Raw genomic sequence first — 125,519 nt, 5'->3', positions numbered from 1 at the left:
ATAATTGCATCAATTATATATTAAAATTTAAAAATTAAAGAATATTATAATTATTTAGTTTATGGATTAAATATATTTTTACTCCTCCGATTTTTAGTGAAAATTAGAATTAGTACCTCTTGAAAATCTTTAGCCAATCTAATTCATTAAATCTATAAATGAGTGGATTTAGTTCTTTTAACTGAATTTTATTAAATTTATTTAAGGTTTCAAATATATTTCGTTATAGTATTTTAATTTATTTATTCCGTTTGACATATATTCGATTCAATATTAGATGAGAAATACGTCCAAAACATCAAATAAACTTATAAAAATTTAATTTAAAAATTAAATTTATGTATTCATAAATATAGAGACTAAATTAATTTAAAGTTTTCGAGAAAAATTAATTCAAATTTTCACTAAGAAGTTAAAGAAAAAAAAATATATTTAACAGTAAATGTTTAGACCTTTACCGATAGAAAAGTAAACTAGAATACTAATATCTTAAAAAGTTATTATATATCGCTGTACATCTCAAGATACATCAAAAGTTACATCAGCTTACAAGATTCTTTTAAATAAAATGTGAAATAATTATACATGTCTGTTTTTTCTCTGTGAAAAAAAAAATGTACATTTTCACAGTGTGATTAAAATCCTTTATCATTCACTTGTTTAAGAAACCTGTTAAAATCACACTATTCATTATGTCTCATTAATACATATATTAGAAATCTTGAACATTACCTATGGAAATGGGTCAAAAACCAAACCTCGTGACAAACACTGAATTAGTCACTTTATACCATTATACCATTGCGAATTAATCGAAAGTACTAAATAATTTATACAAAAGATAATATGTTTTAATTATTTATTTTTAATTTATCACACTTTCGATCATTATATATTACATTATTAAAAAAAGTCAAAATAAATAATTAAAAAATATTAGAATTATAAATTAAAATAGATAAAAAAAAGGCCAAAATATTATTATTTGCAAAACTTAAATCAGTAAAAAGTTGCAGTCTTAATAAAAAAAATTAAGTGTTTTGTCAGGTTTTGGTGAAGAAAAAGATAAATACAAATAAAATGATAATAACACTATAACTTTTTTTTCGTATTTATTTTCTGTATAATGTGAGTTATTAATTAATATATTATTATTATTATTTTAAAAAAAATCAATGATTGATCCTAAATTATATCGTATAGTAAAAATAAAAATTATAATATAATTTTCCATAAAGAAAAGCACCTGAGGCGCGTAATCGACGGTCCATGACAGCTTTAGCGGCATGTATATTATCCCACTGTGATTTGCTTCACCATTTTTGGTGACCTATCATTCCAGTTCACTGCACCATGCTTAAACTCATTAAATCTCTTTAACCAATAACTCTACTCATTTCAACTATTTACTTGCCAAACCTATTCCTGCTTTAACACCACGAAACCAAGATAAGTATCTTCAAAAGGGTCTTAATACTATAGCCACGTTATTCAGAAAAAGGTAAAAAAATCGTGTCTTGTGGTTGAGGTGCAAGATTGAATCAGAAAGAGTGTGAGGTGGTAGATGAGGAAGATGAAGAAGATGGTAGTTTTGGATTTTTTTTTTTTTTGTGTGAAAAGGGAAAGTAATTAAAGAAGGCGACAAATTGAGAAAAGGTAGTGAAGTGGGGAAAAAAATGAAAAGAGGGTGAAGTTTGATATGTATATCATGTGGGAGGGAGGTCCTACAAAATTAAGGAAGGGTTAAGTTATGCATTGGGTTGCATGTGAGAATGTGAGTGTATGGGGAAGAGTTTCACATGGTGTTTTGAGAAGAAGAAGAAGAAAGGGTGTTTTTTTTTTTTTTTTAATGCACCTTTGCATAAACTTTGTTCTTCTTGAACAGACAGTGATTGAGGGTGGGATAAAGACTCTAGGGTTGGACCCTACACTACCCTACGTACCCTACCCTCTGGATGAAGGGATTAGCGAGTTTTAAGGGGTACCTTTTTTCTAATAAAAGGGTGACACGTGTGGCTGAAGGGCAACCACATTACAACTGTCAAGTTCCACATGCTCAGACTGTGACAAGCCCATTCTCATCCCATGCATACGAAACCTATTTTTCATACTTAAAAATAAATAAAAAATATTAGAAAAAATAAATAAAAATATTTTTGTTCGTGAAGAAATTAATTGTAATTTTTTTTTTAAATTATTTATTAAAAAAAAGCACATAATATAAAGATGTGGTAGTGTTAGGTATACATTCTCACTGACCAAATTATGTATAGTCTTAAAATAGTTTTCTCTGATGAGGTCTATCCACGTGGCAATCACATTTCACTTTTATTCTCAAGGTAGGGTTTCCTTTCACGGCAGCCACACAGCAATTTCAGAAATAGAAAAATAGTTTAATGAAATAAAAGATAAAATCATTTTTCAACTCTTGTGTATCAAAGTCGAGTCTTTATTATTGAAAATGGTGACTTCTTTAATATATAGAGAGAGAGACTTTTTATATCATTTTTTGTGTTTTTTAATTTATTCAACTTTTAACGCTGAAAAATTATATATATTATGTAGTTTAAAATTTCATTCTCTTGTTAATTTTTATTATCATATACTCATTTCTTTTGTAGTGGTAAAATTTTTATCGTATTTTATTTGTCTTTTTGGATACATAATTTTAAAATTGATTATTTTTATATGTTATCCAAAACTAAAACTACACAACAAAAAAATGTTAGTTGATATATGATTCATAAATTGATGAAAACGTGAATTGATTGCATAGATGGTTAATTGAAAGGGACCACAAATACATATAATGTGTATTTTGTTGGGTTGCCGCTTCGAAGTTGCATGAAATCACATTATGAATGGCCTTTGGTTTATTCTTTTTCATTCTCATTAGTCACTACATTTCACATGCATCCATGTGCCTCCATTTAAGAAGCCATCTTTCTCTCTCTCTTTCTTCTTTTCTTCTTTTTCTTTATTTTTCTCTTCCTTTTGGTTTCCATTCACCTTTATCTTCCTTTTTGTTTGTTACTTTCCTCATCAACTATTGCCTCAAATTAATTCATGGAAAATACTAAGAAAAAAAAATACCCTCTTAAGTACAGAGAATGCATTTTTCTTTGTAACTACCATGTTGTATATCAAGTAATCATCAAGGTGAAATAATAAGATTAACCGAAAATTATGTAAGTCTTTCTATAAAAAACATGAAAAAACTTTTGAGTTTGTTTGTTGGAAAACATTTTTTTTCAACAATTTGGTTTTCAACATTCAAATGTGGTCCTAGCTACTCTGTTGTACTAGGTAAAATGGAGTTTGTTCCATCAATGATTTTGAAAATTGAGTTTAACCTCTTTCAACAAGATAAAATATGGATCATTGCTTTCTTTCACAAACCAAACCTTTTGTTTGAATATTAAAAAAAAAAAACTAACTTACCTTAGCGTCATCATTCGTGTCATGGTTACAAAATCTTGATTTACGTTAGTTCACTTTTACTGCACATTATTATTATTATTATTATTATTATTATTATTATTATTATTATTATGTTGAGGTAATGATATGTTAGGAACCATCATAATTTGGGTAATGACCCATGTTGCTTTTATTGTCTGATTAAAGAGCATCATCAAGTAACGACTATAACCTCTTTACTATTTATAACATTTTCTTTGTTAGTTTTGCTGTTTTTACCTGTATGTTGTTCTTGTCTCACTCAATATTCATATGTTTTGACCAACAAATCATATTAAACTATTCAACTACGACCAAAACAATCTATTCTTTTTTAATCAAAATCCTTAAAATGTCTTTCCCTGGTTGCTTATTGTAATCATGGGACTATAGGCTGATCTGCAAAATATATTTTAAGATGCGAAAGCTTTTCTTAAAAGTGTATATAAATTTAAGGAATCAAATATTTAAAATTTAAAGAAAAATATATACTTTTATTTCATTTTATTTTTTGTTTGTGTAAAAGAAATTTGGATGGCCAAGCCCCTCCATAGCACGAGACAGACAATTAAACAAGTTGGAACAAAATATTATGTTCTACTACTTGAATATTTTTTATAATGTAACGAAACATAATTTTTTATTTTTAAATTAATTTTATAAAATTAGTTTATAGAGTAAGATTTATAAATTTACCTTTGTCTGATCATTAATGGATGTGGTATGTTCAATCGATCTTATAATAGAATAAAATACTGTTTAGTTTTCACAATTTTCATATTTTAAATTTGTTACTTTTAAAATACTGAGGTTAAATTTTGTAAAAGTAAAATAGGTTATAAATTATACTTAATTTTTATTTTCAGAAACCAAATAATGTGAAAAAAAAAATTATCATTCCACTTTATCTTTCTCTGTTTAACCTGCTACCACAAATCCAAAGATAAGATCATGAAATTCCTTAAACAAGTTATATATTAAATTCCAAATTTTTGGAATTTCTGTCTCTGATCGGAATACTATATATTTTATTTTTTATTCTTTTATATTACATTATGCGAAAATGCTATGTTTTCTGGGTGTCACTTTCTTCCAGAAATTCAGATGAAACTGTAATTGATTGTATAACTGGATGCATGTGCTGCCAAATGACATGTCACAGTTAGATCAAAAGAAAGAACTTGCAAATTCTTCAATCCAGAAGCCAACAAAAGAAATTATATTAATTCTTTTGCTTTTCTTTTTCTTCTGCCTTGGTCTTATCGAAATCAAAGCAAATGGCCAAAAGAGAAAGGAAAAAACAACAATGACCCTTTCAATTCAACGTCCTAATAATTGAACTCATCTATGTGTCAGCTATTAGTTCAATTAACAAATCACCAGATTAGATTTATTAAAATTGTGAACTTCTCAAATTCTAAAAGGTCAATATAATTTGATAAAATATCCATATCATCGTACCTAAATGTTCATAAACGCAATATTAAAAAATATTTGTTGATTTCTTGAATCGTACACTGATTGGATAATTTTGAGAATAAATTGTAATTGTAGTCCCTTTATTTTTTATCCACTTTTTAGATGGTATACGATTTTCAATTTCATATATGTTTTTTAGTTAATTAAATTATGTCCTGGTGTTACCTTAGATGGACAGCTGAAAATTTGAGCAAAGTCGCATATTTTGAAAGAATGAAAGAGTAAAAAAATTTCATTATTGTACAACTTTAATTTTGCAATTAGAATTAAGAAAATGTTATTTTTACGATGCTTACACTGATTCACAACTCATTCCTTCAAAAAATAAACTTTCAAAAGAATGAAAAAGTAAAAAACATTTTTATTGTATAATTCTAGTTTTGCAATTAGAATTAAGAAAATGTTTTCTGACAACTCAATTTTAGAAGTATTTTGGATAATAAGTAAAGTTTAAGGAAAAGTGCAATGGAAGTGACATCTGAGTTGTGTGGTTGGTTTAGCAATAAGTAGCAGTTAAGCCCAATGTTTGAATAGATTAATATGATTAGATAGGAAGAAGAGTAAGAGAATAGTGGAACTCATAAACGACAACATAAGAATTACTTTTGAGTTGTCAGAGTCCAACGACAACGCCCTCAAACAAAGAGTGGTCACATTGGGTTGGGCCCAAAGCCCACTATCCGACAAAATGTGTGTCAAAAAAACCACCTTCACTCGCACAACGCAAACTATTTAATATATTCATGTTTTTTATTTCATATATATAAACATACTTTTTTTTATGCACATTATCTTGATTTTTCTCGCATTGTTGTTGGGAATTTGTTATTATTGTGAAAAACAAAAATTGGTGGTGGTTGGGAAAAAAGGCAAAAGAAAAAAAATGGGGAAAGAAACAAAGGAGAAAGGGTTGTGGTACAAATACAACAACTACTATTTTTGGGAGTGGGCCCAAAGTGTCCCTTACCACACGTGGCCTCTTGGAATGATGGACAAAAACCCTTCATGCATAGGGTCCCCTCCCCTCCCACACTCTTGGTGGATCTATCACTAATAATTTTCACGCAACAATTTTAGGATAAGATTTTTTGTCTTTATTTTCCTCAACTATTTCCTAAATGTCAGTATGTATAGAAAAATGACAAATTTCAACTGAAACATGTATCAGTCATGGAATATGTATCACCAAATCATATCAAATATCAAATAAAATCCACCATTCCTCCTATATATCCTATATATTTATTTATCTCTCTCTTTTTCATGTAAAAATAAGTTCATTTAAAACAGAATTGTACCTTAAATTTCAAAATAAACATTTTGAAATAGAATATTCTAAACCGATAGTGTGATACTGGTATTTGCAATTCTTGAACCCTAAACCAGTATATCACTCAGACAACTTTTAATAACTCTGTTACTGCAGTAGTCATCTAAAAGCAAAATTTGCATAATGATGAAACTTGACCGAATGAAGAAAACAAAATAGTAAACATCCCCGTGTTCGGCCCATAATAGAAAACCCCAACTGGTCCTCAACTGTGTTCAGAAGTCCAAATATTAAATAATGACTCAGAGAAGATTGGAGCCCAAACATATGACGATCAATGACTACCATAAATTAGATAAAGGGTAAATAATATATGTAGTACAACAAGTATTATTATAATTTATTTTTAATATATTACGAAAAAAAAATTATTACGTTAATTTTTGCTTGAACTTAGTTAATAATTAAAATAATTAAATCCATATTTGATTTTTAGTAATTATTACATATGTTTAATTAATGTTAATATGCATTTAATTTTATTATTTTATTTTCCCATTAACAAACATGTAACAATTACTAAAAAAATATGTATTCAAATATCTCCATAATTAATATAGTTAAAAAAATAATAGAATTAAAATGTCTAACAAGATTGTATTTTTTTTTCTTATTTGTACTAAAAACAAAAATATATTTGTTCTACTGAACCGATAATACCTTACTAATAATGCCTAGTTTTATCAAGCTCAACATAGTATTGAGTCGATTGCTGACCAAATAATGTCAGACTGCAAAAGATTGCAATAGCATCTTTGGATTTAAGCCCATCAATATTCTTTTCGCTAAAAATAAGTTGTGCATCACATAACATGCAATGATGTCACCGGAGATACGAAATAACAAACAACAACTGTAAATTAAGACAAGTTCATTATACATAACTGGTGAAAATACCAAAATCTGTGCGCAAGAGATAAATGTGGTGAAAAGATCTGTGGTCTCTACAGAAAGTGACTTGATCTTTTCATGTAAAGTCGAGCATTGTCATTCTGCTGCTGCTGCTGCTAAACATTTGGAATATGACCTAACAAACTGTAACTGCTTACTGGTTAGAACAATCAAGCTTTGATGGACTCAACACGTGGCCTCCATAATCCCAGCCTGTACTTGTGTGTGTATTTCAATATTAACTTCCTCTGCAAAGCAAAAACTAGTCGTTAGGAAGAGTTTGCAACTTAACCGAACAATTTGTAGTCTTGTGGACAAATCAATTCATTGTATCTTAAATCCATCTAAGTACAAAAAACTCAATCCTAACAGAAGGTGAGGCCATTTCAATCCCAGTCAACAAGTTATGGGATTGAAAATCTGACCTGAATTGTCTCACAAGAACTGACTACCATGACAAGGAGTCGTTTTACTTTCAATATTAGAGTCAATAACAGCCCTATGATTTGTGCAAATTTATTGTGTATACGCGAACGTAAGACGTAGAATACAAGCTATAGTGGCATCTAAGATAACTCATGTTAAGATTTTGGGTAAAAATGATAATTTAGGATCATAAAACCTGACTTTGTTGTAATTGATGGAAATCACATACCCTAAGACATCTAAGATGCAGTAATATAAATATGTACCAAGGTAGTGTGCCAGGATGAAGAAGAAAATTGTACACCAAACATCTCAGTAAACACAGAAACATGCAGAAAATTGAATCACTTAACAATGTCTACATGTGACCCTTTTCTACTAGCATGTCAGAGCCAGTCCAATGGCTTAATGACAGAGCAGAAGGGAAATTTATAGAAAAGGTATCAGACATTGAGAGGAGAATAAATTTTGTGAAGGACAGAAAAATCAGCATGTTAAAATTGCATACGGATTTTTCAGATCTATAATTTATGTCAAATACCAGTACTCTTAAAAGGATAAACTGTTGAATGACGGCTCACAGGAATGGCTTTACTAATGTCCAACAAATTATATTGTAGAACAAGGTGCACTATGAGCCCTATAGAGATTCTAAAAAGCCCTTTCATAATCCTCATTTCAGTGGACCATTTAACACAAGGGAGAGAACTGAAAGGAAAATGACATCTGCTGATGTTGGAGGGGAGGAATGCTCAGCTCCTCATTTCCCTTCCTCAATTCCCCTCCAACCAAACAAAATGAAAAGTTACAATGCCAGTCATAAAATTCAAATATTCAAACACAAATCCACTTACAGAGTTAAGGAAGAAACCAGGACATAATTCAACATAGATTGAACTAATAAAGCAAAAAAGCCAATCAAGTGGCTTCATCAGGAGTTTACTAAACACAAATCAAGCTGATGAACACAGCACCCAAATATCTTGAACTTGAGAAATTTAATTCCTTTACTAATTAGTTGTCTTACTTGATTGATTGTAACTTGAGTACGTGTAAATAGGCTCATGAGATCAATTAGTTCTTTAGTTAACTGCATATATCTTTGTGTGTAGCTCAGCCTGTATTAGTTTGAGTTTTAACCCCACTTGCCAATATTCACCAATGTCCCTTCATTGTTATTTATTACCATTTTACATAATGCGCACAAGACTGGCCTTTTTTGGCATATGCACCTACAGTAGTGGTAATCCTATTCTTCCTCTACAAATCATCCAAATTCTACTTTTGGATAATACTCCAAGTTTTATACAGAGTAGGCAGAAGAAAAAAAATCACTCTATTTGCGAATTTGGTAAGAGTAATGAATTAATTTCACACATTAAACTAAAGAAACAGAAACCAATCATCAACGAAGCCAAAGTGTTAGGAATAAGGAATACATACATGTTTACAAGGAATACCCAGCTTCTTGAGCTTGAGGGTGCGAGTGACAAGAAGCTTCTGGAAATCTCCGATTTCGGATTCAAGCTTTGGAACGTGGGACTCAACCCCTTTCCCAATTCCGTTTAGAAACTCTGGTATTCCAACCTTCACTGCATTTAGCACAAATCAAAAACATTAATAACTCGCTGACACATTAGGGCATGTTTTTTTCTTTGTTGGTTATTGATCAATGCAGCAAAAACGAAGATAGAGGAAGAGATTACCCATATAGGGGGATGATTTAGAGAAGAATCTAGAAGAAGAACAAGGCGAAGAGTGTGGAAGTGTTGAGATCAAATTAACACCTCCTTTGGTGATGATTCTCTGCAACTGCAACCATGCCATTCCCATTTCCCTCCCCAATGTTTCGCCAGACACTTCAGGTTCATACAGGGTTTCGACTTTGGAGTTTTGGACTGTGTTCACAGGGTACGACGTCGTTGAAGCAAGTACATCAAAGTTTACTTCGTCTTGCCGGACCGGTCCAAACATGAGGGGCTGTTTCTCCCTGCACCTCCAACGATTTCTTTAGCACCCCAAATTTTATTAAACTATCTAAAATACCCTTTTAACTTTTTTAACTTTGACCATCTACACTCCAAAAATAATATTATCAGAAGTCGACTTCCGGTAATATATTTTGACTTTCGAAAGTTAACTTTCAGTAATATATTTTGATTTCGAAAGTCAACTTTAGGTAACATATATTGACTTCCGTAAATCGACTTATATATTTATATTTTCGGTAATATATTTTGACTTTCGATAATATATTTTGACTTTCGGAAGTCAACTTTCGATAATATATTTTGACTTTTGGAATTCGACTTCCGGTAATATATTAATATTCTAATTTTTTTTTCTTAAAGAATATTTTAAAAATATTTCTCCATTTTTAAAATTTTTTAAAGTATTTTATTAAAAAAATAATGTTTTTTAATTTAATTTATTTGAAAATATTATATTAAGAAATATGAAAACATACAAAAATAAATAAAATAAAAAATAATAAACTAAAAAACATAAACTTTAATTAAGATTAAAAATAGTTAAAACATAATTAATATTTTTTTAATATAAAGTTTAAGTATTTTTAATTTAATTTATTTCTTAAGTATTTTTAATATATATATATATATATATATATATATTTAAAAAATAAAATTATATAAATGTATATATAATTTTTTATATAATGTATTAAAAAAATTAAACTAAAAAACAAAATTTAAAACAAAACTTTAAATTAAAAAAAATAAACGAAAAAAAAAACATATATTTCGACTTTCAGAAATCGAATTTATTTTGAGTTCCGGAAGTCGACTTTATTTTGATTTCCGAAAATTGACTTCCGGTAATATATTTTAACTTTCGGAAGTTGACTTTCGATGATATATTTTGACTTCCAGAAATTAATTTCCGGTTATATTTTTTAACTTCCGGAAGTATTCTTTATCAGAAGTCGACATTCGTAAGTAATTTTGGAAGTATGATGTGCGTGACTTTAATTAAATGGTCAAAAGGTATTTTTGGGATTTAAAATTTTTTTGGAGGTGTAGAAGAAATTTTGGAAATGCAGGAAGAAAGAGCCGACATGAGATTAGGCCCCTTTTTCATTTTCAGATTTTGGCATTATACACCTCAAAAACTGCTAACTGCACTTCATAACTCTTGTATAATAATCAATACGGAAAGTTAGAGTACAATTCGTTAAGGGTATTTTGATCTTACTGTGGGAGTGCAGTAGCAGTTATGGGTGCGGGAAGCAAAACTCTATTTTTTGTCCACACAAAAAGCTCTACTTGTAGAAGGCCTAGTTGGATTATCAGGATACTAAATAATTAAAAGTAATCTGCACAAAAGAAAAAAAGAAAAAAATACAATCCTTTTGGAGCGAGTTTTGTTCTGTGGGTTAATTTATTGTTTTACTTTCAAAATGTTTAATAACATGATAGAAAACTTATATACAGTTTTTAGAATTATTTTTCAAACAAATTTAAAGCATTACTTTATATTTTATCAAATACAGCGTATAAGAAGTTGAAACTCTAATTACTTCTTCATTAAAGGAGTTTCATGTCCTTTTCAATATGTTTTATTTTATTTTTATTTTATTTTTTTAAAACTTCTTTGTCCATGTTTTTGTTACATTGGTTGATCGTCTTAGTTAGTTTCTTGCTTCCCCGTATCCATACTTTTGTGATTTCTTTTTAAAAATATCACAATTTCCAATAAAAAAAGTTTAAATATTATCATTTATAATATTTATAAAGAAGATAAATAATAATAATGTTTCTAATATTTTTTTTATGACATATTTATTTAAATAACATTGTTTGTAATTCACCTACAAATTTGATTGAAAACCGAGTTTTGACAAATGATTAAAAAAATAGATCTGAATTCTAGTTCAAGATCGAACTTACATTAAAATTATATTTTTTAAGAAATTATTATTATTTTGTCAATTATATTTATACTATTAAATAATTAATATATCTTTTAATTCTAATAAATTTACAAATTTACTTATCTATGTTAAATATTATATATTAAAAATACTAATTCTATTATTATATAATGAGATATTATATTATAATATTTTAGAAATATAAAACAATATGACAAGTTATTATATTATAAAATATTGTCGATAAATATTTTAAAGATATCTGTAAGGCCCATTAAAATTTGTCTTACATTCTAATGCCCTAAAGTAAAGGGTTGTTCCTTGTAATTGGGCCTAGTGCTGGCCCAAGTGTTATAATTGAACTCCGAGTCTGTCCTAATTCACTTTGCTGCTCATTCTCATAAGATCCTAAGAGCCACAGCCGTCTCCCGCTCCGTTAGGATTTGGTGCTACTGTGGTCAATCGAGCTTGAACCAGTTTCTCCCTCCTCACGTAAGTATTCCCTCCATAGTGTTTGTAACTCTTGCTACTGTTACTCTGTGTAGCTCATGCCTCTACTGCCATTCTTTTCCAGTTCGTTAAGTTCCCCCCAAAGCTAGCATTGGAGCTACGGTGCTAATCCAGTTTGGTATAGGAGTCTTCTGCCAAACCCTTCCAGGTAAGGGAAGCTAGAAACCTTCTTTTTGGCGTGATTAGTGTTCGTTTTTCCTTGTTCTATGTTTTTCTGAGTTCGTATGTTACTGTGGATGTATGTGCTGGTTAGAGTTATTGTTTGGGTATGAAAATATGGCTGTTGCAGGATGACCAGTGGGCGATACCTGTTATTCTCGCCCAAGCGACTTTATCTCGCCTAGGCGAGACTCGCAGAGGACAAACCCCAGCTCGCGCTCGAGCTCTTGCTCAGGCAGAGGGTCTTGGTTTGAGCGAAATACCATCTCGCTCAAGTGAGAGACGCTCGCCTAAGCGAGAACGCGTGGGAGCTCAAGGTGTGTCGCTGCAGTGCAGCCTAAGCGAGGGACCTCACTTTTGGGCGAGGGGTGGGCTCGCTCAGGCGAGAGAGGACTCGCCTAAGCGAGTGCGCGAGAAACCTCCCATTGTCTCTGTCGTGATCTCACCTAAGCGAGAGCCTGTCGCTTAAGCGAGGGAACTCCCTTCGCCTGAGCAAGGGCTTCTGGCTTGAGCGAGATACGTTGGGGTCTTGTTGTTTCTACGCTGGAATGCTATATATACGATGGTTGATTGATTGATTGGTATGTTTATGTATGCAGCATGAGAAATAGAATGGAATATATGTGGTGTGAATTGAATTGATATAATGATGTGGTCTTAACATGTAAAGTGAATGAGATGGATGTTGTGGAAATGGCAGTTGTATTGGTATGAGATGAGACTCTATACTCATGAGATTGGTGAATGACATGGTATGGTTCAACATGGAAAATGAATGGGAATTTGGTCACAAATGTGGACACAAGGTTCGAATGCATGATTATTGCTGCTTGATTGTATGAATGTGTCTAGTATGAGTCAGCGCATAATTCCTTGGAGCCTCTATGTGAGACTCACAAGATCGTGCTTCAGTGGTCGGGACGTAATTCCATGGCCCCTGTTAGTGGATGTCCATGGTAGTGCCCCATCTGTATAACTAGGTAAGGATTCAAGGTAAGGTTGCATCCTGACACTCTAAGGAGTCAGTTAGTCTCACCTAGAGCGGACTGACTCATGTGGTGAGAGTAGTAGGAGGCCCGAAATTCATTAAGGGCTAACCTTGTGGTAAGGGAAAATTAATTCATTATAACACTTGTAACACATAGCTCGAGGGTGAGCAGAGGTATCCACCACAAGTGCAAGCATCCGCTGAATCTGACCAAGTTATATGTATCCGGATGAGTCGAGTCGAGTCGTAGTGTATTGCTTGGAAGGTCGTAACATGTTTGTGTGATGTATGTATAATGGACTGTGAATATGTATCTGACTTCATTAATGAAATGATTTTGGTTTTACCTTACCCTTTGCTTGTTTGAATGTCTCGTGTGTGGTGCTTCTCTTTTGCGATGATCATCGAATTATTGATGTGAGCAGAAGCGAGAGGTTCTCGAGGTCAACCGGGGAATGGTGACTCCGCTGCGTAGCCCGCCTCGGCTGGATCCTGATCCATGATCTTTCTTTTAGGGCCACGACCCATATAGCATCTGTCCTTTACATTTCAGTTTGATTTTTGTAGAATATTTTATATTTGTTTCCTCTAGCACCGTTACGCGTTTTTGTTGGTTGTATGGAGTTACTTTTAAACTCCAGGACTGCGCTAAGATATTATTCCAGTGTGACGCTTCTTTTAATTACGCTATTAATTAAATGAGGTGTTACAATATTTGTTGGAGATAGGTACATAAATTTTAAATTATAATACAATAACATTTTAAAAAATATTACATTATTTAAAAAATGTAAGAAAAATATATTTTAAAAAAAGAAGATTACTATAAGATGTTATTTTATTAACGCAACTCAATTTAATAATAGATAAAATTTGATATATTACATGATTAATTCAATAAATTTAATGAAGTTATTAATTTTGATTCTTAATAAATTGAAAAAACAATTTAAAATTCATTTGATCTTCAAAAGAACCAAATAATAATCTATTTAATAATGTGTTAAAATAAAGTTTAAAAGTTATTTTTTTTAAATTAAATTCTAATTGTAAATCATAAATAAAATTATTTAACTAAATATTGTTAATGTATATAATTTGAAAATTTATTTTTAGGAATGTTGTGTTAATAATTAAATCGTATTTTATTTCCTTAAAAATACACTTACTTTAAATATTATAGATAAATGCTTAAATGTATTACTTAACCATGTCTCAAGATTCACAATTTATATTTTTACCATATATTTTAGTACTGACACAAAGGTTATATGAACAACATTAATTAGAAGATCTCTTTAATTTAAAAAATAATTGGAAATATAAATACAGAAAAGAAAAGAAAAAAAAAACTCTTCTTCATTAGTAAACACTTTATTGTATACCTTTCCTTGTTGCAAAAATGTAGTAAACCGCAAATAAAAAGTATGTACTATTTAAAGAAGCATAAAAGTCACATTTTCTTACACTTTAATATTAAATGAACCAGAACTTACATATTTTTGTTATCTTTTATTATTTATTAAAAAAATAATTTAAACAACGAGCCGAACAACACGCGCCTTCAGTTCAGAACACAACATAGTTTCCTCCGTCAACAAAAAAAAATGGAAGTGTTACCAGATTCAGAGGATCAGCACAAATAAAACGCCATTAATTTTCTCCTTTACTGTTGTTATACACATAGTTCAAGAAGTCTGAGAACAAACAATACACACAACAGTAGACAAAACTTCAACCTAGTTCAGTGCATTTCTACTTTTAAAAAAGAACAAATTTTCCATTACAAAAATTTCTAAAAACCATAAAGTGAGAGCTAGTGCTAAATTGAAAATGAGAAAGAAAGATCGAGGCCTAAGGGTTGAGAGTTGAGATCAAATGGTGCAGCCACAGAACAAGAAAAAGAAGCAGAGCATGGAAACGAGAGCCACCGATTCAAACGCGGTCACCACTCTCCACACGACTTCGTCCACAATTGACACGCTCATCATCCCCGACCACCTCAGCAACCTCGCCGGCGACCAACGAGGAGTTATGTACGATGCCAATGTTCCCGGCCAGGACGACACCATCGAGAGCTCCCACATAGTCCAACCAAATGTTGAATCCCTCTCACCTGCTTGTGAAAAGGGTTGTGAAGGAGAGTGGGTATTTATTGATTCCAAATATTGATCATGGTAAACACTGATAGGTAAAAGTTATAAATAATTGTTATGATAAATTTTGAAGGTGAATTTGAGAGATGCATTCTGAAAATGGTCTAGTCAAGTAATTTTCATGAGTGGGAGTAGGACCTACAAGGGTATGGGTTTCGGGCATAAATTGCGGTTCAACAAATGCAAGGTGTTGTGAGACAGTAACATTGTAACAAACATCCAACAACGTTCTCATCAAATCAAGGTTAACAACACCTAGTTCGACAAAAATAATTAGCACTCTACATTGTTTTTCTTGGTTGAAGCGGGAGAATTTTGAATTTAAAAAAGTTTGTTTTTCAATCCCGCCGCTAGCTTCCGGTGGAATAATACTTTGTAACTGCTTTTAAAAAGTATAGTTAATTGGATGATGAAAAACTATGAAAATAAATAATATATATATATATATATTAAGAAAACAATTAAAAATATATTAAACTAAAATAACATGAAAGACAAAATTCTTACATAACCAATTGTATCTATATATCTATTCTATAACAATAAAGGGAATTTCTTTTTGTGTCCACATTTCATAATACTCGTTTTATCCTTAGTTATTTTAAAAATTAATTATTTTATAAAAGGAGATTCCTCTTTTTCTGTCCACATTTCATAATACCCGTTTTACCTTAGTTATTTTAAAAATTAATTATTTTAAAAATTCATTATTTTATAAATAATTTACTTTTAATCATTTTTCTACAAATCTCTTTTGTCTTAAATCATTATTTAAATTTTCTTTTTACATATCTTTTTCTTTTAATTTTTTATTTAACAACTATTTTAAAAATTATATATTTGTTATTATCTTAAATTTCTTAAAAATTAAAAAATGCGAATACACAGGCGTGACAGCGCCGGTGTGTCCGCTAGTAACTATAATATGTTTATATTATTTTTATATCTAAAATTTTATATAATACATTAATTTTACTATTGTTATTTATTGATGAATTTATTTTAAAAATAAATAACTAAAAGTAATATTAAAATAAAAAATAAATATAATTAATTAATTTAAGGTTAAAATATATTTTCTATCTTAAGTTTTGTCAAATCAATCCTAATTTTGTTTTTATATTCAAATAAGTCCTAATTTTCATCTATTTTATTTTTTCTAACACTGTTTAAATTATTAATGGCAACAATGACTATCACGTGTCACTTCATGATTTATTTAATTTGTTTTTAAATGTCCACATGTCAATCTAGTAGCGTGCCATGTGTCATAATCAATATTTTATATTTAATTCGGTCTTTATATTCGTAATTTTTGTTCAATTTAGTCTTAATTTTTGTTAACATGAACCAATTTTGTCTCTCTCCAAATTGAAACCAAATTTTATTTTTATATTAAAATTCACATTTTTAAATAAATATTTTTATATAATATATTAAAATTCACATCATTATCATTTTTATATAAAAATTAAATTTGGTCTCATTTTCTATACATACAAAACTAATCAATTTTAACCAAAATTAGGACTAAATTGAACAAAAATAACAAATATATGGACCAAATTGATGACAGTTACGGTTCACGACTGTTAATGATTTAAACGGTGTTAATTGAACAAAATTGACGAAAATTATGATCTATTTAAACACAAAAACAAAATTAGGATCGATTTAACCAAACTTGACGAAAATTGTGACCAAAAAGGTATTTTAACCTTAATTTAATAAGAAAATAAATGTATATTAATATTTAAATTTTTAAATTATAAATTTGTACATACTAAATACTAAAATTTTATTAGGAGCATGCCCAACAAAATGATCACAATCAAGTGACAAGTAACGGGTTTTTATATTTTTGATGTAATTTAAATATAAAATTCTAAAAATGGTGTAATTTTAAAAGAAATTCCTACGCAATAAAAGTCGTAACAATATGGTATAACTTCATTATAAAGAAGTTGTATACAATTATAAGATTTCAATTAAAATTAGTTAAAATTATGCTAAAATGGTAATACTTTAGTACAAAAGGTGAAGTAATCTCATTTTGATATAACTTCAATGAAGTTAAAGATCTACTTAAATAAAATCGTGTCATAGTAACACAACTTTAGTTTTGGACAATTAATGCAAAATTCGTCTTAATACGGAAAAACTTCAATGTAAGAAAAATTTATTAAGAACTTGAGATTCAACAACCTCATATTTGAGACATTAAGTCAGTAAAGTAATTATAAATTATTTTGGTTTTGAATTCAACAACCATTTCACATAAAAATAAAAAAATTAAGGGAGTATCAGATATTGATAACAATTGTAACGGATTTCAGATATTGATAACAATTGTAACAAAACAATGTGGTGCGCTCCCACATCCCATTGTGCACGTAGATCCACTACTATATATAAATATAAACTATTTAGGAGAAGATGACTAGAACAATAAAATTTGAATTAAACTATATATTGAAAAAAATATGTGTACATAATATCCTCTTTATTCCACCAAATTTTTATTAAACTATAAGTTAAATTTGATATAATAATGTAATATTAATAAATGTATAGATAATTAGTTTTTTTTATTATAACAAAATTAATTATACTATAAAATATTTTTTATTACAAATAATTATAAAATAATTAATTTGTATATTTTTTATTATAATTAATTATTTGAATTTAAAAGGTGACTATCAAAAAGATAAATTAAAATTAAAATTAAATAACGCTCATTTAAGGAATAAAAAAAATGTAATTATTTTAACTTGAAATAAAACTTAATTAAAGGGTAAAATTATAAAAATTAATATATAAATAATTTTTTAAATTTTACTATAAATAATTATTTATTTATTTTTGTGAATAATATTTTTATTAAAAATAATTATTTTAATTTAAAAGAATTAATTTTAAAAAATTAAATTAATGAAACAATTAAATTTATTAAAATAGTTACTTACAATACAAATAATAAAGTAATTAATTTAATTCTAAAAAAACAGTTACTTATTAAAGAATAAAATTGAGAACAAAAATATGGTTTATATATAACATTTAATTATGATTTTAATTTTGTATAAAATACATTTTAAAATTGCACTAATTTTTTTTTACACACAAGTTAAATAAATAATTACTCAATATCAAGACTGTTACTTAATTTGACGTTTTAAAAGTTTTAATATTAAAAAGAATTAACTAAAAAAATTTATGATGATTAAAAGAAATAAGCCGGAAAACAAAAATAGCCACTTTTTTATTTAAAAATAATTTTTTCTCTTTTTTTCAATATAAATAAATCTTGAATATCTCTTCTAACATCTGCTTTTCTTTTAACAAAGTAATCGTTAATTTTTATTTAACTTTTTTCCAACTTCAATAGATAGTCACTAAACATTTGACCTCTCAATACATTTAAGGGTGTAACTTTGTCTGGCATAATTTTTTTTTATAAATTTATATTTTTCACAAACATAAGAAAAACATAAAAAATAAATAAAAAAATAAAAAAACCAAAAGGATCTGGGGGCAAACGGAGGAGCCAAGTACGCCGTTAAATCGCGCAACCCTGCACCCTCTGTGACAGAACCGGCGAGCATAAACCCTAAACCCTACCATGTCCGAAGACAAAGACAAAGAGCAGTACGGAGTGCTCCTTTATTACAATTACGCTGAAATTTCAGACCTCAACCACCTCCTCACCTTCTACCACTCCAACTGCACCTCCCTCAACCTACGAGGTCGTGTTCGCCTTTCAACCCATGGTGTCAATGTCACTGTTAGTAATCATAAATGCTATTTTTTTTTTCTTTCCATTTCATCTTTCAATTCCTATCGCTACTCATTTCTCTTCGCACAGGTTGGTGGCAATTTGTCCTCTCTCGAGTCCCACATCGAAGCCCTCAAAGCCTACAACTCCTTGTTTCACCGCACCGATTTCAAGCTCGCCACGTGTCATCACCCACTAAACGACAAAGTTGCCCAAGAGTGTGGCTTCACTTCTCTCTCTATTCGGATTGTGGATGAACTTGTTACTCTCAGTTCTCATCCACTGTTAAAAGCGCCTGATATCTCCAATGCTGGAAGCCATCTATCTGCACTTGACTTCCATTCTTCCCTTCACAATGCCAGTAAGTTTCTATAACTTCACACCATTCATTTATGCAGTTTTTTTTTTTCCTTAGTTTAATGTTACCCTGTTAATTTGTTTATTCCTCACTTTTGTTGTCTCTATCTTCAGCATTCGGTTATGTTTGGGGAATTGGTATTGGAACTTGAGTCTTGTATCATCATTTGTGTAATCCATTGTTTTGTAGACAACGAGAGTCCAGAAAACGGCCTTGTTTTACTTGATGCAAGGAATCTGTATGAAACAAGGATTGGGAAGTTTGACGTGCCAAATGTTGAGACTTTGGATCCAAAAGTTAGGCAGTACAGTGACTTGTCCTCGTGGATAGATGATAATGGTGACCGGTTGAAAGGAAAAAATATCTTCATGTAAGTTTTCTTTTATGACATTTTGAGGATGATTTTAATTATGAAGTATGATATAATAGATTATGAAGCTCCCGGTACACAAGGTCAGACTAATGTCCAAAATGTAAGACACGGTGATATTGCTGATATATATAATCAACACGACAAAAGTCTCTATTGAAAATTAAATTTTATGTATTATACTATATAGGCAACTTGCTATAGTTTTCCTATAATAACAGCTCTCAGTAGAATTCCTAAACAAGAAACATATATCTTAATAGTTTAAATAACTAGTTAAGTCTTAAGGACACAAACCTACAAAAGTGAGTCCTGCATTATTTGTAATATAACTTGTTTTCCTTTAATTTCTTTGTTTACCTTTCCTTATGATAGTAGTGTCTAGTAAGTGCTTAGCCAAGATTACATGTTGGTTCACTTTCTTTACCTGAAGCCATGTGAAGGCTTTTGAGCTGAAAAAAGTATTTTTTAATTGTGACATGGTTGAAGAGTGTCAGACATGTAACGGGTGTTGTATCCAAAAATTTCCATACGCGGTGCTATTCTACAGGGTTGTTGGTGTTTCCTATATGATCAGTGATTTGGCAGTAGGGTTTCCATGTTCTGATCATTTTTGTGCTCGAGTAACTAGTAACTACTTATCCTGTGGTTCCACCGAATGGTTGCAGGTATTGTACTGGTGGAATTCGGTGTGAGATGGCATCAGCATATATTAAGTCTAAAGGTGCCGGTTTTGAGAATGTGTTTCAGGTAAATCCTGAATTTTCTTTTTTTCTACCCACTCTTTTCGAAAATAAAAGAAGAAATCTCGATTGTTATGCAATGGAAATGTATAATGTTAACAAGGTGTTCATATCGGCACAACTTATTGCCTTATAAAAGAGCCTATTTAGTCATAAGAAAGGTCCCTGGTATTAGTGTGTGATGGAATACCTACTTTGGGGTGTGGAAATATTGTGGTTGAGGAGTACCCTTTTATAAGAAGTTGCTACATACATGATCAAGAATAGCCTTAATGCTGATTAGCAGTATTTCTTATGATTTTGTATTAATTGCAGTTATTTGGTGGCATACAACGGTATTTGGAGCAATTCCCAGATGGTGGTTTTTTCAAAGGAAAGAATTTTGTATTTGATCACCGGTATGCCCCTTTTCAGGCATGAATTTGCACCAGTATCTTGTAATCTTGTAGTGATAGGAATAGTGATACTATGCTAAATTCTCTGGTTGTTAGTGTTTGTGTTTGGTAACGAGATATAGTGGTAGATATTTTTGTTTTTGGAGTGATAAAGGCAATGACCTGCAAATGTAATTTAAGCTTCATTACACTATAACCATTAGTCTTTGTTTTTGGATTGAAGATATAGTTAACCTCTATGTAACAAACAGGATATGTGTATGTATCTCATACTACAAAATATGATTATTTTACAAGTATACACGGTATATATATATATAAGCTTGATGCTTGATTGTATTTGTGAACTGTGTCCTTCTCTACAAATAATGTTTTTATGCTATTCCTTGATTTTAATTTTCTCATGTTTTAACTAGGAGTTACTTGGTGATTCTGCCCCCTCATTTCTCAGTTTTTTATATGATTTTAAAGTTTTAGCATTAGCTGTAAGCTTTTCATCCAAATTTGATTTTAAAGTTTTTGTTTTCTTTCTCTCTTCCTCACACTCTCACAATGCTACAATTCTTATTTTTATCAGATCACCATTAATCCCCCCTATCTTCATTCCTCTCAATTTCCAGTGTATTTAATCTGTGCTTATGTTAAATTTGATGGAATGACTTAATCTATTAATTTGTTTTTCTAGAAGTGCTATTTCCACTATTGTGTATGGAATGGAGGGCAAGCTTTACTATGCACAATATTACTTTCATAATCACATGTATATTCTTTCCAAATTACTGCCTATGCTTTTAAATCTTAGTTTAAAGAAACTGGACAAACTATCATGGTTTAATGCGTTCACTGCTCAGGTGTATTGTTCACATAACTTGCTGTACATGCTGATAATTCCAGTTTAATATCTTTGCCTTTTAACTTTTGGGGTGGGGGAGGGGAGGTTCACTTTTCTTGTCTTCCGATGATAACATTTGTGGCTTCCAATGCATTGGTGGTTTCGTTTATTACACATATTCATTTATTGAAAGTCAGCTAGTGTCTAGTAAAGAGTGGGGGTAATATTGAAAGCTGGTCAAAATCATAGGGGTAGTTTTGCAACAGTGGATGAGACAAATCTTATTTTATTCATTCTGACTGTAGGATATCAGTTGGAAGTTCAGATGCTAATGTTATTGGTACCTGCCTTATGTGTCAATGTTCATTTGATGATTACACTTCTCGCTGCCGGTGTGCTTATTGCAGAATGCTTGTTTTGGTTTGCCGTAGTTGCGAGGTATGATCTGATAATTTGTATTATTTATGCCTACATATTTTTTGTTTGCAGTTTTGTAAATTTAACCATCTTGAAGGAGTTAGGAAGGAGAAAAAGTAAAAGAAAAGAAAAGAAAAGGAAGTAATTAATATCTCCTGATCTAGCAGTCGCAATCATGATGCTGTTTGCTTGTGTCTAGGGAACTTAGAACTGTTATATATGTTAGTTTGTGAAGTGTCCATGAAATTCAAAATAAGATATTGGTTCTGATTATTTTTGTGTACTAATAGAGCTAACATTAGAGTTGCTTTTGTGCTGGTTTACTTGTAACTGGTTCTGGGTAATACAGATAATATGACTTGATGTTGGTCAAGAGTTTAACTTTGTTACTGGTAAAAAGGTTGGATATTTCCCAAATTAGGTTCAAGTTTTAATTGATTTTTGTATGGCCCCAGCCTGGCTATTGCTTTGGTCATTGGGTCACAAAATTCAGCTTCTAGCATGCTTGCATTTGAATAACATTTGTCCTTATGCCATGTGTCCTATATCTTGGATTAACTACATTTCTTAATTGGTACTCCAGAAAATTTATTCCTTTTCCACCATCTTTAATTTCTTGAGTCTAGTATTTTGTCTATTTGATTGCTGGGTTCTTTATTTTTTTCTTGCTTCTGATATCGTTGTGTTCCACCAGAATGAATCTACCGCCTATGTTTGTGAGCTATGTCAGAAACAGGGCAAGGCCGAGTCAGCACAGTTAATTGAAAATGGAGAATCAAAAACATCATTGTCAGGTGTCGAGTTCAACAACTTTTCTTCAGATACTATATGTTTACCTCGAGTGCCCAGGGGAGATGGTAAGGTCTGTGATCCATATTGCTCGACAAATCTTTACGTTCACTTGCGTTCTGTAAAATTGTTAACTAACCGGTGTTTAATTTTACAATTGTCACTATAATGACTACTGAAAAATTCAAGTTTTTTTAAAATTTGAAACCCAGGCAATTTAAGTGCCCTCAGTAATTTACTATAACCGTGCAATTCCTAACGTTAATGTTCAGATCCAAGGACCTCAAGAAAACTGAGAATCTTGTGCTTGCATGGGTTTCGGCAGAATGCATCCAGTTTCAAAGGCAGAACAGCATCACTGGCGAAGAAACTAAAGAAAATCACTGAATTTGTTTTTATTGATGCTCCCCATGAATTGCCATTCATTTACCAAACCCCCATGTTTGAGCCCAATGTAAATTGTGCATCATCGTCATTACCATCTAGTCCTCCACCACCATTGGAGAATTGCAAGAAGAAGTTTGCATGGTTTGTGGCACCCAACTTTGATGGAAGCAGTGGTGTTGACTGGAAGGTAGCAGATGGCCCATTTGATCCACTTCAATACCAGCAGCAAACTGTTGGATATGATATTTCACTATCACACTTGAAGAATGTGTTTTCCCAGGAAGGACCATTTGATGGAATCTTGGGATTTTCACAGGGAGCAGCAATGGCTGCCTTGATCTCTGCACTACAAGAAGAGCTGAAAGGTGAAATGGACTTCAAATTTGTAGTCTTGTGCTCTGGCTTTGCTCTCCGGATGAAGGCCATGGAGTCTGGCCCTATCAAGTGTCCTTCTCTTCATATTTTTGGTAATGAACATGGTAAAGACAGACAGATAGCTAACCAAACAAGCAAGGAACTTGCTTCTCTATATGATGGTGATTGTTCTGTGATTGTTGAGCATGATAGTGGTCATATAATTCCTACCAAGTCCCCTTACATTGATGAGATCAAGGATTTCCTTAATCGCTTTCTGTAGGAGATCAAACAAAAATGATCTCAAGTTTTTGATGCCATTCAAATTTATGTTGTTGTTTGATATCTTGTCTTTCTATGTACGGCCACAAAAAATTGTACTATACTCAATTATTATGCGATTGCCGCAATGGAACTAGCAAAATGGGACGCGTCTTTTGGTTATATTTTGTGTTGTCCACTGAACCCCATGTGAAAAGAAAATGTTAGGCCATCTCGAAAACATGTGCCTAATAGGAATGGTTTTTCATCATTGATAGGAAAAGGAAGTTTTGTTGATTTTCTCAATAATGATCTTAGATGTTATCTTAACAGTTATATTTCATTTGAAGTATTTAGTAATTACATTTTGATAGTATTTAGACTGCGAGGGAAATGTACCATGTCCCAGCCTTGTTTTACTATGATGGATGAGTACAGTACTGCATTTGTGCACTGAGTGTTGCTTCAATTAGAATTGAAGCATTAATTTTGTAATTCGAATTTATCTATTGTAAGTATGTTCATGAGACAAATCGTTGAAACCATCTTTGGTTCTCATAATGAGGTCACGTATTATTTTCTTTAAGAAACTATAATCAAAATTTTAAATAACAATGAAGTCAGTAATACTAAATCGTTTATTGGTGTTGTTTTTGTATCAAATAAATATAAATATTAATATTAAATATTTCCCAGCATATATTTTTGAATTATAAAAGACCGTACAAATGTTATTCGAAAGAGAGGGCATTCCAACGTTTTACGGCAAAAATAATTTATAGAGGGAAAATAAATTGGGCATAATAATAATAATAATAATAATATAATAATAATAATAATAATAATAATAGTAACAATAGTAAAACGATTCGGCGAGACAAATGAAGTGACAGTACAAACTTGTGAGGATTAACTCATTCTAAAACCCTTTAAACCTCTGCACCGTAGTGTATTATTGAACACAAAGAAGATGCAGCGCGTCGTAAGAAAACTAACCAGCATAACTTCACACAGACAAGTATGTCTTCTTTCATAGCTTTCTGCCACCTCGTACTTCGTATTCATAGCATCCCGAACTGTTTGTCTGCTTAGTATGTTTTAATAAATGATTTTCTGATGCTACTGTGGTTTCGAACATGGGAATTTTGTTTTGTTTCTTCAAATTGTGTTACCCATTTTATCAAATGCTTGTAACTCTTGCTTTTCTGTAAGTCAATTCAATCTTCTCGCTCTGCAAATACTTTAACAATTTATACTCTCGGCCTTTAACCGGTTCTTCTCACCGGAAGCTATGCATGATTGATGATCTCATTTGTTCTATTTTCTTTATTATTATTTGTATGGGTAAATCTAGGGATTATTCAAATAATTCATTTGGGTTACTCTGACTACTTAGCATTTGCAAGTTTCGCTCGCAGGTTGTAGGTTTTCGTTCCTATTGCACTGGCGGGGTTGCGTTTGATGTTGGACAGCCAACCTCCGCATCTCATCCTCAGGTTTATTGTATTTCCATTTGTGTTTGTTAAAAGTTCAATAGCAGAAGTAAAAGATATTGTGAAACGTAACCATAAATATTTCAAGTGTCTATCATGTGTTTGCCACATGCACGCCAACTATTTTGAAGTAGGGCTTCCTTGCTTGGCACTATTGTGTAGAGCATTTAGCTAAAATGCTTGTTTGTTAAGTCTACTTAGCATTTTTTTATGTTATGTTACATTGTAGCTACTAAAAGATGGGGAACTCACACCGGGCATATCTACTGAGGAATACATCCTAAGAAGAAAAAAGTTGTTGGAACTTCTCCCAGAGAAGAGTTTGGCAATCATCGCTGCAGCCCCAGTCAAGATGATGACAGATGTTGTGCCTTATACATTTCGACAAGATGCTGATTACTTGTATATCACAGGCTGCCAACAGCCTGGTGGTGTGGCCATTTTGGGACACGACTGTGGTTTATGCATGTTCATGCCAGAAGCTAAGCCTTATGTGTGTCTGACATTATATCTTCTTGAAAATAGAACTATGTTTTGCAATAGGCATACAATGCCAGTGTAAAGATGATGTAATTAATTGACATAAATTGGTTATGGGTTTAATCTTCATGTACTTTCAATGTAATGATTTTACACAGTTAACCAATTAGAAATCTGTGACTTTTAAAGTAGTTATTACAAAGTTCAACTATTTTATTTTATAACAATCTGTTATTTGATGACAGTGTAAATTTCTTTTACACTGTCAGTTTATTTAAATTTAATTCAGTTATTTACTTTCGTATAAAAATATTCTTTTATATAAATATCTGATTATCAATATAAATCTATGATTTCAATTGTTTTTTCATGTTAGATTAACTATATGTCAATTTGGTCATTATGTGTGTGATTTTTGTTCTGACTTCTATGGAGTTTTGTTATAGAGAATTACCTAATCTCAAGTGAACATAGTCTTAAAAACTTAATATTTGTGTAGGATGTTATTTGGCAAGGGCAGATAGCAGGAGTTGATGCAGCATTAGATACATTCAAGGCTGATAAGGCATATCCAATGAGAAAATTGCATGAGGTGAATTACTGGTATTGACTATCAAAAGCTTTTACTTCATTAGAAATTATATAGTAAACAATTTTGTCCTTACGACTGAAATATTTCCATTGGTTAGCTTGCTGGAAGCTTGAAGCCAATGTTATCACATCTTTCCATTATAAAAGTGCATTGTCATCTCCTAGGTTAAACTGTTACAACTGTTATTTATAATGATTTTTATTTAACATTTTTTACTACTGATTCAGATCCTTCCCGATATGATAAAGGGATCCTCAAAAGTGTTCCACAATGTCCAGACTGTAACTCCAGCATATATGGAAATTGAAGCATTCAAAAAACTAGCTTACTGTAACAATGTAATGGATCTAGCTGTTTATACCCATCAACTGCGATGGATAAAGTCACCAGCAGAGCTTAAGCTGATGAAGGAATCTGCATCCATTGCTTGTCAGGTACTTTCATCTCTAGTGCAACTGTAACTATTTGGTAACTAAATATTCCAAACTCCCAATGAGGCTGTTGCATTCACATTTGGTGATACCATTAGTTGGTCCTACATGTAGAATGATATCCATGTGGTCTTTGAACAGGCTCTTTTGTTGACAATGCTACACTCAAAGACATACCCTTTTGAAGGTACACTAGCAGCGAAGGTTGAATATGAATGCAAAATTAGAGGTGCCCAGCGGATGGGGTGAGGAGTTTTTTTTGTCTGAAACTTCATCTATTGCTGTTGATAATTTAAGAAGCTTCCACAAAAAAATAAAAGTAAAGAAGTTCATTAATAGAAAAGGAATTCAAGTTTAAGGATCACTTTCATCCATAACTAATGACAACCTTTCCTTTTTTTTCTCTGTATCAGATTCAATCCTGTGGTTGGTGGTGGACCTAATGGAAGCATTATACATTATTCTAGGAATGATCAGAGAGTAAATTCATTTAATAAATACCATCTCCTAGTAACTTTAATTTCGTGTTTCTAATCTTTACTTGTTTGGCAGATTAAACAAGGGGATCTTGTTTTGATGGATATTGGATGTGAGTTACATGGTTATGTCAGTGATCTTACCAGGACCTGGCCACCTTGTGGTAGCTTTTCTTCTGCCCAGGTTAGCATGGTTGATGTCCGTTTAGCAATTCAATCTACTAATTGCAGGAGAGCTTAATAAGGAAGGGTTTATTTTCATTTCAGCACATGCAGTAAACTTATGTCTATATCACTTTCTTATTTTTCCTCTCATTTGATATCCAATTAATTGATCAATTAATAGCAATCTAAGACAAGCAGACTTCATGTTCTCAACTTCCTGTTGCATACTTCACTCCATGATGGCTGTATACTTGTATGTATTCTTGTTTGTAGACGTATAAGTCTTCTCATACACAATGCACTTGTTCTGGATCAAGTTTCTATGATGTTAAAGTAACTTCACTTTTGTTTCTTGTAATGAGCTTTTGTGGCCATCATCTTGTGCTTGCTAAGTTTGCTACTCAAGGCTGAGACTCTGCAACATTAAACTTGACGACATGAAATATTATGGCTTTTTTACTTCATGAAAATGTTTTCTATTTCAATTATTAAAAATGCTACTTTGTTTTGAACTATATGTTTGTTTTTTGTAGTCAAAGGTTGTAAAAGAAATAATGAAAATAATTTTGTTTGTTGTGAAAGATTTGTAAAGGAAACATTTGTTTTCACTCTTTCCTATACAAACCTTTAAAAACGGAAAATATAATGAAAATAATATCATACGTAATTAAAAGTTAAAACAGAAAACGTCTTCTCAAACCAGCATAACTTATTTTTCTTGCAATTTTTTGGAGGGAAGGGAGTTATTTATGAGATTGCCTTCTCAACAAATAATGGTAAGTGTTAGTGGTTATGATGTTTGAATTTGGTTAAGCCTATAGTTATACTCTATACTTCTAGATTAAGGGAAGAAGCATTGCAGATTATAGTTACGCATATAGCCTCATGGTGAAGGGAAGGGTGAATACTTTAAAAGTACATAAAGTTTACCGCTAGTAGTTGGTGCTCCATGACATGTCACAGAAGATGATATGTTGATCAGTTATTATAGCAAAAATGGACGTTTCTGTACATAGAAATATAGTGAATTGGTGAGAGGTACTTTGAATAATTTATTCATATCTGGTTATTCAATTAGGGATAGATTTGCCATCTCCTCTTGCTTTTCTTCAAGGGATCTAATGGGCCAAAACCGTTGGGGACATAATTATGTAATACAAGTCGAATCTTTCTTTGCTTTAGGTATACTATGATGTAAAAATGTTTGAAGCTTAGTTTTTTGTTGGAAAAAACGATTTATTATGATAAAATATCTTTAGGATTTCCATGTTTTGAATAAAATATGTTTAGAATCTTCAAATTTATTTCAATATATTGTTTCTTTATTTAAGAGATATTGATTGTTATAAATAGATGAGCTGAGAATGTAATTGGTGGGATTGCTGTCAATAAAATTATTTTCTTGTTTCCTCGCATGATTCAAGTTAGAATCAGAGCTCTTGATATTGGAAGCTCTATTTTTTCTGCTTCGCAAACAATGAGACAAGGATGCACTGTTGCTTTTGCCACCTTCATTATTGTGAGGCCAGTGGTGTGTTAGAACAGTGTGGTTCACGTCGGCAACCGCTATGCTGACAATTGCATCGTTAGTGGAGCTGTCATTAGACATGATAGAATATCTTGTTCTAATGCAAAAGCTAAATTTTGAACCCTGGTTCAAGATATGTATAAAGGACTCTAGTTGAAAATAATTCTTGATGAACTTAAAATCAAGGTAGACATTCCTATTCAGCTCTATCGTGACAAGTCAACCATGAGCATTGTCAATAATCTAGTACGTCACCAGGCAAACCATATTGAAAATGACAAACACTTCATCAAAGATAATCTAGATAGACCGTGTGGATACAACCCATGTCCCTATAGAACTTAAGTCTAATATAGTAGATAAATATTTTCACTAAAGGGCTTCCTTAGGAAAGATTCCAGGATCTTGTAGGTAAGTTGAGAATGATTGATATTTATTTACTAACTTGAGGGAAGCTATTGTCAATAATGGTTTATGAAGATAAAATTATTTTTAGAATCTCCGTATTGATTAGGATAAAATATCCTTAACATCTTTCTTTATTTTAGGGAATTTGATTGTTACAAATAGAGAACCTCATAATGTATTTGGTATGGTCATCAATAAGATTATTTTCTTGTTTCAATGTGTAGTTCAAGTGTTTTGCTCCTTATTCATGCCTTGTGAAATCAAGACAAAATGAAACTCCTGATCTCCATATTGCTTTGTTCTCTTAACGTCAAAATCAACTTATTGCTTTGCCCTTTTATTCTTGCCACTTTTCATATGAATATCATGGTTTCTTCTATATTTCAGGAGGAGCTTTACGAGCTTATACTGGAAACGAATAAGCATTGTGTGGAACTTTGTAAGCCTGGTGCCAGTATTCGGCAAATACACAACCATTCGGTATCCCTTTTTTCTTATCCCCTTTTCTATTTTCGAAAGATATAATAAGTAATAAGGTCACTATCACTATAAAACCACCTAATAGCTCATCAGTAAATCTTATTAGAACTGTCATTTGATTAATTCTTATTTTATTCTATGATCAGTTTGGGAGATACCAAAGGCAGAGCAGAGGGAGTTTAATTATCTCTGGTTTCTGTTGTAGGCTTGTTGAAAATGTCCTATAATTCAGCTGTATTCTGGTTCAAGATTTCAAGTCGATCTGAACCTATGTTGGCTTAGTTAATATTCAAATATTTTCTTTTAAGCGTTAATTTTGCACTAACACCCAACTCTCCACCAAAAAAAAAACTTTCAATATTTGCTTTGCACCTGACAGACATCATCTTATAACCAGTAACAGTAATTAGTCTGTGCTAGTGGCCTGAGTATCTTCACAAACCCATCGTTATTTTTTGATTGTCATCTTACTTTTTATTTTTGCTCTTCTGAATGTTTTATTATTGTTCATTCAACTAGCTGAAGTTATACAAAGTGTAATCTGAAAAGATCTGGTTGCATAGGTTGAAATGCTGCAGAAAGGACTCAAAGAGCTTGGGATTTTGAGAGGTGTTGGAAGCAGTTCCTACCATAAGCTTAACCCAACTTCTATAGGTACCTATGTGCTCAAATCTGCTTGCTAACAAAGTGTGCAATATGTAGCCATGAGAAAAATAATTGTCTTGTAGATTCGTAAGACTGCAGATATATATATATCTAATCACACTTTGTTGGTCCATCCAGGTCACTATCTAGGGATGGACATCCATGATTGTTCAATGGTCAGCTTTGACAGTCCTCTGAAGCCAGGTGTTGTAAGTAGTTTCCCTGACAAAGCAAATTTTTTATCTCCACTAACCACTGACAGATAATATTTAATAATCACTTGTCACATGTGGTTAGTGGAGATATCTTTGCCTTATTCCTCCAAAATTATAATCCACTATTAATATATATGGAGAAATTGAAATATAGATAATTTAAAAATTTTAAATAGTCATTTATGGAGCAATAATGCCTTTCTTCATGGAGACATAGAGGAGGACATTTACAAGAGCAACCTTCTGGGTTTGTTTGTGAACTGTGCCAATCTCTCCATCTATCTATGATCTTAAACAATCACCAAATGCTTTGTTTAGAAAATTCAGCCATTTTACAGAACTTTGGGTTTAGTGAAATAGATTATTTAGTCTTTTATTGTCATACCTCTATGGAGTAATGTGTGTAATTAATTGTGTACGTTGAGAACATAGTCATTTCAAGGAATGATGCCACTAAAACTTTTAAGCTAGAGAAACATGTATGCAATGCAATCACTTTTAGACCAAAGATCTTAGACGTCTTACATAATTCTTTGTTATTGAAGTGATTTGATCAAAGGAAAGTATTGTGATTTCTCAACAAAAATCCTTTGATATTTTTGTTGAAATGTAATGTTTTTTTATTATCATGTATGGGATTCCTTCTTTAGGGTTAGGGTTAGGACTGATGATTCTTTGTATTCTGCCTATTTTTTCTTATATAAACAATGGTAAAACAGTAACAGTGATAGTTTTTTCACTGTTTTCATTTCTCTAAAACCTCTTCAAGTCGGTATCAAGAGCCAGAACATCTTCTCTGGTTTCTCTTCACTGTTTGTCACAGTGACTGTCGAGTTCACCGCTTGTTCGCTGTCTTCCGCCACCGTCCGCCGTGTCTACTCCGGTGAAGTCAGGGTTAGGTGCGCCTCGAGGAGCGCAACCCATCCCCGCAAGTCACGTCCCCGGAATCCTCCGCACGTGCCGCCACGCGCCGCCACTCTCCGGCGGCCTTCAAGCGCGTGTTCACCACGCGCCGCCTTCCCGGCGCCGGAATTGCGCCGCGCCACTGTCGTTCGACTCACCGGAGCCTCCTGGGCCTATTTGTGCTCTTGTTTTTCTGTTTCGGTGGCCATAGCTTGTACCTAGGGTTTCTTCTCAAAAGTCAAGTTTGTTTTAATGGCTTCTACGGCTGCTGGAATGGCTCCCTCTCTGTCAGCTACTCCTATTATTACTTCTGCAAAACTGAACTGGAAAAATTACTCCTCATGGTCAGCTTCGGTGGAGTTGTGGTTTCTTGGTCAAGGTTATCATGATCATCTTGAAAAAGAGGTCTCTACTATTTCAGAGGAAGAGAAACCTAAGTGGCAGAAATTGGATTTTTAGTTGTGTGCTGTTTTATGGCAATCGGTTGAGCAAGGGGTCTTAGACATTTTGAGACCTTACAAGACATGCTTCTCTTTTTGGAAAAGGGCACAAGACATTTTTGCTAACGACATTCAACGCCTCTTTGATGCAACTCAAAGAGTAGCCTCACTCAAGCAAATGAATCATGATATGGTTTCTCATATAGGAAAGGCTAGGGCTACAGTAGAAGAATTGAAGAGTTTTTTTGTGGCTGATTCATTAGACGATATCAACAAAAAACTTGATAAGTTTTACATGGTCTTAATTTTGAGGAGCCTGCACTCGACTTTTGATCATGTGCGTGATCAAGTTTTAGTTGGTGATCAATTTCCTTCAATGGACAACTTAGTTACTAGACTTCTTCGTGTACCTACATTGGTCAAAGATGAAAGTTCAATTGATGTTTTTGAAACTTCAGCAATGGTAGCACCACGAGGAAGAGGAGGTTGGAGCAACCGTGGAGGACGTGGTGGTCGAAGTGGGCGTCCTCAATGCTCATATTGTAATAGAATGGGCCATACCCAAGACAAGTGTTATTCCTTACATGGTTTTCCTGATAAAGCTGCTCATGTGTCCAAGTCAGATCATTCAGAATCTAGATTTTCTGATGAAGAGTACCAAGAATTTTTGAGGTACAAATTTGAGAAATCCAACAATCCTGGCCCATCCTCTTCAATGTCAACTGCATGCATTTCTCAATTTGTGGAAGGTCTTAGTCCATGGATTCTTGATTCAGGTGCCTTCCTCCGATCATGTCTCTGGTAACATTTCCTCATTTTCCTCCATTTCCTCTCCCAAAATTCCTCATTTTATTACTGTTGCAAGTGGATCCAAAGTGGCATCTCAAGGAATTGGCAAAGTTTCTTTATCTCCTTCACTAAATTTAAACTCTGTTTTGTACATTCTTCATTGTCCTTACAATTTAATCTCCTTGAGTCAATTGACTCATTCCTTAAATTGTTCTGTAACCTTTACTGCTAATTCCTTTGCTATACAGGAACATGGTACGGGTCGTCTGATTGGAGAAGGACATGAGTCACGGGGACTTTATTTCCTAAAACCAAGCTCCTCGGTATCCTGTTTTGCAACTTCATCCCCAAAACTTTTGCATGATCGTTTGGGTCACCCAAGTTTGTCCAAGTTGAAGATGATGGTTCCAAGTCTCAAACACATTCAAGCCTTAGATTGTGAATCGTGTCAGTTAGGAAAGCATGTTAGATCTTCCTTCCCTAAAAAGTCTGAGACACGATGTAATTTTGCTTTTTCTACTATTCATTCTGATGTTTGGGGACCAAGTCGTGTCACTTCTTTTGGTTTTAACTATTTTGTAACGTTCATTGATGAATTCTCTCGTCGTACTTGGGTTTATCTAATGAAAGAAAGATCTGAACTTTTATCCATATTTGTGTCCTTCTTTAATGAAATTAAAAACCAATTTGGGAAGACAATTAAAATTCTCAGAAGTGATAATGCTAAGGAATATTTTTTTGCTGCGTTTTCCTCATTTTTATCTTCCCATGGAATTTTACATCAGTCAACATGTCCTCACACTCCACAACAAAATGGCATAGCCGAAAGAAAGAATAGACACCTTATAGAAACTGCACGCTCTCTAATGTTGAATACTAATGTTCCTGTTCATCATTGGGGAGATGCAGTCCTCACTGCTTGTTTTCTAATCAATAGGATGCCTTCTTCTTCTATTGAAAATAAAGTTCCTCACTCGATAATTTTTCCAAATGATCCTTTGTATCGTGTCTCTCCACGTGTGTTTGGATGTACTTGTTTTGTTCATAATGTGTCTCCAGGTCTTGATAAACTTTCTGCAAAGGCTATTAAGTGTGTCTTTTTGGGATATTCTTGCCTTTAGAAAGGGTATAAATGTTATTCTCCCTCAACCAAAAGGTATTATATATCTGCTGATGTTACATTCTTTGAGGACACACCTTTTTTCTTATCCTCCATGGAGGAGAGTTCATCTCTTCAACAGGTCCTTCTTTTACCATCCTGTGATCCCTTGGTTATCCCTGAAACTCAACAATTTTAAAAGAAACAAGCTTCATTGTAGACCTATGAATAGTCTTATGGATATAAATTAGAAATTAATGGTAGAGTAGATTGAGCTCTTCTCAGACCACAGAGATAAAGACTTGTTGGGAAATTTATTCATCTCATTGTTAGTAGACCTAACTTATCTTTTGCATTTGTAGTAAATACTAAGTTTATATAGGCTCTTCTTCTAGATTTGTGGATCGTTGTCATTTACATCCTTAGATACCTCAAAAAGGCTCCATGACAAGGATTGCTAAGGGAAATAATCAAATGACTAGTTATTGTAGTGCTGATTGGTTAGGATCTCCAATAGATAAGCAATCCACTATTGGATATTGTGTTTTCATTGGAGGAAGTATTGTTTCTTGGAAAAACAAGAAACAAAATGTGGATGCTCGATCTATTGACGAAGCTAAGTATAGGGCGATGCCATCACTCACTTGTGGACCTGTGTGGATTAAACAATTCCTTCAAGAGGTGAAATTTTGTGAAATGCAACAAATGAGCATGTACTGTTGTGATAAACAAACAACTATTTGCATTGCAACCAATCATATTTTTCATGAGAGAACCAATATAGAGATTTATTGTTATTTTTGTTTGAGAGATCTTGTTATCAAAGGAAATCTGCACAAAACTCCAAGATCAACTTGTCGATATTTTGATAAGTTCTCGAGAGGACCTCAAATTTGTTCCTAGTTTGGTACATACAATCTGTATGTTTGTGTTTAAGCGGGACTGTCATAATTGTTTAATTTATTTGAATGGGTTAACTTGTTAGAATAGGTTAACTTATGCTTTTTATTACTTATCTGACCTATTTCTAGGTTGATCGTTTCATTACTTTTCTCGATATCTTTGATGTATGTTCTATTAATTAATGAATTAGTTATAAGAGATGATGTAATTACTTAAGCATTTTTTTCATATTTCTTACTCAAGTGTATAGGTGTTTTCAGCTAACTGATATCAGGAGAACTCTGCTGCATAAAAATATGTTAAAGCTAGTGCTAACTGAATTAATTTTTAAAATTTACAGCCTAGGGATCTTCGCCAATATTTTTCAACACATATTTTATGTTATATAACTACATAACGATTTCTGGCTCAATTAACAAATATAATCTTTTTGGGCTGGGGGTTAGGTGGCGAATTGAAGCAGGTGAGTCGTGCCACTTAATTTTAACCTTCTTTGAGCAAGATAACCTCTTTTTGGAGTTTTGATTGCCTGTTTTTGGGGACATATGCTTCAGAGTTGCACCGTGTACCCATATTAGCTGACAGCCTGTTCTTTTTTATAATTTGTGTGGTGTGTCTGTGTACAGGTAATAACTATTGAACCAGGAGTCTACATCCCGTCTTCTTTTAATGGTCCAGAGAGGTAATTATTAAGGTTGATCAAATAGCTATTTTTTACGAACTGTTTTTTCGAATTGATGATTTCCCATTACTCGTCTAAGGAAATTTTCTGGTTTACCAGTTAAATCTACTAAAGAATGCTAATTCACAGGAGTTTGTTTCCCTTGACTAGCTCTAAGAATTTACCCTTCATTTCTCCGTCCAAGAATCTGGTTTCGTATACCAGTTTATTAAACCGAATTGAGTATCCTGATTAAATAATTTCCAAGTATGATTTAGCACCAATTAACCCTGTTTTCTCATAATCTTCTCATTCCCTAAGGTCTTATTTGGAATTTTGCAATGAGACTATTCATTCACTGTCTAGGATGTTCTTATACCATCAGAAAAAGGAAATAGCCATTCCCTCCAAAATAGGAACTGTATTTCGTTCCATCAAGATTTACTGCAATACCTCTATATAGCATGTCTTCCCTAAAAATGAGAAAAATCACTTTCTACCAGTGGCTGCACCATCAGGGTCATACCTTCAACCCCCAACTACCACTGCACCAACTCCATCTCGTTATAAATAACGTTTTATTATACTCTCATTTATAGGACTCGAATGGAATAGTCATTTAATCATATACACTTGGCAGTTGAAATGGCTATTCCGCTCTCATCCGCAGTCCTATTCAATGGGGCCTGAGGTTCTAGAGATGTATATTTCCTAAATTATTCAAGCCATTAAGAGACATGTGTCCGTTTTTGTAGCTCAAATTTCTCCTAAGCAAATTAAGAGTCTTACTTGAGTTAATCTGTTTCAATCGTAGTACCAGTTGGACATTTAGGCAAGCATGATATGGATTTTATTCCTCTCACCTGTATTCTACTTGTCTTTTCTGGTCAATAGCTGCCCTGTTCACGTATATTCCGTATGAACATTTAAGATGTTTTCACTCTTGACATTAAATGTTTGTTTCCTGCGCAATATAGTAAATCTTGGAAGATTTCCAATTTCAGGTATCGAGGCATTGGGATACGGATTGAGGATGAGGTTCTCATCACAGAAACTGGTTATGAGGTATTTTCTCTAAAAGTTCTGCAGTTGAACGTTGAAACTAGTATGTAGATTGGGGTAGCTAGGTAATCTGCTAAGTGTGCTTCTCTTGAGCGCTAGAATGATGAATGAAAGATGCAAGAAGTTGCAATAGATGAGTTCAAGTAAATACTTTATCCTTAAAAGACAAACAGCTAAGCACATGCGCCATTTAAGTTTCACAATGCCCTCCTTCACATATTATTATCTAATATGCCCTTTTTTTTATGTTATGAACTCGACCTCTTCAAGCCGATTTCACTCCATAAAAAAAAGGGGAACATATTGGATAATAATGTGTTGTGGTGCATAAAAAATTCAAATGGAGGCTCAGTGGTAAAAACTCCCGCATATGAAACTTACTAGCTGACAAAAACGGAGGATGATTCTTTACACAGCATCATCATCCATGCTTGTCAAAGCTGTATGAAAAAATGGAGAGAAATAGCATGAATAAAAAATAGGTGAAGGATAAAATAAAAATTAAAAATGTTTTTGTTAAAGAAATAGAAAAGTCGTAAAAGTAAAGACAGAAAGGAAAGAAAACAGATTAAAAATAATAAGGTGAATCTTACTATTTTTAAAATTATACAGTTCAATTTAATTCCATCTTCTCTTTCCTTTTCCATTTCTTCCCTACCAAACATATCATTAATGATTTTGTGGTAGGCGCAGCTATGGTACGGTATTTTTATTACCCTTCATGAGTTGTCAAGAATTTAGGGATTGCTGCTTCTCACAAGTTGGTCTCTGAAATCCGTTTAGTATTATTAGTGGTAGTATAGTTTCGTAGTCACACACAGTCGTCTTATACAGTGTCATTACATTAGTAATCAGTTGTGAGCCATAGTTGTCAAATCACAAACCAATAAATTGAAGGATATTGTTGCGTTAGAAACTAATCAACGTCTTTAATCTCCATCAATTATCGTCTAATCAATCAGAATTAAGTCGTTAGAATATTTACAGTTAATTAATAACTAATGTTTAAGTTGTTGGGAAACAACACAGGTTCTGACAGCATCAATCCCAAAAGAGGTGAAGCATATTGAGTCCTTGCTAAACAATTTCTGCCATGGAATGGGAACAACGCTGGACAGCCAAAACAACTGAAGAGGTTAACCCAACTCATATATTCCTTATATCAGCAGTTGCAGACAACAACCAGAACAGTGAATGCTTGAGAAGTGCATGCCATTGTTTGGAGCAGGAACTAAATTTTTATCCTTTATTTTGATCTCCTGCATATTTTTTCAACCTGTGAAACATGTACTCTATAATCTTGACGAGGAAAACGAGGTGGTGGAGGGTGGGCATATGTTATTTATGGTGTGTTAGTGTTAGGATTTGGATGATAAAAGATGAGTTAGAGAAGAAATGGATAACGACACATTTTATTTGATTTGATTGAATAGCAAAATGAGAAGAAAATAGAAAAGAAATTATTTTCTATATTTTCTCGGGTATAAATTTCAAAATTGTCTATTCATGCTTTCTGTTGTGTTCTTTACTTCATAGTTGTAAATGATTGATGACTGCAGATAAATTGGTTCAGTCCTGTTGGAATGTAATGGTTGAAATATGGAAAAGACAATAGTGATCACATTATTCTATTTGATTGACGACTTTTGTGCGTGGTTTAATAATTTGTTTTGTGTGTTTTAATTTTTATTGATGGAATTGGACCAAAGCAATGTTTTTAAGTAAAATAAGCTTTTGCAATAATTTTAATTTGACTTTGCGATTGCATAACTGCAACTTATTGTTTCTGTTTTAATTTTATGTTTTTCTGAATAAAAAAATATTATTTTTTAAATTTCAAAATAATATGTACTAATAAATATTTTTCTTTATTTGGATGAAACAAATCCTAAATGAATAATAGAGGAACGCAGTAGTATTACCTTTTAACTAATCTTGGACTTTTATAAATTTGTTATTCAGAAATTGAACTGAAATGTAATACTTTATAGCTGTGTTTGCAATGCTTTTATAAAATATCATTGAATAATATTTTATTGAATTACACTTAATATTTTTAATGAATATTTGGTTATTGTTTAATTTTTCATTGTATTAAAGTATTATTAAGTTTGAATATGGACCATGGTTACTTTGTTTTCCGACGAATATATAAATAAATAAATAAATATAACGTCATATATCAAGGAAAATATAAAAATAGGTAATACGGTAAATTCAGTAAACATGATTAAAATAAGATAAATTTGAATAATTTTTTAATATTATTTTAAGAATAGTTAAGTTTGAGTTTAATTAAATCTTATATAATCGACTTATTGTATCAATTAAGGACAGATTTTAATAGGAATGGAGGATAGTGTTAATATAGACAAACAAGAAGGGTATAATTTTTCATATTTTTTTGTCACTTATGAAATAAGGATAGTGGATTACCCATGTGAAAGGTAAGAGTGCACCGAAATTATACATTAAAATTAGGGTTAATTATGTTTTTAGTCACTTTGACTCAAAATTGGAATTCGTCCTTGGTCGAAACTTTGATAAATTTTGGTCTCTAAACTTTAAAAATGAATGAATATAGTCATTTTAACCTAATTTTGTTAACTTTGTTTTTAGGTTTCGAACGCATTTCTCAGTAAATAATGAGTCGAGAATGTGTCAAACGGTGTAAACAACTCCAATATTAACACGAAACACATCTCATATGTTGAAAAAAATCAACGTAATTGGCTTAAAAGGATTACATTCATTCATTTTTAAGGTTTAGGGATCAAAATTTATCAAAGTTTCGATCAAGGATGAATTTCAATTTTTGGCGAAAGTTGAAGGACTAAAAACATACTTAACCCTTAAAACTATTATTTTGGTTTCTCTAAAATTGTTGTTCAAGATTTATATAATTTTTAAAGCATCTAACACCAAAATCTTTGATTACCTCGAACGTAAACATAGGAAGAAACTTGAACAATTGACACATTAAATTCAACAAATTTAATTAAAATTAATTTTGATACAATTTAAGAAAGTAAAATGTAAGCCTAGGTAAATAGTACAAAACTGATTTTGTAAGATAGGATGTGCTTCTCTCTCTTTCTCTCTCTCTATATATATAATTTGGTCATATATTTAATAAATATTAAATATAATATATTTATCAAGAATAAAATAATATTTATTAAGGGAAATAGACAATGTACTTTATTTTGATTGAGTTTGGAATTATTAAAAACATTATAATCAAATTAACGAGTTTGAATTTTATTTTTAGAAGTGATACATTTTTTTTATAAGTCATTAGTAAATAATTACTCCATTTTATTATGCTTTGTTTTTTTTTTTGGGTTAAAGGTTCTTTTAGAGAAATCAAGAATTGCAATAAATTCTCTTAACTTTAAGAAAGGTTATAAACTTACATTTAATCTTTTTTATGTTTTTATATTATAATAAATACGTATACGTAAAGTAATTAAAAATTAAATAAAAACAAGGGTATAGATAACAAAAAAGGTAATTAATATTGTATTGAATATTGAGAAAAAGTAAAAATAAAAAAAAAATAAGAAAACATGACATCTAAAAAAGAAAACACAAAGTATTATATTTCACAAATTTCTTCAATCAAGTTAAGTAAAAGACTTAAAAACATTAACGTTGTTCTTTGGTGTATTTAATGTAGAGTCCTATTTGTTTATTATAGACTATTGATTTATCTATAAACCATCTTTTGCATTATTAATTAAGTGAACCTTTGATTATCTTGTCTTTATGCTAAGGAAGGTGGAAGCATTCGTGAAACATGGTTGCCTCAAAAAGAGATATTTATTTTCTTTTCGTGTAAATGTTTTAGGTTTCTGCCTTTTGGGCCAAACTTCTTCTCTTGTTGTTGTTCTTGGTTCTTCTGTATCAAATATTTTAAGATTAACTTTTAATAAAATTATCTTCTTTAATTTAATAACTTTGTAATTAATAATTATTATTAGGGTTAATTATGTTTTTGTCCCTTAACTCTTATTGAAAATTAAAATTAGTCTTTTAAATACGTGAATTTAATCCTCTCAACTATATTTTATTAAATTTATTTAACGTTTCAAACGTATTTTATGATAATTTCTTAATATCAAATAAAAACGTTTAAATAATATAAACAACTTAAATATTATAAAAAAATATTTAATACTTTAAATAAATTTAACAAAATGTAATTAAAATTTAACATATAATTTACTCGTTCTGTACTTCATTAAACAAATTTGGCATATAATTTACTTTTTCCTAATCATTAAAGTAGTGAGAAAGTTACTTTGCGGTTTTTATTTCGTTTCAGGTCATGTACGAGGGTCACGTTTATGTTTAAAATTATAATAATTTCTTTTGGAAAAGATTTATGAAAAAACATCAAGTTAGTTTGTCACGATCACAACCAAAATTAATCAGTTTTAATATGATTTCCCATTTATATAATTATTATATTATTAAAACAGTAGTTATAACAGTAATAAAGAAACTAACGACCGGTGCAGATAATATCTATTTTTAAAAATTATTAAATATTTTAATATTTGTTTAACTATGTTTATACGAAATTAGTATTTTTTTTATAAGTTAAAATTCAGTCATTTATAAAATAATTTGTAAAAGTTCTTTTACAAAAAATTTCTAAATTTTTGTTTTTAACTTTTGAAGATGATTTTTATAAAAAGGACAATGTCAATTTTTTTTGGTTCTAGAAAAAAAAAAGTATAGAAAAGTTCAGCAAAAGATATTCTTAACCATTAAGGATACTAGTTCACATTTATATAAAAATTTAAATTTAATTAAAAAGGTACAACTATATATTAATTAAAGTAACAACTTTACTAATTGAATAGGATGTTAGGTGATGTTTGATGGTTCATAAAATTTATATTTCATTCATAACAAATAAATAGGTGACCTTCCCAACTGTTATATTACACGTTGTTACTTTCTCTATTCACTCATTATTACGCATTAAATTTTTCAACCGTATGAAAATGTATAGTGCTGTGGTTTCAAGAAATTTGGATTGTTTTTAATATTGGTGCTGACCATGACATATTATCTTATGCAAAAACACGTTAATATTTTTAATTATTTTTTTTTCTATTTAATATTTTCCATATCAAAATATTTTAACTTTAATTGGATTTTTATAGTTTATTATTGGGCTAAACAATATTATAGTAAATTCTGAGAATGTAATTTGTTTCTGAATATAAGAGTTCAAACGTCATTATTTTATTCTGCCATGGTTTACTTAACTTTTACCATAAGATAATTTATCTAACATGTGATAATTTTTATCAAAATTTAAAGAAGAAAAAGAAAAGAAAAAGCTTAAATTGTGTCATGGTTGTCTGAAAAACTTAAAAATCTGAAAACAAAATAATAAGAAATATTGGGGATAAAAGAATTGAACTTTTGAAAAGAACATCTAGAAAACTCCGCAAGAAAATAAAAGTGACCATAAAGAAATGAAGCCTAAAAAAATCTGATACATATTATTATGATGTATTGTGTAGTATTATTTCTAAGAAAGAATTATATAAACAAACTAATATAAGAAGACAAGTACATTTGACAAAAGAAAAATATGATTCTTAATAGTAAAGAAACATATGTTATGATAGTAGTGAGTATTCATGGCACATGATAGGACATATGTCTATGTTCCTAGACGCGACAACCATGTATGGAGGAGCTCTCAGTCAAATTAAAAAGCAACATAAAGAAAGAAAATATTTGGTCATATTTAATTGTATCACCGATCTATTATTAATATTTATAGTGTAAGATTATATATATATATATATATATATATATATATATATATATATATATTAAAAGTATTATTTGTCAATTTGTTTAGGTTGTCAGGTGCATTTAATAATCAATTTTTTCAGGAAATAACTCCTGAAAGAATAAATAATTTGTTTATAACTAAAAACATATAAATGTGTTTTGTTAATTAGAAAATGAACTATATCCACAGGTGACCTAACTCTTTGTAGTTGCAGAGAAAGAAAAACAGAAGTCGGTCAATAATTTAATTAGATTAATGTTTTATGCAAAAAGAATTTAATTATGGAAAAATATTTCGTTAAAAATTTATGAAAATAATAAGTTACGTGATATACAAATGTTAAAAATATAAAATAAATATTAAAAACATTATAAATATATATAATTGTCATTAAAAATATAATTGTTGTTATATATTACTTTATAAATAAATTTTTTTATTGATAATATCTTAAATTATCATATATATATATATATATATATATATATATATATATATATATATATATATATATATATATATATATATATATATATATATATATATATATATATATATATATATACCACGTATACGAAATCTAAATTAAAATATTAGTGCATTATATAAATAAAAATTAATCAGTCAAATTATTTAATAAATAATAATCATCAATAAAATTAATAAATAACTCAAGAGTAATTAGTCAACTTTTTCAATTAAAAATAAATATCAATAAATCTAATAAACACTACAATAATCTAATATTTTCCTTTTAATTAAATGAAAACTAGATCGGTTAAATTAAGTTAGAACTTGTAATACAATTTGGTCCATCAATAAGTTCAGATCGGGTTAAATTAAAATTTTTTTACACATTTTAATATGGGAGGTTGATTTTTGACCTGGTTCACCTAGAACCTGTCTCACTCAGATTGAATCCGTGGTGAGTTGGATTGGCTCATCAACTGCAAATAAAGGGTCATACAAGTATTTTGTCTTAAGTTGAGATTTGTATTTGGATCATGTTAGATTATTTCTTTTAGCCAACACATAGAGAATTTATATTTTTGTGATTTTGGTTTGTATTTAGATTGTATTAAATTTTATTTAAATTTTAATTAGAATTATAATTTAGTTTTGACTGATAAAAAAAATTTAAACATTATATTTTTTATTAATTAAGTAAGTCTGTAAATCAATCCGTTTAATCCATCAACCCGTAGTGAGTCGGGTCAGGTTCAGATTTTTTTTACTCACTAATAAATAAGTCGAGTTAGATTGTCTCGTTAAGTGATGAACCGTAGTAGATTCACATCGGACCCAATTATCGGTTTGGACAAAAACCACTTATTTCAAACAAATATATGTGCATACAATTAAGATGGTTATCATATGAGCTTCATTAAACGGTAAAATTAGAATTTTAATTGCTTGGAACCGGCAATAGCATGCATTCATTCACCCAGTCACCAGATCTCAACCGTCACCAGTGACAATCGAACAACTCGTATTAAATCAGATTCAGAACATTACACACATTTATAACACAACCCCTCCAATCTTTATCAGACAGAAGTAAAGTGTTGTTACACGAATGCTGTCATTTCCGACCATTTTGAATCCATTTCCTAAAACTTGGCATCGCCGTAATAGTAAGAAAGAAAAGTACACCTGTCTCAACTCAAACCAATTTGATTGAAAATTTTACTGCAAAAACACCCTCATTTTGAATACCCTTTAATTACTACACCTTCAGCCATAACATGCAGAGAAGCATTTAAGACACACGTTTTTACTCACCAACTACCTTAATAGTGAGTGCTACACAACATGTAACATATTACAAAATTTAAAGTGAGTATGGGGACACATTATGAACTGTGACAATGGCATTTGTTGAAGTTTATGGGAGATACAAGGGCAAAGAGATAGCACCAGAGCTATATCAACCCCACCTTCATCATTCACAATCACATACCAAACGTTAACCGATCATAATATCAGAAAAGAAGAGAAAAAATGAGTCAAGTTTCTGCAGAGATGAAGGCGAAATCTGAGGTGTACCATGGAGATGAAGTGTGCCAAGAAAAGACCAAGTTGCTGCTGAAGGAGGTAGGGCTACCCAATGGGCTTTTACCGTTGAAGGACATTGAGGAATGTGGGTACGAGAAGGAAAGTGGGTTTGTGTGGCTGAAGCAGAAGAAGAGCATAAACCACAAGTTTGAGAAGATTGGGAAGCTAGTGTCGTATGCAACTGAGATCACAGCGTATGTTGAGCTTGGGAAGATAAAGAAGCTCACTGGGGTGAAGGCGAAGGAGCTCTTGGTTTGGGTGACACTGAGTGAGATCTTTGTGGATGATCCACCCAGTGGGAAGATCACGTTCAAGACCCCTTCAGCGTTGTTCAGAACATTCCCGGTTTCAGCTTTTGTGATTGAGGAACCAGTTAAGGAAGTCAAGAATAAAGAAGAAAAAGAAGAAGAGAAGGAAGTGAAACAAGTTGGTAATGCTGTTGAAGTTCAAGAGGTTTGATTCTTCTTCTTCTTCTTCTTCATCTGGTGGCAGCCATGGCTATGTATGAGTTTATTATATTCTATAGGTTTTGTTTTATGTCTCAGTTGTAATGCTTTCAGTTTCTTTCTTGCACCAGCTTGAAAGAGAAAACGATGCTTAAGTTATAAATTTATGTTAGTATTAAAATTTGTTGTCTTATGTTTCTAATATGGTTCCACATTTTCTTGATTAAGTGAAATTGATCCACAGTTTTTATTGTGGTTCAGCACCTATTGTGGTGCAGTAAACAGCTTTCGTCTTCATTCTTTGGAATGAAAAAAATATTAACTGTGCAAGATGGAGAAAAATATGATATTTCCTTTTTTTTTTTTTTATGTACTTAATGATGAGAAGCAAATCCATAGCTATTTTTAAGGGTTTTCTTCAATTTGAAAAATTTATTAACGAGTGATTTGCGCGATTCAGGTTAAAATTAGGTGTGATGAGCAAATGAAGCTCGGATATCATTCTTTATTTTAAATATGGTCAGAATTTGATTTTAATACACCATTATCCTATCAATTAATTAAAAAGTATTGCTGATTAGAGCCTCAATCTAGTTGATGGTAAAGTGGTCCTTCTCTATACCTATTTCGTTAAAAAAAATTAATTAAAAACTATATTTAATGACTTTTTAAATGATTTCTTTGCAAAATTAAATAATATTTAATTATATGACCATTTATTATAGAAAGAGATAAAAAAAAACCTCTGATAATTTATAATTTTGAGTATAAAAAACATTTATGCTGTCATTGAAAAGTATGACGTGAGAAAATAAATATATTGAAAAGAGAAAAGCTTAATATGCTTGTCATTCACCATTTAGTTTCTATAAAAAAATGAAAAACTAGAAAATGAAACCACTAACAAGATAACAGTATGCCTGAAAATTAAAGATCGATGAAGGAACATCTGCAATTGAAAAACAAAAACAGCAGGATCATGAGTCTTAAATCTAAGGGTGAATAATTTTTAACTTTATTTTTAATGATCAACAGCAGAGAATCCTGATCTGATCAAAATGTATAGACAGTTTCCTTATCTTTATTTACGTGATTAAATTTTAAATATTTAAGAATTGAGATGTTTAATCTACAACGTAAAAGAAGCATTAGGCCCTACCAACCAACACTTATCAAGTTTTAATTGCCAAACTAAACCAACATTAATGCGCCAAAAGGAAAGTCGCGCTTCGCAACAAACACAATGGACTTTTCTATTTCACAGGAGTGAAAAGCTATATCATGCTGCTTTTCACATTGTTGATTCGAACTAAATACTCACAATACACGACACATAGTACTAATAATGTAAGTATATTAATAGCATTTTTTACTAAAACCTTTTTCTTGTTATGGGTTATCTGTTATTTAAGTGCAGTCCATGACCTTTGTCATTAGAAAAATATTCGTGTTGCACGTAGCAAATCGAAATGACAGAAAAGGACTTGCACACAAGCACAAATTGCAATTTCGAGAGAATTATGTACTGGCTATACTTACCAGGAAATGTCAAAGGTTAATGTCTAAAGCAAAACTACATAATCAGAATCTAAAGTGAGATGAGTTCGTGTTTGGATCCAAACAAACTGGTAAGCCCTGATGAGTGACTTAACCGAATCCGGATTTTTTCTTCTACCTCTTGTTATCTTCAGCGTTCACAACTTCATCACCTGAAATTTTTTTAACCAAAAGCATTGAACGGTAGTGATCATCTAAACAACATTGTTTGCAAGAGTTAGTATATCAATTAATCGTCTTAATCAACTAGAACAAGCGAGTTACAACTCAATCAAATACATATTATCAGTTTGAGATTGCAGAGGAGATGTCTCTATTAAAAAAAGACTTTCAAGTCAAGAGATCACTCTCCTCCTAAACTGAGTTTTTTGGCAAGGGTATATATCATCTTAATTTTAGTGAAATGAGATTAGAATGCATGATAAATTAAAGAAAAACACACCTTCAGTCTAGAACAACCTTGTCCATTATGTCAAGGTCAAATACTGATCAACAACTTAATAATCTACTACTAAAACGTCATGAGGGATATTTTAATTCTACTGGTATTATATATCAGTATAACCAAACACTGTTTTTGGTATCACATCCAATATATCGCAACCAAACAAAGATTACTTACCATACCTCAAAAGCTGTTGTTTCACTCTACTCGTTTCTTAGGTATGCAGGTATGATTTTTACTCATTATTGTTTTAGGACATCCCTGAACCCATTGTCTCTTGTCACAGCATGATTTGTCAGATGAGGATGCAAAACTAAGCTAACACATTAAATTTTGGAGCAAGTTTATTGTTCCTGCAAAGAACAATATACATGCGTCTCTTGGATGCAGAAGAGGGTGACGGAAAACTAAGCCTACTGCCACAGACGTAGAACATATTTGAAACAAGTTTGGATATTGTTCCTTTAAAGAACAATATAGCAGCTGACCCCAAAACATTATAATAGGATAGCATATAGCAGCAATTCTGAAAATTTTTATTAGCTTATGCCAGCATACTATAGACATGAATTCTCAAAAATGATCAAGGATAATAAAAACTACGCTGCCCTAGAGCCAGAAGGTTCCAAAAAAGCTTACAAGTCAATATATCAATAAAATTAAAGTACAAGTTTTCAAATGGGAATAATCAATCATCATCTTCAAATTTCAAGTCTCTATCATTTTCACTATTGCAGTTATAGATTTCAAGTTTAGAAATTGAAATCCCAAAAATAGTCCTACTACAACCCTACGGTGGCGCTATTTAAAATCTTATTCGGACCTACTAAACCTAGGCACTAAGGTATTTTTGTTGGTAATCATCCTAACATGATTAAATGCACATTTTCCAGAGAAGCTGTCAAATGATGAGAATGAACTTTCATATGCTGAATTTTCACATGTGAATTTAACATGAGAATATACATTTTCTGGTGCCGATGTCTCCTGGAGCCTCCAGCACGAATAAAATCTAACATAAAGATTTACTAGACGACTGAAATCAATCTCAACCTACTTTTTACTATCAGCTTTCAGTGGAATTCTTATAAAAGTCACAACATGCATGCTTGATCACAGAGTTTCAGTGAATACCATACCTTACAAGGCATAATCCATTTGCCATGAATCCAGTCCTGATGCAGCCGCAATTGGGAGTGATGAAACTCTAGTTCCTCATTAGAAGACCTGAAGTAAACCACATACTTGGAGTCCGCAAGAACTTTAGAAATCACACCCACCCACCAACCGTCATTGTACAGGGCATCGACTTCATCAAGAAGACTAAATTGACCATCAAGATTAGTATTGGGTGGAGGAGGCCTTATGTGCAAGGCATCAATCTCCTCTCTCAAAAGATTAGAATCATCATCAGCTAACAGAGTCTGGTACTCAACAACGAACTTGTCATTTCCCTTTGCCTCAACTATAGTGGCTTCAAACCAAGCTCCACTGAACCCATCTTCATCATTGCTAACCTCGACTGTAGCCCCTTGGCCAAATTCATCAGGCTTTGCAGCTTCATTGGATTCATCGGGCTTTGCAGCTTCATTGGATTCATCGGGCTTTGCAGCTTCTTTGGATTCATCCTTTTCCTGTGATTAACAACACTGTCGTCATAACATTAAACTATAATCAAATTACGAGATATAAATAAAATTGAGAGATGAATGTGCCTGTTGGAATGGCGGGACCCATTTGTGATCGAACCATTCTCGATGGATTCTGAGTTGTTCTTTGGAAAACACCAATTGCTCCTTGGACGCCCTGAAATACACTGCAAATCTGTCATTCTCTAATTCCTCAGTTATAAAACCCTCCCACCAACCGTCGTTGTAGTATGCGTCAACCTCATCCCCAAATTTGAATACTTCGCCTATCTCCGGTGGGAGAATGGGCCGCAGTTGACGTATATCCAAGATTTCCCTCAAACGTTTTGAGCTTTTATCGTCTGCCATCAGGTTGTGGTACTCTATTAGGAACCTGTCAGAAGGAAGATGCCGGATGACGGTGCCGGAAAACCAAGAACCACGGAAGCCTTCATCCTCTGAGCTTACTTCCACCACAGTGCCCGGTTTGAAGAAGACGGCGGAGGCGGAGGCACCTTTGGTTTTGGTTTTAGGCTTCGGAACCATTGCACTCCCGGAGTTAGGGTTCGTATCGGTTGCGGAAATTTAAACGGAACGGAATTAGAGAGAACGTGTTTTATATGTGTCAGTTGGCGGGAATGTGAGGAGAGTAGTCTCTTCTTGGGCACGCTTCACACCCTTCAGCAGGGTAGATCTAATTATTGGAATGCAAATTATTATCTTTTTGTTATAAAGAGAATTTTATAATAAGGATAAAAATGTACAAAATATGTACAGAAAAAAGGACTTCCTACAAATTGTTTGATGAAACCATAGAAATAATTCCACAATTTAGGAAACAAAAATATTAAGCAGCATTGGGAAGGAACAGTTAACTAGTAATGCAAGTTGGACATTGCTTTGAAGTTGATAAAAAAAAATGGAATTGATACAGAGCTGAAGCACAAGCACAGTTCATTTCAATATTCAATGAAGGTGATACTTGAGTCTTAAATGATATTTTGTGGTCTCATCACCCACATATAATCTTTATATTTGTAAAGATTTCATTACATGAAAATATTTGAAAGTATATTTAAGAAATAATTTTTGTGAAAATAAAAAATTTAGGGAAAAAAGATATAATGTGCAAGATTGTTCAACCCAATTCTAAAATTTTGTTAAAATAAACTTGGTTAAAAGTTGTAGTTTTGTTGGAATTGTTAAGGACATATGTAGAATAATAATATTTAAGTAAACAAATTATGTTTTAATAGTTAAAACAAGTAAAATGAAAAAAAATATTACATATTAAAATAACTTCTTTATTACAATTTTTTTATGTAATTTTTGTAAGTATACTACATAGGACATAATCGAATTCCTTTCAACACGTATATAAAACATTTATAATAAGATCTAAACTTTCCTAAAGTGATTTTAAAATAATTAATAAAATTTAGATATATAAAAATGATCCAATCTCCAAGTAAAGGATATATATTATTACCTAAATTATCATATATCTGACTGACTGTAACTAATTTGAACATCAAAGTATTTATATAGTTACACATGTCCAGCCGATTACCAAGGAGTAAGGAATATAGATCATCTAAAACCACGGGGAGAAACATATTCGAGAAAGTAGCATGGACATACCATACCTTATAGTACAACTCAATTTCATACAAAAAATAATATATATAATATAACCTAATATATTATTTATTTAAAATTTAAACAAAAATATAGAATTATTTTACTAATTCTGAGTTCCAACTTTTTACCAAGAACATATCTAATGCTCTCTTATCTTTCTTCTAACAGCAGTTTAAACTTTTTACTAAAGAAATTATTTTTTTATACTTTAAATAAAATATTAAATGACTTATAATATCTTTTTCGTTGGTCCTATTTGAAGATGTATTTATGCACCATTATATTTTATATTTATTTAAAAAGTAATGAATATAAAAGAAAATTTGTGCATAATCAACTATTAAAAGTATACACAAGACTGATCAACAAAGATAAATAAATTATATGATTCTAATGCTTTATAACAAAATTTAATATAACAATAATAACAAAAGAAATATTATTTATAGTTATTTAAATAGGTTAACTTGTTAGGGATGAAATGTTTTTCTAATCACATAAAATTTGATTGTTTTTACCACTTTTACAAAAGTTTTGCAACAATCCAACAACAAAACTGCAGACCTGGTCTCACATTAATCCAATTCCTTCTCAAGTCACTTCTATTTTTAATACTTCTCTGTTTTTCAAGCCAGAAAAACCAATCTAGTTGACTTCAACTGCATAAATATTTGATATCAAGGCATAAGTTCCTGTCCTAATTGGCTTGATCCCAAATCCCTATAACCTGCTAATTTGGCTACACTGGGTTGATTATGCAATTTAAAAGCCTCCCAGAAGGGCTCTCCAGATAGACTCATGTGACTCAAATTGCATATTCTCAGTTGGTTGATAACAGTTCGTCATTCATCTAAAATGTGTCAGTCCTTCTTCACCCACGAGGTCAGCATGGCTACAAACAATTGTCATAAACTACATACTATCTGGTTTAATACCTAATCATACAATGGAAAAGTTCAACCCCCTTTCCACCATATCCATGACTCCAGTGTCCATTCACCATTGAAGTCCAAGAGACCAATTTTGTGCATAGCATTTTGCTAAATATTTCATGTGAATCAGCTGTATTTCCACTCTTGGCATACATATAACTTAGGACAGATATTTCCGTGAAAACCTTCTTCCAGCTATCAAAGTATTCCATGTCACGATGTCTTTGAGTCATTTCAGCTAATAATTTTTTTTCCTCTGAAAACATAATAGGAAGATTGGACTCAACTCCATGCTTAACCACTGCAGCATGTACCTGCTTGCCCTAATAACCCAAACCAATAGAGACACAAGCTCCTGCAGCAATTGAGAAGCTAAAGGGACTTGGTGATCCTTCCTCCTGTTTGTCACAAGAGATTGTGTTGTGATTATTTAGAACACCAGTAAACAAAATAATTAAGTAAAAGTAGAAATTTTGAAACAAGACAAGAGATTAAGTAAAAATAGAAATGACTTTGAAACAAGAGATTAAGCAAAGGCTTACCAGAAACATTTGACAGAAAATTCTAGGACAATCGCAGAAGTCTCCTCTGAGTGTATCAAGTGGTCAGAGTAGTTCAGCAGACATAAGTTTTGGTTGTGATATCTTCAAAACCATTTTTGTGTGGTCCATGGTATCGCATGACACACATGTCCAGGAGTGCATTGTCAACATATATGGATCATCCTTGAACACCAATCTTGATGGCCAAAGCATGAGCTAATTGGCCACATAAAGAGCTTTCAAACCCTTGAAGGACTTCAAAATAGCAGATATGGTGAATTTATTGGGATATGTCCCATCTCTGAGCATTTGAAGAAAGACACTCCATGGATGCTTATAGTGGTTTCGAGCAGTGATGATGGCATTTAGGTGACCACATTTTCAAGGGCCATTTCTTCGAACAAAATGCGTGCCTCTTTGATTGAGCTCTTATCAAGAGGAATATTAAAGATATCAGTTGGCTAAATGGTCAAATCCTTAGTGGGAAACAGTTCATTCAATTGGATGCAGTGAAACAGCTTTTTATCACCAATGGGATGGGTTGAATGAAAAATCAAATGAAGACCGTAACTTCTCAGTAAACATCATCTTCCAACAAATGCCCATGCAACCAACCCTTTTATTTGTGTTGTCACGATGATACCATGATACATGTTTGGGATGGATATAGCTGTTGAAATTTCACAATCACATGTCCTGAATAGGCTCATATATTGAGAACTGTTTTGGCCACTAGCATAATTGGCCTTTTATGAACTTGGCCTGAAGTTTGAAACACAAATATAAATATGTTAGGAGATTTGTATAGTCATTAGTCAATTAGGACTAGGCTGCAATTAGTCAATAGAGAAGGGTTAACCATGTGAGCAGTTAGTTTGTCAGTTTTGCTATATAAGGCAACTCTTACCTTATATGAAAACCTGTAATTGACTTTTCTCATATTCTTGTATTCATCTCAATTCAATATAGCTTTCGAAACTGTTTCTTTATGTGATTCCCTATTGTTCCTCAAGTTCTTCGGACCTTGCATTACTAGAGAACTAGAAAAAAATTCTTAACAATTGGTCCATTCACAGTATCAGCTATGGCATAGGGTAGTCGAAATGCAGGCAATTAAAGATTTGGAAGAACACGTGTGTACAAGATTAGAAATGCACCTAATGGAGCTTGTGGGGTCAATGCAAAAAGCCTTGGGTGATTCTTTTAAAGATCAAATTCAAGAATTGGTCAACCAAAATTTTGATGATGTTTGTGGCAATTCCACTGGAGTTAATTCTAGAGGTGAGAACCATCATTCTTCATATTGTTGCGGAACAAGATTGGCAAGAATCGATTTCCGTTGTTTTTAAGGAGAAGTTATCCATCGATGGATATTTCAATGTGAAAACTACTTCTTAATTGAAAATATGCCTAACGATGTTCAAATCAAACTTGCAATTGTGTATATGGGGGACACACTTTGTAATGACATACGGCTTGGTCAGGTCAGCACAATATTTTCCAATGATTTCTTGGACCAAATATACAAGATTATTCATAGAGCAGTTTGGAGAAGTTTCTGATGACCCTATAGCTGAGTTGATGAGGTTGTTTGTGGCAGAAGAAATTTGTGTCTGAGTATCACGAGGACTTTGATTCAATCGTGATGAAACTGAATCTTAGTGATGAGTATATGTTGGGTTACTTTTTAGGGGGTTTCAAGATAGAAATCCACATGTTGGTTAGGATATTTCAGCCTACTACAGTGAGACGAACCTTTACCTTGGCAAGAATGTATGAAGCAGCCAATTCCCCTTCTATTCATTCTTCTGTGCTACCTAAAGCATCAGAAAAAAAATCTTAGATCCAAACTTGTCGCCTCGGTTAATCTTACTATGACTGCACCTAAGGTCAGAAATAGCAGGAGTTTGACCCCGCTTATATAAGTGAAAGAAGAGCAAAAAAATTGTTATTTATGTCATGAACCATATTCGCAAGAGCATAGTTTTACATATAAAAAGATTTAGGTGCATGTTTTGGAGGTTCAGGAGGAGGAGGACTTATGTTAATCGTAGACCCTGTTGGTAGTTCTTTTAATGACTCTGATCAAAATTCTCATCAAATATCAATGAATGCGTTGACTGGTGTGGCAAATGTCAGAATCATGTGAATCACATGATACAAGCAAAAGAAGCCTCTAAACATCTTGATTGATAGTGGATCCACACACAATTTTCTGGATGTTGACATGGCTCAGAAAGTGGGATGCCAAATCGAGGAACCTCAAACATGTTTTTAATCCCACCTGGTTGTTTTGATTTGGTGTAAGGGACAGAGTGGCTAATTCCATTGGGTCATAATTTGGAACTTTGATCAGTTAACCATGGAATTCAGAATCAAATAATAGTGTCAAGTTCACCAAGGCTCAACAATTCAATAAAACCTTAGCGGAAGGTGAGGACATTTCAGTTCTACAACTCTATTAATTCAAAATAGTACCAGTCTTTTTACTGGTTCAGTGGTTATGGTGGGTAAAAAAGATGGACCATGGAGATTGTGTATTGATTACAGGGAATTGAATAAGAACAGTGTGAAGAATAAGTTTCCTATACCCTTGGTAGATGATTTGCTAAATGACCTTCCTGGATCTTCAATCTTATCCAAGATTGGCCTTCTTGGATCAAACAATTGAAAGGGATATTATAGAACGTTTGTGAAAGGGTATGGAGTAGTAGCAAAACCCTTAACTAATATGTTAAAGAAAAATGGATTTAGTTGGACCCTAGCCTTGTGTTTGGATAAGGGATTTTAACAAATCCAAGAAATTGAAATACATAATATTTGAATTATATATAATTGAATTCTCTTCATTTCTCAAATAGTTTGTTTGAATGGAGTAATTGAAATATCATATATTTCAAATTTCTCGTTTGAATAAAGCAATTTAATTTTCATTTTAAGGCAAATTGAACTCTATCCTTGAACCCAAGTTGAGTTTGCTTAATCTTTGATCCAATACAACTCATCTCAACTTTTGATCCGAGTCGACCCCAAAGATTCAACATGAACTGACTAGGCCCGACCTTTAGCCCGGGTTGATTTGCCTCACCTTCAACCAAAGTTGATGATTTCAACGTTCAGCTAAGGCCGACTCAGCTCGATCTTCGATGCGTTGGCTTGAAATTTAAAGTGGTTGCACACTTTTGCTGGGGAAGGACATTCAGGGATCAATGGTACAATGAAATGCGTTTAAGATGTGGTATATTGGAAAGGGCTATTCAGTGATGTCAAGAAGTTCATCCAGCAGTGTACAATTTGCCAACAATGCAAATATGACACCGTAGCGACTCCTGGTTTACTTCAACCTCTTCCCGTTCCTAACAAATTTGGAAGCATGTCACTATGGATTTCATTGAGGGCTTGCCTAGTTCATTCGGTAAGAAAGTGATATTTGTAGTGGTTTAAAGATTGAGCAAAGCTGCATATTTTATGGATTTCTCCCATCCTTATATAGACAGTGATGTGGTCAGTCTTATAAGGATAATGTGTTTAAATTGTGTGGATTCCCAAGCGCCATCCCCAGTGACGAAGATGCCATTTTTATCAGTTAGTTCTGTTAAAATTTCATGACCTTGAACGGGGTTTAGGTTCAGTTGTCATCAAGCTACCATCTACTACAGGTGGATGGTCAAATGGAAGTAGTAAATATTTCATAGATGCTTGGAAACTTATATGAGATGTATGTGTAATAATGTCCCTCACAAGTGGCTGCCATTGGCTGAATGCCGGTACAACACTTCCTATCAAACTGCTACTAAATCTACTCCTTACGAAATAATGTATGGACAAGGATATTGTCCATACATTTGGGCAACTTGGCTACTGCCTCTTATCTTCCTTATCAGCAAGAAGATATTTTTGCGGAAAAGGAGCTTGAATCTATCCTTGACTGTATGATAGTTAGAAGAAGAGGCATGCATGTTACTAAAGGCCTTGTGAAATGGAAACACCAGCTTCTAGAAGATGCAACTTGGAAATACTACTACAATTTAAAAAAGAATTCCCAACCTTCTATCCTTGAGATCAAGGATTCTTTCAAGGGAAGGGCTATGTTAGGATATTTGTATAGCAATTAGTCGGCTAGGACTAGGCTGCAGTATGTCAATAGTGAGGAGTTAACTCTGGTAGAAGTTAGTTGATCAGTTTTGCTATGTAAGGCAACTCTGACCTTATGTGAAGACATGCAGTTGACTTTTCTCTTACTATTCTTCTTCTCAATTCAATATGGCTTTCAGAACTGTTTCTATACGTGATTCTTGTTGGAAGCCCTACATCAATTACAAATAAGACAATTTCATAATATATAACACCTCACCTACAAACTAATTTTGTAGAGTTGAATTAAACTTAAAGTTTACTTCTCAACAGTTCTCATTGTTCCTCTAGTTCTTAGGATATTGCATTTCTAGATCCAGTAAAAAATTCTTAACAACAAAATACTTAAAATAACTACTCAAATTATCACTTGGTAAGTTTCTCAACTCAATATTTCTTTCACAATATCTATTATGTTTTAGTCAAAGGTTATAATTATAATTTACCTTGTAATGTGTCCTTTTAAACTAAACTGTGAATCCTTAATCTTACTAGTGTTACAGTCAAGTCACTGTTCTCTGCAAACATCCTATGCGGCAACCTTGACTATATGATTAGTAATTTCCTTTAATCTTAGGACCAGTGATGAGAAAGTGAAGTCAAACACGCACCAGAACAAGGTAAAACAATTGTATAGGGAGATAAAGAAACTCTTTTACAAAATGCTGCAAAGGAGCGAGCGTATAGTGAGATAAATCAATGTGAATATTAGTTCATATACAAACAAGAGGACGTACTTTTAACCTTCTATGTCCTCATTGTTAAGAAAAAGTAAGAATTGTCATCCTAGTATAAAGGAACGCCTTCTTAACCATAATTATAGCAAGGCAGAATATGTTAACCTTCCTATGTAACTTTTACTATAAGCATATACCAATGATCCCCTGAACTCTATGAATTTCACACTACACTAGGTATTCATCATACAAGAATCTGAGACCTGGCAGCACCACGGGAACACCTTTTCCTGCCATTCTTGCTAAGTCCACAAACACATACGTCTAGAAGCTCATAATCCTCCTCCCAGAATAACCTGGATGCCGTCTCCGGATCTTTCAAAAGCATCTTGGATGTAAGGAAACCAGCTATGGTCCATGTTTGATACATCCGGGCTTGTTTTCCAATAAATTTTCCAGTGCGTGTATCATAGTACTCAGGCCAAGAATCAACTGGCAGTCTTTTCTCAGCCAAAGCAACTGCTTTCTGGGCAAGTTCAGTTCTCCCCATTTTGATGCATGCCAGCGTGAACTGAATGAGATGAGGTACAAAGGAATATATCAGAAATTAAAGCAACAGTTCATGACTTGACAGTTGACATGCAAGGTCCCAGCAACAAAACTGGAAAATAATTTTGTTTAATTTATAAATCTTTTGCTCTCAATTAAAAAACCCAGAAAATAACCTCTCTGGATATTTTTCTCTTACTTCAGGTTCTGCAGTTTATGGTTTTAATTTCCACTTTTCTACATTGTAGTAAAATGAGTTTCTATTGGGGACCTCGTAAGTACTCCTCCCACACTTATTATTCCCCATTGAGTTCAAAGGTTTAGGTGGTAAGACACAGGACAAAGAGAATAGCCAACAACACATCTTAGCTTTCCTTAAAATGCACCCATTGCCATCAGGAAAAATTTACCTGCCACAGAAGGGTTGGCCAAGATCCACCGTTGTGATATGACCAAGGGCTGCAAAAGTTAAGCATGATGTTTCAGTTAAGATGCACACAGTAGAAGCAATTCTGACTACAAAGACTAACAAATAATAAAAAAGGAATTCAACAAATGTACTTCATAATAAAAAGAATCAAAATTCTCTAGTATGCTAACAACAAAAACGGAAAATAAGAACTCACGTATTCTTTGGGTCTGAGCCAGTAGTTATGCGCCACTCTTCGTTATCCAAGGCAGGATAACATATCTTAAGAGGCATATGACCCACAAGATCATCCCATTTTGCTTCTATCAGATTTAAAGTAGCCTGGTTCTGTCTTGGGGTGCCCAATGACGATACAATGGACCAAAGATTTCCAAGCGTGAAAAACCTGAAGTCCATGTGAGCTGGCTGCAAATTCCCAATCAGATATCCACCTTCTTCTGGAATCCAATCCATTAACCACAGTGGAATTTGCTCTGGATAGATGTTGAATTTATTGATGGCATCCATGGAGTACTCTTCTGTTTTATACCTGTATATTTCATTCATCTTTTTCATGTCCACCCAATAATATTCTCTAATGTGGAATGACAGAGCGCTGAGTCGGTTGTTAATAGCTCTAATAAGATGATCAGTTCCCTCAATTACAACAAGCATCTCACGTGAGCAGCGAAGAGCTGAGTAAAATAATGCCTGAAAAGCAAAACTGCCACAGCTAAATGGAAGGATAATATGTAAAAAAATAGAAGTACACTGCAGAAACCACGTTAATGCCTGAAAAGCAAAACTGCCACAACTAAATGGAAGGATAATATGTATAAAAGTAGAAGTACATTGCAGAAACCACGTTGCCTGAATTCAGAGTTTTATCGTTATTTAGCAGACAGATTAATTTCAGCTGAAGCATATGCACTAAAATAACATACATCAATGGAATGGGAGCATATAATGATAGATGCAAAAACTTGGGCCATTTCGACTGTGTAATACAGAGCATTGTTCAATTTTAAACAGAACAGAGACAAAGAACAGCAGAAGAATGAAAAAGCATAGCATAGTTAAGCTCACTTGGATCTCAAGAGGGTGTCCATGAATCCCCATCCTCCTGTCTATCATGCAAGAACCATCAGTGACTAGCAGAGAAGGAAACATATCGAAACCATCTGTTAAACACAAGTTAAGGATCATTTTTAAGCCTGTTTGAACATCGGCCCTTTCTTGCAAGCTGCAATCTCCTGTGAGCTTCCCGTAAGCCCGCAAGAGTATGATCCACCACAATCCTATTGAGAAAACAAAAACAGAAATAATAAATGAAAGTTCTTCACTATACTACTCAAATAATAATTTTCAGAATTCTCATTGTGTATGCACAACTCTAGCAATTTTCAACATGTTACTCTATGTGAAGTATTTAAGAAACAGCTAAATAATCAACTGCTAACCTGAATCTACAGGTGCAACGCGACCAATAGCTGATTCCCCAAAATCAGGATCTAAAACTTCTTCACGTTTATCTTCGTCCAGAGCTACAGTTCTAACTTTGAAACTTGCAGGCATCAAGCCCTGCCCTGGACTGTAGCAGTCCACAGTTTTCTCCCAACTCTATAACAAAAATGTATAATATTAACAATCAGTTCTCAACAAAAATTTTAAAACTAAATGAATCTTGCTACACAAAAACCACTTTCTTTCAGGATCAATCAAGTACAGACAAAACACTGTACTGTAAAATATATTTATCCAAAAAGGAGTGCTAGCAATATATATATATGTGTGTGTGTGTGTGTGTTGAAAATCATTACAAATTATCTAAATTGACAATGAAGACTTATATATTTAAAATTATCTATATACAAGATTAGCAAAAATATAACAATTTAAATATATTCTTACCAAATACAAATTGAATCTAATCCATCTATCTAAAATAAATAAAAAAGTAAAAAGAGGATCTAATCCATTTAGGACATTTTATCATCTTCTTAATCATCTCATTGAAAAAGAAAGACAGGCCTATTTCCATAAGCATAAATAGAAACTTACATAATATTTTGAGTAATCATAGAATACAGTGTGTATCTGCCCTTACTAAGGTTGTTTTAGTACTATGTGTGTCAGAAACCCAAACAAAAGTTTTTTAGCAACTCACTTTTTCTAACATTTTCCACTATTATCAGAATTTATTAAAAACTACTAAATCATGAAACTTGTTAAATAAAATCCAGACTTATAACAATTTTGTGACGTCCACAGTTCTTATTCTTCCAACAAAGAAGGTATTCAAGTGATGAAGGACGTGATTGAATCATTAGGTGTCTGAGTTTAAAAGGGTAGATTACCTGCAACTGCAAAGTGTGAAGAAGAAAGTTCTTGACAATCTCACTTTCTCCTCTAAGCAAGAAAGCAAGTGCTGACGGGATAAAATCCCTAAGAAAGACCTGATCATAATTCAAGGGTAGCTTGTCCCCAGGATCATTTGCAGCCACAGTCCCCACAGGGTTGCCACAATAAGTCACAACGGCTCCCTGCAACAACTTCCATGCTTCCTTTTCCACCTCTGACTCCTCCCATTTACTCTTCCCCACACTCACATTCACTTCACCACTTAAATTTCTCTCATCTGTAACATCCTCATGAGAACTTTCCACCACCAACGGTTTCACGTTATTCATGCCACCCTGTACGTAAATCCTCTCAAAATTGTTGTCATGGCCACGGTTCTCCACAGAGGTTGAGCAATTTCGAACCTTGAAGGTAGATACGTCCCTGTTGGACGTGATTAAAATAAAGGGCATTGATAAAGGGGCGAAATTCGAAGAGGGCAAGCCAAAAATTTCCTGTGCAATACCCTTTATGCGATGCGTTTGCAAAGGGTGGTGTTGATTGAAACGAGGTTTCGGCGAATTGCTAGCAATTGAAGGAGCATGACCATAATTTGCAGGTGTGGACAGAAAAGGCGATGAGTTCCGAGAACTGGTGAGAATCCTGCGAATGGATTTCATGGCGCGGTTGCGAATAAGCGCAATTGTGGTCATCATGACAAAGTAATAGGAACGGCAACAGAGACCAAAACTAAGGAAATTTGTACGAGAAATATGTTAAAGACGAAGCTATTAGCATTGGGGGTTTCGTGTTTGTAAGAATGAATGTTAAAGTTTAGGTTGAGTGGCTATGGCATCATGGCATGTGGGCGGAAGGCGGTGCTGTTGCCGGCGGGGAACACAAAATTCTACGACACCTTTTCGATTTCACTTCAATGTTTTGATCTTATCACCTCCCTGAAAATTTAAATACATTTTGTTCTTTCTTGTTAATTTTATAACTTCCGTCCTTGTAATATTACTACAATTTTTTCTAACATAATAAATTCGACACAGATTTCTTCCCATGGAAAATTAAGAAAAACAAGAATTTTCTGATCGTTTCTGGGACATATAATTGTTCTCCTAAAATGGCAAAATAAAATAATTATCAATATCACCACTAAAAATAATAGTTTGAGTTTTGTTAGTGATTCGTTAGTGAAAATAAAAATAAAAGAAAAGAAATGTCTTTCAAAAAATCCAAGATTTCCTAAAAAAGTATTAAATTTAATTATCACAGATAAAAATCTTACAATTCTAATTATATTATTTTCTTTTTGACTTAATTCGTAATAATATGACCGTCAATTATCAACTGGACTGAACGTGTCAAACACGATTTCTCATTGTATAAATGTCTCCAGATATTTAATCTTTATAAAGAATTATACGTGTTTAGATTTATAATAACCAAACATAAATCATTTTGGAATCTCTCATCAGAAATTCGTTCAAATGTAAAATTAAAAATATTATTTTTCTTTTATAAAACCTAATTTAAATTTCCAAGAACTAGACAATACCAAATCATATTTTAAACAAATTATTTGTTACGCCCATCACAATTCTAAGTTCTGATAAGTGTTAGAATCATGTTTTCACTACCAAAATAAAGAAACCATGTTGAGATTGAAAAAAAAGTGTTGAATTAGCTCTTGAAAAGGTTGGTTATCTATTTGAATTGAAACAAACTCCACTTTGGTTAACCAGACGTTTAAGAATTACAAACACTGTGACTTAGAACATTCAATACAGACGAAAGAGTTGTTTACAAAGTGCTAGACGGATACAAATTTTGATTATACAAATATAGAGAATGAAATAAGTGCGCAAATAAATTGGTTAACATTGGTATTGACATGCAATTAGAGTTTTCTTGGTTTTCCTATTTATTTTACAAATAGAGTTGGTCTATTGGAACTCAGATTTTCATAGTTTGAAGATGTTTGTGTTTTGTTTACATAGGCTTTGGTTTAGTTCTCTGATAATTCCTTTGTTCGCTCTGTTTTCTAACTTTTATATATCACCACCATCTTGTGAGCTATAAGTTCTAAGATGGAATCTTATAAAAAAAAAGTGTTGAGAAAAAACACTCTAGTGTCAGGTGTCGATTCTTGATTATTTTTGAAGTTGTTGTCTAGTGAAATATTTTTAAGGATTAAGTATCTTTTTATGAAATGAAATTGAAATTCATTTTTGGGTGAAATTTTAATACATTTTTGTCTCTAAATTTTTAAAATAAATAAATATAACTATTTTAACCAAATAACGTGTAAAACACATTTTTCAACAAATATTGAAGTGAGAATGTGTCAAACGGTATAAACAACTCAAATACTAGCATGAAACGTGTTTGACACGTAAAAAAATGTAATATAATTGGATTAAAAGGACTACATCTACTTAATTAACTATTGCTCGTGTTTTAAGTTCAGTTATTAGGTAACACCTATTGTTGATGGAGATATGGTAAGGGTGATTGTTAGACTACAAGTTATTTCTGCGAATCTAAAGGACTCGACAACTGTTAAGAGATTCTGGTGAGTTTATGTCAGCTGAACAAATTATAGTTTCCATATTCTAAAAAAATGTTTTACCCGATTAAGAAACAAAGTGAAAGAAAGAAACTATTTTATGTAGGGATGACAGTTTGGGGCGGGCCAGGCAGACTGTCCTGTAGGCCCACATAAAAAATACGGAGCGAGTTAGGATGTTGAACCCGTTGGTCTGCACAAGCCCGCCTTGCATAGGCCCGAAGTCCGCGCGGGCTAAAGATGGGGAGGAATGGGCTGGCCCACTGGCCCGCTTACAAAATTGAATATTTTCATTTTTTAGTTCTCACATGATTCATCATGTTGTTTATATAAGTTCCTTTTACTTTTATTATTATTATGTTTATGTATAATCATTTGTATTTAAAATAATGATTTTAGTTCTTTAATATGAAATATCTCTTTATGCATTTTTAGGTACCTATCTTGTAAGGTGACATGTTATTATTGTACTTTAACTATAATCTTCATTGTTATTGTTTCTTGTACTTGGTTAGGTAAACTAACTGGAAATATTTCGATAGAAAATGAATATTAATTATTATATAAGAATAAAAAAGTTTTTATTTTGCTCATAACTAAAAAAGGTTATTTCTCTCACCACAAATACAAGCCAGCCCGCGAGCTCAGAGACCAACTCACGAGGCGGGGCAGGATGTGGGGTGGGACAACCCAACTCACACTTTGCGGGCCAAAATGTGGTGCAGGCCAAAACAAGTCAGACTTGTCCGCTTTGCCATCCTTGATTTTATACATCAAATTACACATATAGCAAAGACAACGCTAATAAATACATTTTATTTTGAGATGACAAAAATACTCGCACATGCGAATATCTGCGGATAAAGTTCGCTGCAGATAGTTAGTACCCGCATATATTTATTATCTGTGAGTAGTGGGTAGTATGTATTTTAATACCCACTTATAAATGGGTCAGGTGTGGATACCTGTTACCCGAACAAATTAAAATTATATTTTATTAGGTTAAATTTTATGAAAATTAAAATTTATATATATATATATATAATTTTATAATTTTATTTATAAAATTTATAAAACATATATCTTTTTAAATATTTGTGAGTATGAGAGTGTTCATGCAAATTTTTAAACAATCTACATATATTTTATAAACGGGTATCTTACAAGAAAATAGACGGATAGTGAATAATATTTTTTTTACATGTCGAGTTGCAGGTAAGCAATATCCGTGTCCAACCCAACATGTTGTTATCTCTAATTATGTTGTTGTCATCTCTAATTACGTTGAGCATCGATAAAAAAGAAAATCATTTGTAAATATTTCTTGCGTTCTTTTCCACAATTAACGGGGATACACATGCATGCATGACACATAATTAAATAGTGTGAGAGCTGAGTTTCTTATCATATATATGACGTGTCTCTAAAATCTAAAAGAGGTGTTTTTTTTTTAATTGGTTTTGTTCTAGTTAATACCCTGTCAATTATTAATTTTCCTTATCTCAGCTGATTTCATTAAACAAATGAACTGGTTTTTGTTTATTCATGTTTATATTTGTTATAAATGCTATGAACGCAAATAAAAACCGAAAACAATACACTAAACAAAGAAATAGACCCAAGAGATAGACTCAAGAGAGAAACGATAACCACAGACTTAAACTCCAAACAACGCAATAAGCGTGTGAACCATATAACGCTCAAAAATATATAAACATTTTAAAGGAATAAAAGAGCTTTGAAATTCGTAGCTAGAAAAAATCAAATTTAGAATTGAAATTGAAAATCCATAACAACACAGAACATTGAACATATCACACATGACAAACCAAAATGAATTGAATTTTCACCAAAATAGACGCTTAACATAACATTGAAGAATGGTTAAAGTATTCGAAACATAGATTACCGAAAAAAAAGTAAGAGATTTGGTTTTGAATTGTTGAAGGTCTTCAATTGCGGTAATTTTAACATTAAATGAAATCCTCAAAGGCGCAGGTAAAAAAAAGGAAAAGACGAAAAATCAGATATTAAAATAGGACTTTTTTCATTAATGAAAAACAGAGTCAGAAAGGAAAATAAGATAAATTTCAAATGAATAGAAAAGAAAAGCTTCAATCAAACCAAAAGATAGGGGATTTTTTCTGCACCTCCAAACATTTCTTTTCCACCTCGAAAATTCTTTTAAATCTCTCAATTTAAAAATTAAATATATATTTTTTCTCTCTTATTTAAGACACATTAACTAATTGACTTCACCTCCAAATCTTTTTCTCTTAACATCTAGTTTTTCTTGTGTGCTATGAATGTTGACATTCAATATCTTTTTCTATAATTATTTTAGTCATTGCAAATATTTATATCTATTTTTTTTATTTACAGATGTTGACGTCCGATTCTTATTTTATGACGATGATATCCAATATCTTTTTCTAACCGATCTTCACATCCATATTATGCTTTTAAATTTACTTTATTTTGAACCGGCTCTCCAAATTCGGTATTATATCCGATAACTAATTAGACCAATGTTTCTTCCTCCACAGTCCACCACCGCAGTCAACACCTTCTCCATCTCATTTCATTCTCTCAATAAATAAGTTTTAAAATTGTGCAAGCAATAAAAAATGTCCACTCTCCCAATAATTGCATGCAACTATTACGTATTTACTTAAACTATCTCAATAATTTGTTTTTATGCGGGACATGTGTAGCATAATAACTAACAAAGTTTCTGTAAAAAAATAAAAGTTGGGTACAGAGACTTGGAAGTAAACCCTAGTTAAGTGGAAGACATTAGAGTGAAACTAACACAACACATAATACCACATAATGGCAACTTTTGTGGTGTATTTCACTGAAAGTTCTATGTAGCAATGCAAATGCATTACAAGTCTTTTTCCCCGTATATTTTGTCAAAGATAACATGTCTCTAATACTAAAAACTATCCTATTCCTAATCATCATCATCATCGCTTTCCATCGTATGCCAAGGAAGATATATAGTTTTCATACAAGAAATAATCTTATAAAATAGAAGTTAGGATTAAGAAGTTTACACAATGCAGGAGTGAACCATGAAAGCCGCAAAATAAGAATATAATAAGGGATTTTTGGAGAATTAGTGATACTGTGGTATTTACATTAAAATACATAGAGAAAGTAGGGTGTACATTAGAACCGGATCTCCATATCCGGTATTTACTTCAAAAATTTTGTCTTCATCATCTCTTTGGTACCTGAAATGGTCTTGGAGTTACAAATTACAGTAATTGTTTGATATATATATTTTCATGGATGACTTGTTCTGATTTCGGTGTTTATTATGACTATGAGTAGGTATGTTGGAGAAATTGATCCCTCACAAATCAATAGTGGTTAGATGTTCTACATGTGTATAGCATCACTAATTGTACCTCCTTGAACCAAAGGCATCATTTGGACCATTGATTTGATACTTAAACCTGCAATACAGGATGTGGAAAGAAGATTCTAAACAAAGTAAATTTAAAAGCATAATACCGGATGTAGAGATTCGGTTGAGAAAAGAAAAATATTGGATGTTGACATCCATAAAATGAAGAATCGAATGTCGACGTCCGTAAATGAAAAAGAGAAAGGTAACCTGATATGGTTATCCGTAACGGATAAAAATTATAAAAAATAAAAAATATTGGATGTCGACATTTGTAAAACAAAAGGAGAAACCAAATATTGACATTCGTAAGAAAAAAATTGGAGGTGGGATCAGTTAATTAGTGTGTCTTAAATAGAAGAGAAAAAAATATATATTTAATTTTAAACAGAGAGGCAAAGTGAGAACTTAAAAGAGTTTTGGAAGTGAAGAAATGGTGTGTTGGATGAAGAATACAACATTTAAAGAAATTAATAACATTGAGGTGACTTTTAATGGAAGATACACACGACTTTATGCTCTCTTTGGATCTGCATGAGTATTGTTTATTCGGATGGAAAGTGACTTGAAAACATGTTTGGATATGCTTGTTTGCGTTGATTTATGAGTGTGGATTTGCATGTGAGTTGCAAATTTTGCCACTCTCTAAAATAAAGAGATATGCAGGGAAAGTCAGCTAATCGTATTAATATTACTTCATTGTCCATCTTTTTTAACAATTTAATTCACTATATATATATATTAATAACTATAATTATAATTATTATCATAATAATTAGTATTATATAATAAAATATATATAATAATTATATGTGTAAGCCCCAATTTCCTTTCGGCCTTTAAACGTTTGGGCTTAGCCTTTTGTAGGCCAAAGACCAACCTAGTAATAGGAACTCAATACCCTTTCCAGCCCCTAACCCATGCACTTTGTCTCATTTGCAGAAAATCATATTTCTCTCCCCTGATATTTCCTCCAGCTAGAGCTCTGCTAGGGCACAACGAACCTCCCACCTTTTGGCTAGCTACGTCTGTCCTACTTCCAAGTAAGTTAAACCTTAAGGTTCCTGATCTGTTTTTTCCCTTTTGCAACGTTTTAGTACGTTGGTCTGGTTAGGGTTTAACTCCATACCCTTGTATTTGTGCTGGTTTCCCCATTTTAGCTCACTACCATAGTTCTTGGAGCTGCGATACTCTTTAGTTGTGGGTCTATTGCATTTTTGGCACCTAAGCAAGGTAAGGGAAGCTAGTTTTTTTGTCATTTTATTGTATGTGCTTGTTCTCACTTCTGTTTATGCATAAAATGATTTGGGAAATGTTTGTGCTCGTGGGAGATAAAAAATATAATGTTTGGTTGGATTGTTTTTGGGTTGCATGCGTGGAACAGTGGGGGAGAACTGATATTCTCATCCAAGCGAGCTCGTCTCGCCTAGGCGGCCAATTCACGTTTTGAGCGACACCTCGTCTCGCTGAAGTGAGAGCTCGTGAAATCTCTCAGGGGCCACTGTTGCAGTCTCGCCTAAGCGAGAGCCTGCAGCTTAAACGAGGCAACTTCCCTAGCCTGAGCGAGGGCTCCTAGCTTGAGCGAGGCTAGTGCAAAGGAGTGTTCTAACCCTATTTCCTTGTATATTTGGATGATGTGTGGCATGATTGGTTTAAAATTTCCCTTTTAAACGAGGAGTATGTGAATATGCTTGGCTGTTTAATTCCCATGAACTGAAATTAGCATGCTTGGTATGAAATTGATCATGAATTTATGGGTCAGTGGTGTTTTGGCATGAAAGTTGGATGTTTGAGATAACAATGGTGGTTATGGTATGAGAAACATGATTTTGGTGTGAGATAGGCGTAATTTCATGAGTCTCATGGGGAGATCTCATGGTGGTGTGTAGTGTATATAATTAAGATAATGATTCAAGTAAGAATCGCATCCCGAAACTCTAAAGGATCAGTGAGTCTCATGTAGAGCAAACTGATCCAAGTTGTGAAAGTAGCAGGAGGCCCTAGTCTTTGGCAGGAAAATGACCTTAGATGCTTGAAGGCTAACCTTGTGTGTGATAGGGTGAAACCCATTGGCAATGGCTCTGCAAAGCAGTAGAGGCCACCATAAGTGCAAGCGTCCAGTAAATCCGATCTTGTTATATGTATCCGGATAATTGAGTCATAATGTCCTGCTTGTTTGCTATAACATGATTTTGTGTCTGCTGTGTTGCTTGTTTGGAACTGTCTTGAGTACTTGCCTGCTATACTATGTTAAGAGTATTTTCACTAGCTTACCCTTTTATTTTTGTTTGTTCTTGCTTTATTTTCTTGTTGCGATGATCACCTTTTGGTGGGAGCAGAGGGGAGAAATGTTCAAGGTGGATCTGACGGTAGCAGCGATGCAATTTAGCTTATCCTCTTAGCGGTGGCTCTTAGGACCAGTTTCATGGCCCTAGTGCCTTTTTGTAATTCCTTGTTCCAGGAACACTCTTTTGCAAAATGTAAAACTCTTGTCTAACACGTTTTGTATGACATCCTTGGTGTGCCTTGGTATCTTTTACATACTTTCTGAGATGACTGTAATAGTGAATCCCCATGCATACTGTTCATCTGATTGCTCTTTATTATTATAATTATGTGATGTTGTAACTTAGTATAATTATTCTATTTAAATGGGATGTCACAATATGGATATTAATAACACTGTATATTATTATTATTATTATTATTATTATTATATATAATTTTAATTTTTAATTATTATTATAATAATAATTATTATATAATAATAGTAATATTATTATTATTATTTTTATAAATATATTTTGTAAATAAATTAATTCTATAAAATAAAATATATTTAAATAAATGTGGAGTTAAAATTAAACCGTTTATATTATAAATTATTTCAAGTTATAATTAAGAATAATAATAATTATTTTAAGTTATTAATTATAATATGAATAAACTATATTTTTGTAATTTTAAATAACATTTTTAATTTTATTTGAATATCATTTCTTTTATTTACATTGAAGAGTAAAATGGTAACCATATAATTTATTCTATTAAAAATTATAATTTATTAAATTTTATCAATCAGGTCATACATAAATTTTGATAAACTTCTCACTCATATCCACTTAAATTATACCATATTTCATTTAATTCAAACAATCCCATATTTACATGCAGATAAACTCAAATCAATGTAAATCCACTCCTCTAAATTCACACTCCAATCCAAACACAACAATAATTGTTAAACTAATTAGTATTAATATAAAATGAGTAAAATTTATTTAAATATTTCACTGTGGGTAATCGTATATTACAAATTACTATATTGAATATTAATGTTAATTTTAAATTTAATTGTAAAATATTATTAAACCTTTTTATATTAGACTCTAGAAAGCAATTACAGGCTCCTTAATTGTTCAAAAAGTAATTCCTCCTATGTTGTTTTTGAAACGATTAAGTTAAAAGCCACATGCGATATTTCTAGGGTATATGTAGAAATTATGGTGCATGATTTCAAACAGCAGGTTAGTCCAAAAGAATAAACTTATTTGGGCCTACAAAACCCTAAGCCCACAACAAACCAGTCTACCCAAAACTCAACGTCTTATAAGCAAAACATTGACAAACCCTAATTTTCTCACTCTTCCATCAGTGGAGCGAAGAGACCGAGCTTCACAACAATGGTGCGTATTGGATTCTTCTTCTTTCATCTCCTCAGATGTCCTGTATTCGTGCAGAACTTGAACATCAGTTATACATGTTTTAGAGTTTGTGTTCTTTATTATAGTAAGGGTTTTGGGTAATTACAGTTATATTTCCCTGAATAAGAAGAGCAATCTCTTGTTTCGAATCTAGTCTCGGCATCAAAGAAGTAGGTCGTGGAACTGAGTTCCGCTAACCGCATCTTGCTAACAAAGTGTCAAATTCAATGGTCGTCTCCTCTTAAGTTTTCAATTATGATGGGGTTTTGCATCTTGTTCCATTGTTTTCTTATTTTGTTCCGAGTTTTTATGTGTTTGGTAACATATAATGGATCTCTTTCAAACAAAGATTTGCTAAGTACGTGAATTACCCGATGTTTCCTTTCTGACATAATTTGTATCGACATTTGTGTGTATACGAAAGGCGTTTGTTAAGGCTCAGAAATCAAGGGCCTACTTCAAGAGATATCAAGTGAAGTTTAAGAGAAGAAGAGGTGTGTTGTTTGTTTTGTTTCTCCGTGTTTAATGTTTATATTGTTTCTTGCATACATTTTTTTATAATTGTAATTTTAATTATCGCAGAGGGGAAAACCGATTACCGAGCCAGGATTCGGTTGATCAACCAGGATAAGAACAAGTACAACACTCCAAAATATCGCTTTGTGGTTCGATTTGTATCCTACTTTAATTTTATTTTATGTTATGACGAGATGGTTTTACGTGTTTAGAATTTATTAATCGTCCTATTTTTATGTTGAGACATAATTGGGCATATCATGTGAATAAGTGAATTATTTTACCGGTATATGTTTTGTTATGTGTATGTGTACAAACCTTGACCTTGTTATTAGACCAACAAGGACGTCATCGCCCAAATAACATCTGCTAGCATTGCTGGCGATATTGTTCTTGCTTCAGCATATGCACATGAGCTGCCACGCTATGGTCTTGAAGTAGGCCTTACAAATTATGCTGCAGGTATTTTCTTCGAGAGTTTATCTCCCCAACCCTCTTATCGTTTGAGTGTTTTGTGTCTATATCTCACTCTTTTGGGTCTGTGACCAGCTTATTGCACTGGGCTCTTATTGGCCCGTCGAGTACTCAAAAAGCTTGAAATGGACGAGGAGTACGAAGGAAATGTTGAGGTATAGGCGTTTGCTATGATCTGTATTTATATTCGTTTTTCCCTCTTATTTAGTTGATTTGTTTCACTTTTTAGGCCACTGGAGAGGATTATTCAGTTGAACCTGCTGATACCAGGAGACCATTCCGGGCTCTCCTAGATGTTGGTCTAATCAGGACTACCACAGGAAATCGTGTTTTTGGTGCCCTAAAGGTAGTCTATGCGCAATATGCTACTTGGTGTGATTTATGTTTTATTAGTTGATAAATTGAATAATCTTAATCTTTTTCAGGGAGCTTTGGATGGTGGTTTGGATATTCCTCACAGTGACAAAAGATTTGCTGGATTTGATAAGGATAAGAAGGAGCTTGATGCTGATGTTCACCGCAAATATGTCTTTGGTGGACATGTTGCTTCTTATATGAAGGTATGGCATATTTTATTTAGCATCGTGCTGGTGTAATGTTTTCGAGCATTATTGTGAATTTTCAAAGGATAAGCTAGGCAAACCATTTTATCTTTTTTTGCAGAGCCTAATGGAAGATGAGCCAGAAAAATATCAGACACACTTCAGTGAGTATATCAAGCGTGGAATAGAGGCTGATGGTCTAGAGGAGCTCTACAAGAAGGTTCATGCTGCCATCCGTGCAGATCCTACTTTCAAGAAATCTGAGAAAGAGCCACCAAAGGAGCACAAGAGGTAAATTAAATCACTATGATAATTTTTGAGAATGCTTATATATTCTACAAATAATGAACTATGTATTTTCTATCAATTTTTCGGATTTGCATAAGTTTCAAGATTAAACATATGTTTTTAATCTAGTTTGTGCACATTATTTGCTTTGACATTTGTAATGTCTGGTTTGGAGAATGTTTCTGAAAGTATTTCCATCTTTGCGTAGGTACAACCTGAAGAAGCTTACTTATGAAGAGAGAAAGGCCAAGTTGGTTGCACGCTTGCAGGCTCTCAACTCCGCCGCTGATGTCGATGAAGATGATGATGATGATGAGTGAAACTTCATCATCGGCGCAGTCTAATTGCTGCATTAATAGGAGGTGTTTTAACTTGCATATAGATCACAATTTTGGGATACTTTTGGAGTGGAGTATCTTTATTTTTGCTCAATTTCGTTTTCATCCTGGATTTTTGTGTTGACATTTAATTTTAATGGTTTATTCAAGATATTTTCTTTAGTAGTATAATAAGCTGTTTACAGTTTTTAAACCTAGCGTGTAGTATTTGTCGTTTCTCAAAGTTTGTTACAAATAGCAAAATCTTTCTATAATAATTGTTGATAGTAACGAAGATGAATTTTAAGAAAAAAAATCACGTAATTTTGAGATGTTGAGTGATTTAATTATTCTGTTAATCACTTAGGAAATATAGTTTCGATATCAGATGAAATTTCGTGTTTAAGATTACGCTCTTAATTTTTCACCTTGAAATACTTATTCTTCCTGTGTATGTTTATTTTATTTATTTTCATTTGCATTCGGTTGATAGCTGTTTTTAGTTTTAATTCTTCATTTTTATGTTTATTTTATTCTAATTTTAATTTAAACTTGTTGATAACAAAAGTACTATATGGATAGCTGCGTGATGCGGTGTATGAAAATAATATAACAATTGATCTTAAAGCATGCATGCCTTAAAAATAAATATCAAAGTTCAGAATAAAGTGAAATATATTTATAATTAACAAGTATTTACACAAAAAAATTTAGGTGGAATGAAAAGTATAGTAGGGGTTCCACCATTCACTTTAGTTCAATCTGTCTATCACTAAATAAGAATATTTAATTTTCACACAAAATGTTAAGTGTTTATTTTATTTCTAGAAAAAAAAAATATTAGTATTTTTTTTCGGCTAACCCATAAGAAATTAGGTATATTTTTGACAAGGTAATGTATAGTTTTAGTTGACTTACATATTTGTATTTTTTTTATTTAATTTTCAGAGATAAATTCCATGTATTTTTATTTATCAGCTCAATTAAATTCTCACTTTAATTTTAATTGTTTCATGATATGTTAATTTATAGGCTTAAATACCTTTTTTTCTTCATTTTCGTAGTCTTTGTCGTGGATGGTCCTCATTTTTATCAAATGTTTAAAATGATCCTCATTTTCGTAGTATTTGTTGTGGATGGTCCTCATTTTTACCAAATATTTAAAATGGTTCTCATTTCGCAATTCGTGTTTAATTTAGTCCTTTTCTGTGACGTCGTTTAAATCAATAACAGGTGGCATTATTTGTATTACCTTGTACCTGGAGTGTATTATACAAGTGTAGTAATTAGATATTTGGAGATAAATAAGTGAGCTATGGTTTTGAAAATGAATTGTTGGGCAATTGGTTTGTGTTGTTGCAATCTTCTTCTTCCTGCAATCCCATGTCACAATCCAATATTCTTCCTTTAACTCTGATTGTAATCGTTGTAGGCAACAATGTTGTAGCAATTCGTGCAATGTTGGTGGTTCAACGAGAAATGGGAGATTAACCCTGATTTGTAACTATGGAGAGAATATCACAACATTCCAACTACAAACAAATCCTAAAACAGAATTATGAAAACCCTAACCCTAACTGATTCAAATGTGCAAAATTTATCACAACTCCGAAAACCCTAAACCCAAAAGCAAAACACTTACCTCGTCGATGATGATTAACTGGAAAATTAAAATCAAACGAACAAATCGTCACGTTAATAACCCACATGTACAGTACACGTAATATACCCCAATACAATGTAATACAAATAGTGGAACTTGTACAGTCCTCCATTACTGATTTAAACGACGTCACAGAAAATGACTAAATTAAACACTACAAAAATGAGGACCATTTTAAACATTTGGTAAAAATGAGGACCATCCGTAACAAACACTACGAAAATGAGGACCGTTATATATATTTGGTAGAAATGAGGATCATCCACAACAAACACTACGAAAATGAGGACGAAAAAAATATTTAGTTTATATGTAATCGACTTACATATTTGTATTTTTTTTATTTAATTTTCAGAGATAATTCCATGTATGTTTATTAATCAGCTCAATTAAATTATCAATTTAATTTAATTGTTTCATAATACGTTAATTTATAAACACTAAAAAGTTTGTGAACACAGAAATAATGTGTTGATACACTGGTATTAATGTCAAGTTTTATATATATATATATATATATATATATATATATATATATATATATATATAAAACTAAGAAGATGAAAAGTATTCAAACAAAACATAATCACATAAATTATTGTCGCATACTGATAGCATTAGACAACTTGGATAAATTTATATATCATGGTTTTAAAAAAATATATATTTTCTCAAAGAATTAAGAATACTTGTAATAAAAAATTTCTTATATACTGCATGCAACATCTTGAAGCACAAACGATAGAAGTCCACATATTTTAGTACGATATTAAACCATTTATGATAAAAGCTATTCCTTCCTAACAAAATGTATAAACAAAATCGGATAGTGATGAGATGAGATTAAGAGCATGAAAATTTTGTACGTCTAAATAAAGTTTTGAGATACTAACTACATAAGAAATGCAGCCACTTGATAATGGGAAAGAAGCATACGTAAGGATCAATAACTCATGACTACAACAAAACATTGTGTACTTACTTTACAAAAGAAACCACCTAGTGTTATACAGAATGACTTATGGTAGATCATAAATTATGATCTTACATCAAATTGACCTGCCCGAGTAAGAGCTCTAAAACCTTTGTAAAATCGGTATGCTGCAGCATTCTTCAGATCCAGTTTATCTATTTGCAGACCAGAGAGGGCGACACCCATAATCCTAAACCCCACTTGAAATGAGGGGAAGACATGAAGCCGCTCCAAACCACTTTCAATCACCAATAATCCAGACATGGAAGGAGCTTTATCTTTTGGAATCCGACCAATGGACCATATGCATGTCTGCCATGATATAAAGAAAGAGTAATGTTAGTATAAAAATTTACTTGCAATCACTCACCAATGGATTTGTAATTGGATGAAAGCATGAAAACCTTTTCAATCTATAATGATGTTGCAAAAATGGACCCAGAAGCTTGTCTTTGATGATTGATCACAGTGGATGATTAATTGTCAATATGAAACACTGATGATGGTAGCGAAATTTGAAGTACCTTTTTAGCAAGGATGGTCACTGTTCCATGATTTGAAGTGAGATCAGCTGACAAGATGAAAGGAGGGAGCTGAAACTGAACAGTAACCGAGTCGATTGTCTTTCCAGGATCATTTCTTATTCCAACCATTACACTAAGACGGCATGTCCCACCATCAGATATTAACTGCGGCTTTACATATATTGGTGTGCTCTTCAACTTTCTTACTCTGAAAAGTCAAGTGCTTGAATTATTGAAACAACATTCAGAATCCATTACAACTTTTTCCGAAAAGATTTTGGTTCTTGCTTGATAAACACAGCTAAGAGAAACAAAGCTCACACATGCTGCTTTCAAAGTTTGATCCAGGCAACACTCAAGAGGATTTTGTACCTGTAACTCATAAGCTTAAATTGTCCATCAGGAGGCACAAAAGAAAGAATTTGATGAGACTCCCAAGGCCGAAAACGAACACACGGATGGAACCTGACATCATCTAGGATGGAAGGATTTGTAAATGAAAGGGTCAAATCAGGAAAACCTGAAATACGAGAATTTACTTGAACTTCACCATAGATCTCACATTTCAACAAACCTCCATCCCTGAATCAATAAAGTAAAACAGCGTTAATATTATCAATATCAAAAGTGAAATTTTAAGAAGTGATAAAGAAGAATGTGTATAAACACCTGTTAATAATCGCATCCATTTCTTCGACAAGGTCTACATATACTTCATTGTTGGAGTACTTTGGCTCTGCTGTTCTCCAGGGAATACAAGATGCAGTAGCCCTCGGAAGGGCATCACTCACATTTGAATTGCTACCAGTCACAATACTCAAAGCTTTGTTAACCACATTTGGTGGATTAATAATTTCTCGCAGGATACTAGGTTCTGTAGTTAAGGGGAAGCCATTGTCTATCATCTCATCCAACAGCTAAAAGAATAACGCAAAGTAAACTGGTAAGTTTGCATCTAATCAACAGAGACCAATTGATAAAGATATATCAGTAGAGATTAGTACTTGAGACAAATACCTCGTACACAATGACAAAGTTGTCTTTAATTATATCTTCGTTTAAGGCCCCAAAATAATCATTGAGAACATCAGCAACCCTACAAAGGAACTAAAAAAGACATAGTTAAGGGAAAAATCATACAGAGTGGCATTCATTCGGTTTCATATTCTGAGTAGCATAAAACATACCTCAATGGCCATCAAGGGTGGCATTTCAATTTGCGTGCACCCCAAAAAAGTGATTCCATCGCGAAAAACTTGGAAAATGTAATGCGAATGAGAGGTGATCACTGGTTGTTGCTAAAAGTAAAATAGTTGAATGAAGAGCGCAAATAAATAAGGTCAATGAAGTTAAAAATTCTGAAAGAAGAAAAAAAAAAAACCTTGAAGGAGTCGCCAAGCGAAACGGCTTGTTCCCAGAACCAGGCACAAATGGAGCGATCGACGCGGTGCCCCGAAAGCTGTTTCTCTAGCACTACCTCTCTTCACATGGAATCAAATTCAAATTCAAAATTGCAATAAAATTTAACTGAATTTGCAGCAAGTAGAGCAGATTTAAAATAAAATGAAGATTAAGAAGTTTGATTTTTCTTACCCGGCATCTGAGAGGAGAAATATGCACTGCAGCATCACTGTCTTTCTCAGGAGTAAACCCAAAATCGGAAGCAGAATTGGTAGTGAAGAAGAGGAGAAAGAACTTTGGTTTGCTGTGAAACTATAAACAATTCGTCAGCTTTGCAATGATTCCAACCACAAAGAAGCTGGCAAACTTTCCTGCTGACATGGATATCCAATAAACTATTATCTTTACTCCTATGTGAAGATCAAATACAAATAATTTTATATCTGATTTTTAAATAATTATTACAAAACTCTGTCACAATACAACATTGCTGTAATTTTTTTTTCACGTAGTCACACATGTTCATTTAATCTCAAAAGTTAAAGTGTTTAACTATATAATTTACTTTTATGTTTACTAATTCTATGAATTATGAATGATTAATATTTTTTTATATCAATTCTGTTTTGGATATATTAAAAATTAATTCATGATAGTTGTATAATTTGGTTAAAGAAATAATTTGTTATAAATTGATATATTCATGATTACCAAAATGATTTGACACACTTTTAAACACTAAATAAAAAAAATACATTAATCTTGTGATAGAGGGAAATTGGAAAGGTCGGAGTTGAATTATGAAATGAACTTCGCCAAATAATTAATAGTGTGTTACAGAGAAGAAACAGGAGAAAATGAAACGTAAAAAAAAAAAGGAAGAAACAAAAAGAAGGAATTTATACTATTTCGTAAATGTTAAGTTCGAAAGTTCTGCAACAAATAAATTGGAAAATTACTTTTTTGACAATTTGTTTTACAAACTTGATAAAATTTTCATATATAGAATTAAAATAGATTAATTTTTTACTTTTTAATAAAAAAAAGTAATGCAGTAGTACTTTTTTCCATAAATAGATAATTTCTCATAGTTTGTAAAAAAAACTTTGTTAACTTATCTTTTTTCAAATAAATTCGCGGAAACTCCATTTTCCTGGTCCTGTGTTGAAGTGGTTAGAAACAGTTAGAAGTTATACCTGTAGATAAGAAAAGGTGATTAAAATTAAATCATAAATTTTATGCAAGTTCTGCATATATTCTTTTCAGTGAATATATATTATCATTCACTTCCATGAGTCAATATCCTGATTATATATGCCGTAAGGATTTTTTTTGCAGTCAATATTGAATATCCTTCAATGGAAAAAGAATACAAGAAAAAACATGATTTACGCCTAAAAAGAACTGTTTTGCTATTCGATCATAAAAGTCTCATTCAAGCCATTTAATATAAAAGTACAAAACTTTGCACGTGCTGTATAATCATGTACAAACTTCCACCGCATCTCAATTCAACTTGTACTTCATCTTTCATAATCAGACGACACTGAATGCTGACTGTAGGGTAGATGAGAACCGAGTGGCAATTGTCTGAGAGGCAAATTGTTGAATCTGCTTCTTGGCATCTGAAACAAAACCAATAAGCTCTATTATACCATTGCAAGTTTTTAGCCATTCATTTCGAGTATAAAGAAATATCCTTCCAGTTAGGTTTGGAAACCACTCTTCTCAAGATGAGTAAAACTAGACTTATAGAGAACTCCTTTGGCGTGTATGTTTCACAAAAATCACAATCATTCAGAATGAAACATGCCTCCGTGGTAACATCAATTAAACCGGATGGAATGCAGAAAATATTGATACAATAAGTAAATACAAGACTCGGAGCTCCCAATATGACACAAACAGGGTGCTAGTACAAAGGAATATCGTTCCACATGGCGTTTACACCCCCCTGCAATTATTTTGTACAGTATTCTTTATGCTTATGCATGATATGCACTTATTTCATTTTTTTAAGATACTTTAAGATGACTCTCGTAGTTTTCTCTTTAATCTTTATAATTATAGGAAAAGAGAGCTTTATCATACTTTTTTATTGATATTGATATATCTAACATTTTCAAACACTTTTGGTAGGATTTAGTGAATAAAGGAACATGGAAGAAGCAAAGCTACCCAAGCTAACATGACTCCTTGCTTGCCCAGAATTGACCTCGCTCTTAATCAGTCTTCTCCTTGCTCAGCCAAAACATAGACCAAAGATTACCATATATTGAGGATCAGGTCTTGCCCAGCAAGAGATAAGCCTAGCCTAGTGAGTTCTATAGGCAAAGAGCATGAAAACATTGCTTCCATGTTATTCAACTCCATGAGTAACCAAACCCTCTTCTATCGGGATTAGATATAATCACCTCATTCTCTTGTGTATTTTTGATTATATTTATGTACAATGTTATATTACTCCTCTCCATTGATGTTTACTCTTTATGCTTATTGTTTATTGTGGCCAAATCAATCATAAATTAGTTGAAGTTGTAAGAGGTTGGAAAACTCTTATGAGTTCTTGACCTAAGATAAAACAATCAATAAATCATTGTCTGGGAAAGAGAATGGGTTGATCATCTTCAAATCCCTTGAACACAATGCATGCTTATTTTATTAATTTGACAAGGATTTGTAATTCAATAGGGTATACTTAGGGTTTACTCTAAATTTCTAAATTGGAGTATACTTAGGGTTTGCTTTAAGAAATTGGAGTATAACTCTTTATTTTTGAGCTTAATGAATCAGGAGAGTGAGGTGGTAAAGTCCAATCCCAAGAATATCTATCATATATTTCTACCCGACTAGCTTTCTCATTTAAAAAGCATAAAAAATATTGTAGTGTTTAAATTTTACTTTTTTAAGTTATTTCTATTTAATCTCACTTCATGCTTGATCGTTTATTTTATGCCTAGAAGGATCAAAGTTAGTATAATTCTCAGTATAGTCCACATGGATTTGACACTTTAACTTTTAAAACTACTGATGCTAATGGTGCGCTTGCCAGAAATTCAATAGTAATATATTCCAATTCGTTGTGAATGTAGAATGAGATTAAGAGCACCCTACATAAGATTAAGAGCACAATGAAGCCCTTTCACCAACAGGGAATTGAAAAAAAAGAACATAAATTGGCAGTTCACAAATAAGAGGTGGACTCTAAACATGAATTATCTATTAGTGAGCATCCTAATATGCCAACAACCTTAAAGGAAGTAGGAGAGTGCAGCAAATTAGAGTTCACAATTTTCGAAATGAGATGAGAAAAGGGCACTGCAAGATTAAGCTTCAATAACTTCATGATGAGATATATGTATAGTATATCATAAACAATAAAAATAAATGTATCTTATTATTATATGAAGATAATTCCTCCATTCCAAATCAATTTTTGAATATTATGAGTGTAAAACATACACTTTTAAGAATACTATCAGTAAACATACTAACCTTTTTTGCATTTGGTAAAACCAACAATATTTGCAATGCTGAGGGTCAGACAAACTCCAACAACAAGGAGATAATCAGCTTGAAGCCTTATGAGCGAGAATATTGCCAGAAAAATCCATGCAATAGCCTGTAGAAAAATACAAATAAAAAATATCAATTCTTATGTTGATCATGATTATGATTTTATCTTCTCGGAGGGGATTGTATAAAAATTACAAGCAATTTTGTTGATGACAGATCATGGTTTATGGAAACAAGTAAAAAAAGCCCATAAAAATATGCTAGATGGGGTAGCATTTCAAAGTGGAAGCAATGTGGCTATAAAACTACACAATCGAACATAAAACTAACGTGTTAAAGAACAGTACAAAAAAAAAAACTCAATTCATAAACTTTAGACACAGAACACTAGAACCTAAATAAGCACTTAGGAAAAAAATGGAGTGCGGCATCAATATGAAAAAACAACCCAAGGAAGGGAAAAGAAAAAGAAAAAGAAAAAAAAAAGTGTCTAGCTAGAGAAGGTAAGGATATGGAGGAGAAAAAAAGGGGTCAGGGAGCATAAAAACCAAAAACAGGGAGGAAACTGTTGGAAATATAGTCTAGGCTGGCAGAGGTGGACGAGGAAAGAACGAGAATGGGAGTGAGTGAGTGCTGAAAATGAAAACTGAGGAGAAAGATTTGGGTTTCCTGAAGATTGTAAACACAGTTTCCCTTGAACTTATGGATCATGGGTATATCCATGAATATGGGTCTAACATGTCATGTTAGATGGCCCATTTTTTTCCTGGGAATTTGCCACCATAACTGTTTTTTGGCTCTATGGCGTGGTGAGCATGATATTCACGATGGCATGACCACAAGAATCTGCACACCATAGACTCAGTATGGCATCTTGTTGAAAGTTGGTCATGCCATCCCATCATCACATCAGAACCACCTTTCAGACGCAATGACCCCAAGCACTAACACACCGTGCCATGTTAATTCCTAGAGTTTCTCTCCATCTGGCGGGTATTAACCTATTTAGCATACTATTTAATCCAAACCAACACATGCACCATGTGAATGAATCTGATCAGCAATATTATTACATAAAGCCCCCATTATCAAAACTGCCAACACCCACATTTTGACTTTAAAGAATCCAAGAGAAAACTGGAATGCCATTGCATACGGTAATCAATCTATATTTACTTACCGTAAGGTACAGGGTCCACCAGAAAAGCCAAGAATCTTTCTTGTTCATCCGAGACAATGACTGCAGGGGTAAAATCAATGTGTAAGGTGCAAGCAAATATCTATAAAGAATTAAGCGCTTGTTCTTTTGCTATGACAGAGATATCATTTCAAAAATGCCACTGATCCGAAGAAGGACTACCTACCTCATGGTCAAGACACTCAAATTTCCAAACACTCTCACCCAGATCATTGATTTCATTCCACCACCTCAAACCAACTAAAATTCGCCCACTCACATTCTTGACTACCCAAAAGTCAAGGGCAGCAAGAAGGACAGTCACCACAAAAATGATGACAAAGTTATCGATAAAGAGGGCCGAGAGAATATAAAATGCCAAGGATGCGGCCTGCAAGATACCAGAGAAAAAGTTATGCCATAATGAAATGAACATGGCTTGGATAAAAATACATATTAAAGAGCACAATTGGATAAACAAAACCTTGAAGAGGACATGAAAGAAGCAAGTCCTGGGATTAGCGTAGTTTTCACCCACAGGCTGCACACAACAAAATTTATGTAATCAATTAAATCTGGAAAGAATCAATATTCAAAATACCACGATGAGTCATAAAACCTATCCATTTTCAGTGTCCAGTGCAACAAGTGAAAAATCGAGCAGAAAATCGAAGACATTGTAAATCATGAGAGGAAATTAAGCATGTATGTTGTTTGGTTAGATAATCTCGGGGACAAAAATGAAATAAACGTTATTTCAAGAAACGAACGGAAATTGAATGAAAGAACTTGGATAACACCAGATCTAGAAATTGCGAAGAAATGTAGAAAGGTGGTTGACTAACCTGGTTGGGATCCATGTGTACAGATTAGAGAGAATGAACGAAGCTTGCAAGTAAAGAGACTCTTGGGAACTATAGCATACCAGATCTCATACCCTCCAACCAATTTCGGACCAAAATTTGTTCTCAAAACACTTTAATAAATATTTTTGGAGTAAGAACTTCTTTACTTCGAGGAAGTGCAAACTGTAGAACAAAAACGGTGTGTGCCGGAATGGGATTTTACTTGGGCTAATGATAAATGTTCATTGGGCTTTTTCAAAAAAAAGGAAAATGCAAAACAAAAAGAGCTCTGGGTTGGATTAGGCTTTACTTGAACAAACATTAGTTTCAAATTGGGCTTTCTTTCAAGCCCAGTACAAACCGTAAAACAAATTAGTGGGCCTGGTGGAAGCTCTAACGTTCCCTTACCCATTTCGGTATATATTTTGTAGTTTCTAACAGATTTTTTTTTTCTTTTCTTTTGAAGTATTATGAAATATTAAATATAAATAATCCTAGTGATCATTTAAAGTATACATGCTTCATAGGTTTAAAAGTTGCTAAAAGCAGTTTTCACTTAAAACAGTGAAAATCATGTGCATGTTAGAAGTTTACAGAAACTTGTATAAAAGTGAAAGTGTGAGTATTTAAACTTAACGAGCAAATTGTGAATGGTAGAGTGTTTGTGGTGCCTACTTCTACGGTGTTAGAATTTCACTAATACATCTCTACAAAGATAGAAAAGCAATCAAATTTTTCTACAAAGCTTTTTTTTTTTTTCATTTTGACGTCAAAATAAGATCTAAAGAAAAAAGGAATCTAGGATTTCAGAGAATATTCCTGTGAAGGATGTTTCCTAGGCGTTGGCAGTGAGTTTCTTTTGTCAAAATTGAGGGCAACACTTTTGAACATAAAGTTAAGATGGTCGGTGTAGGAAAACGAAAATCAAAGCATTATCCTAAAAATATAAAATTACGTTTCACTTGGCTTTTTGACTATTCTTCATGCTACGTGCGGCATCTTATAACATGGACTAGTGTCGTGTTTTTTAAATTAAATTTTGTTTAGTGAGCTTACTATATTTTATAATTTATAATAAATAAAAGGAGTCGCATAAATGAATTAGATTTGGTCGTTTTTGTTGATTTTCCACCAACTAACAAAACCAGAAAACGATGGTGATAGGAAGTTAAACTAACAGCCATGTGGCTCTCTCTGCACCTTACAGCGCCACCCTGGTTTACACACGCAAAGGATTTCATGGATCCCACAAATATATGCACACTTCCCAACAATACCCTCATTCAATGCCACGTGTCCAATAATGGTCGACGTGGAAGTCGGTAGTGGATGGTATCCACTATTTGGGGCGGTGGCAGTTAACCTCTTAACGGATATTCTATCTGTACTCTCCTTTTCTCCTTTATGTATGACCATATATATCTACGTATCATCATGTCACCTTAATTTAACTTTTCCCAAATTTTTGGATGTCGGTTTTTCTTTTCAAACTCTAAATTTTCTATCCTGCATATGTGCATTTCAACACAAAGGATTTTAGTCAGAAAAATAACTACTTTGACTAAAACAGAAAACCCGTTCGCATGGTAAAAAATTACAGTGTTTTCTTTACAAGAAATTGAAGATTCTGACTCATGTTTTATAATTTTCCACTGATAAATAAATAAACTACGATTTGCTTGTAATGACATAAGATTCTGCTTGTAATTGTTGGCTACATTGGTGTCAGGATTTTATTGATCAGTTGATAAAACACGCATGCTACGATTGCTATTGTTCTATATTATGCGTCGTAATCAAGGATTTATCACAACTACACCTAACAGCAATTAATAACGCCAATAATTCACCCAGAAAGAATACTAGAATCCTCTAATGTTATAAAAGTAGACAAAAAGGATAATGTAAATTGATTCATAATTTTCTTAATTGATTAACCCGCGAAAAGACTATATCTATAACCGCGTGATCAGTGGAATTATAATTTAATCAATCAATGAAAGATATCCGTTAGATATCATTCACCGTGCGATCCCAGAACGATCTCCTAACCGTTGGATTAACAGCGTACTTAATGACGATAGTACCCTTCAGAGCTCTATATAAAGAACCGCCAATTCCCGACCAACACAACTACAACAAACCAAGATCTTCCTTGCAACTTTCCAGTGTCTGTCTACAAAAAACCCTTGAAGCAAGTAAAACCACTCACTGACACCATGGCCCCTGTTATGACCACCGTGAAACCCAACCTCACCAAAGCTGAAGCTAAAACCGCCGAGGGTGGTGGCCGTGCCTACGTCACCTTCCTCGCCGGAAACGGTGACTACGTGAAAGGTGTGGTTGGGTTGGCGAAAGGTCTTCGGAAGGTGAAGAGCATGTACCCTCTGGTGGTAGCAATGTTACCGGATGTTCCTGAAGAGCATCGCAACATCCTCATCTCCCAAGGCTGCATTGTCAGAGAGATTGAGCCCGTGTACCCTCCGGAAAACCAGACCCAGTTCGCCATGGCATATTACGTCATCAACTACTCCAAGCTAAGAATCTGGGAGGTAAATACATCAACTTTTAATTTTTCTTCTTTTTCTCATTTTCTTAGAACATGTATTAATGTGTTTGTTTTCTTGCAAAATGTTTCAGTTTGTGGAATACTCTAAGATGATTTACCTAGATGGTGACATCCAAGTGTTTGACAACATCGACCACTTGTTCGACTTGCCTGACAACTACTTCTACGCGGTGAAGGATTGTTTCTGTGAGCCCACTTGGGCCCATACTCCGCAGTATAAGATCCATTACTGTCAGCAGTGCCCTGATAAGGTTCAGTGGCCCACTAACTTTGGGCCCAAGCCTCCTCTCTATTTCAACGCTGGGATGTTTGTTTACCAGCCCAATCTGGCTACCTACAAGGACCTTCTTCAAACAGTCCAAGTCACCAAGCCCACTTCCTTTGCTGAACAAGTACGAATTACTGATACAACAAATATGATAGTGTTAAATTCGGTGATGACAGAAACAGTATAGTTATGATGGATTATTTTGTGTATTGTGTTGCAGGATTTTCTGAACATGTACTTCAAGGATAAGTATAGGCCAATTCCTAATGTGTACAATCTTGTGTTGGCCATGTTATGGCGTCATCCTGAGAATGTTGAGCTTGAGAAAGTTAAGGTGGTTCATTACTGTGCTGCGGTGAGGGTTCAATTTTGGTTCAATTTTGATTGAAATGAAGTTGGAATCTGTTATAGTTGTATAATGTTTATTAATTTAGTTGCATTGGTGTGACAGGGATCAAAGCCTTGGAGGTATACTGGGAAAGAGGAGAACATGCAGAGAGAAGATATAAAGATGTTAGTGAAGAAGTGGTGGGATATATATGAGGATGAGACTTTGGATTATAACTATTCACTGAATGCAGAAAGATTCACAGAAGCGCTTTTGGAGGCTGGTGGACTGAATTACGTTCCTGCTCCATCTGCTGCTTAAAGTGCTTTTGCTGGTGTTTGGAAGTGTCACCAAGTACAGATACTATATATATATATATAAGACTCATACATAGATCATTAAGTTTTATGGATTTGTAATCAGTGAAGAGGACCCTTTTTTATGTGTCCTCTTTCATATTTTTATTTTTTTTCAACTCTGCCATTGTAACCAGATTTTGGTATGACAGGGATCTGCTAATAGTAATGGTATTTCCTATACATTATATGATGCACATACTTTTCTTCATACTGCACTTGTTCCAATTCAATTTTACGACTGAATAATAAATTAATCCTAAAATTTTACTGCATAAGGTGAACCATTCTTCGAAAAATAAAATCTAATCTTATGTTAGTTTTTAAACATAGATAAATTTATTCTATGAAACATATTGATAAGATGTAATTGTGAGTAACTATAAAATTTTTTAGAACATTTAATAAGATATAAAATTTATTTTCTTCTAAAGGAGTAGGAATGTGGTATCAGAAAAATATCTAAAATGAGGAAAAGATTAATTAATAAATCCTGAAAATGTGAAATAAGATTGTGAAATTCAATCACTTATTATCAAGTTAGGTATTGAATATATGTTAAACAATTTCTCAAATCATATATTTCATTTAATTTTGGTTAATATGAATGTCAAATTATTTTTTTTTTAAATATTTTAAAAAAATCATCCAAGAATTAATCCTTACCGTGTTTGACAAATGTCACTAAAAAGAAGTGAAGTAGATCCACCGTTTTCATTAAAAGACATCATTGACATGAGTTTTCTAGTTTTCAATTTTTGATGGTCGTTTGGGTTGGTGGCTGAGGCGAACGCGAGTGTCTGAGAAGAAGCCACGCAACCCCTTTCCCTTCCCCTCAAAGCCACCAAACACCGCTTCATGAATCAATTTATTCGCCAATCAAAAGCTCCCAGGCATAAGCAGAAGCAGAGGCACTCAGATACGTTTCGCTGTTAAACGTTAAAATCAAAATGGCCGGTAATGGGACCCATTCAGATTCAAAAGCTGCAACAATTGTCATTAAAGATCTCAAATTTACATACCCCGGCATCGACGGCCACCCGCCGCCGGGTTCCTCACCGCTCATTCAAGACTTTTCTCTCACTCTCGGTTCCGCCGACCGCTGCCTTCTCGTCGGTTCCAATGGCGCCGGTACTCTCTCTCTCTCTGAATCTTGGGGATATGCAATTGACCCCTTTTTTGTATTCAATTGTAAGTTTATTGGCTTTGCGATTTATAGGGAAAACCACGATCCTGAAGATACTGGGTGGGAAGCACTTGGTGGAACCTGACATGGTTCGCGTGCTTGGAAGATCAGCTTTTCACGACACCACTTTGGTGTCTTCTGGTGATCTCTGTTATCTCGGTGGCGAGGTTCGTTCCTGCTTTCATTTTACTTTTACCCTCTACTCTACTACTGCTGTTCATGTAATCAATAACTAATGTTCATTTCGGCTATTAGAAACTAGTTAAATGCTCCACTCCCCAGTTACACTTTAGGACTGTCGGAAATTGATATTGCGATCTGCGTTTTTTATTTTATTTCTTGTGTCTATAAAACTCTTTAAATTGTTTGAAATTGATTCCATCAGTGGAGGCGAGATGTTGCTTTTGCGGGGTTTGATGTGCCAATACAGATGGACGTTTCTGCTGAAAAAATGATATTTGGTGTGGCTGGGATTGATCCTCAAAGAAGAGCGGAGCTCATCAAGGTTGGATGAATCTTTTCCTATTATTTCCTCCTTTTTCCATTGTTTTAACTATTTGTTCATTTCTGTATGTGGTTTCTATTAACTTATGTAGTTCATGTTAATGAAATATAAGGAACTCATTGTGGTGGAAAACATAAGAACCTAAATATGTTTTATATGGTATCTGATTCTATATCCATCAATTTGATATTATTATTTGATTCCACGAAGACTGAGCTTGGTACTTGACTAGGGTCTGTTTATTCAAAAACTAAGATAATCTGTAGAAATTCCTCCATATCAGTTTTTTCTAAAAGATAATTTTGGATCGCATATGCTACTTTAAGGATAAACTTTTATTTTTCATTTCCTGGAAGTGTTTATGTAGATACTTATCGAAATATGTTCTAAAACCAAGTTGTTACTTTCTCTTGTTCTTTGTTTATATATAGTTTTTCTGTTCAACTGGGTAGGTATTGGATATTGATCTTTCATGGAGATTGCATAAAGTATCTGATGGTCAAAGAAGAAGAGTACAAATTTGTATGGGTCTTCTCAAACCGTTCAAGGTATGTTCATCTTTTGCTTGATCTGTCAAAAAGTCAGTTTATCCTCGTTACACATACATGTACAAGCTTGTTCCTTGTTTATATAGGTTCTTCTTCTTGATGAGATAACTGTTGACCTTGATGTTCTAGCAAGAGCTGATCTTCTTAGATTTCTAAGAAAGGAATGTGAAGAGAGGGGTGCCACCATTATCTATGCAACACATATATTTGACGGTCTTGAGGATTGGCCAACACATATTGTACGTTTGGGCTATTTGTGAACTCTTTTTGTGTCAGTTTTAGCATATTCCATTCTTAATGTTGTTTTTATCAGGTTTATGTAGCCCATGGAAAGCTGCAACTAGCAATGCCTATGGAGAAAGTCAAAGAAATTAGCAAATTGTCACTGATGGTTAGAGTTGTTGTGCATAATCTTAAGACTTGAATGAGTTATTGATCGATTATTTATTTGTTGGTAGTAATGTGAGGGTATTGGTGATTGGTGTTGAATATGCAGAGAACAGTAGAAAGTTGGCTGCGGAAGGAGCGAGATGAAGATAGAAGGAAAAGAAAAGAAAGAAAAGCAGCTGGTCTTCCTGAATTTGGAAAGCAAGTTGAGGGAAGCCGTGTAACAGGGGATCCTGCACGTGCTGCAGTTCGAGTAACTAACAATGGCTGGGCAGCAGGACGATTAAATTCCACCGTTGCTGGTGAGGAAAACTTTATCCTCAGCTCTAATCGAGTACTGAGGTAGTAGATAAAATTTCAAATGCAATCAGCATTTTTTTTTTCGTCTTATTTTTTATGAACTTCAGAACAAAATTTCTTCTTCAGTGCCTTCTGGCATATATGATGAGTTGTTGTTATATAGGAAGCATGACATGTGAGGTAATTAATATATGTACCTTTGGAAGTGTAATGTCTCATGTGGCCTTAGTATTTGCAAATTTGTGCCCGATATATGAGAATAAAGAAAATAACCTCGTTAAATTCTCGTTACAGTTACTTTCGTGTTCTTTTCATTAAGTTGGAGTCTTTCACTGTAAATCCAGATATCCGAGAATTCCACTTCCACGAAAAATAAGCTTTTAAAAACAGAGTTTATAATTCTCCACTTACCTTATATTTAAAAAGTAACAAAGAAGGAAAAGCTTTATTTATCATAGGAATTAGAATGCATAAGCAATATAACATTGCACTTTAAAACGTATGTCCGTTCCCCATCTTTGGAAAAAAATAAACCATTTACCTGGAATCATGTGATGCCGGTTAAAGACATATTGGGTTCCCAATCTCTAAGTAACATAGATTTTGCTATGCACTGCGACCGCATCACTACGATAGGCTTAAAGGTCTCAAAGTAAGTCATCCTCGTACGGGTTGGTTCGGTTCATTACAAATTGAGTATCAATTCTACCTAGTTCACTTTTTCTAAACCAAATATTTCAGGTTAAAAAGTTGACTAAATTTTGTTCTGTTTATATATTTATTACATTATAATCCATGGTTATATATTTATTACATCAAAGTAAGTTATGTGACCAATTGTTTTATAATAATAAATTTAAAATGTTTATCTATTTTACAAAATATTATAAAAATAATAATTAACAATTAAAATGTCAATTTAATAAAAGAATAAATTAAATATTTAAATTATTCAAATATTATTAAACATCACTACAAAATATTATAAAAATAATAATTAAAAATTAAAATGCCAATCTAATAAAAAAATAAATTAAATATTCAAATTATTAAAATATTATTAAACATCATTATAATATCTAGAAAGATTACAATATTTAGAAATATCAAATTGTTAATATAAATAATTAAAAATAATATATAATTTTAATAAAAAAATTGTGAGAAAAACTATAAAAAATCATTGCTGAATGAATTCACTTTTTACTCTACTCCGATCCATTTAACTAAGTGAAACAGATTCAATTTGACTTACATAAAAAAAAATTAAATTCTTTTTCTAACCCAACTCAGGTGTTAAAATCTATTTTGACACCCTAGCTAGGATCATGACGCAAGTAATTTAATTTCTCTTGAGCAAAAAAAATAGCAGTACCACTATTGAAAAGTACCAACGTTTCCGCGAAATCAAAATCATATACCAATTAGAACTGGTACATTGTACATCGGAACAACTAGTAGTCGAGGCTTAAAATGAAATGGTTGAGATTATTGACTCATGTAGAATTCTAAGGAAAGCACGATCGCTGCATGTATAGTTTGTAATTCATTAATATTATTAATTGTTTAGAAATTCTACAGGAACAAATACGATTGCTATGATAATATAGTATCAAACACCTAAATAAAGACAAAAAAGAACTTAATAAGGAGTTGAAAGCGACTTTAATGCTTTAAGAGAACATCAACCGATCAACTTCAAAATATAATCGTAAAACCGAACAAGATAGCAGCGTTCCCCAAAAATGTCCCTAAGCCTGATCCAGAAAAGTAAACAGAAATCAACTACAGTTATACAGGTCAAGGATCGAACGCAAGAGATGAAGAATCTAAGCCTACCTTGTTAGCTATATTGTTGGAGAGCCAGTCCAGTCCTTCATAGAGCCCTTCCCCAGAGGTGGCACATGTGCTCTGGATATACCTGTGATGAACAAGAAGAATCCAAAATCCAATTATCATAAGTAATCGATAAAGATGGCAGCAGGCGGCAGACATAACAGAGATGCATTTGGATACCAGTGGCGTTGACGAAGAGAATGAAGACCAAGCTTGTCTGTGATTTCTGCGGCATTCATAGCATTTGGAAGATCTTGTTTGTTGGCAAATACAAGGAGAACTGCATCTCTCAACTCATCCTATCAATTAACCAAGTAGATAAATAAATTTTCTACCACAATGTAAGTCTTAGATGCAGCAGTTTCACTATCAACACTCGATCAATCGAGAGAGGCTACAGCCAGAAGATTACCAATGAAAAGAGTATACCTAATGCCATGTATGTAGTTGACAGAATAAGAGAAGTATCAAAATTCAAATCCAATATTATTTAAAAAACTGAACATGCAAGACATTTCAATCACGGTGATGCCGTTCATATTAATTTACACTCATCTTGCTCTTAATTTAATCCATTTACCTCATTCAGCATCCGGTGGAGCTCATCTCTAGCTTCAACAACACGGTCACGATCATTGCTATCCACAACAAAGATAAGTCCCTGAGTGTTTTGGAAGTAGTGTCTCCATAAAGGACGAATCTGTGAGAGCACCGTACAAAAGACCATTAATGTTAACACGCAAGAATCAAGATGAAGGCAAGAAAAATTTAGAAGCTAACCTAATAGACCTTGTATTGTATGTACTCTAATAACGGTGCAAAAGCCACAGAAACCATCCAAAAAATTTTCAAAAGTAAACAAGAACGCAGTAGAAATTTTGCTACCACACACGAGTACAAAAATTTTAGTCAATCTAAAGCACATAAATAGAATATATATTTGGAAAATACTTCCAGAGCAAAAAAATGGACAAATGATGAACGTTCTTAACAAAAATGCATTAAAAAATACTACGCACTACTCGACACAGACTGTCTATATATATATATATATATATATATATCTAAACTGTAAGTCACAACATGAACAGGAAAAACTTGAAAACATCGATGGTTCAATATGTAGTTTATGTTTGTGTTGTGTTAATGAGAGAAACTCCGCTAGGCATAGGACTATCAATAAGCATATTTTCATCAAAACCTATAAATTTTATGCAGCAAAATCTAAAATAAATTATGAAAGATAGCTTATGTCTATAAATAAGGAAACATAAAGCTCGTATATGTTCATTGGCAGTGGTGGAGCTTCTCTAGGGAGACGGGTGGCAGTTGCTCCCCAATTTTTTATCTTTCTTGTATTGTTATAAATCTTCTGTCACAATCAAAACTTGAAGCTTTTTCACCACAACTACATAGAAGCCTTCATTAAGCTCTTGTCCCCATCAAACTTTCGGGTGATTTTCTGAAATGCTCCATCCACTGTTTAGATGAATTCTATTTAATTATTTTTAAAAGCTAAGTCACAGCACAACGCTGATAATTTTCCCTAAAATGGTTCAAATAAAACTTGTAAGAAGATTTATGTAGCTTATGTTGATCGCCAAAAGTAGGTTTAACAAAGAAAGAAGTAGTTACTGCCACATGTTCACATCTGTTATCTTAGGTTCAGAGTGCTTTATCAACAAAGAAAACAGGAACAGGAAAAAATAATAAACGATTCCTCCAAAACCTTAACAGATCTTAATACAAATATGCAAGCAACGGACCTTGTCTTGGCCACCCACATCCCATACAGTAAAGCTAATATTTTTATATTCCACAGTCTCCACATTAAATCCTGTATAACAACAAACATCAGCATCAATTGGCAATTCCTTCTTCAACAAACAAAAGATGTACACAAGGGAAGTTGGATGGTAAGTTTGAATCAGATCATAAAAGCACTAGAACTTCTAAAACTAAGGAGAATCGCAACATCAGCAAAAACTGAAGCATGTAAAAGATAAATTCAGGAGAATACCAATAGTGGGAATGGTTGTCACAATCTCTCCCAGCTTGAGCTTGTACAATATGGTTGTCTTACCAGCAGCGTCGAGACCTACCATGAGAATACGCATCTCTTTCTTCGCAAAGAGCCGGCTAAAAAGCTTGGTGAAAGACAACCCCATCCTGCTTCAACTGGATGCAGATATTCACGGGAGGGCACATGTCAACAAAATCAGATAGTCGCAGTCAAATCTCATATTTTCATAATCAATGTACATGAGAACCATTAACTTTAATTTTCCAAATTCAGACAGAAAAAAAAAAAAATACTACAAGCAAGTGATATCCCAGAATTTTTGAAAACTAACAAGGCGGTGTCAAGTGTTAATTTATTTCGCCAAATCGATCAAGCAAATAGAATAACATAATTCGGTGCGAGCTAAGATGAACAGTCTGTTAAACACAAAGACGAAAGAAATTAGAAAATAAAACGAATCGATTTCTTCGTTGAGCATAAGACAGGAAATGCGAAAGCTAAGATCTCCGCAATTGAGAAAAAACGTGATTGATTTCTAATTGAAGATGAGGAACTGTTTTACATGCAACAGATCTGCTACCATAACGCGTAAGAAGATGGCGAGGATTTCAATCCAGAACTTGAACAAAAGGTAATCAGATCTAGAGCAAGCGAGAGGCAAAAATGAATCAGTCACAGTTCAAAAGAGAAGAATCTTACAGAGAGAGGACTTAGGAGTTGTAGAAGAAGCAGAGGCAGATAATTGAGACGATTAGAGAAATGGAGAGGGTAGATCCAAGAAGAAGCTCCCTCCAAAGCGAATCCAGACGGTGGTGGTGAAGGGGAATGAATGATGCTTCTTGCGTTTAATATTATTGAGTTATTTTAGTACCAAAAATTATTATTTAATATAATAATAAATGAGAAATGCTAGTCTATTCTATATACTCTTTAATACACTAGTTAATTATACATGATCGTATACCGAAGGATTACATTATAAAAGGAAATTTATTTATATAAAATATTTTTAAAATAGCTTATTAATATAAAATATTTAAACGTTTTGTGATAAAATATACTATTTAGATTAGAAATTAAGAAAAATGTTAATTAATGAGAATGATATTATTTAATACTGTAGAATTAAAAAAAATTATATTATGTATGAACCTAAAAATTGTCCTCTTTTATTACTGTTATCGTTGTGTGAACCTAAAAATTGTTGATACCATGTGTGTGAACGAGAATAAAAGAATCAGTATTTAAAGACATGAATACAAAGTTTTATGTTAAAACCGTTGTCAGACTATAAAGAATCAAATCGTAAGTTTATAAAAAATAGAACAAAATGTAATAATGTGATAGCTATAAGTTTATTGGTTGAGTATTTTTTTTTTTTTCAGTAATAGTCCAAATCTTTTTTATTAACATTTATAGCTAAAATTTTATTGATACGATTAATTTTTAGGTTAAATATGTTCTTTAACTCAAGCTATCTTAAAAATCTATATGTTGTTGTCCTTAAACTAAATTTATATATATTTCTGTATTTTATGTAATAACTTTGATTTCAGGTTATGATTCTTGCTTGTTTTAAGAAAAAGTCTAATGAAGGGAAATTTGGAAATAAGGATGCCATTTATTAAAAACAAGGCAAAAAAGAACTATGAATCAGTATCACGAAACTAATAATGTGATGATAGGAATAAAAGAAAAAGAAAAATTCTATGGAATTCTTCTACTTTAAAACTCATATCATCTATAGTAACTTGTACAATCATCTTTCCTGAATATGAAAGAGACCTTCGATCTTGTTGTTAGATAAAAGTAATAAATTGAAATGTGTAGGAGCAATTTTCGATCTAGACTTTCAAATATGACATGTCAAAATGCACTAAACTATAGAAACGTCTTTGTTTTCATGCACTTAATCTGCCTGTCACCTTCTCTTTCCTTTTATCATCGTCCTCATGATGCTTTCCGTTACCGTTGAAAGGATTGTAAGGTTGCAATTCCAGGTCTTTCACATCATCCTCCATTGCCTCCGTTATCTCATCAATACCATCATTCTCATCCACCTCCTTGTTCTTTCCCCACAGCATAAAATACAACCCGATCACTATCACCAATGACCCTATGGCACTGAACAAGACCAAAAACCTTAAATCAGGAACAAAGAAATCAATTGAAAAACACAAAAATTAACAACTTTTATTGAATTTGAGCGAATCCGTGAATTTCGTACGTGCCAATGTATAATTTTTCGTGCAGTAGTGCCCAGCTAACGACAGCAATGATGACAAGCAGCAAAGGGGAGAACACAGACGCATAGAGAGCACCCTTCTTCTCAATAGACCACGAGAGAAGCACATACGTTAGCCCAGTAGAAACAGTTCCCTGAAACAACGTTGTAAAATGCAAAAATTAGCGAAATGAATAACCCAACTCATCATAGAAAATGTATAATATATATACCGCATAAAGTGCAGAGGTAAGTCTTATTGTACTGCGCAGTGACCAAGCTGAGGCCTCGCGTTCAACAGACAAGCCAATGGCCAAACACTGAATGCTTGCCATCAAACACGTGTAGAAAGTGCTGGTAAAAGGAACTGGGTAGCTCTTACTTATGTTTGCCTGAACAAAGAAACAATTTTTTTAAGATACAGTGTTTATTTAGTTTAAGTAACTTAGTTTATATGACGCTTACTTGAATTATGAACCATACTGCCCAAACAAGAGCGCTACAAATTACAGCAACAGGACCCAGAAGCAAGTTTGTTTCACCTCCAGAAGAGGTTTCTCTATCAATTTTCTCAGCATAGTTCCATTGAATTTTTGACTCACCTAGACCAAGGAGTTTTCCATGGTAAAATGATAGAACCACTGCTCCACCCACACTAAGGATTGTCCCAAACACCTTCGCTACCCCAGCCTTGGTCTTCATCCTCAAACACTCTTGTCTGCTCATAAAAACATAAATTGAATCAATTACAACGTGAATTTGTGTACTTTAAAGAAAATGTTACGTTTGTTTGCTTGATATATACTTACCTGCAGAGAACTGCAAGAGCGAAAGTGAATGCTGGGAGCAAGTTGTTTAGTGCACATGCAATTGTAGCGGTTGAATGCTTAAGACCCACGAAATATAGTATCTGATTTCCTGTTATTCTGCATTCAGGTTCAAACTAAAAATTACTAAACAATAGAATGAGTGAAACACTAAACCAATAAACAAAACAAGAGATTTTATCTTGATTAGACTATAACTCAAACACATTAACGAGATTAAACTTACCCTGTTAAGGAAGATGATAATATCTGCATCGCAATTCGCATTGTCATTGGGGGAGCCGTATTCCTATTGAAAGGAAACGAAAATAATAGGTGTTAATGTGTAAGTAAAAGTGTTTAAGGGAGGTAATTAGTGCATGGTATAATGTGTATTACCGTTCAAAGCAATAAGCAAAAGGAGCTACGGAGAAAGTGGCAAAAATTTGACGATAAGCAACAAGGACAAGAGGGTGCATCCCAGATTGTATCGCAAGCTTTGAGGAAAAGTTCATCCCTGCATAAATCAGTTGTACAAGAATCATGACCAAGAGTGGCATAACGCTACCACCACCCATATTCTCTCTTCAAAGGTTCTTCTTGGGAATTTGGCGAGAGTTCAAGAGAAGAGTTCAAAGGATGAGAAATGAAATGTTGTAGAGTATGAGATATGTATGTCGCTGTGTACAAATATATACACAAGTATAGGATATCGTGGATATACAGCATTAGCGTGAGAAAACAGTCGCAAGTGTTCCTAAAGTAAAAAGTGAAACAAGAACCGTAAACATTGCCTAATTACTTACGCAAACACCAACATTCTTGCCAATGTCTATATAAATGACAAGAGCCTTTTTCTATTGAAAAATACAACAAATTTAGGTAATTATTAGTATGAATGTCTCTGATGTTGTGTCTAGAAATTCACATGAGAGATTTAACAATAATGAAATTCATATAAGAGAATTCAAAACTTTAATATAATATTATTTAATATTTTACTGAATATGAGATTTATATCCATATTTGACAGAAATAATTAGAAATTCAAGTAAATTAAACAAATATACAAGAGACTCATACTTGAAGATTTTTTTTTTGTATGTTTAGGTTTTTATTGAGAAGGATAAAACAATAGTATACTTAAATCACATTAAACATGACATCATTTATACATTAAGTGTTAGTTACTGTATGCATGACTTACAAGAATATATAAATGTTATTATGTGCATCTTAAAGTATTTGAAGTTAACTCCTAGAAAGGGTAACTTTTTTCTCTAAACATTGATTATAAAAACATAAATGTATATAAATAAATGTGTATATTGAGCTTAATCAATAGATGATAGCACATTACTTAGGTTACTTCACATTTGTAAGCGACAAATTTAAAAAGAGCAGTCACACAAAATATGCAAGTACCCAGTTAAACACTCAGACAATATATGAATATGTTATTGTTTAAAGTTGAAAACTTATAAATAGAAAAAATTACAATTATTCAAATTGCATTTTATAAAAATCATTATTTCTTTAAAATTAAGAAGAATTTGTTAATTTTTTTAAGAAGTAATCTTAGATTTAGAAATAATTGGATTAAGACATTTTTGCACCAGAACCTCTTCCTCGTTTGGAATAAAGGTCACCACACAAACTGTAATATATATAAGCAAATGCATGGCTTGTGATCATTTGAAACTTGGAGTGCGTGTTTGTGAAATGGAATTTTAACTATATCAACTTCTTACATATTTAAAGTATATGAGCTATATTACTTTTACAAGTTTTATTTTAACACGTGCCATCTTTCTTTTACTTTTAGGACAATCTCAATACACATAAGGAAAACGTTCGGTACGTATCTCTTTGGTGTTACTTTTTGGCGTAACTAGCTTGTTGTAAACGTGCTTACACCGACAATACTATAATGTTTCAGTTTTACTCAAACCTTGAAGTTATTGAGTCGAAAGAAATTTGATAAAAAAAATTATGATTTACTTTTTATGTTTAAAATAGTTTAACTTTTGAAAAGCTAAAAACTAACTCTCCTTTTTTTTCCAGAATTATTATGGCTATTTTTATGGTCCATAATTTTTTGTTCTCAACTTACGTTTTCACTCAAACAAACTTTTAATTTTTAATTTTATTTTTTTAATTTCAATTGAAGTAAACAAATTATATGGATTGTGCTTGTGATCAACGATTTTCCTTCATCTTTATGGATGACGTATTTCCGTTGCAAGTTACACAATCATAAAAGAGCAGGACAAGGTGGGTCTTCCCTAAAGCTAAAAGCTTTAAATAAGTTTTCTATTCTTTCTCTTGTCCTTTACCATAAAAAGAGATGGTCAATGTTACCTTCATATTCGGACAGTTTTTCCTTTTTTTTTTTTAATGTGTAGTAACCTTTTCAATAATTGAAGATTAAATTTGATCTCTTTTAAAAAAAATCACACGTATAACTAAAAATTGAAGCCTAAAAATATATTAAAAAACCTCTTTGTCTTGGAGGATAATTTCCCATAATGGAGATTTGTCTTTCACATAATCTTGAACAAACAATAACCTTACTACTAGAACAATGATATTCCAGCTTTACTTCTTTTAGTTCAGTTTTACTATTAAGTGTGAGTGTTTCTGGAAAATAGACATGGTGAAACTCATGCGCCAAAATAGATAATTGTGAAAATATGCAACTTTGAACAAATGTAATCGTAGAAAAACTCATCTTTTAATAGCACAATTTGATTTCAATTTGAATTTGAATTAAAATTTGGTTTTGGTAGAACAAACCTAAAACCAAATACATGGTCTGTTTTGGTCAACAATTTCAAGAAAAAAAATCTAAAAATCAAGTGTGAAAAATATCTTAGCTAAATGCAAACTTTATCAGAGGTCCAACCACAAAGCACACAATTTCGGCACATATGCATAGTACTTTATTAATAAGGGTAAACATAAAGGGTAAACAAATCAGACTTTAACAAATTAAAAATAAAGATGTGAACACAAATTTGAAAAACCCTTTTGTCAATGTAACCATGTTATGAAAAAAAGAAAAAAGAAATGAAAATCTAAGAAACGTATTACTAAGCAAAAAACAAATGCAACAAAACTTAAAATAAATAGAAGAGCGAGAGTAAGCAGACAAATCTGGAAGAAATTATTGAGCGAAAGAACTTGAATTTTTGCTTCAATCCGTTGGTTTGAGAAGAAAATGAAAGTTTTTAGAAAAAAATGAAATGGCACACAACTAGGTTGTTAGGGTTTAAAGAGTAATAGTTAAGAGAGAAAACTTGAATTCTTACTTAAATCCACCGGTTTGAAAGAAAAATGAAAATTTTTGGAAAGGAATGGAATCACAAATCATTGTAAGCTTAGGGTTTAAATAAAAATAATTGACAGAAAATTTTTCAAAATATACATTTTTTTTCTTTCATCATGAGAAAAACAAAAGCTTTGTGCTCCTTACCATAGTTATTATGCTTTATGCAACTTTTGCATTCCGAAAGATCACGTGTAAACATCACATTTTGCCGGTATTGAATTTATAGGTAAGGAGCATAATGATTTTGATACTACATGTAAAAAAAATTAGAGTGGTTAGAAATTTCTAGTTTTAATTAAATTTTGTTTTACTTTCTGTGATTGTTTGATATGAATTTCTTATTTTTGTGATGGTTTTAATTGTATTATGTATAAATGTTACCATCACTGTTGTAAATTGTATTTTGATTGTGTCCAATGTTTTGTACGTGAAAAAGTATCATTTTGGAATAATTTTTCGTACGATATTATGATTACTAAATTTTAATAACTTTTTTATAATGTGATGTGTTATTTTTTAAATGATTTTAAAATATTAAAAATAAAAAAATAAAAAAAATAAAAAATCACTTAAAAAATATAATCTAAACTTATAAAAAAAATTATCAAATTTAATAGTTAAAAAATCATTTTCCTAACTTTTCTTATGTACATCCCTTCCACTGAATTTTTCCTCGCTCTCTTATTATTATTATTATTATTATTATTATTATTATTATTATGTCTGTGGTTGTGACTTGTTTCTTGTTGGCATGGAAAATCGGTCCACTGAAGTGATGGTGGTCTTTCTCCCAACATGCTAAGTTCAACAAATTGAGGCAGTTGTACACTCAATGATTACATTGACAGTTTCACACGCACATGAAAACTGTCAAAAACATATTTCATATATAATATATAAATAACTACTAAAACTGTTTTAAAAAAGTAATTAAAATAGATAAGAAAATTAAAACTATAAAATATATATCTTGATTTCAGAAATACAGGGAAAACCGAAGGAAGAAAGCAATTGGGTAGCCTTGAAATTAATGAGAAGCAAGGCAATCCATTATAAAGAAAGAGTTAAGTCCAAATCATGGGTTGGTTTGTTGTTATTTCCATTTTGCTCTGTGGTTGGTGTTGCTTCTGCTGATTCTTTGTGCAGAGGGTCTTGCTCTGTCTCTTTCCCAGAATGACCTGGTGCATCTTTATACTTAATCTTGAACAACTCTTGATCATCCATGAAATCTTCTGCTTCAAAACTCGGTTTCCAAACACCCTTTGCCTTTTCTTCTTCCTTCTCTTTAAACAACCGAAGCCGTGCATCTTTGGTGCTCTTAATCAGTGCAAAGAACTTCTCCATCTGCTCCTCCTCACTCTCTTCCTCCCCCTCCATTTTCCTCTTCCTTCTTCCTCCTTCCATTCTTCTCTCTTCTTAAAGCAAAATCACTCACTCACTCACTATTCCCTTTTCCTTACTTCACGCCTTTGTAAACCACGAATCACAAGAAAAAGAAAAAAACAGAGTGAATCCAAATTAAATTAAGTATACAGTGAAAGCGAACGATTCTAGAATGGAATGATTACTATTACCTGCCATAGTTAAGCATGCAGAGGATCTCTCACCACTTCAATGCTCTTCATTCAAATTGAATGGCAAGAGGGGTAATTAAAGACATGGTTTTAACTTGAGGACACCAAGGGTACCATGGTGGTTAGATGGATCCCAAAGGTTACCTTCTAAACTATTATATCCTTCTCATAATTGAAAAAAGAGTTTTGTTAATTTGTAATTTCTAGAGGTCACTCATTTGATTTCTAATTATGGAAAATACTTTTTAAAATATTAAAATTTTGTGTCTTTACTTATGAGCTTAGAGTGGAATGGTGTAGGAATGGAGGAGGGTTGCTTTTATGAGAAGAAGGGATGCACTTTTGGGAAGATATTGAGAAGAAGAATAATATTTTTTGGTGGGTCATGCTGCAGATGGAGATGGACCCTAATAGAAAAAAAATATCAGAAAGTAAATTAAAATCTCAACAAATTTGTTTGTCTCAACAAGGAGGTAACACGTCTCTGTCTTCATCATACTCAGTGATTTTTATTTTTCTTTTAGTTCTGAAAGTATCTTTGCATGTGTTTGTGTACCAAAACATTATATATGTTCATTTTTTTTGGTAAGTTTATTTTAGAAAAAGAACTGTAGTTGATTAGTTGGATTTTAGGGAAAAGGAAAGAACCAATTATGGTGGCGATTGATCGATTATTGTGAATTAATTATTATAAAGTTATTTGAAGTGTGATTGTTGGGAGAGAGGACGGACGGAGGAGATTGAACCATCATGGAGTGGGTAATTATTAAGAGTACTTTTCTCTAAGGTGGCGGCAAGCTATTTTTAATTACTTATAATGTTTAATTTTTTTATATAATATATAGAAATTAAAACAGTTTTATCGAAGGTACCGTATATTTGAAGGTAATGTAGAAATAAGTTTTAATTTTTATTACATCGGTGATTTTATTATTATTAGAGGTGACAAAATAGGTCGATTTGATCTTTTTGGTCCGATTAATCTTGACTTGCCAAAAATAGACTGAGTTAGACTAGTCTGTCACAAATAAATAGGTTGGATATTATAACCTGTTCTGTTTTAGGATGAACTGACGAACCGGCGGGCTAACCCGTCTCCTTTTTTTTTAATTCTGTTTAACTTTGTTAAAATTTTTGTTTATAAATCTTTTTTATATACATAAATTTATTTATATAATATAAAAATATTTTTTAATTATTTTTAATTTTAAACATAAAAAAACCAAGTTGGCGGGTCAAGACAGACAACCTGTTTTGGCCCGTAAACTGGTGAGCTAAGCGGGCTGAGTTACAGCGGTTTGACGGGTTAAAAATTCCAACCTGGTCCATCCTTTTCTTAACAGACTGACGGGCCTGACCCGCTTTGACATCTCTAATTATTATAAAAAAAAAACTATTTTATTAGTCTAATAAATAAATTGAAAAAAAAAGTCGCTTAATTTCTACTATTTCTGTACAACTTACTTAGTTGTTAGTTTTACTCCATTTTTAATTTATATTTCTTTTTCTTTTATTTCATCCCGCACCCATATAAATTATGATAAAACTATACCAATATTCAATATTTTTTTTCCTGTTAAATCAACTATGACAAATAATTATTACTGGCAATCGAAATTACATAGGCATGTGTATGAGTAAATAGACTTTGAAATGTTGTAAAATATGTTAATTATTAATATTTTAACGCATCAATTTGTTCATATTTTTATTGTATTGCTGACACGAAACATTTATCGAATTTTTCTAACATTGGTCTCCAGAAAAGCATAACCATGCTTCGGATTACTTTGTTTAAAAATATCTACTTTTGGTTTTACTCGAAACAACAAAATAATATTACTTACATTGGTAATATAGAATATCACATATCTGTGTTGTGAATACACTAACTACTTAATGCATGAGTATGGTACAATCCTTTGATTTTTGTTAGTGTAAAACTGATATGATTATTTGAATATTCTACTATCATATTCATATATTTAAATTATTGAATCAACTTTAACTCTTTCAACATCGTTATAGATATTTGAGCAATTTTTTAACTGAAAACATTTACAATAACATTAGTCTTTTCTAAATGATACATAAATGGGAGAATTATAATTCTCCACTTCCATCAATCTCATGTTTCATATTTAGCTCTTTATTCAAAAAGTGTTTCAAAGTTATATTGCCATTGAATATAAAGAAAAGGAGTTGATGTAGAAATTTTCACTCCCACTTAAAATCAATCCTTTTCTACCTCTTGACTGTCTCTAATTTTTCCTTCTATATAAAAATGTGTTTTTGAGGCATGTATAAGTTGAAGAAATAATGACGAAGTGAGTTACTTTTTCCCTAAAATAGAATCTATATTTTAGGTTAAAGAAAGTTTTTTTCACTTAAACAAAAATGATGTGGATAATTACATTACTTTAAGATCAATATATTTATTGTAATTACTTACTTTATAAAAATAATATATAGAGAGAATGTCTTTGTTAAGATTTTTGTTGGATTTCTTTTATTATTTATTACACGCGTCTTAAAAATATTAAGTGATTTTAAAGGCACAACACAAAAATTCCAGCATGCAGCAGAGTTTTTAGTTCTATTTCATTATTTTAATTTAAATGTTCTCAATGTAAAATTAAAATTGACGCATTGAACAATACATATCGATGTAATAACATTATTATCATTAATTTGAAAAGAAAAATGAATTCATTTATTAAGAATCATATAAAATTAAAAAATTTAAAATATTAAGATAATATTAAATTAGAAAAATATATTAAGTCAAAATTTAACAACTAAAAATAAGGAATTATAAAGTGTCACAACTTGGCAGCCTCTCAACTAACCAAATGGGTCAAATTGAATCTTTAACTTTTTCACATGCTTTGGCCTCTCATTTGTCTTGTCGTTAAAATTGGCAGATAAAAAATGGAATAGGATAGATTGACTAACTGACCTTTTTTAAATTATAAATTAAAATAATAATTAATATAAAGTGTTAACTTTTTTATTTATATTTGTTTAAGTATATAAATATAGAATTGTAGCTTAAATAATTGATCTTACAAATTAAATTTAAATTATTAATTATAATAAAATATATTTATATTAGTTATTTTATTTATCCAAAAATAATTAATTTGATTTAAAAATGTTTATATAATTAAATATATTAATATATAAAATTAAATTTAAAAAATAATTGTCGAGGGTCAAATAATCGGCGTGTTCAATTAACGGGACGGGTCACGAATTCGAGTTCACGAGTTTCTTTTTGACTAACCAATAACGGACAGGACCGAAACTAGCCCAGTCTTACCGTATGGGCCAGGCTCATGTGGGCCGAAGAGGGCCTGACCCAGGCTTACATCACCATATGGCCCATATCATGATATCATCAGGGAATGGAACAGGGATGTGATGATGCTCGCAATTGAATAGAGCGACTACATCACCATTCTTTTTGTCCTTTCCCACAAAATATAAAAATTAAAAAAGGACACACCAACTTAGAAGTTAGACATTTTAATTAACACAACACGTTTGTATTCTTTTAGAGACTACAAAAATATTATAAATAGAACAAGAGGCTAAAACTAATTTTTAAAAGTTTCATGGAAATAAAAAATGTATTATCTTTTTTAATCATGTTTAAATTCATTATTTCTTATAAGTTGAATACTTTTTTATCATTTTTAAGTTTTACTTCTACATTAAAAAAAAATATATTAACTTTAAGAACAGGAGGAGATTATTGTGTCCAATTGCACAAAGATCAATTATAAAGTCAATAACGTTTGATAATTTAGATTAGTGTGATTACAAAACTCAAATACAAATTCATGTTCAAAACCCTTTCTCTTTACTCTGCTTGATGTTGAGGTATAGACACAAGAGTCTGTTTTATTGATCTAATTTGTGTTATTGATATTAAGGTATACTCTGAATGCATTAATGTGTAAATGCTTGATCAATACTATTAGTTACTACTAATTCGGATATTCTAGCTTTTTTATTGAATAAAAAAAAAAAACCTCACATACACAGACATGGGACCCATTGGAAATGAATGAGTGATGCATATAGTGATGATATTTTGTCAGTTTTTGGAGTGTATTTGGTAACAATTATTTTTTTATTGAAATAAGTTTTTTTTTTTATGTGTTTGTCTAATCTATCTAATTTAAAATTAATTATGTTTTAGTTTATTTTAACAAACAAATTATATATTTTTAAATATTTAAAATTTAACAAACTATCCAATAATACCGGTATAAAATAAAAGAGGTGAGATATTTTAGGAAGTAATATTTTATAAATATATTATTAAAAAAGATAATTACCTGAATAAAAAAAATAATGAATAATGCTCTGGAGTGATATCTGTCTGTCACTGAACGAAATGATAAATAATCAGAAGAAAATGTATTTAGTAGGCAACTTTCGGTCATAGCCGAATCAGATTGGGCTGGCCTAATCCTTTGGCCCATAATTAAACTCATAATAATTCAATATTTTCATTGATTATTTGTAGATCTAACACATGATACATTTCAACAATTTTTTAATCATAACAATAATTGTACGGCCAAGTAAATGTCCAAAGTCAGTTTTAATAGAGAGATTTAGTTTTAAAAATATAAAGTTTGGATGATTTCGACTCAATCCGGTGAATATAAACACTTGTTATTTTTTTTATATAATTATTATTTCATTATCCTGTTATTATATATGAAACATTAACATAATTGCTGATTATATATATTATAACAGGAAGAATAACTTTTATTTATCTATATACTTTATTTATATACTATATTTTCTTGCCGATCGACTTAAGTATTGAAGAATATTTTTACAAGTAGATTTCCTCCCTGATTTTTTTTAAAGCTTAATCCATCAGCAATAAATCTTTAGGGTTAATTCACCGCGAAGACTTTTGTCGAAATCCAATAAAAACAATAATAACAATTAATTTAGAAAAAAAATGTTATAGAAAATTAAGTAGAAAATTCAACTCGTATTTTACAACAATAATTATTTGAATAAATTAGTTACTTTGGAATATTTTTAGCCGGTAGCATTGGATTTGTTAAAAGCTTATATATTTGTTAGGAAATTATCCTTGAGATTGTTGGGGTTGATTATCTCACTTTTTCACCTATTTAATTAATAAGATGGGATACTTTTCTATTGGTTTATTTCAAAGGAAAAGGACAAAAAAGAGTTTGTTGTTGGTTTAAAACGAATTAAAGTGAAGGCTTTTTAATATTCTTATGCTTAATTGTGAAACGAGTAATGATGGGCATGCCGTGAAGATTTGAAATGGTAGAAAAAAAAACGAATAAAAGAATCCTTACTTTCTTTTCAAACAATGATTTTTTTTTAATACTTTAATGAAAATCAAAGCAAAAATAATCTAGAATGGACGGCGGAATGGTCATTGATGTGTTTGAATACAAAAATAATCCCACCATCAAATTTAATCACTTTTTTTTTTAATGATTAGATAACTACAAGTTTTTCCAACAATTGTCAAACCATGTATTAATTAAATAAGAACATATTAACAATTGTCAAAAGTAAATTTTACCAAATAATGATGAAAAATTCTAGTGCTGTCAAAAAAGTGTTTTACTCTTTCATTATGAGTTAATTATTAATGGGTCAATCCAACGTTATCAATAAATCTAAGCTAATTTGTCATACTAGAGAATTAGTGTCGTTTACTGAAACAACGTTAATTCTAATTTCAGTGTAACTTTTCACAAATTAAAGATTGCGTTGATTAGGTAAAAATAAGTTGATTTATTAGTGAAGATAATAATGATAAAAAAAAGATTAATAGTAATAACAATAATTATAGTAATAATAGAGCAGTTGCAGGTGGCATGATATGAACATGATAACAATCCATTACATTACAGTACGACGTTAATGCTTTGTTGTTTGAAGGTGACTCCCACGAAGCCTTTATTATTATATACATATTCTCTTCCTTCTCTCTCTTTTTCTCTAAATAAATCTAATCGGAATCTTCACCAGTTAATCAGAGCTTTGAGTAGATAAGACTCGTGGATGTGTCATCTCTCTTATTGAACGTTCAATATTGTTATTTTTTTCATCCTGGTAAGGGAAAACACTCTTTTTCTCTCTCTCACAGACACACAACGCACGATTAATCTTAATTATCTTCTTTTCTGATTCATTATTTGGCTTTGCGATCATCAATGATCAGTTTGGTTTTCATGTACAGTGTTTTGGTCCAAGGTTCCTTTTTGAGGGGTGTACTGTAATTCGGCCATAACATAGCCATGTGCTTGGTCCTCAAGACAGTAAATTTTTCTGAAAAATCTTGAAAAAAAAACCTCATAGATGTGTGTCTCCTTGTCTTTGTCCTTGTCCTTCTTTTGACCTTCAATTATCCTTCTTCTGTGTCAAAATTGAAATCTTTGATTTGCCTGCAAGATTATTTGAAGGCCCTTTCTTGCTGCCACCTTGCCTCCTCAAATTAGGATAACTGCCCTTGCCAAATTAGCGACTTTTTTGGGTTTGGTTACGTGGGGTGCTCTTTTCACCTTCTCCAATTTGTTTTTTCTTTTTGTTTTTCCAAAAAAACCCTGAAATTTGATTATTGTCATTATTATTATTTGCAATTCATCGAAGTAATTCTGGGTTGAAATAAAGTTTGATAGGGGCGGCTTCTGTGGTTTAGGATTGTGAGATGGATTCTGTTTAGTATGTGATCCACCTAATAGGAAGAAACCAATTCAGTTTTTGTTCCTTTTTCACTCAATTTTTCTCATCATTTAATGCAGGTATTCAGGAAATAGTTTGTCCTTGAAGCTTTGAATATTAACAGACCATCATCAGCAGATGGGGTCTGAAGGTTCTCCAGCAGCTGTAACAACAACAGTTCATGTAACAGGTTTCAAGAAATTCCATGGGGTTTCAGAGAATCCAACGGAGACAATTGTGAATAATTTGATGGAGTATTTGAAGAAGAAGGGTTTGCCAAAAGGGTTAGTTATTGGAAGCTGCAACATTCTTGAGACTGCTGGTCAAGGAGCACTCGTTCCCCTCTATCAGACATTGCAGTCTGCCATTACTTCCAAGGAGTCTGAATCTCCAAGTTCCAACAGAATTATCTGGGTGAGTTTCCTATATTATATAGGTTCTCAGTTTATGCTCTCTTGTTAATCTTTTTATGAAGTTATTGGTTATAATATCAGATCAAGATTGTTACCTCTCCATGAATTTCTAGGTGAATTGTTTACAAATAAAAAACCAAAAGTGAGACAATATCATTAACACAGTATGAAACTAAGGATCCATTTAAATAAAATTTACCATAAACATTTATAGCAGAAAAAATGATAAAGTAAAATTAGTTAATCTCTTTTCATTTAACTTTTCCAAAGGGTAATGTGCTTAAGTTGATTATTGATCACAGAGAAACTCGATTTTCTTATCCTACAAATGGTTGTGAAGAACTTTCTCTTCTTCACCTGCCTACACCTGTTTCGTTTTGCAGTAACTGCGGGCAAATGTATTTTTTTTTTAATATCTCAATAAGCAACTCAGAATGTAAACCATGGCAAGTGTAGTCTGTCTCTTCTGCTCTACCAAAGTTTCTCTTTTAGAGCTATTGTACAATTATTGGTATCTTAATATTTAAAGCAGCTGGATCTATATTCAGATAGATTCAACAATTAGGATTTGGCTCCATTAAAGCTAGCAAAGTTAAAATAAGTACTGTTTGTTGTTGATGTCTATGAAAAAAATGGCTGGTATTTCATTACATTCATGATCTGTTACATATGTACAATCATTACCAACCTTAGAGTAGTTAGATTCAGACAATTAAGGTTTAGGAGAGATAATCACTAGACTATCAACTGAGATTTCTTTGAAAAATTTGGATTAGAACTGAAACCTCTGTTGGATTTCATTCTCAATACCTTAACTGTGATACTAAGCCTGAACTAGAAGGAGTTGGATTATAACTGATAGCTTAACTCTGAGGCATTTTTATTCAATTGACGAGTTGGAATCATTCATGTATCTTAAATCTGTAGTCATTGGAGTAAATTTTCTTTCATTTTAGCATCCATAATCTTATTCTTTGGCTGTTTCTGATTTTTTGTCATTTAGCTGCATTTTGGGGTTAATAGTGGTGCAACAAGGTTTGCTATAGAGCGTCAAGCTGTCAATGAAGCTACCTTCCGCTGCCCTGATGAAATGGGATGGAAACCCCAGGTTAAATTGGATTCACTTTAATATATGCATTATAAACCAGCTTTCATCAAACCTAATTTTAAGAACTATGTCCTCCTTTAGTGAAATTTCCACAATTTTATGTTGCAGAAAGTGCCTATTGTTCCTTCAGATGGTCCAATTACACGAATACGTGAGGTAAATTTACTCACTTATTTTACTGACACTTAAATTCCTGAACTGATGTTTGCTGTTTGGTTTAGTGTCAATCTATTGGTCCTGATACTGTAATGTTAAGGTTCAATTTATAGCATACAAGTACTTTAAGGTGCCTGTTTTTTGTTGAATTATTTTGATGGTCATAAGGCTGTAGCTTACATACACCATATTTGATATCATTTAGCAGATCTTTAAACTGTATATGGGGGATATAGCTCTAGGTCCTTTATGTTCTTCTATTGTCAAAACTTAAAAGGAAGGAGTTAGAAAAAGGTTTTGGTTTAACTTTACATAAACCGTATTTGATATCATTTAGCAGACTTTTCGACTGTATTTTGGGATATAGCTCTAGACCCTTTATGTTCTTCATTTGTCAAAAACTTAAAAGTAAGGAATTATAGAAAAAGTTTTTGGTTTAGCAGTCTGTGCCTCTTGATGGAGACATGCACAGATTCAAAATACAAAGTTATTGATTTGCATACAAAAAACATGATGAGTTAACATAATTATTCTCTGATATTTTGTGTCCTAACTGTTATGCAGACTACACTTCCCGTGGAGGACTTCACCAAAGTCCTGACAAGTAAGGGTTATAATGTAATGACATCCGATGATGCAGGCAGGTTTGTGTGCAACTATGTTTACTATCATTCCCTTCGCTTTTCGGAGCAGAACGGGATCAAATCCCTTTTTGTGCACGTGCCACTCTTCTCTACAATCAATGAAGAGACCCAAATGCAATTTGCTGCTTCCTTGCTAGAGGTACTTGTTTCATCATGCTAGAAACATTTTCAGATCATGTAAATGTTCTGGTGAAAGTGGATGAGTGTACTTTGAATGAGATGATATTAAAAGATATTGTTTTGAGGTGGAAAATGATTTATTGCAAATGGCATGTGTAGCAGAGGTGTTTGCTTTATCAGTGAATGTTTATGATTAAAGGCTTCGGCAAATTGTCAAAACTTGTTGTTGACATCTTCAGTGTCACCTTGTGAATATTTGTTCCTTTTGGTTGTCCATAGTGCTCTGCTCTTATCTTTCATTGTAACTTGCATGAATGAATTGTATCAGGTACACCTCAGTAAAACTGAAAACTAATAATTCTGAGTGTTGTTTCAGTTTATGCAGTGAGAGTATGTTGAACCTACTTGAGATAATTAAATTGGAATTGCATATAACTTGCATATCAATTGATATTATGATATTTTAGGGGGAAAAAAATATCATCAACTACACAAGAGTCTTATCTAAAAAAGGACAACCAATCTTTTGAGAATGAGTTCATGAATAGAGACATATTGAGTGTTAACAAATTTTACTTCCTCATTCTCTTTAGCTAGAATAGAAGATTTCTAAGTGGACTATTTTAAATATTTTATATTAATTATTTTGAACGCTTTATATCAACCGCAAAATCATCTAGATGTCACCAACCAGAGTTTTCAACATACTTATTATGTAAAACAAAAAAGAAAATACTATATCAATTGATTCATCAATCAATGAAATGTAATTTTAAAAAAATAAGGATGTTTCTACATTATCTGTATAAAATGAACATAAATGATATCTTTTACATTAGTTGAAAATATAATCAATCTAATATGATATTTTCTATATTGAGTAATATAATACTTTTTACATTGATTATAGACTTGACTAGCGTAGAATGTATTTCTTTAAAATTTATTTGTTTATTTTGTTTCAACCTTGCAAAATTACAATAAAAATTCACAACTACCCAATGTAACTAAATTCTAACTTAGTGATTTTTATACATACATATATATATATATATATATATATATATATAACATAGTTTTATATTTTAAGTAACACATATATTCCTATATTTTCTAAAATGTAAAAATCAAATAAATTAAAAAAAATTTAACTTGTTATGACAAGTGTGAGAAGTGTAAAGGATGATAGTGTGAGGAAAAAGAAAATGACTCAGGAACGCTTATGTGCTCTATCACAAAGGTACAAAAGGTGGTGTGATGAAGGATGAGTTCCTGCTATATGATGATGGAGAATGAGAACAAATAAGAGCACAGGGAGAAAGAAGACTTCATGCAATGTCATGATGGTGAATGAGAACATTAAGTAGTGTTGCCACACCATAAAGAAAAAACGAGCAAAGAACAAAGAAATAAGGGAAGAAAGAGAGAATTAAGAGTCCATGCAACACCAAAGTGAGGAGAAAAGATGTTAATGTGTCATAATTTAATAACATCCTACATTTGTTTCATGACGCCTTCTTCCTGCACCTCCAAGAAATCTCCTGTACCCCCAAAATTTACGTTTATGCCCTTATTTAATATACTGTGAGAATGGGTGAAAGTGGGTACGGACGCAGTAAATTTCATTTACTGCGTCAACGTCCCTGCACCCCCAAAACGTTATTATATGTTACTATTTAGTATTCTTCTACTCCGTTTCTTCTCCATCATCCAGCTTTCATTAAAATTTTTGCTCAGTTTCATTGTGGTTTGTGTGGTTCGTGGTCGTGAGAGCTGTATGGGAAACGGAATACAGAATTCGTTTCATAACGTTTTGAAACGGATTCTGTATTCCGTTTCAAAAAAATTTGCAATTTTTTTTATGAAACGGAATACAGAATCTGTTTCAAAACGTTATGAAACGGATTCTGTATTCCGTTTCATAAAAAAAATTGTTTTGAAACGGATTCTGTATTCCGTTTCAAAAAAATTTGCAATTTTTTTTATGAAACGGAATACAGAATCCGTTTCAAAACATTATGAAACGGATTCTGTATTCCATTTCATAAAAAAAATTGTTTTGAAACGGATTCTGTATTCCGTTTCAAAAAAATTTGCAATTTTTTTATGAAACGGAATACAGAATCCGTTTCAAAACGTTATGAAACGGATTCTGTATTCCGTTTCATAAAAAAAATTGTTTTGAAACGGATTCTGTATTCCGTTTCATAAAAAAAATTGCAAATTTTTTTCTGAAATGGAATACAAAATCCGTTTCAAAACAAAATATAAACCAATAAAAACACCAAACGGAATACATATTCCGTTTCAGCACGAAAAACATAAACACGAAACGGATTCCACAATCCATTTCGTTAAAAAAAAAATAAAAACGGATTTGGAATTCTGTTTCAGCTCTGTGCGAAACGGATTCCACGTTCCGTTTCATTAAAAAAAAAAACAGAAACGGATTTGGAATTTCGTTCTTTTATCTAATTTAAAGTTTAATTATCATTTAGTTTTATTTATTTTTATAATTACATTTATTTTTGAAAAAGTTATTTACAAATCAAATTATATATATATATATATATATTACTTTATTTTTAGATATATATTAAAATATATGAAAACATAATAAATAAACAAAACAAAAATTAAAAAATATATTTAAAATCTTGAAGCGGATTCTGTCATCCATTTTGGCATTTTTTGGGGGTGCAGAGGCCTACAACAAAAGCAGATTCGTGTTGACTGGGTGTAAGAGTGCAGTTATTTTTTTTTACTGTGTTTTCTCTTTCTTCATTTAAGGGTAAAATTGGAAACAAAAAAAGTTTTGGGGGTACAGGAGAAATGCTTTGGGGTGCAGGGAGAAGCCCCCTTGTTTCATTAACATCCTACAAACCATGTGGTTTCACTTTTGATTTGGCCTTTTTGCGCATCACGTTTTATATGGGGGCCAATAAAAATGTTGAGGCAGGATGTTTAAAGTCTTTTGAACCTCAAAGTGTCCCATTAAACCCCTCATGTGCTTCTCTTACTAAAAGATCCCTAATAGAACACTTAGGTACATACAATATTTTCTCTTTAAATAAATAACCATTGTGCCTAAAATACCCATTGGTGCTAACATTTGTGCAAGCAGTAAAATTTCAGCAAATTTTGAATTATGTGGATACATTTCTTTCAAAAATTCAAGACCAAATAACTTTGCTTCAAGAGTAGAAAGTAAAAAAATTCTTCTAGACAAAGCCTCAACCACAACACTTCCTTTTCCGTTTTTATGTTTTGTGACATGGAAATTGTTATAAAAATTCAACCTATTTCACATGTCTTTTGTTTAATTTTCCTTGGCCCTTTAAGTACTTTAAAAACTCATGATCACTTTAAATCACAAATTCTTTAGGTAAAAGATAGTGTTGTCAAGTTTGTAACACTCTCGTTAAGGCATACAATTCCTTATTAAAAGTGGGATAATTTAGAGTGGTCCCATTTAACTTCTCACTACAATAAATAATTGGATGACCTTCTTGCACCAAAATTGTCCATATACCCTCATTGGGCATTAGTCAACTCATGCTTAAGGGAAATAAAGGATTTTTCTTGTTTTTCTTCCCATTTAAAACCCAATATTCTTTTTAACAATCTCATTGTCAAAGTACTAAAATTCTTTGCAAATCTCTTGTAGAAACTAGCTAGGCCATGAAAGCTCTTAACCTCACTCTAATATTTAGGGTAGACCATTCTTGGATATCCTTCACCTTTTCATAATATACTTGAACCCCTTTGGCACATACCAAACAAACCCAGGAATGTAATTTATTCAGTGCAAAATGTGCATTTTTTAAGATTAGCATTCAACTTTTCCTTTCTAAGCACAAGTAAAACAACACACAAATGTTCCACATGCAATTGTGGACTAGTGTTATAAATCAAGATGTCATCAAAATACACAACAAATTTGCCTAAAAAACTCTCAAAACATGGTTCATTAATCTCATAAAAGTGTTTGGGGCATTAGTTAGCCCAAAGGGCATCACAAGCCACTCATACAACCCATGTTTTGTTTTAAAGACAATTTTCCATTCACCCTAATCCTAATTTGATGGTACCCACTTCTTAAGTCAATTTTTGAGAATATACAAGCACCATGCAATTCATCCCATAAATAATCTAACATTGGGATGATATGTTTATACTTGATGGTGATGTTATTCAATGGTCTACAATTTGTGCACATGCTTCATGATCCATTCTTTTTAGGTACTAAAATGACTGGAAGAACACATGGGCTCATACTCTCTTACATCCATCCTTTGTTAATCAAGTCTTCTACTTGAGTTTGAATCTGTTTGTCTCTTGCTTCGATAAGCTAGCCTATTTGGTAAAGATGTTCTGAGAAGGATGTCAATGTGATGGTGGTAGTCTTCTAGGTATTTCATTTGGAAACATATCTTTGAAATCCTGCAAAAGAGACTCAACACTAGAACGAAGATTAATTTTATTAGAATGGTCAACAGTCAAAATATTGTTTTTGCCATAAAGTATATAAAGAGGTTTGCTATAAAGTAGCAACTTCTTCATTCACTCACTTTCACTAATCCACTTATTTTTCTTTCATGTATTTCTATCTTTTCAAGTGTTTCAAACTCTTGCTATGTTTATGTGTTTCACCCATCTCTCTTTTCTCTTGCACTTCCTTTTTTTCTCATTTTCATTTGATCCTCACATACCTCTCTAGGAGATATTCATGTTGTGCATGAAAGTTATTATGTTGGTGAAATCATCATGGATGACTTTGGTATCAAACTGTCATGGTCTCCCTAAAAGAATGTGAGTTTCCTCCATTGGATTTGTGAAAGTCCAACATTTTGTGTTTCCCTTGGTCTCACTAAAAGAATGTGAGTTTCCACCATTGAATTTGTGAAAGTCCAACATTTTGTGTTTTCTCCTGCTATACTCCAGTAGAGAAATTAGAAATAACAATAATTTTATTCCTCACAACACTCCTTTACGTGTTTACACTCCACACTCGTGTTTCAGACAATAAAGCTTTTTTTTTAGAAAAAGATTCTCACAATAACTCTTAACACTTGTTCTCTAACTTGAGGTTCTTCAAGTATCAAGCAATCAATAATCAAAAACTGATGTTACAGGTAGCAATCACAAAGATTAAAACAAAATTTTAACATAAAGAAGTAACAAAAGAACAATTTCACTTGAAAGACAATTACAAAATGTATAGACAAAAATAATAGAGGAGACACTTGAAACTTAGGAATTTGAACAAACTGTGTGCCCAAGACAATTGTTATAATTTTTTTCTTCTTATTTTCTTTTTTGTTCTTCTTTTTCTTTTTTCCCTTTTTTATGCTTTTCTTTTTGAAAAAAAAAAAATTATGAACAGTAGTATCAAAGACCACGTGAACAGTCCAGAATAATTTGAAACAATGCATAACAATGCGAAATAGAGCAAAGGTGAACAGTGAAAAAAATGTAAGGATAATTAAGGATCGAAATCAATTAACAAAAAATTGTAAATTGAAAATAAAATAGAGAAAACCTAGAAGGGAAGGCACTGCAAAAATGTTTGATAAGCCTAAGAATGACCACCACAATAATTGGAGAATTGTTGATAAGATCACAAGATGGAGGGAAATCTTAGCTAATATAATCTTACAATTAATTTGGCAAAAGTGTTATGATCCACTTTAAATTTCAAAAGGTTTATAAATACAAATTAAATCGTAAGTCTTACCTCATTTGCAGGTAAATAAAAAATATTGCAATCCTTAAAATCCAAAAAAAGATAATATGTTCTTGTAATCATGTTGACACATTCTAAATGGTCTAAAGTTAAAATATTTTTATATTAATATTACAATCATCTAATACATGTAATTAATTTGGTCTCTCGAAGATGTGGGATCTTCAACTAAGCCTCCAAAAGATGAGTCACATTATGTTGCGATCTCTCTTGAACCTTTCTAAACCTTCCTCTTTTCATGGGTCCACCTAAATCTTAAATTAGGCCGTGGTCTTCATGATCCTTATCATGTTATTGGGCTTTGATGTTCGCAATAGTATCAAAGGCCCATTGATGCAGAAAATAAATATTTCATCAATTTTCTCTGCAACTAATATAATATTTACTTTCTACACAAATTCAAAGGATGAATGACCAATGTAGAATATTTACAAAATTGAGACCGAGTCAAATAATCACACTGCAAAAGTTTAATATAATATTGAATTCGAATCAAATCAAATCAATATTTTACATAAAGTTTGAGTTGATTTTTTTTTTCATTGTCAAGTATCTTTTTACAAAAAAAAATGTTTAGTATTTTATAATAAAAAAATTCTAATAAGTAGATGTTTATGAATTATTTTGGGATTATTTTTCTTATATTTATAATTTCAACTTATCTTGTATTTAAAATAAATTACATAACCTTATAAATAAAAGTTACAATAAATTGTTTCTATTTTTTGTAACAAATATAAATATATTGTAAATACAATTCAATCAAATTATAAAACAAATATTCTATATAATTGCTATTTTTTTTTAATTAATCCTAAACATGTAACATTATATTTAAATAGATAAGCGGTTTAATTGAGTCGTTGAATTTTAATCCAAGATCCAAACTTACTTAAATTTAAGAAAAAATGTATTATAAAAATAAATAAAAAAGTAATTTTGATAAAATCTTTTAGTACGATTTTTGAACTTAGTTTTGAACTCTCTTACATTTAAGTGTTTTAACTTTTTATTTTCTCTTAGTTATTGTAACTACTTTTCTTCTTTTATAATAAACTGAAATAAAAAAGACCACTGTTTCAAAATGCTAATTTGAATAAAAAAATAGTTAATAGAATTACAGTTGGAAATGACAGAATTGTAATTGTTGACATCATTTTTGTTTTTAATGAGTGAAGGGACTCAGCTGGTGATATTATTTTAAGCTTTTCTGTATGGACACTTTGACACAAACATCAATTCGGAAATGGATTTAAGGGCTCTTCTTGGTTTTAAGTTCTTGTAAATTCAACAATAACACAAAGAGCTTCGATATGTGATTAGACATGCAAACCGAACAAAAATTTTGCTTGCACATTCAGAGAACTTTACTCTAGTGGTGCTTTGATATAAGGTTATATCTTTGATATGTATATTGGTTATGGATTTGCGGGAGACTCTTATGCTATAATCGTTTGAGGAAAAGTGGCAAGACGAAGATGGATTGTGAATCTTTTTTTATGTTCGTTTGACAGGATTTAAGAGAAAGGTAAAGGGATGATTTGCAAGATGCAGAACGATTGTAATCTCGCCACTTCTACACTAATTTGAGTGAATTTAGCTAGTGAATGACAATTTTATCCTCTATTCTCTCTCACTAATTTGAGTGGATTTATCTGCTGAATGACAATTTTATCCTCTATTCTCTCTCACGTGCATGGCATGGCTTGAGAGATTCGATCCCATTTGTTAAGGGATTTGATCTCGGATCTAGGGGTGAGGGATTCGATGCCCATATGCATGGAAATGGATCTCTTAGGTGGCTTGGTTCTGAAATTTTTTTTTTTTTCAATTTTAGTGGTTAAAAAAAATTATGAAAGTAAATTTACTCGTACAAATATCAATTTATACTACTTATTAAATTAAGGACAAAACGGTAATCTTACAAATAATTCTATTAAAACATATCTTTTAATCAATCACATCAATCAATTTTCTCACAAACTTTTACAAAAATAACTTCTAAATTTACTCACAATCACCTCTAAATCCCTTAAAAAAACAATACATAATTCACTTTTAAATCCACTTAAACTCATCCGCTCAATCTCTCTCAAATACTCTCCCTCAAGTAAACATAGTGTTATTGATTATGATATTTATCTTTTCATTGAGGGCTTTCTAAGTTAAAAATTTGTGTTTCATATGCTCTTGTTTATTTGGTTTTTTTGTCATCTACTTTTATTGGTACTCCTCACATGTTCTTACAAGTTGAGAAAAAAATTTATTTCATTCCTCATTGCTTTGTTATTGAGGTATTATTATTTTCCCTTCAAAGTGTGTCAAAGTTCCTTTAGAAAGAGGGTTCAATGGAACAAATAACAAAGTTTGTAAAAAGTTGTGATGCGAAATTCATGGAAGATAAACCAGTAAAGACATTAACGAGATACATAGTCAAGAGCATAATGTCGTGACTGACATTGAACAATTCAAAACCTATCCGTATTTTTTATGTAGTTGCTTAGAATGAAGAACAACATGATGACTATAAAGATGGATCTATGTCCTTATTCAGGGATATGATGATCAAGAGGAACATTAAGTGTCATAGGATAAAAAAATTAGTGATGCTACTAGACCTTCTTAAATTCAACCCAAGAGGTGTAACATGGAGAAGATACCGTCTAATATGTACTTTCCTTACGAGTTTGTGATTTTGACAAATGGTGAAGAACCAGAGTTTTATTACACAAACATGTAAGAAGTTGTTATAGACGAAGAAATTATTACACAAGTTTGGTTTTGTTCAAGAAGAAACATCTACTACAAATAGACAGTCAAAGTGTTATTCGTCTTCATTTTGGAAAGAGTTTGGATTTTCATTCAATATCAATATATACAAGATGCTTTAGATCCTAATTTGTTAAAATTAGCAAGTATTTATATTAATGATAATTAATGATGGTGATGTTTTGATTAAGTCAATAATATGAGGAAATTTGAAATTTGATGAGATTATTGTTTTGGTTGGATTTTTGTACTACTTTTTTATATGGAGAATATGCTCAAATATTTAAAGTTTGTGTATCTCACTTACTTAGGTGGAGAAGGGTAGGCTAATTGTACCTTTTTTCTTTTTTCTTTTTTGTGTGTTCTATTGTGATTGATGCTCTTCACATATTCTCACAAGTTGGAAGAAATTTTATTCTATCCGGTTCTAGTTTGATCCATTCTCCTTCTAGCACAAATGTTGAATAGAGTCTATATAATGATCGAAAGGAGTTGAGGGTACTCTGGTCGCATGCGGTGTACTTTAATGTTGTTTCTTTTTCCCCAAACCATAACTCGTTTGCCTAAATAGTGTTCCAATACATAATACTATATTTTGTATGCTCTTGATTACACATCCATTTTATTCTAGGACGCATTTTTCGATTTTTAATGATGAAAAGGAAACCTCAAAATGGAACGCAGAAGGCTAAAATCATAGTTGAAGACCCTTCTCTGGATGCAAATACTAGCTTATGCAAATTATTCAAATTTATCATCACTAAATTAATCGTAAGAAGTCAATAACTTTTGTAAAATAACTTACTCAGCATCTTTCACTTTCACCTCAATTTGGACAGGCAGCGAAAAAGCAAATTATTCTTCCTAGTTGGTGGCTTACACAAACAGTTAAATGATTTGCTATTACAGAAAAAGCTTAAAAGTGACATAATATAATGCTTCATTTACATAATTGTTTCGCATCATTGTAAATTCATAAATTCTTCTAAAGGTGTTGAGTGTTTCAGTCCAAAACCAAACGTTTTCTGACTTTTGTTTTAGGAATGGATCATATACAGCAAAGCTGAATAACTAAACATTACAAACCAATATTGGCTTGGGGATGGCTCAACTCCGCCGCCAACCAATTGTTCCGTGTCAAGGTTTTAAATTGGGGATAGGTCAACTCCGTCACCAACCAATCGTTTCATGTCAAGGTCTTGAAATGGGAATGGGTCAACTTTGTCGCCAATCAATTGTTTCATGATAAGGATTTACATTACTGTCACCATCCATTATGTTTTTTATACTACGAAAAGAATTGCCAACAAACATTACCAATGCAATTACAATTGTGATTCTGCAACTATGATAAAAATCCTAAAAATCTTGACAACCAAGATCACATTCACTAACCTACCTCTTTAAAACCCTATTTTGTGTATTAAAGAACTCACTCTGTAGAGCTATTAATATATGTGTCCTTGTGGGCTGACAATATTTGGTACCGCTCTATTAATCAAAATTAATGTTTATAATTTATGAATTTGACATAACTGCCACCAAAAGCTTTTCTGGCAGGCAGCCGTATGATGTGAATAACCATTTTGTTCTTAATTTAGTCCTATCAAATGATACAATTGCATCTTCCTATTAAGTTTCGTAGGATTGTTTTATTAATTTTACAATTGCTCTTAATTTTGTCCTCAAGCTATAATCTTTAGATAATAATGAGGTGGAGAATGCTTACAAATGAAGAAGCTGGCATGCCTTTAACTTGGTAATGAGCCAAAGCAAAATCACCATTCCACTATCAAATTATATTATATTAGTATTGATTGAACATTAAGATAGATTTGGATAGTGTTTGATATATGAAAACTCCAAATAAGATGTGGAGTTATGTGACGGGAGATAAAAAGTTAAATAATAATAATAATATAATAATAATAATAACAAAAAAAAAGGGACTGAACAGAGTTCTTCGTTACACACACAGATTCAATAGCTACAAATCTATCCCCAATCCACAAAGGGGAGATGGGGATATCCAGCCTCCGGCGGAGGCTGCAGCGACGGGGGCAAATTTCCCAATGACACTCCTACCACATTACCTGCATGCACAATTGCACATATATCTAATATTTGTTTATCATTAAACTACACATTCGTAAAATTAATTGTTGTAGTTGTTATGTTTGGCTAACATTCATATAGGAGACGAACTGAAAGGCAGAAAGTGATAAGCGATTGGTTAATTACCTGGTGAAGGGATTGGAGCGTGGTGTGTAGCATTGTTGGGAATGGGATGAAGGTACTTGCAAGAGTGGCCGTAACGGCAAAAACCCTAAAATAGAGGAGAGTGAATGAGAAATGAAATTGAGAAAAGAAAAGAATTGGTAGCGTAAGGAAACGTACCGTGTTGAGGAAGTGAAAGCAAAGGGGAGGATTAGGGATTTGTTGGTGGTGTTGATTGAAGGAATCGTACCAGCGAGCTTTGGCTTGGAGGTGTTGAATACCCTTAACGTGTCGTTTCCGATCAGCTGGTGTGTCTTGGAATTGCTTGTCACAGTAGTCGCAGTAATATTTCCTTGCTGGCATCTTCACGCTCACACTCACTCAACCACCACCTTCGCTTTCAGACTAAATAAACTAACAAATTCTATTATTTTATTATAAGCGATTAACCAGATAAATTAAATTTCACGGAAACTTCTCCATATCTCTACGGCTTGGCCACCGACTTTTAATATTTTTCTAATTATATATTAACAATAAATGTAATAAATTAGTTATTTCGAAACATATGATATGTTATATATATTTGGCTTAAATATTTTTTTCCTCATTTTCGTAGTGTTTATTGCGGATGGTTCTCACTTTAACAGAATGGTTAAAATGTTCCTCATTTCTACCGAATGTTTAAAATGGTCCTCATTTTCGCAATTCGTGTTTTATTTAGTCATTTTCTATAACACCATTTAAATAATTAACGGAGCATTATACAGGTGGCACGATTTGTATTAGGGTGTGTTACGTGTACTGTACAGGTGTGGTAATTAGATATTTGGGATAAATAAGTGAGTTAGGGTTTTGGTAAGGAATATTTGGACAATTGGTGAGTTTTGACAATCTTGTTCCTCCATTCCCAATTGCTGTTGTTGCAATCTTCTTCTTCCTGCAATCCCATTATATAGGTATGTTACGGTCCCAATCTTCTTCCTTTACCTTTGGTCGTAATCGTTGGAGGCAATCGTGTTGTATCACTTCCTGCACTGTTGGTGGTTCAACGAGAAATGGATTAACCCCGATTTGTAGCTGCGGAGAGATGGCAAGAACTCCAAAGAATAATTGTAGAAGATTTTGGGTACAATCTGTTTTTATTTTTGTGTTAATAATAAATTGGTTTTAATTTTTGGTGTATTGATTTACAGAGTGGTGGTTCCAATAATGTGGGCTGCAACTTTTTCAAATGGTGGTGTTGATGAAAAGGATGGCAGATTAATGAGATTAATGATTTGGAGAAGTTATTGAAGGTTGATGAGAAGAGGCTGCAATTAGTAATAGGGTTCACTTGTGTTGTTATTGTATCATTCATACTGTTATTGTGTGTAATCTTTTAAAGTCCATTTTAAAGTCCAATTTGTTGTGTACTATTGTTAAATGAAGAAATGAATTAGTTTGATGATGTTGATATTAGTCCCAACATGTTCAAAATGACATCTTAATCTGAGCATTGAAATAAGTGATATTGATCTAAGCTTGGGAAAAATTAAATTGATCTATGTCTGGAAGAAGTTAAATTCATAACATTAATTCATCCTCATCAAAATGCACTACATCAATGATTGGGATGAAGTCCTCAGCATTGACATTGATGAAATTCATTGCATGGCAGCAAGGGATAGCAGTCAGAAGCCATTTCCTACAACTGCAATGTTGAGCATCCACATTCACTGTGCTCCTAGCAGCTTCCACATGAGTATCTTTAATTTTTTGCCAGAGAATCTTTTTCTGAAATTTGCATACAAATGCCTGTGCTCAGCGAGTAATAGGTCCTGAATGACAGGCACTAATTCATGTGCAATGATAAGATTATTAATACTTACAACATTAAACAAAAATTAATATATTGTTGAACATATATTAACCATACCTTTTGTTGGTCAGAGATAAAGTTCATTGTCTCACACATGTCAATACCTCCAAAATCACCATTAAGTAATTCCAAGAACCATGTCCAAGTTTCTTTGTTTTCAATAGTTTCTTTGTTTTCAATTTCCACAACAGCATACGCTAAGAGCAGTAAATGATCATTAGCATCTTTACCCACAACACTCAACAACTCACCTTCGTATTTTCCTTTTAAAAAACAACCATCATGGAAGTAATTTAGAAACCATGTAGAACATCACAACAATCAAAATACAAACAAACCCCAAAATAAAATTACGAAAACGCTAACCCACGAGCAAACATAACCCAGAAAACTTTAAACCCACTTACCTCGTTGAGGACCATCCGCAACAAACACTACGAAAATGAGGACCAAAAAAGTATTTAAGCCTATATATTTTTATAAAATTTATGACTTTAATGTTAATAATCTTTGAATAGTTTAAGCGAGAAAATGATAGCTAGGGGTTTCGAATTTCTGTTAACAAAAATAATGTATTATTTACCAATATTTATCGAAAAATATGCTTGACTGGTTGTATCAGTCAACTTATAATTGATCTTACCAAAATATTTAAATATACGTTCAATGTAAAACACAGAACAAAATTATTTAAATATACATTAAACATTTGTTTACATAATAAAACGTTTATTTAGTAAGTGGTTTATAAATATTTCAGTGTACTTTGTATTGATTGAAAATTGAGTTTTTGCTAAAATAATAAGGAATCTGAACAAAAGAATCCTCTGATTAGAGTTACATAAAGAATAAATATTATTTCGCTTGACTTTATATTAAAAAATACGAGGAATATGTGATTACAAAGAAAAAGTTATTCTATCTTCAAAATGAAAACTTACTTTTACTTTAATATCACAGTAGACAGAAAATTAGATGTAAGAAAATAGTGGTCAAAAGTCATCCCATATGCTAAAGAAGCCAACGACAGAAACAACCAAATTGACGTTAGACCCCTTAATAAAAAAAGTAGGTGATGAATACTGAGATTCAAAGTTGTTAAAGAATGCCTATTATTAACATGAAAATGCCTCATGGAAAATATAACCTCCGTTGACGAAGATATTTTCAACGTACAGAGAGAATAAAACACCAAAGCAAATTGTGACTTACCAGAACGCGCTTGTATATATTCTTTGTACATAAGAGACACATCCAAATTCTTTTTTCAGTGTTCGCATCAGTCCACTCAGACACCTCAAGCTCGAATAGAAAATAAACAAAAAGCCAGTCTTCTATTCTAACTGTTTGATTAAACTATGAGAAATATCGCTTTCACTTACTACGTTTAATATTTGCGAATCGAGCCAATTCATTGAAGACAGGCCCGAGACTTCGTCCCATGTCGTTCGGCCAGAGACTACCTAAAGAATGGAAAATAAACAATGCACAGACAATGCCACTACAACTTCCAACCACCACGCTAAGCATTAACTAAATTAAACAACCCGTCATTGTCTCAACAAATACAAATACTGATGCAACATTTAGATAGATAATTGCAGACATTTGTCTTCTATTGTATGTTACAATCTGCTGTGATACAGGAAACAGGGTATTCTGCATACCCTTCGGGGGTTGGGTAATAAGGAGTAGCATGTATCTCTAGATCTGCTTTTACAGGGCAACCGAATACAATAAAGATACCAACAAATATCATATCATATCATCAAATAGAAGAAAGCGCAGCATTCTCATACGGAAACAACACTTGAAGTTCTGTTACACTTTTCACAAGCCAAGAAACGGGCATTGCTTCCTCGCATGTTCTGGAACCAATTTCACCAAAATCTCAGCTGGGACTCCTTTCAGTTCTGGCAACCACGCACCGAAAACATACATAAAGTTAGCCAAAACTATTTAATGAAAACAAAAGACGAGCGGAGTCACAAACACAATGCCTATTCCAAATCAACATACCATGAGATTTAAAATTAAATAGTGGTGGAAGGAATCGGCCATTTGGCAAGCGAGTATTTGGATCACGAAGCTCATCAAAGAAAGGATGCGTCAGAGCATCTAACTGAACCACATAAAGCAAAATCTCAAATTACACAGACATTATCAGAAGATGAGAAACAGTCATTTGAAAACATAAAATTGCCACATAGAATCTTGCAAAACCGTTATCTGAAACAGGGAACCAATGCTATATTTTTCCTACGGTGAGATACTAAATGTTTAACAATTCAGATACTCACAGCTGTGCACCGCAAGTTAGGGGAGTATTGTAGTAGTCTAGATACCAGATCAACAGCCTCTGGAGGCATGCGCTTGTGGAAGATCTAGTAGAAGAAAACATCAAATATATGTTAGTACAGTGTTCAACAAAAGATTTTCAAATGCGTTAATATAATGAGCTCAAGAATAAAGCATGAAATGCTATTAAATCTATTTGTGATACCTTGTGCCATGGATGTGCTTTAATCTGTGGGAATTTAAATTCTGTATAGTTAGGGTTCATGCATTTAATCTCTTCCCTTGTTGGAGTGCCGAGAACCTATCAACACAAACAACAAATGATATCATTCACATACCTATATAATGGATCAAATAGGCCATTTCAATATTAAGAAACCACAGAAAAATGAGATTGACAGTTCAAAACATTTGCAAATAAGAAACATGTACAACAGTAGTGAAATAAGTTAAACATCAGAAGATTACCTTTATAATCTCAACAAGCTGATCAACTCCACTCTCACCAGGGAACAAAGGCTGTAAACAGAAAATTTTGATTTTAGGTAAATATGCTAAACCACAAAAGGTAAAAGAATTCACAGCAACAGCCACCAACCTGTCCAAGCAGCAGCTCAGCTAAGACACATCCAACAGACCAGATGTCAATGGCTGTAGTATATTCAGTTGCTCCAAATATAAGCTCAGGTGCTCTGTAATATCTAGAACATATGTATGATATATTTGGTTCGCCTTTTACCTGTCAAAGTTCAAACCAAGTAAGGAAAAATAAAGCTGACAATCTAACTCAGAAAAAAAAGAAGTTTCAATGGAAAGGAATGATTTGAGGAAGAAGCAGAAAAGCAGAGACATATATTTAACATACCAAAACCTTTGCACTTCCAAAGTCACATAATTTAACCTGGTGTGTGTGTGGATTGACCTGCACAGAAAAACATCCAATTATTATCTTCCACCCAACAGTCCTATCACCAGAGTTTCAATTGGTCATTCCCTATCTTTTAGCCACCCTAAACACAACCATAGCTATGAAGCAGGAACCAAAATAAAATCCAAATAAATAACCAAATAAAGGCCATACCAATAGATTTTGAGGCTTGATATCCCGATGGCAGACTCCAATACAACGATGAATATAAGATAATGCCCTAAAGATCTGCAATATATCAAAATATTGTTAAAGCCTGAACATGGATGTAAGCTAAATTCAGGAAGGGCAACAGGCATACCTGGTATGTATAGAGTTTCACATATATCAGAGGCATCCTTTGGTTCAACTTGTTGTAATGTTTGATCACACGATTAACTGTTTCGGGAACATACTCAAGTACCAAATTAAGGTATAGTTCATC

At 32.3% G+C, this 125,519-nt stretch overlaps 18 protein-coding genes, 1 long non-coding RNA gene and 1 pseudogene across 31 annotated transcripts in view; 9 read left to right on the top strand and 11 right to left on the bottom strand.

Annotated features, from left to right (window-relative positions):
• Positions 1-6,994: 6,994 nt before the first annotated feature.
• Positions 6,995-9,510, bottom strand: LOC114190623 (uncharacterized). The gene is made up of 3 exons (XM_028079584.1): positions 9,292-9,510; positions 9,029-9,177; positions 6,995-7,407 (listed from the first exon to the last, which is right to left on the bottom strand). Exons 1-3 carry the CDS (start codon positions 9,416-9,418, stop codon positions 7,330-7,332), a joined length of 354 nt encoding a protein of 117 aa, XP_027935385.1. The 5' UTR covers positions 9,419-9,510; the 3' UTR covers positions 6,995-7,329.
• A 5,257-nt stretch (positions 9,511-14,767) lies between these two features.
• LOC114191330 (uncharacterized) lies at positions 14,768-15,277 on the bottom strand. Its single transcript, XM_028080498.2, has one exon. It carries the CDS (start codon positions 15,219-15,221, stop codon positions 15,009-15,011), a length of 213 nt encoding a protein of 70 aa, XP_027936299.2. The 5' UTR covers positions 15,222-15,277; the 3' UTR covers positions 14,768-15,008.
• Positions 15,278-18,801: 3,524 nt separating this feature from the next.
• LOC114190679 (rhodanese-like domain protein) lies at positions 18,802-24,157 on the top strand. Its single transcript, XM_028079655.2, has 8 exons — positions 18,802-19,077; positions 19,159-19,429; positions 19,616-19,796; positions 20,465-20,546; positions 20,855-20,937; positions 22,072-22,204; positions 22,878-23,040; positions 23,245-24,157. Exons 1-8 carry the CDS (start codon positions 18,916-18,918, stop codon positions 23,994-23,996), a joined length of 1,827 nt encoding a protein of 608 aa, XP_027935456.1. The 5' UTR covers positions 18,802-18,915; the 3' UTR covers positions 23,997-24,157.
• Positions 24,158-24,855: 698 nt separating this feature from the next.
• Positions 24,856-38,384, top strand: LOC114190680 (Metallopeptidase M24 family protein). 4 transcript variants are annotated; one of them, XM_028079658.2, is made up of 14 exons: positions 24,856-24,992; positions 25,393-25,470; positions 25,697-25,960; positions 26,447-26,539; positions 26,767-26,973; positions 27,112-27,215; positions 27,384-27,450; positions 27,523-27,630; positions 29,935-30,027; positions 30,591-30,681; positions 30,811-30,881; positions 35,648-35,703; positions 36,687-36,747; positions 37,774-38,384. In XM_028079658.2, the coding sequence occupies exons 1-14, from the start codon at positions 24,945-24,947 to the stop codon at positions 37,873-37,875; spliced, it is 1,443 nt and encodes a 480-aa protein (XP_027935459.1). In that variant the 5' UTR covers positions 24,856-24,944; the 3' UTR covers positions 37,876-38,384. The 4 variants fall into 4 exon arrangements, 3 of the variants coding, with proteins under 3 accessions (XP_027935459.1, XP_027935458.1, XP_085531744.1); XR_003605838.2 differs by having other exon boundaries at positions 24,882-24,992; positions 25,381-25,470; positions 30,811-30,876; XM_028079657.2 differs by having other exon boundaries at positions 24,888-24,992; positions 25,381-25,470.
• Positions 30,888-35,694, top strand: LOC146884807 (uncharacterized; annotated as a pseudogene). Its single transcript, XR_014996586.1, has 2 exons — positions 30,888-33,031; positions 33,268-35,694. The product of XR_014996586.1 is annotated as an uncharacterized LOC146884807 (transcript).
• Positions 38,385-44,511: 6,127 nt separating the features above from the next.
• On the top strand, positions 44,512-45,250 carry LOC114190573 (plant/protein (Protein of unknown function, DUF538)). The gene has a single exon (XM_028079518.2). It carries the CDS (start codon positions 44,570-44,572, stop codon positions 45,080-45,082), a length of 513 nt encoding a protein of 170 aa, XP_027935319.2. The 5' UTR covers positions 44,512-44,569; the 3' UTR covers positions 45,083-45,250.
• Positions 45,251-46,553: 1,303 nt separating this feature from the next.
• On the bottom strand, positions 46,554-49,390 carry LOC114190582 (agenet domain-containing protein). The gene is made up of 3 exons (XM_028079528.2): positions 48,787-49,390; positions 48,211-48,705; positions 46,554-46,778 (listed from the first exon to the last, which is right to left on the bottom strand). The coding sequence occupies exons 1-3, from the start codon at positions 49,243-49,245 to the stop codon at positions 46,764-46,766; spliced, it is 969 nt and encodes a 322-aa protein (XP_027935329.2). The 5' UTR covers positions 49,246-49,390; the 3' UTR covers positions 46,554-46,763.
• Positions 49,391-56,601: 7,211 nt separating this feature from the next.
• Positions 56,602-60,902, bottom strand: LOC114192331 (alkaline/neutral invertase A, mitochondrial-like). Its single transcript, XM_028082022.2, has 6 exons — positions 59,941-60,902; positions 59,044-59,203; positions 58,670-58,881; positions 57,801-58,294; positions 57,585-57,633; positions 56,602-57,196 (listed from the first exon to the last, which is right to left on the bottom strand). Exons 1-6 carry the CDS (start codon positions 60,637-60,639, stop codon positions 56,870-56,872), a joined length of 1,941 nt encoding a protein of 646 aa, XP_027937823.2. The 5' UTR covers positions 60,640-60,902; the 3' UTR covers positions 56,602-56,869.
• Positions 60,903-69,459: 8,557 nt separating this feature from the next.
• Positions 69,460-71,968, top strand: LOC114189626 (large ribosomal subunit protein uL18). Its single transcript, XM_028078248.2, has 9 exons — positions 69,460-69,599; positions 70,042-70,111; positions 70,200-70,291; positions 70,469-70,595; positions 70,683-70,762; positions 70,837-70,953; positions 71,033-71,167; positions 71,271-71,440; positions 71,646-71,968. Exons 1-9 carry the CDS (start codon positions 69,597-69,599, stop codon positions 71,755-71,757), a joined length of 906 nt encoding a protein of 301 aa, XP_027934049.1. The 5' UTR covers positions 69,460-69,596; the 3' UTR covers positions 71,758-71,968.
• A 2,362-nt stretch (positions 71,969-74,330) lies between these two features.
• LOC114190040 (AP-3 complex subunit mu-like) lies at positions 74,331-76,721 on the bottom strand. Of its 4 annotated transcripts, XM_028078793.2 has the most exons (9): positions 76,508-76,667; positions 76,296-76,395; positions 76,102-76,212; positions 75,932-76,021; positions 75,584-75,831; positions 75,477-75,496; positions 75,287-75,389; positions 74,915-75,122; positions 74,331-74,702 (listed from the first exon to the last, which is right to left on the bottom strand). In XM_028078793.2, the coding sequence occupies exons 1-9, from the start codon at positions 76,540-76,542 to the stop codon at positions 74,454-74,456; spliced, it is 1,164 nt and encodes a 387-aa protein (XP_027934594.1). In that variant the 5' UTR covers positions 76,543-76,667; the 3' UTR covers positions 74,331-74,453. The 4 variants fall into 4 exon arrangements, 3 of the variants coding, with proteins under 3 accessions (XP_027934594.1, XP_027934595.1, XP_027934593.1); XM_028078794.2 differs by having other exon boundaries at positions 75,287-75,496; positions 76,102-76,169; positions 76,508-76,721; XM_028078792.2 differs by having other exon boundaries at positions 75,287-75,496.
• A 902-nt stretch (positions 76,722-77,623) lies between these two features.
• On the bottom strand, positions 77,624-82,043 carry LOC114191119 (Golgi apparatus membrane protein-like protein ECHIDNA). 2 transcript variants are annotated; one of them, XM_028080302.2, is made up of 6 exons: positions 81,854-82,043; positions 81,493-81,549; positions 81,196-81,399; positions 81,012-81,071; positions 79,811-79,937; positions 77,624-77,940 (listed from the first exon to the last, which is right to left on the bottom strand). In XM_028080302.2, the coding sequence occupies exons 1-6, from the start codon at positions 81,866-81,868 to the stop codon at positions 77,852-77,854; spliced, it is 552 nt and encodes a 183-aa protein (XP_027936103.1). In that variant the 5' UTR covers positions 81,869-82,043; the 3' UTR covers positions 77,624-77,851. The 2 variants fall into 2 exon arrangements, with proteins under 2 accessions (XP_027936103.1, XP_027936102.1); XM_028080301.2 differs by having other exon boundaries at positions 81,196-81,549.
• A 1,934-nt stretch (positions 82,044-83,977) lies between these two features.
• On the top strand, positions 83,978-85,557 carry LOC114191118 (galactinol synthase 2-like). Its single transcript, XM_028080299.2, has 4 exons — positions 83,978-84,405; positions 84,494-84,814; positions 84,911-85,045; positions 85,142-85,557. The coding sequence occupies exons 1-4, from the start codon at positions 84,073-84,075 to the stop codon at positions 85,337-85,339; spliced, it is 987 nt and encodes a 328-aa protein (XP_027936100.1). The 5' UTR covers positions 83,978-84,072; the 3' UTR covers positions 85,340-85,557.
• A 556-nt stretch (positions 85,558-86,113) lies between these two features.
• On the top strand, positions 86,114-88,593 carry ABCI20 (non-intrinsic ABC protein 9). Of its 2 annotated transcripts, XM_028080298.2 has the most exons (7): positions 86,118-86,505; positions 86,594-86,727; positions 86,946-87,065; positions 87,518-87,613; positions 87,700-87,852; positions 87,927-88,004; positions 88,110-88,593. In XM_028080298.2, the coding sequence occupies exons 1-7, from the start codon at positions 86,325-86,327 to the stop codon at positions 88,344-88,346; spliced, it is 999 nt and encodes a 332-aa protein (XP_027936099.1). In that variant the 5' UTR covers positions 86,118-86,324; the 3' UTR covers positions 88,347-88,593. The 2 variants fall into 2 exon arrangements, with proteins under 2 accessions (XP_085532249.1, XP_027936099.1); XM_085676123.1 differs by lacking the exon at positions 87,700-87,852 and having other exon boundaries at positions 86,114-86,505.
• Positions 88,594-89,806: 1,213 nt separating this feature from the next.
• LOC114191120 (ADP-ribosylation factor-like) lies at positions 89,807-93,027 on the bottom strand. The gene is made up of 7 exons (XM_028080303.2): positions 92,859-93,027; positions 92,157-92,314; positions 91,903-91,973; positions 90,717-90,836; positions 90,317-90,435; positions 90,140-90,221; positions 89,807-90,057 (listed from the first exon to the last, which is right to left on the bottom strand). Exons 2-7 carry the CDS (start codon positions 92,302-92,304, stop codon positions 90,052-90,054), a joined length of 546 nt encoding a protein of 181 aa, XP_027936104.1. The 5' UTR covers positions 92,305-92,314; positions 92,859-93,027; the 3' UTR covers positions 89,807-90,051.
• Positions 93,028-93,809: 782 nt separating this feature from the next.
• LOC114192589 (WAT1-related protein At1g09380-like) lies at positions 93,810-95,870 on the bottom strand. The gene is made up of 7 exons (XM_028082357.2): positions 95,589-95,870; positions 95,437-95,499; positions 95,193-95,309; positions 94,849-95,101; positions 94,617-94,775; positions 94,387-94,538; positions 93,810-94,283 (listed from the first exon to the last, which is right to left on the bottom strand). The coding sequence occupies exons 1-7, from the start codon at positions 95,765-95,767 to the stop codon at positions 94,061-94,063; spliced, it is 1,146 nt and encodes a 381-aa protein (XP_027938158.1). The 5' UTR covers positions 95,768-95,870; the 3' UTR covers positions 93,810-94,060.
• Positions 95,871-99,462: 3,592 nt separating this feature from the next.
• On the bottom strand, positions 99,463-100,383 carry LOC114190692 (uncharacterized). Its single transcript, XM_028079674.2, has 2 exons — positions 100,095-100,383; positions 99,463-99,987 (listed from the first exon to the last, which is right to left on the bottom strand). The coding sequence occupies exon 2, from the start codon at positions 99,922-99,924 to the stop codon at positions 99,571-99,573; it is 354 nt and encodes a 117-aa protein (XP_027935475.1). The 5' UTR covers positions 99,925-99,987; positions 100,095-100,383; the 3' UTR covers positions 99,463-99,570.
• On the top strand, positions 99,967-100,799 carry LOC146884806 (uncharacterized). Its single transcript, XR_014996655.1, has 2 exons — positions 99,967-100,233; positions 100,395-100,799. It is a non-coding gene; the product is annotated as an uncharacterized LOC146884806 (long non-coding RNA).
• Positions 100,800-106,017: 5,218 nt separating this feature from the next.
• On the top strand, positions 106,018-109,550 carry LOC114191659 (uncharacterized). 2 transcript variants are annotated; one of them, XM_028080979.2, is made up of 5 exons: positions 106,018-106,226; positions 106,916-107,249; positions 108,252-108,356; positions 108,465-108,512; positions 109,077-109,550. In XM_028080979.2, exons 2-5 carry the CDS (start codon positions 106,974-106,976, stop codon positions 109,314-109,316), a joined length of 669 nt encoding a protein of 222 aa, XP_027936780.2. In that variant the 5' UTR covers positions 106,018-106,226; positions 106,916-106,973; the 3' UTR covers positions 109,317-109,550. The 2 variants fall into 2 exon arrangements, with proteins under 2 accessions (XP_027936780.2, XP_027936781.2); XM_028080980.2 differs by lacking the exon at positions 106,018-106,226 and adding an exon at positions 106,430-106,662.
• A 5,415-nt stretch (positions 109,551-114,965) lies between these two features.
• On the bottom strand, positions 114,966-120,469 carry LOC114190566 (C2H2 and C2HC zinc fingers superfamily protein). Of its 3 annotated transcripts, XM_085675640.1 has the most exons (4): positions 120,259-120,469; positions 120,033-120,117; positions 119,521-119,580; positions 114,966-115,321 (listed from the first exon to the last, which is right to left on the bottom strand). In XM_085675640.1, exons 1-4 carry the CDS (start codon positions 120,369-120,371, stop codon positions 115,283-115,285), a joined length of 297 nt encoding a protein of 98 aa, XP_085531766.1. In that variant the 5' UTR covers positions 120,372-120,469; the 3' UTR covers positions 114,966-115,282. The 3 variants fall into 3 exon arrangements, with proteins under 3 accessions (XP_085531766.1, XP_027935308.1, XP_027935309.1); XM_028079507.1 differs by lacking the exons at positions 114,966-115,321; positions 119,521-119,580 and adding an exon at positions 119,693-119,908 and having other exon boundaries at positions 120,189-120,442; XM_028079508.2 differs by lacking the exons at positions 114,966-115,321; positions 119,521-119,580 and adding an exon at positions 119,693-119,884 and having other exon boundaries at positions 120,189-120,442.
• A 2,953-nt stretch (positions 120,470-123,422) lies between these two features.
• Positions 123,423-125,519, bottom strand: part of LOC114191683 (glycogen synthase kinase-3 homolog MsK-1) — a 4,040-nt gene continuing 1,943 nt past the window's right edge. Inside the window, exons 5-13 of the mRNA XM_028081027.2 lie at positions 125,397-125,519; positions 125,249-125,323; positions 125,033-125,089; positions 124,766-124,906; positions 124,636-124,686; positions 124,373-124,468; positions 124,170-124,253; positions 123,889-123,991; positions 123,423-123,782 (exon numbers count right to left, since the gene is read on the bottom strand). The exon at positions 125,397-125,519 is cut by the window's right edge and continues 150 nt beyond it. Of these exons, the coding sequence (XP_027936828.1) occupies positions 123,700-123,782; positions 123,889-123,991; positions 124,170-124,253; positions 124,373-124,468; positions 124,636-124,686; positions 124,766-124,906; positions 125,033-125,089; positions 125,249-125,323; positions 125,397-125,519 (813 nt within the window). The 3' untranslated portion in view covers positions 123,423-123,699. The remainder of the gene's footprint in view (positions 123,783-123,888; positions 123,992-124,169; positions 124,254-124,372; positions 124,469-124,635; positions 124,687-124,765; positions 124,907-125,032; positions 125,090-125,248; positions 125,324-125,396) is intronic.

This window comes from Vigna unguiculata, chromosome 7 (assembly GCF_037176805.1).
Source record: "Vigna unguiculata cultivar grain cowpea cultivar isolate G323 ecotype 2 chromosome 7, ASM3717680v1, whole genome shotgun sequence".
NCBI classification, from domain to species: domain Eukaryota; kingdom Viridiplantae; phylum Streptophyta; class Magnoliopsida; order Fabales; family Fabaceae; genus Vigna; species Vigna unguiculata.
The sequence above is the reverse complement of the archived record's forward strand: the minus strand, read 5'-3'. Positions and strand labels throughout refer to the sequence as shown.

What these genes read in the sequence shown, in the direction of transcription:
- LOC114190566 (XM_028079507.1), bottom strand. Translation starts at nt 120,371, where the DNA reads ATGCCAGCAAGGAAATATTACTGCGACTACTGTGACAAGCAATTCCAA. An exon ending in GCTTTCACTTCCTCAACACG is followed by an intron (nt 120,118 to 120,188) that starts GTACGTTTCCTT and finishes CCTCTATTTTAG; the next exon opens with GGTTTTTGCCGTTACGGCCA. An exon ending in CGCTCCAATCCCTTCACCAG is followed by an intron (nt 119,909 to 120,032) that starts GTAATTAACCAA and finishes AACAAATATTAG; the next exon opens with ATATATGTGCAATTGTGCAT.
- ABCI20 (XM_028080298.2), top strand. Translation starts at nt 86,325, where the DNA reads ATGGCCGGTAATGGGACCCATTCAGATTCAAAAGCTGCAACAATTGTC. An exon ending in GTCTTCTCAAACCGTTCAAG is followed by an intron (nt 87,614 to 87,699) that starts GTATGTTCATCT and finishes TTGTTTATATAG; the next exon opens with GTTCTTCTTCTTGATGAGAT. An exon ending in TTAGCAAATTGTCACTGATG is followed by an intron (nt 88,005 to 88,109) that starts GTTAGAGTTGTT and finishes TTGAATATGCAG; the next exon opens with AGAACAGTAGAAAGTTGGCT.
- LOC114191120 (XM_028080303.2), bottom strand. Translation starts at nt 92,304, where the DNA reads ATGGGGTTGTCTTTCACCAAGCTTTTTAGCCGGCTCTTTGCGAAGAAA. An exon ending in GACAACCATTCCCACTATTG is followed by an intron (nt 91,974 to 92,156) that starts GTATTCTCCTGA and finishes GTTGTTATACAG; the next exon opens with GATTTAATGTGGAGACTGTG. An exon ending in TCTCTTCGTCAACGCCACTG is followed by an intron (nt 90,222 to 90,316) that starts GTATCCAAATGC and finishes TGTTCATCACAG; the next exon opens with GTATATCCAGAGCACATGTG.
- LOC114191659 (XM_028080979.2), top strand. Translation starts at nt 106,974, where the DNA reads ATGGGGTCTGAAGGTTCTCCAGCAGCTGTAACAACAACAGTTCATGTA. An exon ending in GTTCCAACAGAATTATCTGG is followed by an intron (nt 107,250 to 108,251) that starts GTGAGTTTCCTA and finishes TTTGTCATTTAG; the next exon opens with CTGCATTTTGGGGTTAATAG. An exon ending in AAATGGGATGGAAACCCCAG is followed by an intron (nt 108,357 to 108,464) that starts GTTAAATTGGAT and finishes TTTATGTTGCAG; the next exon opens with AAAGTGCCTATTGTTCCTTC.
- LOC114190573 (XM_028079518.2), top strand. Translation starts at nt 44,570, where the DNA reads ATGAGTCAAGTTTCTGCAGAGATGAAGGCGAAATCTGAGGTGTACCAT.
- LOC114192589 (XM_028082357.2), bottom strand. Translation starts at nt 95,767, where the DNA reads ATGGGTGGTGGTAGCGTTATGCCACTCTTGGTCATGATTCTTGTACAA. An exon ending in TTATCATCTTCCTTAACAGG is followed by an intron (nt 95,310 to 95,436) that starts GTAAGTTTAATC and finishes ACCTGAATGCAG; the next exon opens with AATAACAGGAAATCAGATAC. An exon ending in GAAAAATTATACATTGGCAC is followed by an intron (nt 94,284 to 94,386) that starts GTACGAAATTCA and finishes GGTCTTGTTCAG; the next exon opens with TGCCATAGGGTCATTGGTGA.
- LOC114192331 (XM_028082022.2), bottom strand. Translation starts at nt 60,639, where the DNA reads ATGATGACCACAATTGCGCTTATTCGCAACCGCGCCATGAAATCCATT. An exon ending in CGTTGCACCTGTAGATTCAG is followed by an intron (nt 58,882 to 59,043) that starts GTTAGCAGTTGA and finishes TTTTCTCAATAG; the next exon opens with GATTGTGGTGGATCATACTC. An exon ending in GGCCAACCCTTCTGTGGCAG is followed by an intron (nt 57,197 to 57,584) that starts GTAAATTTTTCC and finishes CATCTCATTCAG; the next exon opens with TTCACGCTGGCATGCATCAA.
- LOC114191119 (XM_028080301.2), bottom strand. An exon ending in TTGAGTGTCTTGACCATGAG is followed by an intron (nt 81,072 to 81,195) that starts GTAGGTAGTCCT and finishes TTACCCCTGCAG; the next exon opens with TCATTGTCTCGGATGAACAA. An exon ending in TTTTACCAAATGCAAAAAAG is followed by an intron (nt 77,941 to 79,810) that starts GTTAGTATGTTT and finishes GTTTTGTTTCAG; the next exon opens with ATGCCAAGAAGCAGATTCAA.
- LOC114190582 (XM_028079528.2), bottom strand. Translation starts at nt 49,245, where the DNA reads ATGGTTCCGAAGCCTAAAACCAAAACCAAAGGTGCCTCCGCCTCCGCC. An exon ending in GGGTCCCGCCATTCCAACAG is followed by an intron (nt 48,706 to 48,786) that starts GCACATTCATCT and finishes TGTTAATCACAG; the next exon opens with GAAAAGGATGAATCCAAAGA.
- LOC114191330 (XM_028080498.2), bottom strand. Translation starts at nt 15,221, where the DNA reads ATGTGGGAGCTCTCGATGGTGTCGTCCTGGCCGGGAACATTGGCATCG.
- LOC114190692 (XM_028079674.2), bottom strand. Translation starts at nt 99,924, where the DNA reads ATGGAAGGAGGAAGAAGGAAGAGGAAAATGGAGGGGGAGGAAGAGAGT.
- LOC114190040 (XM_028078792.2), bottom strand. Translation starts at nt 76,542, where the DNA reads ATGCTGCAGTGCATATTTCTCCTCTCAGATGCCGG. An exon ending in TTTCTCCTCTCAGATGCCGG is followed by an intron (nt 76,396 to 76,507) that starts GTAAGAAAAATC and finishes TTCCATGTGAAG; the next exon opens with AGAGGTAGTGCTAGAGAAAC. An exon ending in TTTAAGCTTATGAGTTACAG is followed by an intron (nt 75,123 to 75,286) that starts GTACAAAATCCT and finishes TTGACTTTTCAG; the next exon opens with AGTAAGAAAGTTGAAGAGCA.
- LOC114189626 (XM_028078248.2), top strand. An exon ending in CCTTACAAATTATGCTGCAG is followed by an intron (nt 70,596 to 70,682) that starts GTATTTTCTTCG and finishes GTCTGTGACCAG; the next exon opens with CTTATTGCACTGGGCTCTTA. An exon ending in ATGTTGCTTCTTATATGAAG is followed by an intron (nt 71,168 to 71,270) that starts GTATGGCATATT and finishes CTTTTTTTGCAG; the next exon opens with AGCCTAATGGAAGATGAGCC.
- LOC114190679 (XM_028079655.2), top strand. Translation starts at nt 18,916, where the DNA reads ATGTCCGAAGACAAAGACAAAGAGCAGTACGGAGTGCTCCTTTATTAC. An exon ending in AAAGGAAAAAATATCTTCAT is followed by an intron (nt 19,797 to 20,464) that starts GTAAGTTTTCTT and finishes GAATGGTTGCAG; the next exon opens with GTATTGTACTGGTGGAATTC. An exon ending in TGGTTTGCCGTAGTTGCGAG is followed by an intron (nt 22,205 to 22,877) that starts GTATGATCTGAT and finishes GTGTTCCACCAG; the next exon opens with AATGAATCTACCGCCTATGT.
- LOC114191118 (XM_028080299.2), top strand. Translation starts at nt 84,073, where the DNA reads ATGGCCCCTGTTATGACCACCGTGAAACCCAACCTCACCAAAGCTGAA. An exon ending in CCAAGCTAAGAATCTGGGAG is followed by an intron (nt 84,406 to 84,493) that starts GTAAATACATCA and finishes AAAATGTTTCAG; the next exon opens with TTTGTGGAATACTCTAAGAT. An exon ending in TGGTTCATTACTGTGCTGCG is followed by an intron (nt 85,046 to 85,141) that starts GTGAGGGTTCAA and finishes TTGGTGTGACAG; the next exon opens with GGATCAAAGCCTTGGAGGTA.
- LOC114190680 (XM_028079657.2), top strand. Translation starts at nt 24,945, where the DNA reads ATGCAGCGCGTCGTAAGAAAACTAACCAGCATAACTTCACACAGACAA. An exon ending in CAATGAGAAAATTGCATGAG is followed by an intron (nt 26,540 to 26,766) that starts GTGAATTACTGG and finishes CTACTGATTCAG; the next exon opens with ATCCTTCCCGATATGATAAA. An exon ending in GCTTAACCCAACTTCTATAG is followed by an intron (nt 30,682 to 30,810) that starts GTACCTATGTGC and finishes TGGTCCATCCAG; the next exon opens with GTCACTATCTAGGGATGGAC.
- LOC114190623 (XM_028079584.1), bottom strand. Translation starts at nt 9,418, where the DNA reads ATGGGAATGGCATGGTTGCAGTTGCAGAGAATCATCACCAAAGGAGGT. An exon ending in TAAATCATCCCCCTATATGG is followed by an intron (nt 9,178 to 9,291) that starts GTAATCTCTTCC and finishes TGCTAAATGCAG; the next exon opens with TGAAGGTTGGAATACCAGAG. An exon ending in TGGGTATTCCTTGTAAACAT is followed by an intron (nt 7,408 to 9,028) that starts GTATGTATTCCT and finishes TTTGCTTTGCAG; the next exon opens with AGGAAGTTAATATTGAAATA.